Genomic DNA, 144,179 nt, shown 5'->3' on the forward strand with positions numbered 1-144,179 from the left:
AAACAATCTGTCATGCTGTTGAGCCTCTTGCTTCTATAGATTTCAGTTAAAAGGAAAAAAAATTCTTCAAAGACTAGGATAACCTGAAACAGATACTATGCTTAGTTGGACTAGAAGATAGCAAAATCCACACAACTTCCATCCTTTCCCACACAAAACTTCTTTTTGCACAATATGCGGGCATACCTTTACATTTTCCCCACCTTTCCCACTAAATCACAGGAGATTGTTCTTGGAGACAAGCTTTGACCAACTCATTTAATTAGCACAATATACCTTTGGGTCTTCTTCAGAAGTTCCATTTAAACTAAACAGCCCCAACATACTGATTAATGAGCTACACTAGGTAGACAGAAAGGAATTAATTTTTCATTTGAGATCTTCCAGTAAGATGTCTAAATGAAAAGAAAGTATTTTATCTTGTACAAAGCCATGATGATCCAGTACAACACTTAGGACATGCAGGACTCTTCCCTAACACAAGGCAACCCAGTACCATAATAGATTGAGCTGGAAGTGACCTTTAAAACTCATCTAGTTCTTCCCCTAAAATGCAATGAGCAGTGCCATTAGTACCTAGAATAGGTTGCTCAGAGCCCTGTCCAACCTGACCTTGAATGTCTCCAGGGATGGGGCATGTACCACTTCTGTGTAAAACCTGATACAGTGTTTCACCACTCCCATAATAAAAAAAAAAAATAAAAATTCCACATATCTAATTGAAGACAGTGCTAATGCAGTTAGAGATTCCAAGAAGTTTTAAGAGCATGTGGTAAACAACTGATGAACTGTAGTCAGTGGCAAATGTTATCATTCAGATCACAAAAGTGCTATCAGGATTGATCTGGTCAAAAAAACATGACAAGCAAAGAACACTGAAACTATTTTAATATGGTCAGCTATAATTTTGTAAGCTGCAGCATGCTCTGCAGAGTGTGATGTGATGGCTGACTGTGCTGGGTATGCTCAGAATGTGTAGAAGAATTCAGTGTTGTATAACATGAAGGATTCTATAAGAAGTGACTGATGATTTAGGAATGGGAGGAAAAGCACACAAAACAAGCAAACAAAAAATAATTTCTTGGTATGACATCACCAAAGAATAGCACTAAAAGTTGAGAACTGGAGTAAAGCCTGGATTTCCCAAAGCATTTGCATAACATCTGATTAAACTTCATTTAACCATGGATTTACTTATTTCTAGTAGATGTGGGACTGATCTGCTCTAACCCATGTAGCTTGTAAGTCCCACCTGGGGTGTTACAGTGCACTTCATTTGTATCTTGAAATTATATGGCAATCTTCAATACCTTCTTGTCCTGCTGCACCAATTCCTTTTCCCACCACTTTTAAGGATCAACTTGTGAATGAGCTCAAAGTACTACCTCAGCCAGCCAGCCTGTAGGTCATTGGCCATACTCTTCATTTGGTGTGCAGTCATGCTGTTCCTGCACAGAAGGTATGCTCAGCTGGTGCTGGCTGGAATTGCTTGAAGCAGTTGGAAGAGACTGTGAGAAAAAAAACAGACAAAAAAGGCAGAAGCAGATGGAAGTTTCGGCTACTAAGCTATAGTAGTATTTCCAATACACTGGACTTTGATGGCTGTCAGTATTCTCCTGCCTGTACAGCAGAAGGATGAACAGCTCTAGTGAGAATTACTCTCCATCCTGAAGTGGTTGCAGTGATCAATACTCCTCATGTATACCTTACCATAACTCAAATGCCACATAACATTTCTCGTCCAGCCAGCCTATTGTAAATTCACTTTTGCTTGCACAGCTGAGAAACTTTGAGCTGGGTCTTCCATAGGTGTTGATTCATATGTAGAAATAAGCTTTGTATTAGAGACATGATCTGACCTAGCTTTTAAATTTCCTGTTACTTTATTTATATCTCTTATAAAGTAACAGTGGGCTCAGAACTGACCACTAAAACTGAAAAGAAAGACCTTGAATTTACCATGGATACTTTTGTGAAAATATTAGCTCATTGAATAATGAAAATCGAAAAATAAACTGGACATTGGGAATTGCTAGCAAGAACATCATTATGCCATTTTATACATAAAAAACACATAATCCATTTGCTCTTCTTTTTGTTGTTCACATTATTTCAAAAGATATAGAAACCAAGAAGGATGAAAAGAAGAGATGAAAAAGCCAGCATTTTTCCTGTGAATTTATGGATACACAGCTTGTCAGCAACAACAATGGGAAAGCAGTTGTCATGGGGGCACTGTGTACCTGCAGAGCATCTGTGCAGGAAGTAATTGGATTGCATCCAATGATAGCTTGCTAAAATACAGAAGGTGGTTAAATATACTTCTGGTGAGTGTATTTGTAGATGCTAATGATATTTTTTAGTTTCTGCATATATTGCTTAGGACCACAGCTAATCTCCTATTTAAATTCTTGGCATAACATAACAAAACCTGATATTTGGGTTTGTGGTACAAGATGTATAGACTGGCTGTACAGACCACTCTTCCTGTTTTGCCCTCCAGTATTCATCTTTATTCACACTCTAGATTCCTCATTTTATGTACAAAGTCATATGCATCTAAAATATGGATGTATAATCTTGGCATGACCCAACTCCTTCCATTTAAAACAACCAGAGTTCTGCATCTGTAAACCAATCATATTTTAATACGATTAATATTAGTCATATTTTCATTCATATTTTTATTTTTATTCTATATGGATTACTTAATCTTTTCCCAAAATGAACATTTCAAAGAATTACCTTGTATACTTCTTGCCTTATATTTCCCCAGGAAAAAAAACTGCAATCAGTATGAACTTTTAATTTTTTTTTCTTTATGAACAAACAGAAAAAAGTTACTTAACCAGCCACTAATTCATCTAAAGCGCTATTATAATTAGGGGCAATTCAGCCAATACAATTGTTGATTCTGAGGGCCGTTCTCCAATCAAGATGTACATGACTCCTGCCTGAAGAGCTGGATTGCTCTCAAGGCTTTACTGCCAATACTGAGAGGGAGCTTGGTCCTCTTGCCTAACTGTAGACTTCTAGTGTTATTTGAGGTGTTTCAGGCAGTCTGGGATATCTACAGAAGGCGAACAGGTATGATCCAGGGAGATCCTCATCCAACAAACTAGCATTCACAGGCCAGACAGGTTTCTCTGAGGCAACTTTCATGGGGTAACTGATTCTTCCCTTAGCTCTTCTCTGAATTGTAAAAAGAACTTAGACACCTTTGCGCACAAGTATCTTATGCCTTAATCAAGGATTTTTAGTGCAGCTTGGGAGGCTGTAACATATTTCATATGACCTCCACCTGGTGCTCCAGCTGGCTGTGGGTCTGCTGTAGGTTCTGTGTCAAGTCTGCCAACCACATGCAGGTACTGTGGATTCCTTACTGTGCCTCATATTGCACTAGATGCCTAGTTTGAACCACTGGACAAATTAGTTTAGAAAATTAATATTCCATATAAAAAGGTATTTAGTGCTGCACCTGCTTTTCAGTGGCATATCACTGACGCTTTGAATGGAAGATTAAGAAAAATCTTCTCTAAAAATGCACAGGAATAAAGAGATCTTTTTGCTTCTACTGCACTCTCAATTTTTTCTCTTGCAGTGGTTGTTTTATAAACTGATGACTGAGATTAATATATCTACTAAACTATAAAGTATATTGAGACAAGAATTTTTTTGTTGTTGTTGATTCTTCTTTTCTTCCAGTAATTAAGCCTTTCCTGAATGCATTGTATCCTGCTTATGCTGACTTTCATTTAGAGCTGATGCTGGTCTGCTGAATACAGCTTTATTAAAATCCAACTGTTCTTGGAATTTTTCTTGCTTTTATACGGGAGAACAAATTTAAGTACATGGAAAATCTGCTGAAACACCCGCAACCCCCACCACCACCCACACATGACAGAAGTATATTTCAGAAAGCTATAGTTTAGATGTTTAGTCAGGCTGCATAAATATTTTTCTATTCCTTGCTGCCCATATGAAACAGCAAAGGATTTCCTTTTCAGCCTTCTATTTTTTTTGTCTGGGGGTATAATTCTTGTTTCTCTTAACTAAAACTTCCTGGGTATGCAATGCAGAGTGATTAGCAAATTAAAAGTTCATATTTATTCTCACATTTTTAAAGCATCCAGAAGCAGTGAATGAGGGGGCTTGCCAGATTTCTTGTGCTAAAACATTTCATAGTACATTTATTCCACTGAGGAGGATGTTACAAAATAACACCACCACCAAGGGCAATGGGATAATGAAGCAGCTACACTGCATGAATATGTTTTTGGATTTCTCAATGAACCATTGAAATTGAAGGTAAATATTCCAGAATGTGCTTTTCACTTATTTATTTTAAGGTAAATTATTTATTTAGGCTACTAAAATAGGGATTGTATTTATTAAGCTTGGCCAGCAGGGCTCTCTCTTGCATTATATTTGAATTCAATCAGACCATTTTAATTTTGTGTGCATAGTGTCCTTTTCTAGGCAATTTTAACCCTGAAATGATAAAGCACTAGTCTTATTTATGGAACCTATTAGCAAGGAATTCGAATGCCTTTGGATTCCAAGTTACAATAGAAAGATATTTGCTAGATTTTTGCATTTTAATTAATTTGATTTTTTTTTTAGTGATGATGTGTATATGCAACACTTTTAACTGCAATGTCTCTTAGGTAATTTAAATAGCAAAAGTTGTAAAATTTGAGTACTTACCACTCAAATATCAAAATCTTATTGTATACTTTCAAGACCTCAGGGAAATCCTGATGCTTGTTCAGATCCCACGTCTAGATACACAGATACTATGACTCTAGCTTGAATCTGTGTTGGGACAAGACTTAGGTACAGAACGTTCCTTCATGTCTTATGGTTCTTATGGAAAGAAAATAAAATCAAAGTTGCCCATTTTGAGCAGTCAGGGTTCAGGATCATACTCATAAAAAAATCAGACCTGCTTTCCCTTTATACCAAACCAACTTTTTTTTTGTTTTTTTTGTTTTTTTTTTTTTTTTTGTTTTTTTTTTTTTTTTTTTTTTTTTTTTTTTTTTTGCAATACGTAATACCACCACTGGCAAAGACATTCCTGTGTTATTCCTGTGTATTTCTTTGTGGTAATTTTATAATGATATTTGAAAATAGATATCTTAATAAAACATTGTACTTTTAAATGCATGAAAAGAAAAAGTTCCAATGTGAACAAGAAGATCTAGTAACTTAGTGGAAGAGAGTTACCCCATTTATCTCAAATGCCTATCCAGGACATTTAAAAGCGCCTATCTCTCCTCATCAGATACAGCTATACCTGGCTTAGACTAATGATCTATCTGTTTCCACAATAAAAAATTGTGTCAGATGCTTCCAACTTCCTCTTCCTACAGAATTTCTCTTTTTATGTCCAGAAACTATGTATAGCATTTAGAACCCAAATTCTTGTCATTCCAACATCTCTGTGATGCAACTGCAAACTCCCATGTGAGATAAAGGAAACATTGTAGAGAAGACTACAGAGTCCCAAGAGTACCTAATTCACTTCAGGACAAGTACATTGCCTGGCAGCTGCTAAGACTGACATAAATCCTTTTGCAGGACTGGAGACATTTTAATAGTTGCTGTGATAGAAGTGGGGAGTTTTTTTGCAGCTCAGCTTGCCCTACTTGTTATTCCTATGATGTTACTTTGAAGAACCATTTCCTTTGAGTTTTACAATGAAGCAGACATACAGCATTTGTAATGATTGTCCTTAAGTTTTCTTAAAAATTATTTACTTAAGAGGTATCTGTTGTCTTTTTATGGGGCATATGTATTTCAATGAGCACACAACCTTTAACTGTAGTGTTTATACCATGTTTATAAATCACAGAAAAGTTTCAAATCAGAACTTTAGAGGAGAGACTTTCAGGTATAGTTGCCTATTCCTGTTCTAGAGTACAATTTTATTCAAAACCCTAGAAAATCTTAGGACAGATTCCAGAATCCTGAACACCCAAGAAATGTTTTTGAATGTAGATGCATAAGAAAGAATTTAAGCAATTAGTTTTCAAGCCTGAGATTGCAGACTTACATATAGTTAAATATGTTAACTGTATGTAACAGCACCCAATGATCCAAGATTCAGCTCATCTAATTTAGATCAATCATAAGTTAGATTAGAGAGTGACTCAGAACACAGAGTAAGATCAATATCTTCTTGGTTTCTAGCTTTTTCCATTGACTGAAGACTGAATCAAGATGACTGCCTCTGAGGCTACTCAAGATAAAATAAATTAACCCTTTCCTGTTTGACTCTACTGTAATATTTAAGTATTGAAGAGATGCAACAAAGTTTCTTTTAAATATTGGATATAATAGAGACAGAGTAAATTAAGATTGAACCAAGGTTTAAGTTAATTTTGAATCACTGAGCAGTCTGGAGATTCTTAGCCTTTGCTTTTAATTTCCTGTTAAGGATTCTATCTGCAACTCAGATCCAGAAATTATAAAATACTAATACAAAGGCTTTTATTGTAGAATTTCTAGCCAGGAATGGGACAAGACCAGAAATACTGGTCTCTTGTTATTATTATAAATAAAGTGAAAGGAATAACAATATTTTGATCCAATAATCATGGACCTTTAGTAAACCAATCCAAAACTGAGAACTTCCTACCTCATGGCCTTCTGCCATGGACTATGTAACATAAGCTTAATGACATTGACCAAAATGAGATTCTGTGTAAATCACAAAACTTTACAGCACATCAGGCATCTCTAGCAGAAATAAGAGTTGAGAGCAGACATTTTATTTAATTTTTGCCACTTTTCACATCAGTGCTGCACAGTGCCAAGATTCATTTATGACTCTTTTGTTCATATCCCTGTTCCTTCACTTCTACCAAGGTCAACATGCTGTACTAGAGACAGTTACAACAAAACCCAACAGAAATCCGACAGTAAATTTCATTTAAAAATCAATCTTTGTTATAACATTACAAGACCATTTCTAAAGGCTATCTCTGTAAATGTATGATTAGTATTTAAGGGAACACATAGATAGTTAAAGGTATATGCAATGAAATTGTAGAAGAAGCATTAAAATATGTAAACGGTCCTTCTATTCTTAGTTATTAGCATCAGTTATTACTAGCATTTCATAACTGCAACTTCTTCTAGTCGAATCTTATACAAAATAGGTATAGGTTTGTTGGAGTAAATCCATATTCATTCAGCAATACTTTACACTTGCAAGAGAATTGCAGGGTTGCTGAAAACAACAGGAGAGGAATTAGGATAACAGTAAGGCAAAGAACATCATTGTCAATTTATCACCCCTTTGCTCCTTCTGTGTTAAAAAAAAACAAACATGGAGGGGAGTCTGGCATAGGTTCATAAGTTTAATATGGAAATTCAGGACTACCTGAACTTCTGCCAGAAATGTGCACAGTCATGAGTGATATTCATGTTAGATATATTTTTGTAGAAATTAGGTAAATGAGCAGTTAGCATGATTAACCATTCCACTTTAGCTTGACATCTGCTCACACCTTTAAAAATATGTTTTCTGCCACCAGGGATCGATGTATTGATAGAATGGGGTTTTTTAAGTATTTGTTCTTTTTAAGTGCTTTAAGTAAGAGGCATGCAATTACAGTGAAAACATTAAAGAAACAATAATCAAACATATAAATAGAAAATAGTAAGCACCAGTAAACACTGTGTAGTTGTTCACTGATAAATGATATATAGATGGTACTGAAAATGTCAAAATTGTGACTCCGTTAGTAATTTTTTCTGCAGAACAGTAAGGTCACTACTATATACCAATGACTCTCCAGGTTATAACTTCTCAGATTGTTTTAACTTCACACATATATTCTTCCAGGCCTGTTTCTGTGGTAAATAGTTTCAGTTCTACCAAGATTTTACAAGGTATGTTTTAGAGACAAAATTTATTTCAACTCTGACCATGGTCTTACTCTGCCTTGTGACTAGCACTTTAAACTTCAAAGCTGATACCAACTTAAGACAGATCATCACCATCCTTCTCTCACAGTGAAAATGATCTACAGTTTTCAGCTAATTGTCTTTTATTTTATCACTGTGGGCAAGCATGTGTTTAGCCATCTCCAGAAAAGCAGGAATGCATAACATGTAACTGCTGTCTGGCAAGAGAAACACCATCACTCCAAAGATTTTCCCTTTTCTACTCCTTCCCTTTTCTTCTTCTTCCCTAGCTTTACATGCTGAGCACGATGCCATATAGTGTGAAATACCCATTTGGTCTATTGGGGGTCAGCTGTCCCAGCTGTGTTGCCTCCCAGTTTCTTGTGCATCCCCAAACTCCTCACTGGTGAGGCAGTATGAGACACAGAAAATTCCTTGTCTCTGTGTAAGTGCTGCTCAGCACTAACAAAAACATCCTTGCATTATTAATACTGTTCTCAGCACAAATCCATAACATAGCCTCATGCTAGCTGCTGCGAAAAAAATTTAAATCTACCTACCAAAGCCAAAACCAGCACAAACAGTAAAAAACAAAACTAAAGAAGTTCTAGAAATTAGATACTCAGGAAAATTGGTTTTATGAGGAATTAATACCATTTTCAGGAAGATAACTATTAGTATAGGGTTATAGAAGTCTACATTTGAAGAAAAGAGGTGACAGGAGAAAACAAAGAAATAAAACACACCAAGACATAAACAAAATAAACAATCAAAGAAACATCCCTCTCCCTCAGAAATTACATCAATACTCTATATAAAACACATAAAAACTAGATAGAACTGAGAAATGAGATTACCAATAAAAAGTAAATTAAGAGAATACTGATTTATTGTGCCATCAACTCTTCAAAGGTGTTTGAAAGACATTTATTTATTATTCTTCAACTAAAACATAAAAGTTTTATCTAAAACCAGCTCTCTGTAAGATAACAATACTTACAGATTCTTTTATGAAAAGCTACGACCAACAAATTCTTTGAAAAACAGTGGTGAGTTGACCTTGGCAGGCTTCCATACTGCCACCCAAGTGCTTTCTCACCCCTTCTCCACAACAGGACAGAGAGAGAAAATAAATGGAAAATCCTAAGGGTCAAGATGGAGATAGTGAGATAATTTACCTATTACTGTAATAGGCAAAATAGTTGACTTGCGGAAACTAAATTCAATTTATTGCCAAATAGAATAGAGTTGCATAGTGAAAAGAAAAGAATTTTCATGCTTTTCCCAAACCCATTCCTTTTTCCTCCAGCTCAGTTTTAATCGGGAAACTAAATTCAATTTATTGCCAAACAGAATAGAGTTGGATAGTGAAAAACAAAGAAAAGAATTTTAACACTTTTCCCAAACCCATTCCTTTTTCCTCCAGCTCAGTTTTAATCCTTCACCCCTGACTTCTCCACCTACCCTTAGTCTGAGCAGCATAGGGATGATGAGAAATAGTGTTGTGTCAGTTCATACCATTTCAACTCTACCTCTCCTTCCTTGTAATGCTTTTTCTCTGCCCAAGAAGATGTATTCTCCTCAATTCCTTCAGAAAGTATCCACCCACTTTGGTGTAGGAACCTCCATGGTCTGCAGTGTGGACATACATATTGATGTGGTCGCCTCCATGCAGCACTTCCTTTCCTTACTTAATCTCTCACCTTGATGTCTGAAGAGCTATTTCTTTTCAGGTTACTTGTTGGGTTCTTTTTGTTTGTTTGTGTTCAATTTTTCCACTCATTTCTCCCTCCTGGGGCAGCATTTTACCTTTTCTGAAATGCATTTTCCCAGAGGTGTCACCCTCTCAGCCAAGGGGCTCATCTGTGTCCCAGGAAGGGTCCATTGGAACCCACTGGAACTGTCTGTCCAGAATGGGACTGGGAGACTTGAAGTTGAGTGATATGAACTACTTTATGTTCTTTTGGCTTTCTCTAGGTAAAACATGAATCACAGCCACTCCAATGAAGCCAAACTAATCAAAGGAAGAAAAATATAACAAAAAACTTCAAAAAATATTGATCAGCAGTATGTAATTAGTGAACATTTTCTAAAATATGGCTCTGTTATTGGGATGCAAAAAACAGCTGAGAAGTGTTCAAATTTGTTTCCCCTGCTCCCTTGAGAGCTGGATTGAGAGTGGAAATCATAAAGAATAAGAAACTTGTAGTTACATCACTTTTTAAGTCCATTATATCATACAAAAATGTTCTGTCTCAAAGTAACTTGTTTCCTTTCAAAGACTGAAAGTGATTATTAATATCACCTAAAGTATCTTCTTAACTGAATCGGAAATGAACAGAAATTTTCAGTTTAACCAAAGGGAAGTAAGGTGGTTTTGAATTTTTGGTTTTGTTTTGTTTGTTTCTTTTTCTTGGGTTGTTTTTTTTTCTTTTCTTTTTTTTTTTTTAGTGTGAATTAAGGAGCACCATAACCTTTATTAAAAGTAACATGAGATCCTGCGAGTAAAGTATAACTAAGGGGAAATACGGAAAACAGTGGTGAATTAAGGAGCACCATAACCTTTACTAAAAATAACATGGGATCCTGCGAGTAAAGTATAACTAAGGGGAAATACGGAAAACAGTGTTTCTTTTATGTTTCTGTGAACAATGTAGTGCTTTGAATTAAATTATTCACATTTGTGAGCAGCAAAGCAGTGAAAGAATTACCTGTATGATAAATGCACTTCATTTCTCTCATCTGTTTGCAAGTGGAACTTGTGGGAGACAGAATGACAAAATGATTGAATATAAGGTCTGGGCCAATTTTACATTGAATCTTGATCAAATGTGACTTTTCCTTATATCTAAATTCACTGTGCCTTTTGTGTGAGTTCTTCTGCCAAGCCTAATCCATGAGTCAATATTTTCAAAATGGAAAGTATATCAGTGATACTGAAAACTCTAACAAATTCATGAACAAAACTTCAGTGAAAAATTTTACACACTTTCATAGGAGCCAGACGATTTATTGGAGTTGATTAAAAGTCTGAAAAAAATTACTCTAGAAAAAATTCCAAATTTAACAGAGAGTACTGTATTTTTTCATAAACTTTATCATTGTAGAAAAATACCATTCTCTATTATATACATAAGGTGAACAAATATGTATAGAAATTTTTCTTTTATATTTTAGACTTTTCCTCAATTTATTTTTGAAAAGTAAGAGATACTTCAGTTCTTAATAAGTGTTGATTTTGTATAAATTTCCTAGATTAGTTCTTGACAGTGGTTTTTTTTTTTGTTTTGTTTTTGTATTGAGGACAACATTTTTGTCCTCCATATGTGCATATGTGTATATTTTTATGGATACTTCATCCCTTGAATGTTGTATCTATTGTGCACTTATGGTTTTTTTTTAAGTTGTTTTTTTCTTTACCTAATGTTTTAGTATTTATCTTTATAATGAACTTTTCTCAAAACACATCTCTTTGATTCATTTAGGAATAGCATGTTTTGCTGCCATTATTCCATCCTTTTCAGAAGGAGAGAAATGGTTCTGCTGTAGTGTGCAGAATATGTTTTCCACAATCTGTGAGGTTACAGTAAATATTAATCTATGTGCCAATTCTTTAAGAAAATATTCTAATCCCAAAAGAATTCAGATCCTGCTTATATGTATAATAAAGTCAATAAAAAGGAATTAAAAAAAAAAAAAGAAAATAATAAAATGTGTACGTATTTCCAGTCCTGGTTCTTAAGGCAAGCTCAAGATACATTTCTCTAGTGTGTTTTATTATTTAAAAGCTTTTCTTTTGTAGCAGTATGTTAAAAGCCTTAATATCATCATGGCGTAATGCAACGATAATTTGATGTGATTGAACAATATTAAGAGAACACAATAGTTAATAATGTGATGTGATGGACAGTCATAGTTGTTCACATGTTATGTTGATGGGCCGGCCTAAATAGCTAGTGTTTCAAAAGACATCATATCAGGAAACTTAGACTGCATAGCTTCTCCTGAAACCCTAAGACGTGATTATAATAATCAGCTTACTGCTTTGCACTTGCTGGAAGCTGTTTGCTATTTCCATGGGTTCAAACTACTGCTGCTATGTCATCTCAAAGAATTTCAGATGAGATTTCATCAGAAAGAGAACTTTTATTTGTAGAGGTTTTATACATTTATGCATCAACATAACATGCAAAAAGGTATCTTCCAAAAACACATATTGCTTCAGAAATATAATGAAAGAATTTTTATGAGAAGAAAATATTTTTGAACTTTTCAGTGCATAGCAAATCGTACAAATCCTTTCCCCTCTCCCTGTAACATGTCAAAGCCTTTTATGTCAATGTTTAAATACTTTTTTATTTACTAAACTTGAAGAATTATTTCATCGCTCCAACGAAAGATTCCCCAAAATCAGTTAACAGAAGTGTTTGGTGGGAGTTTATATTAATCTTATTGAAGACAAAATATAAGTGATTTAAAAAAAACCATATAGAATTGGAGGAAATAAACACAGCTTTCTATCTTCTTTATATAAATAATGTCCTTCTTTATACCTTCTGTTACAGTATTAAACTGAATATCAAATTACTGTGCTACAGATTTACAGCTACTGTGTCTAGGTCTTCTTCCAATGTCTTAATGTATTGGACTATGATTATGTTTACAAATTATGATTAGTTTACAAATTTCCAACCTCCAAGGCAATCTTTTGCCATTATTACTTTTCTAAGACCTCCCAATTTCTTACATTTTGTATCAGTCCATATTACAGTATGCTGGAGAGCAATGCCTTGGAAAGGGACATGGGAGTCCTGGTTGGTAGCAAGAGAAATGAGAGTCAGCAGTGCCCTGGCAGCCAGGAGGGACAACTCTGTCCTCGGGGGCAACAGGCACAGCATTGCCAGCTGGGCAAGGGAGGGGATTGTCCTGCTCTGCTCTGCACTGGGGCAGCCTCACCTCCAGTGCTGGGGGAAGGTTTGGGTGCCAAAATGTATATGTAACTATTATTATATATATAGTTCAGAGGAGGAGAACAAAGATGGTGAAGGGTCTTGAAGAGAAGCCAAATGAGAAGTGGCTGACATCACTTGGTTTGTTCAGTCTGAAAAAGAGGAGGCTGAGAAGAGACCTTACTGCAGTTACAACTTCCTTCTAAGGGGAAGAGGAGGGGCAAGCACTGATTTCTACTCTGGTGACCAGTACAGGACCTGTGAGAATGGGCTTAAGCTGTGTCAGGGGAGGTTTCGGTTGCATATTAGGAAAATGTTTTTCACTCAGAGGGTGTTTGGGCACTGGAACAGGCTCCCCATGAACCTGTGACCCAGGAAGTGGTCTCAGCACAAGCCTGACAGAGCTCAAGAAAAATGTGAACTATGCTCTCAGGTACATGGTGTGACTCTTGGGGATGTTGATGTGCAGGGCCAGGAGTTGGATTTTCATTACGTTTATGGTTCTAATTCAGAATCCTTTCTGATTTTCTGAAATTCAATTATAAAAAGAAACATGAAAAATAAAACTAATATAAAGAAGCTGATAGTTGGAAATATAAACCTCATATGAATAAAATTGTATTTTTTAAAAGGAAAAAATAGAAATTTAAGCAGTTTTCTAGAATGAGTAAAAAATCTATGGCAAAAAAAATATTCTATTCTCTTTTGGCTTTATTGTTTTAGCATAAAGGAATTAATGCTGCTGCAGCATATATTTTTACCTCTTATTCACATTTTAACACATATTACTTGTGTCATATCCTGACTTGTGAGAAAAGTCTGTAATCTTTACAGAAACATCCTTTAGCACTCTAAATAAAGCTAGATTTATAGGAAAGTGTTCCAATTGTGCAGATTCTAATCTCCTGAAAAGTTGTAGATTACACTTCAAATTATACAGTGTTAGTGAAAATAGACAAATTTGCATGGTGTAGGTTTAATAAGAAATTGAGGTGTTCTAGTTTTGCCTGGTTCTTACTGTAACAAAAAAATATCCATGAAAAAATTTGTTTTAATTTTTAGGCTCAAAAATAGTGAAAAGTCTAGAAGGTGCTTTTAGGATGTGCAGGGCCAGGAGTTGGATTTTCATTACGTTTATGGTTCTAATTCAGAATCCTTTCTGATTTTCTGAAATTCAATTATAAAAAGAAACATGAAAAATAAAACTAATATAAAGAAGCTGATAGTTGGAAATATAAACCTCATATGAATAAAATTGTATTTTTTAAAAGGAAAAAATAGAAATTTAAGCAGTTTTCTAGAATGAGTAAAAAATCTATGGCAAAAAAAATATTCTATTCTCTTTTGGCTTTATTGTTTTAGCATAAAGGAATTAATGCTGCTGCAGCATATATTTTTACCTCTTATTCACATTTTAACACATATTACTTGTGTCATATCCTGACTTGTGAGAAAAGTCTGTAATCTTTACAGAAATATCCTTTAGCACTCTAAATAAAGCTAGATTTATAGCAAAGTGTTCCAATTGTGCGGATTCTAATCTCCTGAAAAGTTGTAGAGTACACTTCAAATTTTACAGTGTTAGTGAAAATAGACAAATTTGCATGGTGTAGGTTTAATAAGAAATTGAGGTGTTCTAGTTTTGCCTGGTTCTTACTGTAACAAAAAAATATCCATGAAAAAATTTGTTTTAATTTTTAGGCTCAAAAATAGTGAAAAGTCTAGAAGGTGCTTTTAGAAATTTGGAAATACTCCTACTTTTTCTTTTAATATTTATAAAATTGTTATCCAAGGATTTAGTGGTGACATCCTATACATTACAAGAAAATTTTCTATCTCTTTAAAACCTCTCCTTCCATTTCCTTTTTCCAGTATTCATTCTGGTAGGGTGAATGTCTATTCCAATATTACTTCTGTTTTATCTCTTACACAAAGTGACCAAGAAATGAATATAAAGGTTCCAGAAGCTGGTTAAAATGATGGCACAGACTTCTCACGCATTAAGTTACCTTTACAGTTGCAAAAATTGCAGAAATTTATTTGTCTTTGCTTCCATTGTTCAAGCAAAGTCTGCATTGTTCTGCAATGTCTAAAGAGTACCTTCTACTTTCCTGAAGTTCTTATTTATAATATTTCTTATCGGTTTACTTAAGCCTTAATATATTCAGAAGTAGGGTTTAAAATACTGTTCTTACATATCTGACTTTCTTTAATCTATATAGAATGAATTCACTCCTATGGTGTGAGGAAATGTATGCAGTTTAAAACTCACACCATAAAAAGAATGCCTAGATATTTTCCATAACATCTAAAGTACTGTATTCTGGATGTGGCTTTGGTGAAGTAAAGGCCTACAGTTTGCTTTTTTTCTTGTTAGTAAAGAAGAAAACAAAATAACTAGGGAAAAGAGTAAAAATAAAATACACTATGTTTGAGATTTTTTTTGCAAGTTGTTTGTGGTTTTTTTTTTAATTTGGTGAATGTCAGATTAGTTCTTATGTATTTGCCTAAATCTTCCATCTTATTTTTTTTGCCTTAGACTCTCCTACCTACTTTTTATGTCCTATCTCTGAGACACTTCCAAGAAAGAAATAAAAAAAGATAGAAAGATAAATGGAAACTCTGTTCACTGTGGAAAATGACAGGAACTGATCTCATAAACCTAAAGTGCTGAGAGCTGTAATGTTAAAAACAGTCAGTCATCCTACCTATATGATGGAATCTCTTTCAGAAAACTGAAAGAGATTGATCTTAAAGATTTGCCAACAGTGTGAACAGAGTAGCTAGTTTAAGCTACTCTACCTGGCCAGCTGGTGAAGTGGCCTAGGAGATGGAAAGATGTTTCTAAGACCAGGAACGCAGGTGGAACTGGCTGTCTGCGGGGGCACTATGGGGTCTGTGCTTGTTTGTATCTAGTGGGAGGCAGTTGGGAAGGATAAGGACCTGGGACCACCTGCTGCATGGACCATGAGTTCAAGGACAACTCCTGAGGAATCTGTGGTGTGTCAGTGTGGGGGTGTGCATGTTTGTAGGTTCCCAATGCACACCTGTGTTATGATCTGGAATGGTGTTGCAGTTTGGATTTACTTTGTTATGCTACTGTTAAATGGTTCATTCTGTTATCCCCCCCAAGTTTTCTGCAAATTGTTTTTTCCCCTATGTTGTACCCTCCCTCAAGATATTCCCCTTCCTTTGTTCTAGTTCCTTCCCTACCTGTCAAGGTGACCCTGCTCTTTTTGTCCTGAATGTTCCCTGCCACTCACCCCCTGGGCCAATCCCTGGTTGAAACACCCACTTGGAAATCTCCTAATCCATGACATCCCATTGGCCCATGTGACCTTTCCCCTCGCCTTCCTCTATCCTGATTGGTCCCACAGTGTTGATGCCATCTCTTTGCTCCACCCTTGAAATCCTCCTATTGGTTGATTTTCTGTATCCACCCCCTGGTTGGTAGCTGTATTTAAACCCTTGCACAACAGCACCTCTCTGCTTCTGTGCTGTGGAAGCTTATGCTGTGGGGTTTGCCACTGTACAGGTTCGGTTGTTGGGAATCTCTAGTCCTCAGTTGTTCATCACTCTTGTTTTTGCTGTTGGAGGGTACAGAGCTAGGCTGGGTTTTGATGGGATTTGGCAGGGTGGCACTATGATGTCAGATGTTCTTCTATGTTTGTACCTCTGTTGCAGAGACTGTCTGCATCCATTTTGTTGAGGCAATCAATATTATATGTAGGGATTGGTTTTGCACTAATGGATGTGTGGTAGAAGACAGGCACAGGATGAGACCATTGGTGCTGGGGTCATCGTGCGATCTGTGTGGCTGAAAGTGCTTATATGTGCCTATGCATTGTAGATGAGAGTTTGTGTGTCTATTGGGACTACAAACTAGTTTTGCACTAATGGATGTGTGATAGAAGACAGGCACAGGATGAGGCCATTGGTGCTGGGGTCATCTGTGAGCTTCGTGTGATCTGTGTGGCTGAAAGTGCTTATATATGCCTATGCATTGTAGATGAGAGTTTGTGTGTCTATTGGGACTACAAACTCAAGTTTATTACTGTTTGTTCAGGGAATGTGGAGTTGTGTCAGCCTTGACTCAGGTGGCTGGATTTGATTTTCTTTGCAAGAGAAGCTGTGAGGTAACATATGTTTTGTTCCTGACGTCGCTTGATAGTTCAGCATAGCTCTGTGATCATCGCAGTGTCCTGAGATACTTGGTAAGCTTTTTTTTTCACCTTTGGTTTATTCCTTGCCCGTGTTGATAGTATGGTTTCAGCTGAGCTGGCTTGGTAGCTAGAGTAGGAAAAACTTCTGGATGTTGTACAGCTTAATTCAACAAACTTGGCCCTAAAATTGAACTGTTGAAGCACAGGTAATGACACAGCCAAGAAAACCAGCAACATACACATATTCTAGAATTGTGCCACAAATTAAAAATAAAATAAAAAACTAAGGAAATTAACAGAAAATGTGGCAATCAAATGGAAATCTGTAATGATATATAGGAAATAGAGTTCATAGAAGGTAGGTGGGAAACCAGATTAAAAGCTATCAAAGAAGGTGGAAAAGGAAGAATATTTACGGAAATGTGACAAAGGCAGTGTCTCCAGTACCTATGTGAAAAAATCCAAAATGAAGCAGAGACAGGGTTATGTGTTTCCGGTTTTTTGCATTGGAAACATTTAAATAAATGGTATTAGAGATTTTTGCATAGATAGGGATAAGTAGGTGATGGAAGCTAGATTGTAGTGAATGTTAAGAGAAGAGAAGCCTAACAAAAAAACCCCCAAAAACCTTACAGAGTTCCAGACAAAGAGTATTTGGTAAAAGCTTGCAGAACTGTTGCACAGAAAAAGAAGAAAAATTATTTTGTTAGAAAGTATTTTGAAATAAAATAAGGTGTCAGCTTGTCACTGAATTTTGTCCATTGCAACCACATACACCCAAGCACTTGAAATTTTATCTGTGTAAAATATCTACTGTAAAAACTGACAAACTACAGCTCACAAAGTATTTTGCAGTTTCTGAAACTTGAGGAAATCTATATATATACTTGAAAAAAGACTAACACTCACAGCTGCGAAGTTCTAGGAAAAGGGAGCAAGAAACATCAAGTGTACTGCAAGTGTTCTACTTTCATCAGTATGAAATTTGATGATCTCCATGCCAAAGGGGAAAGAATAATCCCTAGCAGTTCATCAAAAATTAATGTGTTGAGAATTTTTTCTGTGCCAAAGTCACAGAAACACTGAATACTAGAGCAAGACGTCAATAACGAAAATACCAGGTCTGAACACCAGTGAAAAAACTTACACATTCTGCTGTGCATGCTATCTTTTTCTGTGATCACCATCTAATGTTTGATATAAAGGTGAAAAAAACTTAAACATGGTATATGAAGGCCAGAGGAAAAAAATCTTCTCCATCTGTAGAAAGCAATAAGCAGAACCATAAAACATGCATTTAGTGTGATGCAATATTTGAAAAACAGATGTACAGCTGAATCTAGTGCTAGAGGTATTTTGAATGCTCTGTAACCACCGCAAATGGGACTACAGCTTTAAGAAAAACTTTTATGGATTGATGCTGCATTGTTTTGATGCTTGAAAATATTTTTATTTTGTTATTTAAAGTGTGCAAGGTACTAGAAATTTTCTCTCGTTCCCTTACAAAGCCATTTTATATTTCACTATGAAAAATATTTTATGTAACAAGTTCTTTTAAACTGTATCAACTTATTTATTTTTCTTTTTTTTTTCACATGGTTAAGATATGTTCACTGTTTTTAGTCCCAATATTGTATTTTTTTTTTGATGTTCATGACAAGCATTATATATCTAATTCATTTAAGACTGATGCCCATGTCACACGCCTTTTGAAGTCTTTCCAACCAAATTGGTTATTTTTCTGGTGAAGAGGTACCTATAACAGAAAGAAACATACCAGGTATAAGGGGCTGGTTTCCAGGCAGGTGTATATAATGCATTTGTATGTCCCTGCTCTATTGCATTGGTTTCTCTTCACATTACAAGAGGATTTTTATTTCCAAGACAAAAACATACTCTGTTTAATATTCTTTTTAGCTGTGTTTTATTGTCACAGCTCCGTGGTTGCCCAGAGTCATTGCATTTTGCTGAATGAGTGTTAACATGAGGGTTCCTACAGAAAGTGTGGCTGAAGAGAAGGTGTTACCTCTTGTTCTCACCAGAGGTCATATGATGGCAGCTAAATATTTCAGATATGCCAACACTGCTAAGTATGAAGAATAAAAGTAAACATTGCAAAATTCTCTTTTAAAAAGCAACTAAGTAGATTATTACAGAGTAAACATATCCCTTAAGAGAAACCCAGAACAACAGTGGGTACATTTCTACATTCACCTTTTTTTTTTTTTTTTTTGTTGTTTTTTTTAATTTTTTTTGTTTCATTTCTACAAATTCACTTTTTTTTTTTTTTTTTTTTTTTTTTGTTGTTGTTAATTTTTATTGTCTTTTATTCTACTGGTTTATCCTGTTTGTAGTTCTGGATCATTTAGCACTTGTTGTCTTTCCTCCAAAACAAAGGCTTGATCATGTAGGTTTGACATTTTACTTTCTGCTTCCTGCTTTTAACCAAGGTAGACCAGTTTGACGGATGGTAGTATTGAAATACACAACCTGCGGAGAACAGCTTACATAGTTTAGAAATACAATATATTTGTATGAGGGTTTGTCAGCGTATCTAGAATGCATTAACAAGATGTTCTGCATGCTTCTAACTATTAGTTTAAGGTCTTAAAAAATAGTAAGTTTTTCTCTGTGGGATGCTGAGAAGAATAAATATGTGTCATCTGTTCTTTAAAGGATGCATGCTGTCATCTTAAGCAAGAAGCACATTATTTGGGGAAGGCATGTTATCACCCAAGGCATAATTACTGTCTGGAATTAGATTCCCAAATTACAATTTGCCCACACACAGCTTCCCAACCTCACAATTTTTTATTGAAACCTCAACATCAGAAAACACTGTTTCTGTCTCCCTTTTTAAGGATTCTTTATTTTGTTTACCCTACAGAATGATTCATGTGTCCTGGAAGCCATTTACCATATCTACTCTGTGTGTGGATGAGTAACTTGAAAGTTCTTGTATAAAGGTTGAACTTGTTGATCTTGGAGGTCTTTTCCAACCTTAACAATTCTATATCACACTAGAAACCTATGCTCATCATAAAATCTTTTTTTGAACAGACCTCAGGCAATGTAGATGATTACTTAGTCCGACTTTGTCTCAGAGCAGGTCTAGTTACAGAAAGATAACTGTGCCTTGTCATAAGGATCTCTAAGGATGAAGAAATCTCAACCTCAACCAACTATTTCCTCTTTCAGAATAAATGAATTTGTAATACTGCTGAACTTCCATATATAGACTAGTTATAGTTATAAAAGACTGTGATTTCTTTGAGTTGTTTTTTTGGTGTAAAGCATGGGAAATTTTCAGAAAGCATTAGATCGTCAATGAGACAAGTTACACAAGGAAGCCAATGTATTTTTTTCTACTAAAACACCACTGGAAAAATTTTCAAATTAAGAACTAGTAACAACACATCATCAAAGAGCTATTTGCATTGTGCATTTATTCACCATAGTTACATAGCTGTTGAAAATACTTGTCAAGGCAGATACCCAGATAATAAAACCTTTTGTAAATGCAATTGCATACATTGTGATAACGGCTTTATACTGTGCAAAAGTAAAGCCATCTGCAGCAGAATTTAGAAAAAATGCTTCTTCTTGATAACCTGAAATGTCATGGAATTTGCTGAATAATGTAAAGTCACATAGAGTTCTGAGTCTGACAAATTTCATAAACCTTGCAAACATAACTTTAGTTCTTCTCATTGCTCCATCTCTCCTTCCCCAACCCAGCTATCTTAATACAATTTTACTGAGATCTTTCACTAAATGCAATCGGGCAAATAATTGCAGTATTTCCTGGGGTAAACCATTAATTTTCTTTATGTTCTATGTTCAAGCATAGAACATACAGAAAATCAATGGTTTACCCCAGGAAAACCATTACCCCCATATGTTAAAGCTCTTCTGTGCTTGAACAGCTAAGTCTCCATTTGCTGGATGATTTTTTCATTTTCTTTAAAGATTTTACAAAAGAAAACTGTCAAATCCATACAATTCTGTCATTTCAATGATTTTTTTTCTTCATTAACTAGAAGTACAATTTCTAAGAGGACCTTTCCTGGGAAAAAAAATGTAACCTTTAAATGGAAATGGGGCACCAGTGTAGACCATAGCATTGTAGACCTCTAATTATAGTACTTCCATTCCCAGTAAGAGACCTCAGGCTTTTCATTAACTCTGCATGGACTTGGGACTAGGGTTTGTGAGGCTTGCTTTGTACGGACATGTCTTGAAACTTTGGTTTTAGGTTAGTTAACAGCAACAGTACCACAGACTGTTAAATTATTCATTTTAGTTCTTGTTTATCTTTTTTCAGTTTTGTTGTTAAACCATTATCACCATAACTTTCACTAATAGTACTAACCAGTAGGCATTCAGTGCAGAATGATCTATGACCATAGAATATAATACATGAGAGCAGTCTTTAAAATGCAGGCACAGGATGAAGCTGGAAAACTCAGGGCTTCGTGCAGGTCATGGATCACCAGTTATTTGCCATCAAAGGAAAGCAACTTAAAGTGATGGGTGAAGAGGTTATGGGGATGAAAAAGAGAAAAAAAAGATCATGTATGAAGAAAGAGGAAGGCATACTGTGCATTAGAAAATGTCTTAAAGTAGTCAGTGAATTCTAGGGGAAGCAGGTAGAATTGCCGACCATTAGTACTCTATGTCCCTTGGCAAAGGATTTGTCATACTGAAAATTTGCTGCAATCCTTCCAGCATCCAGCTTCTTAGGGACTCAGAGCAGCTCAACGAGGGTAAAATAGCAGAAATAGGGATATAAACTGGAAAGCTTGTACATATAAGTTTATATAATTATTATTGGGAAGTAGCACTGATAAAATACTGGAGAGGGTATGTTAGTATTGTGACAACTTTATTCCTAATGGCATGGTCAGATTCTTAATTTTTTGCACTACCAACAAATTATTGTGTGTACATATTAGCTATGTTTCCTTATCCCAGGTAAGCTGCTTGGGGCTTTGATTTGGTGTCTGGATTTTGAGACTTAGTTGTGAATTGAATTCAATCAGGGAAGAACCAAATGGCTTTGTCATGATACACAGAATTGTCCCATGTATTTTAGTACACTTATTCAAATTCTCTAAGAGTGGTAAATTGTTGAGCATGTGGAAGGAGGAAATACTAGCACTAAGGTCAGATTAAATGTTAGTTCAGGGTTCTTGTGCATATGCTTTATAATACAGTCATTAGTTATATGATCACACTCTCTATTTCAGGATTGCCATAAAAAAGGGAGAAGGAAAGAAAAAAAGTCACATTTCATTCATCTTATTTATATAACTTGCTGCTTGGATTCATCAGTCACAATTTTCATTCTGCCTTCTAAATAGTCATTTAGTAACAAGAGTGGTGATCATGTCACGCTTTATGGATAGAATCTAGATTTAAAGAGCAGATTAAAATTTTATACATACGTACCTGCATGAGTTAAGTAGTAGATCCAGTTGCCTAAAGATTGTCCATCAATGCAATTAAAATTACCAACAAGACTTGTCTTTGCATATGCTTTAAACTGATGTTCCAGCTCACTTAAATAGACATGTGTTTGAAGGATGTCCTTTTAAGTATTTGCATTTGCCTTCTGATTTACATAGAGAATGCTAGAGACATCATCCTGTGCTGAAATTGTATTTCTTTTGATGCATTTTCTGTTAATGTGAATTCCTTTATATTAATGTGTGTAAGAACCAAATCTATCAATATGTCTATTTTTTTCATTTTTGGAGGGTTTCCTTTTTGTACTTTTTTTTATGGTTTGGATAAGGTTTATGGTGGTTGTAGGTCTTGGGGGGTTTGAGAGAGAAAAAAGGGCAGAACAATATAATTGTCATGACAAGTGTATTAAAAACAATCAGTAGAGAAAACTGCAAATAACAGAAATAGTTACAAATATTTCAGGTTGGAAGGATGCCAAAGAGAAGACCTAATTCTGTATGTCCCACAGGAAATCACTATGAAGCAACATATTCTGAGTTATGGGAAAGTGAGATATTTTGAACACCATATTATGATAGACCTTACACTAAACTGGAGTAGAGCATATCAGAGAAATTCTGAACACTTCATATGGACACCCAGTGTCTACATGAAACATTTCGTCATTAACTCCCAGCATCTTTATTGATTGCAATTTAAAAAATTAAGAGAAATATGTGCTTCCATGTCTCATATGTGTTGAAGCTTGTCCCTGGTGTCCCTTGAACAGAGAAATGTCTCATAGGCTCTCTGCTTAGACATACTCACATTGTCTGGGAAATTAGGACAGTATCTTCTGTCTTGGGGTCCAGCCTTCCTTAGTATTTCATAGTAATATGCTGAGCCAAAGGTATAGCATCACAAAGCATCTAGGAAAAAAGTAGAACCAGGCAACCCATAAGTTACTACAACAGTGTGCTATGTTAAAAAACTGTGAGACAGACAAACATTTTTTTTTTGTCATGGAAATCAAGGACATGTAGTCCCATATGTTTCTTCTCAATCTTTAGGTGAATTTCCAACAGGTATCAGCTGGCATTCTATTCAGTGTCTAAAAGAAAACTTCAGGTGTAATCTTTTGTTGAAGTCTTCTGTCCAAATTTTTCTCTTTCATGTGAACAGAACAGATTCATAGGGCCACTGTGATCTTCCTGCATGTTTAGAAACACCAATGCCAGCAATAAGAGTTCCCTTGAAGGAAGAAGAGCAGAATAGATAATAAGTGCTCTATTGTGCAGACAGGAGAGGAAAATTTAGTTTTAATGATCCCATTACTTTCTGCTAGACTGCTAAAAATTACTGTACTGAATAAACCAGTAGATGCTGCTTTTTGTCAAATAACAGGAATGTCTTTCATAAAACTTAATTTTTTTACAGACACTTTGTAGGGCAATTAGGGCAGCTTAGCAAATTCCTTATTTCCCACTGGACATTGTAATTCACAACAAACTAATTAATATTTTATCTGAAAATGCTACATACTTTCATTGTAGTTTATTTTTAATTAAAATTAAGGTCCTGAAGCAGTCAATGACAATTATGAATACATGCAAGGCATTAAATATGACAATTTGAATTTTTAATTATTGATTATCACATTGACATGCTAATTGTTTTTGGCAAAATCACAGGATGCTTTACTTAAATACTCATATAACTGCACTACCCATTTTAATTACTGAGAAAAATTATGTAGTGGCTTTACAGAATTTTAAACCTTAGAGAGAACAATAGTACAGGGGATTTGTCTTTGGAAAGATCAAAATGTTCACCATGAGTAAATCTTATATTTGAGAAGTGGAAGACAGTAAAGCACTTACAACAGTGAAACAGCGAAAATAACAGACAAGTTTTAAAAGCTTTTCAGGAAGCAATCCAACTATGTGTTTAAATATTGAAAAATGCATCATTGCATGAAATAGAACAAACACGATGGGCATCTAAATGTATCCCTAGATGGAAACTAATTTTTACAACAAGATGTGTTTTAGAACTCTCTCAACATCAGTAGCAACATGTAGCTGTCTCAAAACCATAATTAATTTCCTGGAAAGCCCAAGGGTTTTTTTTTATGAAGACACCAAATTGAACATCACTGCTTTTTTCCCTACTGCTTCAGCAACACAAGCTAAAGTCTAGTTAACATTTTGGGCTTCAGGATCATGAAAGAAGCAAATTAAAATGTGAAACATTCTGTAATCTGATTGTTCCTGAATTTAGCTTCTTTCCTCACAGAATGTAAAGAAATAGCTGCTTGGGAAAAAAAAAATGAGAAGGCTTGTTGTGAAACAAATTCAATGAGAGCAAGAAAATACAGTTATTATGTGTTCCTCATGAGCATGAGAGTCATTGCATCCTATGAGAGATACATATCCTAAATCAGAAAGACAACTGAAAAAATTTGCAGTTACTTAGTTGTGATTTCACAGTTCTACTTGTATAGTATAATATATGTTGCTGTCTGGAATATAGGCTTGGCTTTTTTTAATGGATGGCAGCATGAGGTCAATCTTACCTATAACCATTTCTCAGGACCCTTTACACCTTTTCAAGCCAAACTGTGCATGGTAACATTACTTGGGACTGCTAGTAATCATGTTTTAAAACATACTTCTCACAAATAAATTGTGTTCTCAGTTCTCTCAAAGTATATTAGAAATCTTTTGTAAATGCTGCTTGGATTCAGCTTTATGTTCTGGCAAAGATGCCAAAGAATTTTCTAAGTTATACCTATTTTGTTTCATATGTTCATGATAATTTATTATTTTTCCCCATATTGTTTAAAACAGAGATAGAAATTCTCACATGTTCACATGTGAATACACCCTCAGATTTTATAAAGTTTTAAACTATGAAATTATTAAACCAGTTTTGGTGATTAAAATTATTATATTGTCAGTTTCTGTATTCTTTACAGGAAACATTTTCTCTGTGAACTCCATTGTAATAGTGGTTTGAAAAGCCTTGGACATATAATTGGGAGAGTGTCAGTAATGTAAAATTTATACTCTGTGTTTGTGCAAATTGTGCTGTTGGAACAGTCAATGCAGAGAAAGTTTTATGGTGTATAAGCTTACTGATAGTGGATTAAATACTGAAATACATTGCAAAAGAGTGTATCTTGATTTACTGGGCATTACTATTTTCAGAGCAAATCCTATTTCTTGGCTGAGCTCAAACAGAAAAGGATATAAAAATGCATCAACTGCAGATTGTCTTGATTAATGTCTTAACACTTGTAACATTCTGCTTTTGCTGAACTGAAAAAGGTGAGGGACCATGATGTTAACAATTTCTACAAACTGTTTTTTTTTGTGCAGACTTATGGTTATTCTTACCAAGATCAGCTGTTTGGTTCTCTAGAGAAAAAGTAAGGATGGGATAGTTGGATGTACAGCCAAAGGGAGGAAGGCAGGCAGGGAGGGAAATAGGGACAGAAGAAGGGTTGGAGAAAATGAGGTTCAGACTGCTAGATAAAATTTTTGTATTTACTCAAATGACAGATAAGTGAGGTCCAGTGCAAGTATAATTTAGATTTTGGGTAAATCTTTATTTATGTTGAACTGTATTTGCAGAAAACAAAAAATTTCTTTCTTTCATTCTTTCAGAATTGAAGCTTGTCTCAAGAACTTCAGAAATGAAAACTACTTCCCATAAGATTTTATGTAAGATACAGAATCAAACCCAGTGTTCTCAGTACTAAAAGAGAAATGGAAAAATAATGCAGAATAAAAAGATTTTTCAAACCTTAAAAATGGATAATTAATTCCAATCTTAAAAATTTTTTTCATGTAAGAGGCATATTCCAGGAATAAAAAATACACTTTCGATTACAAATTTTCAGAAAATGCTGAATAAATCTCTGTAGATTAAAAAAAATTACTGAGACTCTAGGAGATACATGCATGAAAACTAGAATTAGATTTAGGCAGCATGGTGCTTTTGTCTGAACTACATGGAAAAGATTAATTTTGATAGTATGTATGTCAGTGCTTTTTTCCAGAGAGCTTTCATTCAATGTGCCAGTCTTCAGTCTGAAATAGGGCATTTTCAAATAAAATGTTGAGTATAATAATACTTCATCTATTTTTGCCCTATATGAAGGAAGCAAATTTTAAGCCATTTCTGTTTAGAGAAACCTCCTGAAACTCTTTTGGTGTAAAACCTAAAATTGTATAGCTCTTGCTTTCATCACCACAGTCAGGCTCCTAGCCTGTTCAGCAAGTATTCTCCTGTAACACTCTGCAGAGGTCTTCAGATCATAATAATGCCTGGGATATTTCCAGTTCTGGCCTGTACCTTTCTTTTTGAACACAAAAACATAAGGTCAAAAGTACTGGGTTAGATCAACATCTTACCTCTGATAGCAGCCAAATGTCAATCTATCATAAAGGGCATAAGGAAAGGGAAAACACGTATTTCCGTCTAATAATCTTCGTCCTTCAAAAAATTGTAATTTGTCTAATTAAATGCCTGTGTAGCCCCTAACTGTTTTCTTTTTCATAAGCTAACACAGCATTCTTTTGAATTGTATAAACTTCTGTGAAATAGTTCCCAGGTCTAAGTACATGTTATATATGTATGAAGGAAAAAACCCAGTGTTTTTTGTTCCGTCTTATGCCTTCTTCTGATGTTTCCTGACTATTGGTTTAAACACAGAGAACAATTCCTATGAGCAAACAATTCTTGTCCACCTTGTTCTACATACTGTACTGCTATGGCTATGAATTTTTTTGTGCTAAGTCATCATCAAAAGAGCAAGAGCATTCATCTTTTGTGGTTTGGTAATATTCAGAATACGTTAAGGCTACAACATCAAAAATATGTTCAATGTTGAAGTCTTGTTTGGACTGATAAGCCTTACGTATGCAAACACAGTGTAGAACATTGAATATTGTCTGCAGACTCATCGCAGGATGGATTATGGTGGTAAAAAATCTTGGTGGCTCACTGACCCACTGACCCTCTGGCAGACAGGTCCAAGGAAATCCCACCACTACTGGGAATAATGCTCCATAACTCTTTACTTGATAGCATTTTTGAAGTTGCACAGGTTATTTTATGTTTTACAGACTCTGTACCTGTATTGTGTAATGTGCATTGCCAAAGGAGAAAGAGAAAAGAAAGACATTCAGTAATTCAAGTTCAGTTTTTGTTGGGACATCTCTTTAAGAAGAGATTTAATCGAATGACAATGGTTAAGAACTGATTTAATCTAGTAGCAATGAAATGTCAATGGAATCGCCTAAGGAGAATACTAACATGTTTTATTTTGATTGTAACTAGTTTTGGTTTGTGCTTATCTATGAAATGGCATATAACTGGGGTAGTAGAGGGGTAATATTGTAAAATCTGATATTTTAGAAAACAAAATAACAGATAACTATTTCAAAATTTTAGTGTTTTTTTTTAACATATAGTGTTGTGCAGGAATGGGATTCAAACTTTTATTAGCAATTTAATCATTTAATAATTTTTTTAAACAAGAATTTTCTAAGACATACTATCTGCCTTTAATTCTAGCTGCTTTTGGAATGTCAAACTATAAGAGTAGAATGATGCAAAGATACCATGCCGTGTGTAGTGGGTGGACTCTGCCTGGATGCTCAGCACCCACCAAAGCCACTCACTCACTCACTCACTCACTCACTCCCTCACTCACTCACTCACTCAATTTCTATAAATATACTGGGCATAGAAAATGTAACAAAGGGTTCGTGGGTTGAGATAAGGACGGGGAGAGATCACTCACCAAGTCTGGTGAGTGGACAAAGCAGACTTAAATTGGGGATTTTAATTGAATTAATTACTAACAGAATTAGAGCAGGATAATGACAACATAAGTCTTAAAAACACTTTCCCTTTGCCCTTTCCTCCTTCTACCTTCTCTCTCCCAACTGCACAGGGAGACAGGGAATGGGAGTTATGGTCAGTTCATAACACATTCTTCCTGCTGCTCTCCAGGGAGAAGAGTCGTTCTTCTCCAGCATGGGTTCCTTGCACAGGAGACAGTCCTCCACAAACCTGTTAAATGTGAGTCCATTCCACAGCCAGCAGTTCCCCATTAACTACTCCAGTGTGCATCCCTCTTTCCTGAGGTGCAGTCCTTCAAGAACAGCCTGCTCCAGCGTGGGTCTCCTCCAGGGTTACAAGTCCTACCCGGAAACCTGCTCCAGCAAGGGATCCTCTTTCCACAAATCTCCAGGTCCTGCCAGGAACCTGCTCCAGCATGGGCCTTCCATGGGTTCACAGCCTTCTTTCAGGAATCCACCTGCTCTGGAATAGCAATTTTGGGGAGATCATATTCTCAACTGATAAGGCAGTATAGGAACTTAAGGATTGTTTTGCAACTTAATCTATACTTATGTAGTAGAAAGCACTGTACCCCAGCTCTCAAAGGAGAAGTCTGTACTGAAATGAAGTCAGCAATTTGAAGATCTGTTATGTTTTTTGACATTTCTGTATAATCAGTCCTTATTTCTTTACCACTTTTGCATACCTTAAGTGAGTAATCCTTATACAGATTATTTGTGTGGTCATAAATCGAGTAACACTTTTCTGCCCAATAAAGCCTTTAGAGATGAAATTAATCTCAGCGTCTTGTTACCTGTGTAAAGCTAAATTACTTTAATTAATGTTCTCTTTTAAACTGTAGAATGGATACTTGAAATGTAAAACTTCAAACTGTAAAATGGATACTTGAACTGTACATTCTAAAGTTCCATTATTTGCATGAATTAGGAAATCAGATTAAATTGACCAGATGAAATGCAATAAAATAGACTGTAGATATTACATTTGTATGAGAAGAATCCTCATCCTAGGAGCTGCTAAACTGCTCTGAATGGGTATTAGATGTGGTATCCAATGATTAATCTTACATAAACTCAACTTTACTGATCTAAATTCCTGTCTTAGGCTGAACATAACACACTCTCAACCCCAAAAACCACCATATCACTTTGTATATGTCAGACATAAGACTGATATGTCTGACCCTTCTCTTTCTTTTGCTTTCTCTGTTTGTATGTGCATCTTAAAAAATTATAATATGCTGCACCATATCCCCCTGGTTTATGGTAGGCTGTGTTTAGATGCAGTCATTTGGGCCGATCTATTTTCTGCAAATAAACTCTGCCTGGAGATATCGGAAAATGTCATGCTACTGGTTTCTGGCATCTCTCACAATGAGGGATCTTACAATCAAAGACGACCTTGTCCTTTCCTGAGATCTTGCTTACCAATGAACTGAGTACCCACTATCTCACCAGGCAAACTCTAGAAGCCTTCAAAAAGTGTAAGTTCTGGAAACTACGTTTTGATTCTAATTCCCTGTTTTAAATGGGTATTCAAGGCATGCATATGCTAAGCAGCCCAAATGTTTTCTTTGTAGAATACTGTTGAGGTCTTTACATTCTCTGAATATTTATTTATTCTGTGCCAGTCTTTCATTCCTCAGTAGCAGATAACTTCAATGAGATTTTTGAAACTAAGAATAATTAAATGCAGTATATTTTCTTGAAAATTCACCATAAAATGTTGCATTTTATTTTTGTCAGTACTGCAGGGGGCTTCTCACATGCCTTACTTTTCTGGCATTTAAATATTCTTGAACATAATGTGGAATTCTTCAGAAAATTATCCAGCTATAATGTTCTGCAAGGGTTATGCATAATATTATGCTGGATTAAGAGTTCCTTTTCAAATGAATAAGATTTGTGCTTTTCAGTTAATTTTGACAGAAATAGAAGTACCAGTGCTAGGAATTTGAAGATTCAGAAATCAATAAATAATTATATTTGGTTGTAGGAGTTTATGTTTCTGACATACTGTGAGTGCCTGCTGAACTGCTGTTCTGATGTATAACTGAAGGTTCCTACCATTGTCTTCAGTAAGAATTAGTGGATTAGTTCATCACTGTATTAAGCAACTATCATGTAATCTATGAAAATAAGTTTTACATAATCATCCAAAATGAGAGAAAATCACTTTTGCATTTTTAAATAAAAACATTCTGATCTTAAATTACAAAAATTGCAAGAAAAATGCTTCCCCTTCCCCTCTCCAAGTTCAGTGGGAAAATCCGAAGATAACAAAAAATTGTGTTTGATATAAGTTTATAATAATATATAAAATGTTAATGAAATGTATATGAACAAAAACACATATCTAGGAAACATTACTTTGTTTTACCTTAGGAAAGATTGTGTGTAGATGGCTGAAGGAAGAGGAGAAAAGCAGAGATATCCCTAAGAAGTCTTTAAGCAAAAAAAAATCTGTGAAGTTCTCATTTGTCATGCACTATCAGTTAGAAACAGAAGCAAGGCAAAAGTTGTCTCTTACATAAATGTTAAGCAAGCATGATCACTGAACACAGTAGGCACCTAGTAGAAGAAGCAAACTTTTTGAGAGCTCTCAGCAGAGACTTTGAATATTGAAAAAGAAAATAAAAATGAAAATGAGGGTAGTTTGTATAAAAATGATTGGCCATATAAGGAATTCAAGAATGCCCATAATGCATCTGACATCATGGCCATTAAAAAAAAAAAAAAGTGTGGGGGTTTTGTATGTTCTTGGATTTTTTTCCCCCTAGAATAAAATGCTGTGCTTCACTGGGGAACCTGAGTAGCTGAATAGCCACATTGTGCTCCCAAGTCATTGCTTGCAAATCTAAGTAACGTTTATTTTGTAATTTTTTGTAAATGGCAATAATTTCTTTGAAAGATAATGCAGAAATAGTACTGATACTAATTAATTAATTGCTAAATCACAAAAATGTATGTAGGGTAGCTGGGGGCTGTGAACTAACGAGTAACCAAATTGGAATCAAATTTAGTAGATATAACGTCCTATTGGTTCATTTAATTATATAACTATTCTGTCAAACAAAACTAAAAGTCTAGCAGCTCCTTTAAAGAGCTCTGATTCACTTTGTAATACAAGAGGAACATTTAGCATCATGCTGACATTTAAATGTCTGGACATGAAGGAAGGGCTGAAATATTTTTCATATAAAAAAGGCAAATTTATTTTGGTACATTATCCCTGAAAACTTGACAGTCTGAGTGATTTTCTATAGACAAAGGATTCTCAAATTTTTTTAGAGAGAGATCACAGTTATGGTCTGGCTGCAATTCTTCTTGCTTCCCAGTTTCTCTGATTATACTTCTCAAATGTCAGTCTTTTTGCCTTTATCTCTTCTCAAGTTGAATCATTCAGTTCTCCCACTGTTGGACTGAACTCTTTAACAACAGTGCCCTGTATATCAGCTGTACTAACTTGCTAAATCCTTGACTTCTTGGAACTATGGACAATGATGAATATGCCCAAGTGCTTTTCTCAATGCAAAACATTTTTTACTTTCAAAAAGGTAAAAAAAAATACATTAAAAATGGCATTACTCCCTTTACAAGAATCTCTTAATGTTAGAGAGCCACCTGGGAAGTCACAGGCTTGTAATCAGTGTTTGCTTCTGTCTCAGAGACAAAGGTGCAAAGGCATTTAATGTACCTAACCTTTAATACCTGTCCTATCAATCATGTAGACACACAGAACACAGAAGTAATCTCTGGGAAGCCTATATTATCTTAATCTGTTATGTCTAGAGCCCAAGTTCTATGGTGAGCTAGAAACAGCAGAGTAGCGCACCAAATGCATCCATGGGCATTCCCAGAGTGATTTAAAGAATTTATTAACTGACACAAGTAGCCCATGGAAAATGTGCATGATTCAGTAAAGGTCAGGCTGTATATGACTTTCTGTTGAGCTCCCAGAAATAGTTTAAACATAACAGTAAATTTGCATATCCAAGAGGGAGTCACAACACAATATATTTCACTAGAATCAGGGTATCTGTTAGAAATTTGATCTCTGCTTTTACATCTCCCAGATCATGGTTTTAGTAAAGCAGCTATTACATCTGTTTTTCACAGTGCAATAGGGACTCTGAGATTGAAATTTTTTAAAAGGTAGGAAAGAACTCATGAATGACTGCCAAGGAAAGCTAAATACTATTTGATCACAGGTGCTACCACAAGTTATGTTAACAGACCACCAAAATACTTAAGATTAATTATTGGGGCTTATCACTGAATGCCCTTCTCAGTTTGTTGTGGTAGCTTGTCTTTGAGTTAGCATCATACATGATATTTTACTTTTTTCTTTTTAGTCCCTCATAGAACATATAGTGTCTTCATTATATAATATTTAGTTAAGGGAATAATTTCAACATAATGATTTCCATTTATCTCAATGAATCTGAAGTAGCATTTTGTGAGTACCGTCTAAAAGGAAGGATCTGCTGAATGTGGGTAACAAACCAGTTATGACAGCTAAAGCATGGCTGCATTCTGCAAATTTAAATAGATGCCACTTCAACACAGGAACAATTCATCAAAATTTGCAACTTTTTATTATTACCAGTATTGATAATGGGGATTTCTAGACTTTATGATTTAAGGAAACGAAAATGTTTAGCTTTTAGTAGTCTGCAATGTTATAATGAAACAACATGCAAAATAAATTTCTGCTGCTATTTAAAAGCTATTAATAATTGCCTGACTATAAAAATCTGTGCTGAATATTGTACACAGAAACAAAGAAAAGGATATGTTCCAAGTAATGGGATTGTCTGTGCCTTTAGTATTGTATTTACACTCTGCTCCTAGTTTTCATTTATAGTACCATTCACTCCTGATTTTCTGAAAAGGTATTTCAAGTAATTGTTCAGAAGTTTATTATAAATATGCTCTATTGCACCAAAATCTTGGTTAACACTATACATAATAAACACTCAAGAGAAATAAGAGTTTTCCTCCTTATAAGATGTGATCATTTGAGGAACAAAGTTCTACAATGACTGACTGAGGAAATTATTGGAAGGGATCGGTGGGGATCATCAGACCCAACTCCCTACTGCTTGCATAAGTACCTAGAGTAAACCCAAACTCCCAGATCTGCTTCCAGAGGGATTCTTTCTGTCATCCCCCCATTTATATGTACAACAAGGATTACACAATTTTAGATGTAGCATCTAGCACTTGTTCTTACTCAGATTCATGGAGTTGGTGATTGAAGTTCTGTATTCTGTCCACATCTCTCTGAAAGGCCTTTACAGTTGCACCTCCTAATTTTATATTTCTGACAAAAATAATATACAATTCCTGCATCCAGAATATTTATAGAAATATTTAAGAGGACAGGGTTTATAAATTAAACATTGCAGCACCCCACTGATGACTGCGACCATCCCAGTGTAAGAACCATATGCATTAGCCAGTTCCTCATCAAATCTGTTATGAATTTGTCTAGCTGTATGTTGGACATTAGTCCTGAAGAGAGTATGAGAGACAGTATCAAAAGTTTTGCTAAAATTAAAAAAAAAGAAAAAAAAATTCCACATCTTCTGTCTTGCCTTGGTCTACTAGTTGAATGACCTTATTGTAAAAGGAAATTAAATTGTTTAAGTAGAACCAGCTTAATGGTTAACCCTTGTGAGTCTGTGCTGGCCATGACCAATGACACCAGTGTCTCAACTGGTTTTCAATAATGCCCAAAATAACCTTTTCCAGAATTTTACCAGAGATTGAAGCGAGACTGACTGGACTGTTTATAATCAGGGTCCTCCTTCTTACTCATCTTCAACACTGTGACAAACTATACTATGAAGGAGTAATCATAACAGGAATCTCTGAGTTAAGGTAGAGTGCAGATAGAATTAAAAGAGCTAAAAAATCCACGTTCTGGTGGTCAGTTGTAAGGACGATGTAAAGCAAATTACAAATATCTTTTTAGGAAAGGTCAAGATATGTATGTTCAACAGAGCCAAAAACCTTTACTTCCATTGTACAAGCACAGTGCCTCATTGCAAAGAGTATTGGTATTAAGTCATGTATAACAGGAAAGCATATTCAAATTAATAGTCACAGAAACCAGTAGATATTATTGAGGGTAACACTGTCATTATGAGAGTAATAGAAACTTGGGGGAATGAGCTGACAAGGACATAGTAAAATTCAACAAGGACTAAAGCTGAGCCGTGCCCTTGGGATGTAAAATCCCCTGGCCAGCAATTCAAGTTGGGAAATGATAGCTGGGGAGTGGGCAAAAGTTGAACATCAGCCAACAGTATGCCTAGACAGAAAAGATGGTCAGCAGAATCCCGGGATGTATTTATGGGGACACAGTCAGTAGATTAAGGGAAGTGATTATCCCCTTTTACTGAGCATTCCTCATTTAGCTCCTACATCCACTTTGGGGCTCATAATAAGAAAAAAAAGACATCAAAAATAGAAAAACTCAGCAAAGGGTCAGAAAGATGGTGTGAGCATTGGATAATGAGTCTGACACTAAAACCAGAGAAGTTCAGAATTACTATAAGGAGAAAAGCATTATCCCCTTCAGGACAGTGGACCCAGTTGCGATGAGAAGTTATGTAGTCTCTGGCTAGATCTTTAGAGGTTTTGAAGACCAAGGTGGACAAAGTCTTGAGCATTTTCATCTAACCTCACAACTGGCCATGCTTGGAGCAGATGACTGGACTCTAAAGTCCTCATGTCTCAGTCTGAATTATCCTTTGATCCTCATGTAAGCAAAAAAGAATGGGATTATTATCCACACATAGTAAGTTCTCAAAGAGTTTATTCATTAGACAAGAATCAGCAAAATGTAGGGTTTTTGAGGGTAAGCATTGGATTTTGAGTGTTTGTTTTGGTTTTTTTTTTTATTTTGATCAGTTAATGAATGAGTTTGCATAATTTTTTTATTGAAATACTAAGACCCAGTATTATTTCTACATTCATTTGCCTTTTCCAACAATCAAAGATCTGACTAAATTTTCTGCAACTATTTGAAAGTATTTTCTATCAGAACAACCATTAATGTATTTAGATGTGAAACTCACCCAAAAGAACCACTCAGGTATGCAAGACCTTGACCATATCTGCCCAACTCCTTCTCAATAGATGAATATTGTGTGCTATGGGAAAACAATCCAACCACACATAATTCTTATGTGGGACACTTACTGAGAGCTCAGACAAAGCAAATAAATTATTTCTTTCTGGCAAAGAAATAAGAAAGACTATTCAGCTTAATAGCAAAAATCTAACAAAAGTTCCAAGCAGCAGTACCAGAACAATTGCTCTGTTGTAGTGACCTACTAAATCAAGCCAGTTCCTCCTGGCTTGAATTTTTAAGTCTAAATCAGTATATATATATATATATATATATATATATAAAGAGAGGGAGCAAGAGCATGTAAACATATATATATATATGTATATATATATATAAATACAAATATACAACTACAAGTAGTAATTAGTAACAGCTAAGAAATGCAAGTATGTTAAAGGGTTCCTTTCATTTAGAATAGAGCATCTGAAGCTATTTCTACACAGTATTTACTGACAGTAAATAAAAACTGATGCAAACTCTTGAAGGAACAACATTGTAACAGAAAGGGAATGTGAATCTCAGTTAACAGAAGCAAGGTAAAGTGAGAAATGCTTTGTCAACCCTGATTCTCCTGAGTACAGAAGATCATACCTTGCCCTATGCATGGGCAGGAGGAAAAGGCCAACACTCATTTATTTCTGCTGCAATTTACTCAAAGCTAGGAAAGGGGAATTGTTTGCCTTTTGTTCCTCATAGTCTTTGAAGTGTTTTTGAAAGCAAGTACTAACTGTCTGCTACTGTACCTTACCTGTAAGTAAGTTGAGGTGACTGATTATAATCCTAAAGTGTGATGGTTTTGACTGATTGCTAGCTTGAAAATCAGAGTGGAACCCTTCCTTGTCAAAAAGCAATATGGTGCCTACTTGTTTGCTTTTCCTTCTCATCTTCACATCCACTTCAGACATATTCATATTCATATTTTTCATAGCATAGTAGCTCTGGGTTTTGCAAAGATTTTATGTCAGTGAGATGATGAAACAGTAAAACCAATGTATAACTCCTAAAAAGGTGATCTGAGGTACATTTCACCTAACTTCATGCGCCTCATAAAAACTAGGAATTGGATTAATATTGCTTGTTCATGCTTGAAGCACAAAAAATTGCTCAAAGGCAGATGGAGGAAAAGCAAAAAAATTCTAAAAATAAAAATCCCAGTGGAAATAAGGATTTTCACAGTCAAGTTTGGTTTCTACTAAGATACAAGTCTCAAAACACTGAAGCAAATAACTCACGTGAAGAAAATTTAAAAGTTCTGTAGTATTAAATTTTCTAGGCAAAAAACTCCAAGCCAACAAACAGAGAAATATGGAATCAAGAATTGTATACTTACAAAATTTGTCTTCATTTGCAACTAATGCAATATGAAAATTTAAAATTGCATGGAGACATAGAAAATGGTGATAAAATACCAATTACCTATAATCCAGTTGGCTATTTTTCATAGTTTTTTATTTAACACGTCTATGAGAAAACAGTATCTGTAATTTTCAGAGCCATGGAACACACTCATGTTTGTGGCATTTTTCAGTTTAACAAGCAATACTCTGTACACACATGAAGTGAATAAAATTTTGTAATCTGTAATTTTTTGTCTTCCAGCTGGTGAAAAAAATCAATCACTAGCTACTAGAATGACACTATTAGTTGTGCTTATTCTTCTGTCTTCATTAAATCAGGAGAGCACAGTAACAATGAGTGTACTGAGCAAAACATAAATGTGCTTGCTGTACATTTTGCTGAAGTTAAATAGCAGAAAACAGTGTATACTGAGTGTATTAGTATACACTATTAGTGTAAACTAACAGTGTTGAAGTTAAATAGCATAAAGTAGTGTATGAATACCATATAATAGTGTATACATAGCATAAAATCATGTTTACTAAAATTATTTATCACTGAATTTTTAAATGCTATCCTGAATTAATTTCCTGGCATTTTTTATTCTGTCCTTGTAGTCTAAGGAAGCAAATAATCTAGTTTAACATTAGCCATCCAAAGGCTGAGTATTTAAATCTGAAATGGTCACCTCAGATGGCCTTAACACAAAAGCAGTTCCAAGGGGTAACTTGTCTAACATTGGTTTCCTATTTTAGCGTGAACAAAAATTATCCTATGAAAATATGTTCCAAGTAATTTTTAAGCAACTAGAACACAAATTTTGAAGCAATATTTTATTTCTAAGTATATTAAGATTGATTAACCTACTCCTTTTGATACTAGCAGTAAGATGTCAGCAGTTTTTCTGAGAGGTATGTAAACTGTAAAGTATCTGTTCTCAAATCTAAAATAAAACAAAATCGTATACCGTCACTCAGAGCTTTGCTTTATTTTGCATTTTTTTTCATATCTATGATTTGTATATCATGAGAAGGACATACATGTATATAGTGAGAGAAACATACTTAGTCTCACTCATTGAAAACCACAATCTGCAGATTCTAAAATTTCACCAGATACTTTCAAGGGGGAATAAGTGCATAACATACTGAGCACAACCAGTTTGAGGTGCAGTAGTATAATATTGTCAGTCTAAACAAGTTTACAGCAGATGAACCAGTGACATTACTTTTTCCTTTTTTAGCATTTTCCCTGTTCCTATCAAATAGCTCAGGCATGGAGTAATAGAGGAATTTCTCCCTTTTACCTACTCATGAAACAAAGTCGAGGTATTTTGCATAGAGGAAAAGATCACATAGGATGAGCATGAATCATTAATAAAGAAAAAATATTTAAGAAAAATGGAAAAAGCATAAAAAAACTAAGCTTTGAGACAACTGATAAGACATAAGAATCTTGTTATATTTTAATTGGGGAAAAACAAGGCAAAGGAAAACAACATAATTCATGACATTTTAAACTTTAATTGCCTGGAGAGAAGAATGTCTTAGGAATAACCTTACTTTAAAACCTAAATATCACTATGGAGATTACTTTATACATTTTCAGTTATTTGTCACTAAGGTGAAATTATTTGGGTCAGATAAAACTTACAAGAAAGATTTGGACATTTAAATCAGAAAGACTAAAATAAATTTGCCTTGTTCAACATCTTCAAACTAGACCTACGAGTTAATAATATCTAGGGGCAGCTCTTCCCTTGGGAATAGTGTTCTGTTCCCAGCAGAATTTAACATCCTTTGATTTAAGCAATACAATCCGCAGTGTCTTTCTGTGACTTGTTTTCCTCTTGCACTAAGCATGAACAGCATGTTTGGCATCACCAAGCCCAGCTCCAAGACAAGCTAGAATGGGAAATATTTAACTCTTTTGTGGAATTAGGGAAAATAAGTGGCTGCCTTTGAAGGCCTCAGGAAGAAAAGCAAGTACAATTTGGGTATGCAAATTTCTTAACCATAATGGTCTGTTTGACAACCTCAACAAAGTTTTTAATTCCAACTCAGGTTGCAGGTATTTAAAAAATGGCATGCTTGTAAAGTCATAGGAACTTGTGCTGTATACATGTCATTATCTTGCTAGAATGAGGGTGAATTAAGAAAACACTGACTCTCACATAATATTTTTTCTTGTGAGTGTAAGTATAGAAGGCAAAAAAAGGGTAATTCATATAAAATTTGATTGGTAATTTCAGAACAACTCCATCACTGATCACATTCTAAAATCAGAGTGAAAAAAAACCAAAAACCCAATATTAAATTTTACACTTCGTTTTTGTAATTCCAGATTTTGGAAGATTGAAGGTAGTTTGAAGATCTTTTTTTCTGGAAAGGAGTGCTACAATTATAAGACAAGTAATTATTTTTATCAATAATCTTTTCTGAGTGTATCATAGACTTACTTCTTTATCACCCTAGTGAGTGAGAACTTAACACTGACTTTCAAAACTTTTCTTCTTAAGCTTTCAACCCAATTCCATCTCTGTCATTGGCTGGTTTTGTTCTTTAATACTGTGCTCAGGTCTTTTGAACTTGTACCCCATTTATAAAGTCTTTTTCTTCTTTGGATTCTCTGATTTTTAAGAACATATGACCTCATTCTGAAGCTTTTCACTTGGTCAGTCATTTTACACTGAGTGCACTCGTGTACTCTTTCTTCTCATTTTTAACTTCTTTTTTAAAATTTTTATGGAGAATGTAACCATAGAGCCTTGCTTTAGTCAAGTTTGCTACTGGGTACTGCAGGTAACGGCAGGCAGATTGCATACAGGATGATAGCATCAGCCTTACTCTCTAGGAAAATGGGATGAAAGTAGTTATTTTCATCCTCTATAGAACATCTCCCAGCAGATAGAAGATTGATTGAACTCCAACTTAGATGCATATCTGCATGCATTCTGATTTGACCCTTTTTGGTTTTGCAATAATCCATGTTTAAAGCAAAAAAGAAAAAACAAAACAAAACAAACCAAACCAAATAAGCAAAAACTTCAGAGCTCTCATTTTGGGTTCTGATACATATTCTAGTTAATTCTGCTACTGTCTCTTAAAGTTACCTCATGTGCATATATATATATAGATATAGTTTATGTTCTTTAGTCTGAATTCAGAAACATAGTGAATTAAAATGCAGAATCTGTCTTAGCATCCATCTTAAGAGATTTCAGCTGAAATTCTCTCAGACATGAATTCCCTTAATTTACCTATCTTTCTTAGTCTTGAAATGTTATTTGTGACAGCATAGATAACAGATTTCATTTTAGGAATTGTCTTCCAGTTGAAAAAATATTCTAAATTCTATAAGCAATGAATTTGCAAGCCATAACAAACCAATCAGTTATCTGAAAATTAGTGGCAAAACCTCTTACTGATAATTTCAGTAAGAAAAGTGCACATAGAAAATACTGGAAGAAAAAGCAAGAGAAATATTGTGAAAAAATGATCAAGCCTTTTTTTTTCCTCTTCCATCTTTCCCATATGTTAATAAAACAGGATATTGGAAACTATATCTAGTATGACAGAAAGCATCCTTTTCCAATTAAATTTGCATATCCATATGAACAGCATGACAGATGTCTGTTCAACCATTTTTTTTCCAAATTTCATATAGGAGAAAGCAAAAATTTGCCAAGCTTTAAGATGGTTTTGCTTAAGTTGCCCTTTTGTTTACTTAAAGGAAGATAGGAGTTTGTGAGATTGAGGGCAGCAGAGCCCACAGGGTATTTTTTCCAGAGAGAGGTTTTATATCTTGTTTGAGAGTTGTTTTTAAAATGATAGCAAACAGAAGACAAACACAATTTTCTAAGTGGCCTTCCAACATACAGTACTGTTAAAAACTGTGGAGTTTTTTTACTTACTTTAGTGAAGAGGCTGCTGAACAGTGCTTATATTAGTTTAAATGGTCAGTTTAATACTTGCTTTTCTTCAGTTTGGAAGCACAACAGAGAGATGGAAAGAAACCCTTTCATTTCCACAGAAGTGAAGCATCCCTTTTTTCTTGAGGCTTGCTGCAGTCCCATGTAAGCTCACGTGAGGGATGGGTACTGCTTTTAGAACATTGCATTCTGAAGTGGTGGAGGAATGTGGTGGAATCAAATAGCAAGTGAAGAACCTTAATAACTCTCATGGTCAAATGAGAACTGGCGCTTATATCTGTCTCTTCTAAATCTAAGACATCAGACACTTTGCTTTGGAAAAGCATCATAGCCTGTTTTATCTTTAAGATCTTGTTCACAAAATCCAGCTGATTCCACAATCAAAGATTAAATTAAGTTAGCCATGCTGTCATTGATATATGACTATACTTTAAATGAATAAAACCTGAAAACAGAAGGGAAGTAATCTGCGTGATCTTTGAAGTATTTGCTTTTTCAGCTGTACTTCTATTTTTATTTGATAAATATGTATGTTTATGGACCTTCTTGAGTAATGTTTTTTAAAAGATTTGCGCATTTTACATTCAAAAATCAGTTACATTTGTACAACTCTGAATCCACCTGAATTATGCTGAGTGGATGATGGGATGCTTCCACTCTGCAGAGGTACCAAGAACTAATGCTCCTAACTGTTGGATATTTGCAGGTGAGAAGGTCTCATCACAAAATGCATGGGCAACTTCCAGAACTCTGAACTCCTCCAGCAGTATACAATCTATCATTGCATAATGTTTTCCTGAAATGATCTCAAGGCGTCTTCATTTGTGTTGTCAATATCTTAAATTAGGGATCTTCTCTGAAGGCGTGTATCCCATGACTTCTTTTCTGTTGCCTTTTTCTTCTCAAGTTATGCAATAAATAAAAATTTCCTCATCTCCAGACACTCTATACATATATATATATATATATATATATATATATATATATATCTTTGGCTCTTGTGCTGTCTGCATGAGATTCAACTACGTTTTAAATATATTTTAGATAAAACCCACAAGAAAGAAATAAACACCCCAGTACATGTTAACTTGAAATAATTTATTATAAAATAGTATATTTTTTGATTTCTCTCAGAAGGTTTGGAAAATATTGGTAAGACTTGCAATTACTAACATAAGAAACACAACAAAGCAGCATATAAATAATTGAAACTGAGCTATTAAGCAGCATTGTCAGTATCTGTTTCTTTGTCTTTAATATTTGTTCTACATATAGGAGTAAATTTGGTTTTGGTGTTGTGGGGTTTTTTTCTGCCCCATATAACAATATCTCTCTTCACTATATATTGAGTGTAAAGATTCTGTAACTCCTAATTATATGAACTACAAAAACAACATTAAGAAAAAGCAACTGTCTTTTCTGGAATTTGGGAAAGTGTTCTTCCATGAAATAAGACTGTAAAATACAAATTAATCTGTTTTCTTAAGGGAATTACTGGCACAGTATTACATTCTCTCCTGGTTGCCTCTGAGGAAAGTTGCACATCCAGTTGCATTGTTGTTTTATTTTGTTCCTGGAATGTGTTCTGGCAGTGCCATTCAGTATGAAAGGAGAAGTCCCCTGTTTATTAATTTCTTCTTCCACTCCTGGATTACTCAGAATGCAAATTATGCAAAATAACTTAATGAGTGTCAATTAATAAGAAATTGTCTGGTTCAAGGAAACAAAAACATCTACATGCACATTGTTTTGTTTGCAGTTTTCATATTTCCATGGGGAAATGATAACAGCTAAATCGCAGCACATAAGGATAAATTAATCTATGAAGTATGTTCACAGTGTTGCTTTTCACATCCTTTTAAGTGATATGAAAAATGGTACAAGTGCCCATTTAAAGGCAACATGGGAGCAATTTTGCATAAATAATATGTCTTCCGTAAAATATTTGTGTCACACAATTCTGTTTTGAAAAGATGCTATTCAGTCTCTATGCTTAAGAAACAGTCCCTGTAGAAGGAAACAACAAGGTTTACTTTTGCAGGTCTTCACTGTCTTAATGATTGATTTATCTTGTTTCAAAGAGAAAAAAAAAATCATGTACAAAATCTGAAGGCTGAGATTGTGGTTGAGCTTGTGTGTCTAATTCTATGCTTAAGAAACAGTCCCTGCAGAAGGAAACAAGAAGGTTTACTTTTGCGGGTCTTCACTTTTTTAATGATTGATTTTTCTTGTTTCAAAGAGAAAAAACCATCATGTACAAAATCTGAAGGCTGAGATTGTGGTTGAGCTTGTGTGTCTAAGAGATGCAGAAAAACCAAAAGTGCTAAAAGTGTTTTGCATTTACCTTAGAAGCAATAAATGTGTCCTTTAAAATACATGTCTTTTAAAACAGTACAGTTTTGTACAGCGATACTATTTTCAGTGGGTTTTTGGAGTTGTGGGGTTTTTTCTCCCAGAATGTATTAACTTCTTATGCAGATATGAAACATTAAGACCTTGTCATTTAACACAAAAAGGAATTGTTCATAAAAATGATTCTTGGAGGTGTTCAAATTTTTTATTTCAGCAAGACCAGCATTTCTTCATGTCCTCTGGAAACTGCAGCAGTGTTCTGTCCATCAATTGTCATTTAACACAAAAAGGAATAGTTTATAAAAATGATTTGTGGAAGTGTTCAAATTTTTTATTTCAGCAAGACTGCAGCATTTCTTCATGTCCTCTGGAAACTGCAGCAGTGTTCTGTCCATCATCAAAAACTTTTAATAACGTTAAAAATGATGTCTTTTACTGGTGCTGGTAAGAAAAAGTTATTAAGAAATGTATTAGGCTGAATAAAAGGTTTTGTATCCTATCTAGTGAAGTTTTGGAGGCTTTGACATGAGATTTTTGTTGATTGTTGATCATCAAACCATCTGGTTATTCAGACTCTGATTAGTGTATACAAAGACAAACTTCTAGAATTTTAAACTGCATACTTTTTATTGTCTATGCTGTGAGCTCAAACAAACACTGAGTCTTGAATAAACACTTAAATGAAAAAAATGTTTCATTGTCTTGGTATTTTTCAGTAGACTCTCCGAATGTGTTATCCAGGTACCGTTTTTCAGTTGAAGGTAAAATTTTTGTTTCTTCTGTGAATCAGTTGCAAAATATATGTAGTTCTTAGCCTCAGATTATCTAGAGAAATTTGAGATTTTTATGATCTATTTTCAAGGTTTCAATTTCAATAAAGCCATTTGGAGAAGCTACTTCCTTATTGTTTCATTGCAATAGAGCACACCTGTGATCACACCCCCTCATTTTAGGTGTTTGTGTGACCATCTGTATAGGCTCATTACGAACTAACCTATTAATTATCAGTATTTTTCCCTACTGCACCATTTTCTTAGCCAATACAAAAGATGTTGGATTTCCCTCATAAGCAGCTTTTCGGATCACCCCCTCATTTTAGGTGTTCGTGTGACCATCTGTATAGGCTCATTATGAACTAACCTATTAATTATCAGTATTTTTTCCCTATTGCACCATTTTCTTAGCCAATACAAAAGATGTTGGATTTCCCTCATAAGCAGCTTTTCAGTATTTATGTTTTGTTTCCTTTGTTTTGCCCATATTGTTCTACCTCTGTTCTGAGTAGACAAATACTCATGTTCTCACAGGATTTATGTGTGGTGCCCATCATATCTATGCTATTTGAAAGGTTTAAGAGTATTGATAACTTCATATGCCTAACAGACCCTGTAAGGAGAAGAGATGTTCTGAGTAGTTTATAGAGATACTGAGAAAGGGAAATGAATAGTTAGTTTCACATGAGAATATATTGGGAAATAGTCATAGTAATTTTTTTTCATGAAGGATTTTGACGTTGGACTTCTCCCTAATAAACTTTCCTCTCTTTAATTCTGTTGCTTTTCTAAATCAAAACTGCAAATTAAATAGTTCAATGTGGAAAATTATATATCCACCTCCTGATTTACACCAAGAAAGCAGTGTCTCTACAACTCGTCAGACCACATACTGATGAGAAGCTATGAACATTGCAGGCAGGATTCCAGTGATTCTATGAGGTAGCCTACCAAGTTACCTTCAATACTCTCTGTTCTGTTCTTCCCATGAACAAAATATTTCTTTTTCAAAAGACTTCCCTGGGAACTGTGTGTAATCTTTAATGTAAAATTGATATTGGAATTAGGTTACCATAAAATGGGGATGTAAAACTGATTAAGTATATATTACATATTTTGAATATAAGCAAACTCTACAAATGCAGACTCTTCTGGCACACAATGATATATATATATAAAGAGTGTACTCTTTCAGTTGCACATCCTTTAGGAAGAATTCTTTAGTTTTATATTTAAATCTATCTGTAAATTTAACTAAACACCAACAATTGCAGCATTTCTAAAAGAATGAACAACTTAGCTGGTGTCAGAAGATCTTCATTACCTTATGTAAATGATCAGTTGGTGTGCAGAGGGACACTAATTAGCATTTTTCCTAACCAAAATAGAGGTAATTCAGATATTTCTAAAAAAAAAAATCCTCAAAACATTCTCAGAAAGTTTTTACTTTCTGTGAAGGCATAACATCCTTATTTAAAAGTCAATTTGCAAGCAGTCAGGACATATGTATGACTCACTTGCCAAATTTCACTTTTAAAAATCAAAACCACTTAGTGCTAAGCAGCAAAAGTGTTAAAAATCAGCATATTTCTTATGGATTTAAAATAGAAGTAACTTACTCCAGCAATTTCAGGAAAGAAAAATGCCAAACAGAATTCCTGCAAGGACATTGACTGAAAAAAGGATTAGGTGTTGAAACACCATTCTTGGTTTATTGGAATTTTGTTCAAACATTGCTATTTTATTTCTTGTTCTTTATCTGTAAAAATGTAGATTTTTTTTGTCATGCTATCTTTAACACTGACTAAAATAATATTTTATCAGTTTAACAGAATAAAAATGTATGACAATGTAGGAAAAAAAGTTACCTGTCATGATCTTCAGGAACAAACTGTTTAATTATTTCAAGAGGAAAACCATGGAAGCAACCTGAAAGTATCTTGTAACAGCTGTATACACATAGTTTCATTTTCTGAGTAGGCAGTAAATTCTGATTAATGAGTATAAGGGAGCTGATGAACGATAAATGATAGTTACTGTATGTTTTGCTGTCCCTTGAGTCCAAAATCTTGAACTGTGTGTCCATTCCTTGGATATATATGGTACAGCTGCATTTAATGATCCAGAATCTATCTTAATTCTTAGCTGCCTTGAAAGGAAAGAACGTCATATTACAGTCCCATGAAAATTCTTAGAAAAGGAAAAAGTAAGTAATATCACTTTACTAATGTTACTCTAATCAGGTAAGGTTTTTGGTTGATAATGTGGTTTATGTTCACCTCTTCATATCATTCTAGAAGCAGAAAGACTGCTTAAAAGCACCGAATAGAGAATAGAAGCTGAGCATAGGGGTAGAGATCAAGAATATTCATAGTAAAACTTCGAAGGATGGAGGGAACTGGGATGAAAATTCTACTAGGATTTATGCTTTTTTATTTTATTTAAAACTGCCTAGGTAAAATGAAGGGTTGCTGAAGGGTGCTGTCTCTGACAGCTCCTATTACATAGGTAAGGAGGTTGCTAATGCTTTATGTTTTATGACAGCTGCAAGCAAAATGTAAAGTAAATCTAAAAAAAAACCCTAAAAAAATCATGTGAATAATAACACAATATGCAAAGGCCAATAACTTGTATAAGAAGTCACATATCTACTTCAGCATGCTTTGCTTTGAATGGCATTACCTTCATACTTTCATAGTACATGGCTGCTACCTACACCTGATGATTTACTGCAATACAATCTGATTTACTGCAATTGATGATTTATTACACACGTGATTTATTACACACATGATTTACTACAATTACTCAACAATATGTTCATTCCACCAGATTTACCATGCAAACTACTCTTGTAGTAGGAGTTTGTTTGTCTCATAATACAGATTCTTTTCAAAACTTTTTTGAAAGTCTTCACAGTTCCACTGACATCTTTTCTGGCATTACACTTTTTTGTAATGCTTTAAAGGAAGTACAGCAAACTTATTCCATTTGTACTTTGAGTTCCTAGAATATTTTTGTTTTCCAGAATATAACAAAGACCTGGTTGATACATCAAAAACCATATTGAGTCTCAGAATTACATCAAGAATCGATTTAGTAGTATTCTGGTTATATTTAATGCTTAGGTAGTCATTCAGAGTATTAATATAGGTGATTTATCCTGGCAACAGAGCAGCTCCCTATTCATTTATTTTACATAAGTTCATAAGTACAGGGATCACATATATGAATGATATACTAAATATACAGTAATTACATAAGAAATTATATGTTTAAAAAGAATGCATATAGTGATAAGATCTTAATTTACTTCAGCTGTACTGAGCGGGAACCAAAAGCATTTTGTACTTAAAAAACCCTCAAATTTTTCTTAAAATTTTCAGGGCTACTACAGTGAAGCTACTGACACATTTTCTACATGTACCAAGTGTTGCTTTATAAAAGCATTTTGTGCTTAAAAAAAACCCTCGAATTTTTCTTAAAATTTTCAGGGCTACTACAGTGAAGCTACTGACACATTTTCTACATGTACCAAGTGTTGCTTTAGAGCATAACTGAACTGACTTGATTCAATCTTGTTAGATGCCTGTCTCCCATCTGTTGTTCAGCTGCCTCCACAAGGGCTCACCAGACTCTTACAGGTTTTGATTCATACCTGTTAGACCTTCATTGAATATCTCATATACGGCAGGGTACTTCAGATATCACTGGGCCTTTAACTGTTATACTATGTGCTCCTTTTGTTTTTCACTTTCACAGTCACATAAGGTATTCCAGATTTTGTTAGAATAAAATTGATCTGAAAAAAATACTAATAATTAAAGACTTTTATTGGAACTTCTGTGAGATAATATAGGGGTTTTGTCCAAGATCATTAGATATGAGGTGAAGAGCTGAAATACAAGAAAAGGTATTAGAATACAAGTAGTGTTAGACATTACATATTTGTTAGTATTAAAAAAAAATACCTGAAAGTACATTCAAAATATGTCACATTCACACATAAGAGCATACCTTTTTTAAAAAAACATAGAAGAATTCTGCTAGGGATCTTCAATTTGTTTATTAAGGATATGAATCACCTTAGCAATCTGTTTTCAATTTAATGTACTCTTAGTATGGCTTTATTGAGGCAGAGATAAAATATTTATTTTTTAAAATATCTGACATATCTATTTATTTCTGAAAAAAATCTAAATTTTAACTTTAGAGGTAACGTATTCCATATCTGTGATCTTTTCCTCTCATCTCTTTCTTTCCTTGTACCTGTAACTAAACCAGATTCTTGGAGTGGGCATGAGTTTGTCTTCCTGTGTGGAATGTTTCTAAACAGAATAGAAGAATTTCATATAAGTAGCAAAATATATTCTAATTCCAATATAAACATAAGAAACTTATTCACAATATGTATATTTATATATTTGTGTTCTTTCCTTATTTCCATTCTTTCCTTATTTCCTAAAGAAAAACAAGACAGTAAAAGCAATCATCAATGGTTTAGACAACACAGATTCTAAACAAGAGATAAATCTACCTTCTGTACCACAAAAAATCAGAAAAAATATTATTTCAATTTTAAGCACACAGTATAATCCCTCTGTACAAAATGATTCTACGATTAATTTATTAAGTTCAGCTATTTTCATTTTTCTTTTTAATTAAAAAAGCCATTCAAACTAGAAGTATTGCACATAATTTTGGGGGTTCTTAATGTAACCAAGAGAAGATATAAAAAACATGAGATCACCTTAAAATCTCTTATCCAGACTAAACACAACCATCTGCTCCAGAATGCAAGTAGAAAGAATTGTTTGGGGTTTTTTGGCTTTTTTGCTTTTTTTTTTTCAATTCAAATAGGTCACCACCACCACCACTAATACTACTATTTAATTATGCTTTATTGTAAGAACACTGCAAGCTAAATCAGCCTACAGCAGCCTCCAACAATACTAAAATTGTCTGTATCAGCAGTATTTCCATGTTTCCCTTTCCTTATTTTCTGTATTCTTTTTAATAAACCTCTTCGTACATTATTAAAAAAAAAAACAAACAAAAAAAAAAAAAACCGAAACATGCTGTCTCTTGAAAAGAAGCGCAAAGTTACTGAGCTATAACAAAACTCCAAGTATGATTGTTTTGGTCATTCATATAGGTTACAGGTAATCCTCATACAAGCTGCTTTTTATTAAAACCTTTCCCTGGAAAAGCTTAGACAATTATGATTTTGCTGGTTATTTACACTTTGGGGTTTGCATGCTTATTTGTTTGTTCATTTATTTATTTATTTATTTATTCACTATGCTTTGATTTCTGTCACTGTTGGAAAATTGTAATTGTACTCAAACTAAGTTTCCTGTGTTCCTTTTACATGAAGAGAGAACAGTTTTATCTAAGATCATCTGGACGCAATTTAAAATTATGAAACAGCTGCATGAAGATGGCATTTCTAATGAACTGATGAATTAATAAATAAAGCAGGGAAAACAATAATATGCTAACAGAGACAGCTGATAGAGTGAAATACCCACCAAGCAAATTCTTCTCTGGAAAAGGATTCTGCCATTTGAAACTTGCAGCACTGTGTATAACATTTTCAGAACTACTTGCATTTAGACTTGGAATTGACATCAAAATACTTCCAAGAACTGAAAATGATTTTGTGACAGCTGTTACATACTGAATTTTTTTTTTTGACAATGCTGATACTTCTTATCAAGAGAGATCCATATACTCACAGACAAGATGCTGTGATCCAAATTAAAAAGGAGTACCAGGGAAGAAGACTTGGAAATTGTGATATCCAGCAACTACAGGTAATATATACAACTTTTCTGCCCTCACTGAAGACTGTGGTAAGTTCTTTATATGTAAAGTCCCATCAGTATTCATCTTGAATATTTCCACAAATGTAATTTTCTCAATAGAGAATACTACTATAAAGTCATAATTCTGTAGAAAAAGACATTACTCCAAGAAGAAGAAAAAAAAAAACCCAAAAACCAAAAATGTGAAAAACAATAAAAGAAAGTAAAAAAGCGTAGAAAATTGATTATTGATAATGTCACATCTCAGTAATTTATATGAACAGTACCTAGCAGGACTTGAAATAATCCCTAGGGTTAAATAGCCAGTAATTTAACAACTACTTGGAGTAACTGATTTTACGAAGGGTCTATTTTAAAGAAACAGAATTATTTAATATGTAGTAACTTTACTTCAGTGAAGTGTATTGTTATATACAGTGCTAGTTTCCCCAAATTGAAAACTGTAGGATCATCTCACTTTGGTATATATTTGAGAATCATCCTTTCTTAGTGAAGTACTACTTCTCTTCATTTCAGTTCCTTGAGTTCATTTTAAAGAACAGTAATTTTCTAGAATCTCATGCACTGTTTTCCTCAGAATCCAGCTCAAGTGGAAGGACCATTACGATATATCACAAAGTGTGCAAATTTTACCTACATTTAATTTACATCTTATTTTTATATGCCTACTGTATTCTGATAAAGCAACTATATAAGACTCCAGTTGATATTCACTGAACCTTAGAATGTAACTATTTTGTTAAGATTATCTCCTCTGTGCATTTTCTTTTAAAAGCCGACATACTTGACTTCTGTTGAAAAGTGACCTGTGTCAGACTCAGAGGGAGGCATATTAGGAATGACATCCAGAAATACCCATCCTTTATAAAATTTTCCACTTCCTATTGTAAGATATTATACTTCTAAAAGCATAGCTGAAATAAGCTGAAATGTATTTCTGACAAAATCAGGGCACAAAAGAAGACTTAAACTGGCATAGCATGTACTTCCACCAAGATTCTACACTTGAAGATTTGAAATGCTAGAAAAGTCTGCCATTGATACAAAGCCACTAGAAAACAAGAGAAAAAAAAGATTAAAAAAGAAAGGACTGAAGTCCATAAGTTCTGAGCATGTGTGTTATTTTGCCATGCTGATAACATAGTCCCTTGGTACCCTTGGTACAGTGAAACTATTATTTTCAGAAAATCTCAGGAAAAAAATCCCTTAATGGATTGTTAGGAGACATGGAAAAACTAAAATATATTTAAATATATTTTTTCCTCTGGATTGTTTTTAAACAAAGGGCCAATTTAGAAGTCAAATAGCAACATAGAAGGAAATACAAACATTTATTTTTACCACTATTTAAATACCACTATTCAAATGTGGGTATAAACTATAATTGTACTTGCTCTATATTTTGGATTGAACATGTTAAACAATTACCAATTTGTCAAAACTTTCAAGTAAGACTTCTCTATCTGATTTCTTTAAAAAAATATGGAGTACTTTGGGGTCTGTTTAGTCTACTGAACTTGTCTTCTCTTACAGCTTGATATGATGATTTTTTTTTTACTGTTGCTTACAACCTTACAAGGTATGGTCCCCAAGGGCAGAAGCCCAGCGGGGAACCGGTCATCCAGGATAGCTCTCTGAGGGTCAGGATCGCCCAGCGGGGGGGGCTCAGGCAACCCAGGCAAGCTATAGTGATTTGCAGCTCAGCTCTTTAGTGATTTCAGCTCTTTCAGCATGCCTGGGGCCGTCACCCTGGGTCTCGTCGCGGCAGACGCAGAGAGAGAGAGAGCAGCGCTGTGTGGGTTCCGCAGGGTTTATTGGGGTCTCCGCGAAGGGTCCATCGACAGCTCTTCTCTGCCGAACCGGGCAGAGTGTGGGTTTTTATACCTTACAGGGGGATTGAAAACTGTCCAATAGTAAGGGTCAGGGGAAAAGTGACCTATGGATATACAGGGAGATAACAGGGTCCCAAAGGCGGAAGAGAGGGGCTTCTAAAACCTTAGTCATGTTGACTTTGGTATTTCCTAGCTCTCAGGCTTCTGACCGCCAAGGAGGCCTTGCAGGCCTTGTGCCTGCTACAACAAGGCTCACATATAAGCTTAGCTCCACATAGTACCTTTTTTTTTTTCACACAACATTCATCTAAAAAAATTAAGAAAAATAAAATAGTAAGTAATGTTCCAAGTAGTTAAAAAAGTGAATTAAGTGACATTCTATTCCATGATTAGATTTACTCATAATTTGTAGCTGCCTTGGTTCCATAGTCTTAGGATAACATTCAAGATGACGGACAGAAACATTTTTACATAATTGCCTGTGCTAATGGCAAAAATTCTGCACATTGGGAATTAAATTACACATGGGAATAATGTTTCCCTTATCTGTGAAGTTTGATATATGGGTATCTAGGAAATTCAGAAGTCTGGTGTAACAGTCATCAATGATGAAAAAAAATTTAAAAAGCCATACTATGCTCTGCTTCATACCATTGAACTGGAAAAATGTGTTAGTAATCATACTTACTGAAAGAGAATAGCCCAGTTTCTATAAAAAAAGGCTAAAGTCTGGGTTCATTCAAATTAGTTTTGAAAACTTAACTATACTTCTCAACTTTCCTTCAGCTATTAATAAAGTCAAAGTAGGGACACATACACCATTATAACATGGCGTTGGGAATGGTTATCTCTTTCCATTGAGTTCAATGTGAATCTTCATCAGTCATTATCTAATTGGTAAATCATTTAAATTTCTGAATTCATGTGAAGGAATCTGGGGGTTTATATCTGTAACTTAATTCTACTTTTAATTTTTCTGTGTTTTTAAAAGACATTTTCTGTTTCAGTGCTGAAAGGTACAATGGGTGACAATGCGAATTATGCCCAGATTTTCAAATTTCTTTGCTCCAAAGGCTCTGTGGGATAATTTTCCCCATTTCTATTTATCTGCATAAAGCAGATTATTAGTGACATTAAGGTTCTTTGGGAAAAAAAAAAGGCAATGTAAATGCAGTGTCTATGACACGAGTATGATTATTTCAGATTATTTTCCTGAGATTAGTGAGGAATTATGTGCATATTTAGTGTAGAGGGGATAAGAAACACATATGTACCACTGTTTAATTTATGAGACAAACATGACAGCATAAAAAAAAGAATGAGCAAAAAATTGCTATCTACATTTCCTTGAGCATGCCATCCTCAATTTCATTCACTGCCCCTTGTTCTAGTCCTAAAGATAAAATAGAATAAAATAAGTTTTTAATTTTCCTACTCTCCAATGCGAAAAATATAGGTTTCTGTATGTTCTTGATCTAGAGATTACTTCCATGTTTATCAGCTCAGGTTATTGCTGACATGAGCAATGAAGATGCTGGTTTGTAAAATGAAACATTATGTGATATCCCTGACAAACCTGTTCTCTTTTCTTTCTATTTCTCAACAGTACTGAGAAAGTACTGATTATTTTTCTAGTACTTCAGAGATATCCCCCAAGATATTCATCAACTTTTCTCTGCCTTCCTGATTTTCTGAGTTCCTCCAGAACAGCCTCATGTTCTGCCTATGCATACCCATTGTGGATAGCATCTTTTGTGTTTCTTTTATAAATAATCTCAAAATCCTTAAAGATTACTGAAACTGCACTATGTTTGTTAGTGAAAATGAAGTGTCATGCATTATGGAGTTCAACACTATCCATTCTCATTTGATTTTCCACATAAAGTAGAATATAGATAACATCAAATTGAATCTATTAAAGTATAGTATACATAATTAAGCTAATGCATATTTTGCATCTAGTGCCATATAGTCAACAACATTAACCATCTACTCTGTTTGGACTTTCATTAAATGTGTTTCAGGACATCAGTATATGCCTTTCAGTAATAACTGTTCATACTCCATCTGGAAATGGGAGATGGCAGTAAAGTGTCTATGCTATAATACTTCCAAATGAGGTTATGAGATGTTAATTTTATGGTTAAATAGCTGATGAAAGTTCCCAAGGGAATGCTTTTACAGAAAGAGGCATTATTTTCAGCAAGCCTTGCAAATGTAAACATCTCTAACTCTTTACTGAGTTCTGCTATTTTCTAAAATGTCCTTCTGGTAAAGACCCTATAGTATTCCTCTATAGTAGTGAATTCAGGATTTGGGACCACGTAGTGTATATCACTATAATCTGCTACCTAATAACTAGCTGAATTTTGAGAGAAATTTTGTTCTGATCTCTTCTAGTACTGTTTTTTTTTTTTCACAAGAGTGTTAGGAGACATGGAAAAATATACTTGAATATAAGATAGACATTCCTAGCACTGCTGATTTCTTGTTTTAAATTTTAAAAAAAAAGCCTAATATGAATTAAAATACACCAGAACATAAAGTGGGTCTACTTATTAAAAATTCTCAGTGGGTATTCTTATTATTAAAGACTTTAGAAATTAATTTTATTACCTATTGTGAATTCAGATAGGTAAAATTCTCAGGAGACCCATCTACAGAACCCCATTATCACTGAGAGCACTGTAGTAGATAGGTTTAAGCAAGAGTATTTTATACACTACTATTAGCAGCAGTCAGATATCTTATCTTGCCAGTCAAAGTATTTCAACAGAAATTGAGCTGTCTCACCTTTTCTGGCTACTTTTGAGTGGTAGAGTCATAGTACCAAATGGTAAGAATTCTCTCCATATGTTCTATAAAAGAAAAGAGAAAAGAAAATGCTATATAAATCCTATATACCAGGTTACTTGGTTTAAGGGGAGATGGGACCAAATAACTAATTTTCTCTAGTCCCTGTAGTTATATTGGTGACATGAAAATGTTGCTCTCTTCAAAGACCTTAATAGCTTTACAGTCTACAGATGTTATTTATGACAGTTGTATATACATCTGATGAACTGTGTGAGAGTATCCATATGTCATCTATATATGTCTATATAAGAATCATCTCAATTTCCTGAAATACTAAAATCACAAGAAACCTAAAAATTTCATAAGAGATACAGCAGCTATAACATTATTTCAATTTAAAATTACTCCATTGAAAGAAGCGTATATATTTCTGTGGCAAGACTACATATATACATATCTCCTATATTTTTTCTCTTTTTAATTTACTTTAAAATAAACACATAAATGATAGATTTGTTTTGTACCTAAACCAGTGAATTCCATGAATTCACCTGCTCAATACTCTTCGTTGCCTTTCAGAGCTTATGTGCTGAAGAGTGTCCTAAGCATACAGTGAAAGTAAACAAACTTTATAGCATAAAGTAAACAAACTTTAAAGTAGTAATAATGGAATGGCACATTTTTATAATCTTAAATTCATTACACGAAAGAGAAAAGTTCCAAGAATCCCTGAAGAGGAGGACGATATGAGGTTTTCCTGAGCTTTTTCAATTGAGCAAGGTTATTTACATCCCATTTCCTGATCCCATGTATAAGTACACCTACACTCACAAACAGACACATAAACTTATACAAGCACTGACATATACAAGCACTGACTTTTTAACTGGTATGCTGAAACTGAAATTTTTCCTCATTTGGCCAAATAATTTTAAACTGAAAATGCCAACATTTGTGTTAAGAGAAACTTCACCTAAGTTCACATATGATTCTTCAAAAGTAGCAGTACTTTGGCTGTAAGTGAAGACTGAAAGACATAAGGCTAAAAATGAGTAAACAAACGGAAATTACTGGAAGAGATGTAGAAGACTTAGTGAAGCTTTTAGCAATGAAATGTCTTGCTAGAGAGGAACTCCCCTATAAACCTCTCTGGATAACAACTGTGTAACTTTTAGAACCAGCAAAAGAAAGGTTTGGTTATACATTTACTTGTCCTAAGATAATAAAGGGAAATATGAATGAAAAAATTTCATTTAATTGTGTTCAGGCAAAGTCATATATATGTTTGTGTGTGTGTGTGTGTGTGTGTGTGTGTGTGTGTGTGTCTGTATGTTGACATATGTTTGGATTTAAGTCCTTTAAATTCTGAAAATAAAGAAATGAAAATATAATTATATTTCCCTAGTTCATTTACGTATAGCAGATACAACATTTACTTTAAGGTCTATGCTATGCACTTTTGATACATTAATCATGTAGTCATATTTTATCCAAAGAATCATTGATATATTTTGCTATATATTTTATGTTCCATTTGATAGTTGCCACATTTTAAAAACAATTATTTAGAGCAATTTTTATTGGGAAGCAGGCTTGTAATTATTGGATAAATTAAACTGACTATAAGATAATTTATAATTATGCTAAAAGAACTCTTAAATATTAACATACTGTAATAAGCATTTTTACATGACAAAAAAACCCAAAACAATTTTGTTTAGCTGAGGTAAAAATTATTTTTCTCAGCAGGAGCAAAACTACCATACTGGTATATCCTTTTTCATGATTTCATTAGGAAATTCATATTTCAAGGACACAGCAGAAGTCTACTTTATTCAAACACAAGACTGAGATTTTAAAATCACAACAGTCAAGAAATGTGGAAATTGTTTTCTCATTGTAACTGCTTTATTGTATCAATTTAAAACATAATGCTATTCAAGGGACCTTACTATATATTCACCTCAAGAATATTACTGAGACAAAGGTCAAATTTATCAGCTTTCTGTGTAAATTTTTTTGCTGTCATCTTATTCCTCCAACAGTGCACTTCTACCATAAACAAGTTGACAAGGTTTATATTGTCTGTTGTAAACCAAGATTATGAGATATTTTAGTACAATCTGAGGAACATACGGAGTAATGCAGAAGCAGACTCCATAAGACCAGACTTCTCCTAAAAGTTTGTTACAAGAGTTTCTATGTCATAGCTTTGGAAAATGCTATAGTTAAAATGTGAAAATATATGTATGTGCTACGTCCTTAATTTGGTAATGTTCTTTTACATAATCAAATATTTATATATAGTGCACAATAGTCTGACTACTACAGCTATGATTGACTCAATGAAAAGGTTCAAACATTCATCAAAATTATTGGAATGCAACTTAGAAAAATTGAGCTGACATCAGAATAGGATCGCTGTGTATTAAATTCTCTATTAAACATTTCAAAGAGCAGTCCACTTACTTTCATCTAAGCTCTACACAATGCAGAAACCAAGACAATAATAAGTGATGCTGTGTCAGTTGTAGAATGTAACAAACCTGAGACCCCTCTGCTAAGAATAAGTCTATGTACAAGGTTGGACGCTGAACAAAGTGTGAGTCCTTCAATCAAAGAAAATGAATCAGAAGTCAAAGATTGTTACAGCCATCTCAACCTGAAGTTGCCTTAAGTCCACTTCTGTGTAGTAATGCGCAACTAATTTCTATATCTATATTCCCCTCTCCACACCTAGAGTACACCTACTATTTCCCATGAATTGTTCCCAAGAGATTCTTTACATAGAATACTTTAGCAGATATCGACCTGGGTAACAAACTCTTTTACAACATTGAATCCAGGGAAATCATGTTCTGATATTTGATTGGTCCAAAGAATTCCTCCTTGTGGGCTATCAAACCAGTTGTCTGGTTTCTCTGTCAGAAAAGTTTCTATTGCCTTCTTTCAATAGGATAAGGTAAAAACAGCTCATATGCCTGGCTGTCATAAATTATATTTAATTCTTTCCCCAGCAGGATCAACACCTGCTCACAGTGTGAGTCTTTCAGAAAAACACAGTTGTCTTGTTTTAGTGGCAAACAAAGATTATGAGCTTGGAAGTGAGTCAATAAAGGAGACTGTAAATGTTTGTGGTTTTGGAAGAGAGGAGAAAAGCTGACCTTGTTTTAGGATGCCATGGTGTGGGTGGTGGAAAATAAGGTATTATTTATAAATCATTTCTAGAAAGAAAATTTATCAGAAAAACCCCCATAATCTTAGTTTTTTTAAAATTTTGTGGTTTTACTTACCTAGAACTTGTACAGCAAAACAGACACTTTTAAGTACTTTTATGACAAAAATAGTTGAAGTGTGAAGGACTGGAGGTTTTTTTTAATTCAAATCCTTCTGTTTACTCTTGCACTCTGTATTTTATACTACTGTAAGGATTCTGTTTGCAAAGAAATTTTACTTCTGCTTTTATTTAAGATGTCTTCTATAATGTTGCTACAAAAGCTAGCTGATATTGTTTCTTTGCCAACAATTTTATATTGCCTAGTTGAAATTGCAATATATTCTGATTTTCCCTCTCTCTACTGTCTTTTTTTTTTCTGTAGAAATATAAGAACACCTCATAGCTTCTGTTTCACTAATAAATGATTTTTAAAACAATCTGGACTAAGTTAATATGATTTCATTTACTGGTGTTTACAGTATTTTACTATAGGAGATATAGCTCAGACTCCCACCATATTATTTGGGTGTCTAAATTTGAAAGGTTTGGGGTCCTTAGTTCAAAAGAAATTAATTCTTCCTTGATATTCTGTCTTCATTGGCAGGTCTAACTTTAAAGGTCTCTATACTCTGAATTTCGAAAAACAAAGTTAATGAACTTTCAGATTTCCATTATGAAAGTACTTAAATTATAATGTATGCAGGCCAGCATGAAAACTGGCGTACACCGAAGCATAGTCATTACTTACTCACTGAATTCTCTTACTTTATTTTTCTCCTAATGCATCTGAACCGATTTAAAATGCTTCAGAAGCAGCACAGTGTCTGTGTTTCAGGATTTAATTGAGATTATACCAGGTTATAAGGAGGGTTGACTCACAACACACAGAAAAAAACCAAAAGTCTCCATGTAAAATCAAATTTTAGGCTTAAAAACCAGCTCTAAATCAGCTGCTAGTTACAGATTCATTCTCTAATGAAAAGCAAAAGACCATGAAAACTCAATGTTATGGAGCAAAACACAGAAAATAATTGTTTGAAATCAACAAGCTTTCTTTGAACTTTTTCAAATAGAAAAAAAAATTGTTTTCATATAATTTGACTATGAAATCATGGGGTTTTAAAATTTATTTTCCAGCAAGTTTAACACTTGAAGTTGAAGCTTTTGGAGTGTCTACAATGAGGTCATATTTCACACTCACGATGGGAGTTATCTGAGCTGGATTTTCTTTTCCTACTTACTGTGCAACTGTACAGAATGAGTGCCTGAATCTCTTTCACTGATTATAAATGACCGGAAGATGCTGAAGAAATGTGTGTATTTACAATGAGATGCCCATAGATTATTTCCACTCAGTGTATTAAAAAAAACAGTTTCTTTGCAAAAACATGTGTTTTGTAACCTCATCTATTCCCACCTGCTGCTTCTAACAGACCTACAGTCTTTTTTATGCCTTTATCATCCAGTTGAAGGGTTTAGCTTTTCTCTGAGGAATACAGTTGACTGGTTTCCTACTTTTTTCCTCTCCTTAACCAATCTCCTTAGAGGATTAAAAACATTTTCCTTAGAGCACAGTTACCACTATGATTAAATTGTTCTGTGAAGTAATGGTAACTTTAAACATAGGAGCTCACAATTTTTCCCTTGAAGACTTCATTATAAGTACAATAAACTCTTTTTCTAAGTCATTGGTTTTCAAAGGTTTAGCTAAAATACCTACAATTACTGCTGCTAGAATAAAGTTTCTTAACAAGTCTGAATGATCAGAAAGATAGAAAAAAAAGTTAGAAGGACATCCTTGGCTTATGTTGGAAAATCCAGTGTGTTAACCTCTGACAAATGACAAGGGTGTTTTAAAAATGGGCTACAACTATTGTCACCTCTCAGACAGCAGCCTCACAGTTACAATTTATAACAGCAAATATTAGTTGCACCATGAGTGAAAACACATGTTAATGAGAAAAACATTATATTAAGGCAAAGTACCTTTTTCCTGGTAGCAGGTTAATGAATCAACACACTACAGGTTAATGCCGTAGCTTACATGGATATTTAGCAGAGGTCAGTGATGGTTATAGTTCTGAACTTCAGCCTGCTGCAAAGGATCTTTAAAGCATTTAGTCACTGTGTCCTTAGTTGTAAAACCACATTTGGGATCAAGATGGAATTTTCATATCTACAAATACTCCTGGACAGTTTTTCTTTCTTCTCTTCTGCAAAGCACAGCTCACTCCCAAGGACCATGTTAGATCATAAACTTTCTGCTTTGGAAAACTTCAGGCCTCATTTTTGGGTCATCTGTTCTGTGGAGAACACTGACTTGTGGTTTGACTCATTTGTGCTTCAGACATTTAGATTGCTGCAGGCCATTGGAAGCATTATGCAACTAGTGTTAAGTAGAGTCAGGTAAAACAGCAATTCTACAGACTTCTGATAAAAGACATTTTTGCACTGGTTGCACAGTATACTGAGACAGGCTGATTTCAGTGCCTATACTGAAAAATAGAGAAAAAAGAATCTGCCGCTGACTCTCACACTCATACAGATCATGGCTAGTTGAAAATTAATTAATTTAGGATAGTAATGTTGTTCAGGTATTATTATGAGGTGCAGCTTGTGTTTATCCAAAACCAAAGTGGACTACCTACATGAAATAGTTTCTGCTAATTAGCCATTGCCTAAACACCCTCAATACTAATAAAGCAAACTGCACATGGGGAGCACACAGTGGTGCAGATGATAGGATGTAATCTACTTTTTTTTCTTTTCCTCAAGGTAAGTAGAAAGCAATATATTTAAATAGCTGATTTTCATTCAGGGATATCTTTCTGCCTCTGTTTTTTTAACCAACATTAGTTATCTTTTCTCACCACCTGTCTCGATTTGTAATTGACAAATATTTTTTGGACTGTTTCAACAACATAGTTATAAGATCGTGTCAATCCTGTTACAGCCACTGCTCTAATGGTAACATGCTTATGCTATATTAGCATATATTAGCATATAGCTAATGTGTCTTTACTCTGATCATAATATGGACTTTCATCTTTCTTTCTGATTTGAAGAGAGCACAAAAAGCCAACAAACAAACCAATCAAGTGGTCAGTAGTAGGTAGCTGTTGTTTTACATCAGTTCAGCAAACTGGAAGCCTGAGCCGGCAAGTCTCATTCTTTATTGACACCAAAGAAATAAGAGTTTATCCAGCAATATAATGAAAAGGTGTGGGGCTGAAATTTTTTCCAAATGTCTTATAGATTATTTACCAGTAACTTCCCACAGTCAGATTCTTGACAGCAGGCTGTCAAACAGCTGTTATGGTGGGTCAGTGACTTGTGGGACTGACAGCCTTGATGTCACATCACTGAATTACAGCTCACAAGGGTCTTAAAAGACCTTTTGCAACAGAACCACATAAGAAATTCAAAGTGAGATTCTCACCCCTTTTTGTTCAGCATCTTGCTGTTCAGTTCCTCTGATAATTGTCCATAACTTACAAGTGAGCCCAATTTGTTTGTAGCCTTTAATGCATCCTTTTAAGCATACCGTAACAAATGAGTAAGCAGGAAAAAGGAATGTAGCATGACAACTCCTGTTCACACCAAGTAATTTCAAAGGCTTTATTTTTTTAGAAAGAAAGATGTAAGCCATGGCAGGACTATTAATTACTAGGTCTCTTGCCTAACTTGTTTGACTGAAGCCAAGTAACAACATTTTTGTCTTGCCAGGAGTTTTGATGGATGAGTATCATGTAAACAAATGACTCATTGGTCTCACTTTGGAGAGAGAGAGAATGAGCCTGTCAGATTACTTTATAGGTAATGGGAAGACAGAGAGCCCTATAGAGCAAATTAACCCCTTTGCCCTCCAGGGTGTACATTTAAATGAATCAGACGTTTCTAAAAATCTGTCTTTGAAACAATATAAAAAGTTAATTGTGATTACTTCAGATATAGCTGAGGTATGGATGTCAGAGCTTTATATGCTAGGTAATATTGATTTGATTGTCCTTTTAGAGATTTAAGAGAATGAAGAGAATGTTGTAATAAATGACATTTTATACATTTTGGAAGATTGTCCATTGTCCTTATGTCATTAAGCCCATGATGGGATTGAGAAAGGAGCCTCTTAAACAGGCATATATGTCTGTAAGTTACTGTCACATTTGAAGGTAAAATGTTAGCTGAGCTCATTACATTTTTGACACTGATATCTTATAACAGCTTCAGTCTGGAGAGAGTGTTACAGCAGTTTCTGTGAGCAAAAAGCAATTAGGTAAAAAACTCAGTCCTGATTTTAACAATACTAACATATTTCTGAGGTGTGTAGCACCACTCAGATAAATGACACAGATCTGTAGAGAATTTATATAAAAAATAACTTAGCAGCTTCTAAAATGGCAGAATACATTGAGGTTACTTAAAACAGTATTGGGGGAAGAAAAGAAGACTGGAATTAGGGAGTTACTTTGCATTATTGAATTGTAAAAAAGAATTTAGTCCAGGCAAGAGACATAGAATTAAATAATTTGTGGCAAAACAGTCTTTCACATACTTAAATACCAGAGTAGCAGTTTTGTGTCAATGAAACTATGAGCTAAGACCTTTTTATCTTGGCACCCATTTGTCACGTCTCAAGCATTTACTGAAAATGCCAAGAGAATTAAGTACAAATGCAGGACTGGTCAGTGTCGAGTAGGATGTTACCATGAAAATGAGCCAGCATTAACTTATGAAAAGAGAAATTGCCTACAATTTTGAGATGGCAGTCCTCTGCAGACATTTGGGAATAAAAGACAATAGTTTTCCTGATCTGGGTGAGATGGTAATTTTATTTACATAGATGTCAATCAATGAAAGTGCTACTAAAATAAATTAGGTAATATTATTAATACTGTAAGCAGAATATTTTAGTGTTTTTCTCTGGAAATAAACATAATAGATGAAACTTACTTGTGTAAAACATGATACTTTTATTGATGAAAAACAAGTAATTACAATAGCAGCACTGTAAGGAAATTAATAGACTGGGGGAACCAAAGCTTCTAAATCACATGGAATTTAAATGCATTCTAAAAAACATTTTCTCCTCTTTGTTCTTAATTTGAAGGGACTTCTCTTCCAACTGTACAAGAATTTATCCCTCACTTCTTCATTAATGTTTCATGCTATTTTTTCTGTCATGAATATTTTGTTCTTTTTTGGTCTATTTACTTAATGAGAACAGGAGCATTTTTTCTCTAAAAAGAAGTGGCTGTTCTTCCAATTCTTGCGGGGTAGGCAAAGATCTAGGAAGATAAATCATTAAGCAGAGTACAATAAGAACTATACATGTAGCATTTATTTGCTTTATCATAGGGATAATTAATAGGAGGCATTAATGCCTGTTCAGGAAGTCAATGTAGATAATGGTTTTCAAATTCAGACAAACTAGAGAAGGAGCTTCGGAGTTGTAATGTATCCATATCACACAAAGTACAAGACTTTTTTAAGTCACTGCTTTTCAGGGATTGAGGTCTTAAAACCTTGTGATTACACTAGGCCATAACTCCTTTTGAAGTAAACTACCAGCTTTGTATGGGAATGCAGGTATAAAAACATGACTTACTGAATAAAAAAATAGAGGCGTGAAACCACAATATTCATCAACATTTTATAAGTCATGACTATTCTGTCAATTTAATGACAGAATTAAAATTTAGACTAAGATATTTAGGTTTTAAAGCTTGCTTTTGGATTTATTGATTTTTGTCATATTTCAGAGCGATTTCTGTTCAGAGGTTTGGAATCCATGAAGATCAAAATACAAAGAGAGATACTCTATAATGAATATTGCATCTGTGTGTCTATTTAGGAGAACTGGCAGTACTATCATTCGAGATTAAACAATTCACAATCAGCAATACAATACTGCCATGTCTAAACACAGTAATGGACATCCCACCAAACAACAGTGTGTACCTCTATCCTATGTTATTTATGAATGTTTATCATTAATTATAATAAAAGCATCATTAATAATAGAGAATTGTATTTCCATTCGTTTGCTTTGTCTTGAGTCTCTAAAAGCTCTTTGAATATGTGGCTATATAGCCCAACTATGCAGGAGGCTCAGGAAATGCAAGATATGGTTTTAAACCCATCACCTGGATAAATGTCTCTCTCTTTACTGGAGTAATATAAAGGTTCTACATTCAGTGGAAATTACTGAGTATGTTATTTGTCATTCAAATGTATTTCAGTTTTTCATCAGATTTTAGCTGATGCCTTTCTTGGTTTGAGAAATCTTTTCAAAATAATAATTTTACAAGTTGTTAAAATACATTAACATGATGTAAATGTTGGTTCAAGAAATAGCTTTTGGGGCATGTTTTATAAAGTCCTAATTCCTGTGGTTTTATTTATTCAAAATTAGAACTTACTCTGCAAGCCCAATCCTAGCATACGCTATTTATTTTATAAGTATAGTATTGAAAATTTGGGTTAGGTCCTTTCTGTAAGTGCAGTATGTATAGGATATCTTAGAAATTAAAGGAAAAAACTTTCTTCAAAGAGAATATAATAGAAAATTACTCTAGTCTAGCCTTTTCTCCTTAGTACCCATATGGAAATAGTTAGGACAAATTTCATATACATCCAGCAGGGGATGTAATCACACCTTTTTTATTCAACGACATTTCATGGAATGAAAAAAACCCATAGTTTCAAATTGTCAAAACTTTGGTATATGGGGTTCTTGACATGAGTCCATAGAACTATGCAATATAAAAAGACATGGAGTCTTCATCCTGTTACTTTGTCCCCTTTGTTACAGATAACCTCCCTGCTTCCCATGTTTAGACATGTCTTTGAGAAGCAGCAGTTCAATGATCTCATGAGGCACAGAGACGAGGCTGATTTACTTTGCCATCTAAGTACGTAAAACAAACAATTTGGCATCATATAGTATTATTTATGTAATCTGGGTGAAGTTTATTCAGTTTAAGACTCAGAGAACATATTTTAAAAATTTTTTTCTCTGCCTTGAATATTTAAATACTACATTATTTTCTGTTTTTCAAAGTAAAAGTGACATTCTCTTTCATTCATTACCTCTTCCTGACTTCTATTTCTCCTTTCTGCAGACTTGTTATTTTCCAGTTCTCCTTCATGTCTTGAGAGGAAACACTAAGTTTATGAAAATTCATTCTTATCTCCCTTGGTTAATCTATCTTATATAAAAGTTACCGTCTGTCCCAGCTTCCCATATAATTTCTGTCAGCGGGGCATTGGAGTGTAGTGTCTATTATTCCACTTTCCACACTATTTATAGAAACACATTATGGCACCTTCCCCCACCCTCCCTCCCTCCCTCCCCTCCCATATCCGACATGCATAGTGATATAAATGTCTTTGCTTCATGACCACGTTTCAGCTTCTCCTTCTGATACCAGAAGCTGCTTTTATCAGCACTTCCTCTTGCAGACTAAGTGATCAGCCAGAAGACTAAAGGATTTTGTATTAAACCAGTGATGTGATAAATGGGTTTGGCCTCAAAAAGACCTATTCATCTCATACACTTACTGGAATTTGAGGATTGGTTCATAAGCTGCAATTCCAGACCACTTATTTTAAAAGAACATTAGAACAAATGTAAGTATTCTTTTCATGAAAAGTGATATAAAAGTGGTCATGGGGAAAAGAGTCTCATTTTGACATGAAAGAATAAAGAACACGTGGCAAATACAACTGTGATTTCTGCTGGCAGTAATTTCCATAGCTGAGAAATGTGTAACATTTGCCATCAATACAGAGGAAATGCAACCTGAGCCAGTCAACAAAAACTCACCATGACACAAGAACACTTATGAAAATGAAATAGCAGTGTATATAAGCATGATTTTTATGTCTCAGTTATATTAACCAGTCTTTAAAGCAACTATATGATGCATTGAGACTTGGTCTTACCTTAGGCAGGTACTATTCTCCTTTGGCAGTATCACAGAATTTCTATGTTTGGGTGGGGGTTACATTTCACGAAAAAAAGTTTTAGTTACCTCTGTAGCTATCACTTATGAGAAGAGAACTGGGTGTAAAAAGAAAGTGAAAACTTTCTCTTAAGACAAATCAGTATTTTGTTCTTCTAGTGTTTAACTCCTGCAGTGCAATTTCTAATCATCCAAATGCAGTTTGTTACATAAATAATTTACAAGGAAATTATTTTGTTTAGAAGGATTAGGAAGGAAGTCAGCAACAGACAATAGGAAGTTCTCTCTCCTTTTTTTTTTTTAGCATAATCTAATTTTAAAAAACAACCCTTTCATTCTGCAGAGCTGAAAAATACAGGCAGTCTGGTAAAAAATGAGAGCTGGCAGGACATTCACTATTAAACCTGCCAGCTAGCAGAAACCTTTAGCCTAGCAATTAAGTTGAAGTATGACAAAAGCATAGATCAGATAGTTTGCACTTAACTCATAAAGGACAAGTTATTATCTACCATATCAATTCCAGTATAATAAAAATTATTCATCTAATGAGAAATGATAAATTAAACAATACAGTTCTGTTTTCTATTGAAACAATAATTTACAAAAACTCTGAGAAATCATTAAAAATAAAATAATGCAGCCAAACTGGATTTTGCAGAGAGCTTAATCTCTGAGACATTAATGGCAATTCAAAGAACTCAAAAGCAAATAAGATTCAGGCTCCATATTAAACTACATTTTAGGTCTAAGCTGTGACAAAATGAACAAATAAGCAGTGTGAAATGACACCTCCTATAATTTCATGTACAAAAAATAGAGGACAGATTTTATTGTCGCCTGTAAATATATTATATATTATATATTATATATTATATATTATATATTATATATTATATATTATATATTATATATTATATATTATATATTAAATATTATATATTATATATTATATATTATATATTATATATTATATATTATATATTATATATTATATATTATATATTATATTATATTATATTATATTATAATTAATATATGGTAAATATATATTAAAATCATGTCTTACATACTCATCTATGAATATGAACAGTGAAAAGTAAATAATATCAAAATTAACACTTTTCAGCACAGATTAAGAATCACTCTTTTTTTAGCTCTGGGTAATGTTAGTCGCATTACAGGGTAAAATAACCTGGGAAGATGCAGACTAAGAAGAAAATTTAAAGGTATGCCTGAGGAAGGAATATTGCAATTTTGCTGCAGAAGCAATTACTCTACATGGTAAGTTTTAATGGGTCAAACATGATGTATTAACTGAATTCTAAAGATTTTCACACCATAAAGAAGATAGGAGAAGACACAGATTGCAAGACCTTGAGTAAAGAAGAATCTTCTAATGTCGCAAGGGAAGATGTTAGAGGCAGAGAAGTATAATTTATGTATACATACAAATGTGTTCAGATATACAACATTTATCTATATTTAGAATATGAAATGCTTTGTCTCATCTAACAATTGTCTACAAAATGTTAAGATTTTGTTACCGTCCATAATGACGAAAATCAAAATTCTCACTATATTAAGAAGTGAAGACTAGGAAGAGATATAGAGGAAAAGGAGTCAGAGCTCAAAGACTAGAAGAATAAAAGTAGATGGTGGTTCTGAACAGTTCATTTGCTATGATGCTCCAATTAACAATGATAATGAAGTATTTTCTGTATTTCTATATAATTACTATTCATTTAATAACAGAAAAAATTGAACTTTCACGAGAACTGTAGTTATGCTAAATGAGAGACTTTTTAAACATAGGAGGCAGAAAAAGCCTCAAAAGGGAAAGAGGGTTTCTTTAAAGGTCAACTGAAAAAAAAATTGGTTGTTGCAAGAAAAAAATTATGTAAAGTGCACCAATAAATTGAACAGCAATTGTGTGATATACACAATTAAGCTAGTCATTAAGCTAATAAAAAAAAATCAAGTTCTCTGAGTACTAAATGATTGTAAATCTTTATATAGAATACATTCTGAGGACATCTTTGCTGTTTTCCCAGCCTTGTTGTACCTTGAAACCTAGAGGCATCCCTTGGATGATTTGCACACATAGCTGCATTCTTCAATTCTTCTCTTTCCTAAACAAAGAGGCTCCAGATTGTATCAGAAACACTTTTTTTTTAATGTCAGAGTGTGTGACCTACATTTCTGGATAATAAATAAGTTTCTCAACATAATCTAATAATCCAATCATCCAAAGTATTACTGCTTCGTTATTGTCTGTCAGCAATTTTATTAACTTTTAAACCATTATTGTACTAAAAATCATTGGTGAAAATATTAAATATTAAATAAGGCTGCCGACGAACCTCTTCCTGAACAAATAAATTTGTGGGCCCCTGTTGTATCGTGTTTTTTGTTTTATTAGTAGGTTTATGGTTTGATTTGTGATTTGGTGGTTTTCCTTGGTGCTGTTTTCCTTTTGTTTCCTCCTTTTCTCAGTTATTTTGTCAGCCAGTTTCTAGTTTCTATTTCTCCAAACTTTAGCCGTTTATTGAAACCGCTTTTCCTCCCTTGGAATGTTATTGGTTCACTGCCGTTATCTCCGCCTAGGATTTTTACTCCCAATTCACCTGATTTGTTGAAAGTTGTGCCTACCCCTGACCTCCCCCCACATATAAGTCTTTGTTTGCCCCTTGATCGGGGTTCCAGGAGAGGAAAAGGGGAAGTTTACCATCAAATAAAGTTTCCCGTGTGCGCTGCCTGTGTTTTATATTGCACCGAAACAACTGACAACGGGGATTCAATGGAGCTCCAGGGGGAACCTGCCGCGCCCCCCCCACCTTGTCATCGGCTAGCCAGGGAAGTGGCAGTCCCCTTTCATCATTTTCAACTGTATATTTCCCTTTGAGCAATCTCTTTTTTTGTTTTGCAACTCTTTACTTTCCCCAGCTTTCTGAGTAATGTGGCAGTGTACCAAGGTCTTTATTGATGTCTAGGAAGATTAGATCAAGAATATTTTACTACTGTGAAAAAAAAATCAATTATCCTGTCTAAGAATGTAAGTAGTTAAACTGGACATGATCTATATTTGTTAAATGTGTGTTGTATTTAGTCCAGTCTCATCTAACTGACTTAATTTTTGATCAAGTATATTGTTCTAACTAGCTATAGCTTTTTCTAAATGATTTCATATTTTTATTAATTGGAGTAAAACCGTATTTTATGTGATGTCATACAAAACTAAAATAAAAAAAGAAAAACAAATAAACTTGCAAGGATAATTAGGTGGCAAAGAAATATTTCATTACAAAGATATTTTCTGCATTTTGAAGAGAAAAAAGAAAAATACATAATAAACTATGGGGGAGAAGTTGTCAATGCATCATGAAACTTGCCTATCACTTCATTTTATCACGAACAGTTTCATTCTTTTAGAACAAGGGTTTAACATAAATGATTAAATTAACCTGTTTTCCAGATACCAGAGCGATAGTCTGAGCTGAAGTGATAGAGAAGAAATGATATTAAAAGTGCAGGTATTTAAGTCAAATGTAGAATTCATCACTGAATACTTTCCTTTTGTGTATATGTATAAAGGGAGACAATAGTCTGAATTTAAGAGAATGTCTTTGTCCTAATCCTCAATAATAATCAGTATTCATTACAAAAACCCAAAATAGTAATGTAGTCCAGGCTAAAAGCTGCTGTTATTCAGGATATGGGGACCTCCCAAAATTGTGCAAGTTTACTGGGACACATTTGGACTTTTCACTGAAAACCTTATTTTAAAATAATGTTTGCAAACTTTTTTTTTTGTAATAATCTGTAACACTGTAATAGAATGGATGAGCCCAAAACCACGTGTGCTTCAGAATTTAATATCTAGAAACTGAATATCACACAGAATTATTGATAGATATACTCCTAGACACCTGTAAATTCACTAAGTATTTTCAGGACAATATGAAATTCAGCTTAAACAAGTTCCTTGTTTCCTCAAAACTGCACTATATATAGGTACAACAAAACATAGAGCTACTATGACATCAGTTTTACTGTAATGGTTGAAATTTCAAAGCATGCTAATTTTCCTTTTCTTGTATTTCCCAATCTACAGTTTATTAGTGTTTTTAATGCATTGCAAGAATGGTGCAACCTGAATGATGCTGTCCTGGTTTAAGGTAGGACATGCTTAGACAGAAAGGAAAGGTGGCCATTCCACCAGTCCTTCTCTAAAAAAGGGCACATCTTTCACTTAATTTAAATTCACACTTAAGAATCCAATGGTATATTCCAAGTACAGTTTTTAAAATAATTATTGTTTTATTTATTCTGTATATGATTTATATAACTTAGAATGAGAATAATTTGCAGTTGCATTGCTCTTAATTAATTACTACAGAGGGAGATTTAATTGGGGGTTATAAATCAAGTTAGTTTCTCTGTAGCCATTAGCATCCTACATTAAGTCTGAGCTATGAAACAGAACAAAATTCTTCTCACCAGCTGGGGCAGTTCTGTAATTAGTTCAATGTGCTGTAGGCACTTTTCCCAGGTTTCCAAACAGCATCCGGGGTAAAACAATACCCAGGGCAAAAATAAGACAGATATTAATCTTGTACAAAAACTTTAAAATACAATGTCTAGGCCAAAGTATTATATGTACAAGAATATGCTCATTTATTCCAGGAAATATATTTATTCTGTGAGTAATTTTTACATCTTTGATTTGCCAATTATTCCAGCAGTCCCTCTTTGTTTCTCTTTTAATCTTGATTTAACTATGTAATTGCTGAATTGGAAATTTCCAGTTCCTTCTAGCTGACCTGCTGTCACCTAAGAGTTTACTAGTAATTGAATTATTGTCATAATTAAATTTCATTACCACTGTACAATGAAGCCCGGTCAAAGAATAAAGAATACCACAGAGCACATTCAATTTTCTAATACATTCTAAACATAATTTTTCATCAGTGAAGCATGTAGCTTGGCTTCTGACTAAGGAAGGAAGCTGTCTGGTTTGTTACTCTTGCCCTGGATATATTTATTTATAAACAAATAAAAGTTTATTTATTGCTTACAATTTGGCTTTCAAATATCACAAAACCCATTACTGTGTATATTTTTATTTCTTTATAACATTTTATTTGCTTTTCAAATATGACCTATATCATTATTAACATCTTTGAAATAGATTTAGAAAAAATAACTAATTGTCTAGGAACTTTATCTGCTAGTCATGTGGTTACAGTTACTGCACTTCATTCCTAATCTAATAATTTTGAAGATAATTATTCTGAAGGAATGTGTTACCTATGTCATTATACAGGTTTTTAATAAGTAGGTTAAACATTATTCCTAAAATAAACTATTGAAAAGTAGGTAATGCATATGCTTCTAGAAGTGAACAAAATTTTTACCTTTGGGACTACTAGGTGTAATGAATTTTTAAAACTCTGTGTTACTAGGATATACATGATTGATAATATTTAGAAAATATTTGTTACATGAAATTTATTTTACAAGATCTAATTACTTAATCAGAATAGAAAAAAAAATTATATGAACTTTTCTTTATTATAGTTTAGTACTTTTAGAAATGTGTTACAACTGCACTCAGTTGATTGCTAATGTTAACTGTGACATAATTGTAATAGATATTCTTGATTACTATCTAAAGCTGACTGCAGCTGAATAACTGAAGAAATAGTAATTTGTCCCTCAATAGCTGAAAATGATAAATCTAGCTTAATAAAAATAGTCTGAATATTTATGTAACATATTTTACATATAAATCAATATAATATAGAAAACACTATTTAAATATTTCTTATTGGAATGTATCTATAGTAACAATCTGACTGTTCATCAAATACAATTATATTCAGAGGGTTTTTAAAATTATATATTTATCACTTTGTTTTAATTTTGTTTCCACTTGGTTTGTGTTCTTTTAATTCTGGTATTGATTACCTCAGTTTATTTCCCATTTCTAGTTCTATCTTTATATATATTAACATTTTTTATTATCTGATACATACTGCAAGATCTCGCATTTGGAAAGTTGGATAATATTTCAGCAATAGGAATGTGCAAGCTTGAACAATACAATTTTCACCATTCTTTTTAAAACATTGTAGTTCATTTAGTATCATTAAACAGATTATATCCCTCACAGCTGTAGCAAAAGTTTGGCATAGAGAAAAGATCTTTTTTTTTTTCTTTTTCCTAGTTTGTTTCAAAAGCTGCAGTCAGCCAGGGGGTTATAAGGGAAGCACTTTTAAATTCAGCAAATAAGAATCCAAACTATACTCAGGGGAAAGTAATGTGTTGTAGCTCCCTAGTTACAGATGGTGCATTTACTGAGTAACCCCAGTTCTTTTGAACTAAAGGCTGTTTGAAATTTAAATCTCAGGTGAAAGCATTACCCACTAAAATAAAGTGTAGGAAACCCATTTCCACTTTTACCTAACAAAAATAATAATAGTAAGAACATGGACCTGAAAGGTGATCTACAACAATGCAGAGTACGCAATCCTAGTATCTCAGAGAAATGTGCAGAAAATCTCACAGCAACCAACCATCAGCACTGTGTGGATGGGGCCACCAATACTGACTCATCCAGCCTTACTCCCAGCCTGTGTAATTTCTCTCTTGGACAAAAGAGTCCTGTTAAATCAGTAGTGAATTTTACCATCATCAATGGGGTACCAATTTCTGAGACCAGAGTTTACTGTACTATGATTTCTGTAGGTATTAGGGACAGGGATTTGAGACTACATGAGTACATTGCCCTCAACAACAGCTTGGTGCAGCAAGGGCTGCCCCTGTGGCAGGCATTGCTCAAGTTTTTTTTCTAGATCCTAAAATGTGAGTGCATGGGGAATAGACTTGGCAAAATTTTTAGGCAGTAAAGTAAGAAGAGGATAAGATATAAAACCTCCCTGGTTCCCTAATAGAAGGCATTGTTGTGGACTTGTTCCTTTTTATGCTGTTTTTTTCATGGAAAAAAACAGAAACTGGAGGAAGAGAAGGGTAACCTGGAAAACCCCAAACAATTGAAGTGTTCCCACTGAGAACCAAAGCTCTTGGGCGGGGATGTATAGTCCTCTTCCTCTTCCAATAGGGGTTTGATTGCCTCCCCAGGTATAAGCAGCTTAATCACAGTTACTGAAGAGAGCAAGGAGAGGAGTAGGCAAACAGGTCCGTGTGTGAGGCTGTCCAAGGAATGTGGCTGGGCGATTCCGGCTCCTGCCATGGAGCCTGAGTGGCTGCAATGATACCTGAGCCCCTGCTCATGTACCCTGCCAGCATTGCACAATCTGGTAAGGAGCACACAAGGCCCCAAAAAAGCTCTTTTGATGAGACTTCTAACAGGGCTTATGGTTGTTTACATATTCTGAGTAACAGACACAGGAGAAATACCAAGAAAATATTCTCAAGAGGTCAAAACAACAAAAAAGGCTTTACCGACAGCTTTAGAAAATCAGAGAGCTTTGGCAAATTCACTCAACATGAAACACTTCTCAAAGCATTAATTTAGCAAACGTTAAGCCCATTTGATTTTAAGTTATTCAAAAATTCCAAGAAATCATTCATTTTAAAATTTAGCTGCAGTGGCTAAGTGAAAAAACTATATAAAATCAAGTTTTATGAAGAAAGCCTGTCTGAATTACTGATTTTCTCTTTACAACATAACTGAGGCACTCTGCTCACTCTTTAGACCACTGAGGTATACTGAATATTCATTAGACTATGATGTATGCAAGGACATTTAGAATATTTCCTCCCCTGGAGACAGTATCTAGATTAGAAAACTCTAGCATGTTTTAGCAATTCCCCTCAAATTTACATTTTGTACCTATTGAGAGACTCATCTATTAATTCAAGCCAAAACAGTTGACTGTAGTCACTCGCTTGTCATGTTTCTGCTCCAATGTGAAACCAAAGAGCTGAAATTAATATAATTCACAACACTTACACTTTAAAAAAGTAATTGTGTTTTTATTTTGCTCTGACTGCACACTGCTAATAAAGGACAATGTTGCTCAACAGAAAAGCTAAATTAATTTTGTGTACAGTATATTAATCAACACAGGACATTCCTATTATTTACTAAATTACAAATGTTCAACAAGTCTCTTCTGATGAATTCTAAAATCTTTTGGAAAAAAAAGTTATTGACTGAGTGGCAGGCATACAGATAGTGGTTAAAATGTGAAGTTAACATGAAGTTTTTTGGATTGGTTAAGAATAACGTATTTGCTGTCATTGCAAAACACCATTAGCTCCAAAGGAGCAAATTGTTATTCTATATCTGAAATCACCTGATTTGTTTTGTAAATATTTAATTTCAACCACATTTATTAAAAAATAAGAGGTGTTAAATTGAATAAAATACTGTGAAATTGAGGAAAAATAGCAAAATTAAATCTGTCATCCCTTTGCCACAATCTGTTAATGAACAGGAAAAACTTAGAGATAATCTGTTAATAAGGGAGAAGATAAAAATAATTTTTATATATATATATATATATATAATTTTATATTTTATTTTATATCCATGGAAGATAACAGAGGTGTTTTATATTTACTTGTTTGTGATCAGTTAGCCTTGGTGAAAATCTGAGCTTCTATTAGCCACCTGCTCAGTCTCATCCTTCAGCAAGAATAGGGTAGAAAATAGTAAAAATGGGAATGGCAAAGCAGAGGTGCTTATAAAGACAATGAGATTGCTACTAATTATTATCTTAGGAAAAAAAAATCAATTTGGCAAAACAAAATTTATTGCCTGTTAAATATTTGATCACTGTTTCAAGTAGTAGGCAGAAAAATCAGCACTAAATCAACACCTCTCTTCCCCATTTTCTCAGGGTCAGCTTCACTCCCTCACCCCAAAATGTAATAATTTTGAAAAGACTCAGCTACACTGCAGTGTCTAAACATCTTTTGAGAGAAATCTTGAGGGTGGAACGGTGAAGATGCCCAGTGTGTTACCTTTAGTTAGACCACATGTTTCTGAAAAGTGAAAGTTCAGACTTAATCGTGTCTTTGGGTCGTCCTATTATTGCTTCTTGACTATTTTTTTCAAATGCTTGACAGTTGGGGGAGGGTTTGGCTTTATGTTTTTGATTTTTTTTTTGTTTGGTTTGTTTTTCTGTTTTGTTTGGGTTTTATTTTCTTTGTTTTGTTTTGCTTTTGTTTTTTTTTTTTTATTAGTTGGTTTAATTTCTTTTTAATTAAATGACTAAAAAAAACCTAGGCAACATTTCTGGTAACTAGCCTGATAATCGTCCACTGAACTCAGATGTCTAAAGCAGGAAAGATGTTTCCTCTAAGTTGCTAAAGATGGCTCAGACAGGAAAGGAGGGCAGTTACATTCAATACCAGTATAATGCTTAAATTCTGGCAGTTAGCAAATGAAATGTCTTAGTACATCTAAAAGCCTGTCTCTAATTTTAATTCTACCCTCACTGAAGTGAATTATAAACCTCACAGGGCTCCCTAGTGTGTTCAAACAAACTTATGAATGATTCATTCCATGTGTTTGTGTTTCTCATTTTTCCTACGTCAGTTTTGATTTGTTTCCAAGACTTGTCTTGCTTGGTTGTGGTGGTTGATTTTGGAACAATGCTATTTCCTCCTGCTGGATTTATTTTATTTTCTGTCTGATTTTATTTATTTATTTATGCTCATTTAGTTTCACTAATGTTCAAGGGCTCCACACGATGCTTCATGATGCTTCACAACTTTTGTGATCTCATCAGTGGCTTTTCAAACTGGTCAATAAAACGTTCTTTCTGGCCAGCACACAACAAAACCTAACATTTGTTTAAGCCTCAAGGAAAGGCAGTATCTAATGGATCTTACAAAACACATTTGAGCTGTTATAGACTAGTACAATTTAAGCTTTTGACAACTTTTATGCTGTATCAAAAACATCCCATGCAATCACACAGTAAAGAATTAAAAATTATCATACAAAAGAGAAGTCAATATCTTATGCTTGGCATTTTCTTGCATGTAAAGATGTTCAATATTGACAGGTGGAAAACAGAATTCCTCTGATAGACCTTAGTGCAACGTTTTATTATCTTCACGTGTAAAAATGACAAAATACTTCCTTTTACTATATTTTCTAGATGCAATGCCTGATTTTTTCTGGGATTTATTTGGGTTTCTAAAATCTCTATACACTATTAAACAGGGTTTTTTTCCCTCTACTAAGATTGAATTGATAACAATAGAATACATTTTTCAATATGTAATATTTCTAATTTATACATTTCTTAAGGGGGAAAACCAAAGGGAAAAGTTTGGAAAGTTCTCTATTATCATCAGGGTGCTTGTATTGAAAGTCTCTCATTTGACCAAAACAGAAACTAAAATGCCCCCCCCCCTCCCAAGCCCCATTGTTTATCTTGCTAAATGTGGATTTTGAAAGTGGGAGCTTTTTTTCACTAAGATTTTAAAATACCTCATATATCTGAAAGTACTGATGCGTCTGAGAATTCAAATAGCCAAAACAATATTTTAATAAAATTATTTAGATAACTCTAGAAATTAATGTAAAACTTTGTTGGACCCTAACTAAAAAGAATATAAAAGGAATATTAAAAGCAGAACATAAACAAAATATAGTTCACTCGCTGACTTACAAGGGAAATCTGATAATGAAAACATATGTAGGCAAAGAAATTGTATTCCTGTTCTTTTATCAATTAATTTATTAGCAGTTCAATGTCCTAAACATAACAATGCAAATTTTTATTGAGCTTCTCAGTGTTTGAAGTAGGTACTTAATGGCCATGCTGAAAGTCAAGAAGCATTATTTTAAGATAATCTTATTTATAGTCACAAATGAACAAACCACATAGATTAAAAATGTCATCAGAAAAAATGCCAGGCTGATAAATTAATGAAAGGAGAAATGAGGTCACCTGAACTCTTGTTCTATTGAAGTAAATTAATGCATAACAAATATAGAAGCTGTCCATCCCATCCTTTTTATGAGCTGTAGGTGAAAGAAGACAGATGCATACTCCTTCTGCTCAGAGCAAGCAAGAAATATGGAATAATACTGTCTTTCTCATTGAGAAGTTGTGTGAAAATTTGTAATTTCCTGCCAAACAGATCAGATTAGTTCCTGTGATCACTAAATTTGAGGATATTTTCAGATGGGAGACTTTTCTCCCCATTCAATTTGCCTACATTTCTTTCTCAATATAGCTTGTTCATAAGTATTCTATATTTTGTCAACAGAACAATAAATCTTCTTAATCCCAAAGTCGCTGGGAGTTCTTGGCACAACAGTTTCAAGATTTGACCTTAGAATGAACCTTTAACAAGACAGTGAATTTCCTGGTGACCAGCATGGGCTAGCTGAGGATCCAATCCTTCCAGATCACTGCAGAATGTCCAGAAAGTAAATGTAAATGTAGCCTGGGAGACAACACACCCATTTTACAGAGTAGCAGAGAAATTAAAGACAGATGCATAAAAACTTCAGTTGATATGACAGATATTTATGGATGTACAATCTCATTCTATTAGATTAGAATTCAATGAAGCACTTTAGGTTCTTTCCTACAATATAATCCCTTGCAGATGTTGTAGGAAATAAAGAAAATTTTTCAGTCTTGCTGGATCTTTTATAGAACATTCTTCTATGGAAGTCTGAATAAAAAAATATCAAAACCCACTGTTTTCTAATGCTAATTAAGAAAATCTTTGCTCATTAATTAAGGTGTTCCCCAGCATGGAATGTGTGAACACTACAGTTTGCAGATTTTGAGGTAAACTTAGTCTAAATCTATTGTGCTGTTCAAGGAACAGACCTGGACTTTCCTGTGAGCTCTCTTGAAACTGAGGCCTTCTTATCAGTAAGGCTGAAAATATATATAGAAGAGCTTGCTCTTATATAGAGGAATGTAAATTATGCACTCCATTCTAGACCAGACTACTGGTGACTGATTGGTTACACTCCAGGCTTTTATTGTGGATGAGATATATTCATCAAATGCACTCAGGCTTTTACTTAGCTTCCACCAGTGCAGGATATTTTATCTCTTAATAAAATTACTGTATGAGCAATCTACGTAATATTGTTGAAGAGAGAATTTTTCACTGGTCCTGACATCAGGCCAGAGTGTAAATATAGATGTTAGACATGCATAAATTCACATTGAAGTCTTTATGTGGCTACTGTTCAAAGACTCATGAAGTATTGGATAGAAAAGAGTTAGGTTGGGGGCATTTTGTAGTTTTGTTTTAGGTTTTCATATTTGCTTTTTCTGGTTGCCTTTTTTTCTTTTTTTTTTTTTTTGTGGAAGGCTGTGTATTTGATTGATAACATGTGAAATAAGATTACCTAATATCAGGAACTTCAAAATAGATTAAAATTAAATATAAATTTTAAAAATATGTGTTTTACCAGTTTAATTTGATCCTGTTAATTCTTTAACTGAAAGCACCTTGACCAGGAGATTAGGTGAGAAAAGTGACGTGGAAATAAAACCTAACACAATCAAATCCTAACTGTATCCATGTATAATTCTGCATGATTGTAATCCATCTTTAGTAAATGCAGCTCTGGTCATTTTATGCATTCTCCTTATTAAATGGAATATAGAATTTGTACTGATATGCTAAGACTTAAATTATAACTGAAGTCTAAATTTTTTTCATTTGGAGTAACAAGACAGATCCGCATCATATGAACAAATAAAAACTGCTGAGGATTTATGTAATGAAAAAACTAATATTGCTTTTAAGATCTTTTGCTTTAAGATTTGGGGCAGGAAGATAGCCATAAGAAGATTAAAAAAATAAGGAAGGTAGTCTACATCTTCTTTGTTGAATTGTAAAGTAATGGTTGTGTACATTTCAAATGTTTAATTTGAGTAAAATAAAAAAGAATGCAGGTCTTTTACGAGTCTTCTGTTCCTGTCTTTTCATATAGCTTGCTGACATTTTTCTATGAAGATGAAGAAGAGTTATTCAGGCATGAACACTGAGCTTGCATCCATAAATCTCCTCCTAAAATTTCTACTTTTACTTATAACAAAATAGGTTTTTGCATTGTTCAATGAACGGAGCAAAGAAAGAGCAAGCAGAGGAACATGAGCATTTATGTACATAAGAAAGTTAAGTGAGTGACTCCCAAATTCTCTGGGGTGCCATGTTTACACCATGTTGGGAAAGAAAATGTGAGCACTGAGAAGCTGGCTGCAAATCAGCATACTGTCGTTCTTGAACTTCAGGTGGATCTGCTGCTTTGGTCTTGAAATCTCACTGGCTTTTACACATACTCCTGTTCACATGGTCCCAAATACAGGTTTGGCATGTTTTGCTATTCAGTATAAAGATTTAAATGTTCCATTTTACCTCCAGTTTTAATGGTATAGGTGAGTATAATTTGTATTCCCATCTAGGAAACTGTCTGAAGACTACTCTTATATCTGTGTTTATGTGTATGAATGTACATACATGTATATAGGTATTATACCTAAGTATTTTCAAGGTACCTGTCACATATGGGAGTAGTAACTGCCATCAACTTGCTCTAGAGAAAATGGCCGCCTGAATACATCAAAAACCTTGAAGTGAAGGTACTGAAGGTATTGTTTCTTTAAAAGTGTGTATTCTTAGTAAAAGTTTTATAATGCTAAATTGCAAGGACAGTTCAAAGCTCCAAAAGGGCATTATACTCACCATTTTGATCATTGTAAGTTTGCAATTCAGAATTAACTAGTGTGGCTTGTACAGATTTAATTAACTATAATGCAAGGACACTGGAAAGGTTAATTAAGATCTACCTCCTATGACTTTGAGGAAACACTTTATGGTGAGTATTTCAAGAGGTTTAGTTTCCAAATACTCACTTTATGGTGAGTATTTCAAGAGGTTTAGTTTCCAAATACTCACTTTATGGTGAGTATTTCAAGAGGTTTAGTTAGCAAACAAGCTCTTTATATTTAGTAGTTTGATATTTAAAAAAAAATATTTTCCTGATTTACTTAAAAGCCTGATAACCATAAATATTACAGCAACACAAGGCAGATAAAACCACATTATTTGTCATGTTCAAGCTGGAATTCTCTATATAAGTTTCAAGATATTTGCCCTATATTATCTAGGCATTGGTTGATCCTTTGAGTGATTTTTACAGTGATTAAAGTAGGCTGGTGAAGCAAGACCGAAATAGATTCTTTGGCACTTCACCAGCAGGGAACAAAAGTGTATGTCAAATATACAGCTTTTCATGTTTGAACAAATTCATCTCAAAGGTGACTTCTTTCACAAAGAAAATAATTAATCAGCTAATTATGTTCATGGCTAGTCTTCTGAATTGGCAGGGAAAATGCCATTTTGTCCAAAAATTATTTCCTTAAAATTCACAAAAATAGTAGAAGAGAATTAGTGAAAGTAGAATATTTGCATTATTTATTAACATACTACTAACTATATGTAACGTCCATGCTCTGAGTCACTTGCAAGCATTCATTTGGGGGTAACCAACACAGTATTAAATTGATTTTAAAGCTTTTTGTTTTATGAATAATTTCCATTTTGTGGAAAGATGGTGTTGCAAGATAAGATACTGATCTATTACTCCAAAGTTTGATTTCTCTTTTGAAAACACTTTAAAATACTGCATCAGAGTGTGAGTCCATTTTGTATAATTTATCACTTCTACAATGTATAGATTTATAGTTAAGTTGTGTAGATGTTCTCCAGAATCATACCCTAAGTTAGCATTTGGACAGTGGGATTTATTTGCTTTATTTGAACAGTCTAACTAACAAGATGAGATGACTGCATCCCAATATTGCCTAATTATCGAGAATAAAAAGAAGGCGCCTCTGTATTTGATCTAACAAGTTTCCCACGTTTCCCTTTATCTTGTTCTCTTATTATTTTTGGGTTTTGACATGTTGGATTCAAGTTGAGAAGCTAATATTTTTTTCTAAAAAAGAGTCTGAAAACATATCGTAATTCTCCTTCCATGTTTCTACACCAGGAAATGATCTTTAAACAATGAGAGGTGTAAAACCTTGCAACAGATTGCCCAAAGAGGTGGCAGACGCTTTATGTCTAAAAACATTCAAGGTCTGATTGAACAGTGCTCTGAGCAGCCTGATCTAGTTGAAGATGTCCCTGTTTATTGCAGGAGTTTGGACTAGATTGCCTTTAAATATGCCTTCCAGCTCAAACCCTTCTATGATTCTCTGATCATACAGTAAAATGGCAGCTTTATATGGTTAAATTTAAATTTATAAAGGTGTATCAGAAGTATCCTTATCAAGAGTGAAAGATTAGAGAGAGAAATGCAGAAATAAAACGTTCCCAAGTAAGTAATATTTTGGTACCATTAAAAAAAAATATTTTGTCCCTTTATTGTGTCCAATTTACCTTAATTTCTTTGATAACGTGTTACCTGCCATTCTCTGAGGCTGCTGCCACCCTATATTTGTCCTTCCTTTTGTGTTTTTACTATGTTTGTTTGTATAGAGTCCCTGTCACATTGTCAGGCTGTGATTTTTGAGCAGGATCTTTTCTGTTTCAGGATAAGAATGTAAGAAATCAATGTGAAAGACTGTGTGGGACTGAGGTAAAAAATAACACTATCATAAAAAGCTGCCTCTTTTTCCTAATTATTCACATAGAATGGATTTTGTTTCCTTCTGCCTGTGAAAACAAGTGCAGAGAGACTTCAACATAATACATACCCTTTATTTTAAAGCCAAGATAAATCTGTGGTTGAGAATCTCTTAAAAATTTCTTGTCTCAGGCTATTCATGAAGTTATGCAGGCTGAGCCCAGCCTTATAACTGGAGCTAAACCAATGCTATTCATTAAATTTTAATTTAATCTAGACATTTTCCTATTCTCATATTTTATCTTCCTTACTCATAGAAATAAAAATATCTATAAATTTTTTTAATATATAGTGCTAAAATTGTCACTTATTGCTAGTGCACAAACCACTGTTATGATTCAAAATATACACTGGGTGAAAACTTGGAGTTTTTTCTCTATATAATAAAAAGCAGAGTAGATCAGCATTTTAAGGCAAGTTGAAGAATTAATGCTAGCAATTCTAGACATGTCAAACTGAGAGTAATAAAGCAGAGAAAAAATTATTTTCCATTATTTTAAATGCATTACTTTTCTCATAAAAGAGAGGAAAAAAACTATATTAAAAAAGAGAATCAAAACCTTAAAAAAATCATCTGCTGAATCCTTGCAGAGAACTGATATCTAGTTTTAACAAATCACGGCATCATTTCTGTAGGTGAAATGTATTCCTGAAAAAGTTTTATCTCATTTTTACTTTAATTTCATATTTGCAATCCCAAATTTCAAACATAATTCTAAATACATGAACATATTTCCAATAGTTCCAATTTGAGTTCCAGTATAGTTTGAAAATAGTTCCAATTTGAGATTCATAATATTTCTCAAAAAAAGTCTCCTTAGATTTGCAAATTAAGCCTTTTCTATGTCTGTGAATAATATAAATTTGCTTTGATGAATGAAAAGACCTGCAGTTGACCCCCATTATCAAAAAAAAAAACCCAGTCAAACAAAAAAAAATCAGATAGTTAGAAACAGAGGAAGGAACAAGAAAAAGAAAAAGAAAGTGAAATGGTAAGCTCTGGGTGTAGGGGCCCAGGTCATGTCCTCCTCAGTCCTTCCAGTGAGTGAGAAGGACTCAGCTAAGACTGCATGCCCCTTGTAGCTCAACCTTGCTGTACAGGTGATGTTGTAGGGCTTCAGGTTTTCTCTCAAAAATGAGAATTGCTACATATTCCATCTGAAAAATTGGGAAAAGAGCATCTTTGCTAGCAGTCTTGCTAATTCTAGTTAGAAGTACTTTAAAAATGACCTGAAGAGAAGACAGAGATAACTGCAAGAAAGTAGGTTAAGGAATAAGATGTTGGGAAAGACTCTAAAAATTCCCACAATTAACTGAAGCTGAAACTATAGAGAAGACAACTGGAAGAACTTCAGTATGGATGCTGACAGAAGAAGGAAATCTACATCAAGACTGAGGCCTGTTGTTTAACAGGGTAGGAAACCAAGTGTCAAAGAACACAATGTACTGTATGGCTTCTTTGCCTTTCTTTTTTCCATAAAACTTGCTCTCAGGCCTTTTTTTGACAAAATTGTGTTTATTAGGAGTGAAATATTGCCCACAGTGAAGGAAGATAAGGTTGGGGAGCGCTTATAATTGAATGTGCTTAAGTCCAGAGGGTGCTACAGAAGGCGGCTCACGATGCTATGAGGCCTCTGTCGTCTCTGAAAGTTCTTGGTGATTAATTACCTGATGACAGAAAGATCTAAAACACCGTGCTTAAATTCAGAAAAAGAAGGAAGATGTTGGGAACTGCAGGCTTATCATGAGGAGAAGCTGAGAGGCCTGGTTTTATTGAGCCTTAAGAGGAAAAATTAAAGAGACACTTCATTTTTTTTCTTCAATTCCCTAGTGTGAGTATATAAAGAAATTGAGCTAAACTCTTCTTCGTGAGTGTACATAGTGATAGGATGAAGATAATGGACACAAGACAGAACTTGGGAAAGCATGATTAAGGGAGAAAAGAAAATCACTGTGAGGGTGATAAAACATGACAGGAAGTGATTTAAAAGATAGTAAAAGAGTGGTGTTCAAGGCTTGACCAGAAAGGTCCTCAAACAACCTGATCTTGTTCAATCTGCTGTGAGCTGGAGTTCGGACCTGATTACCTCTGCAAATCCCTTCCAACTTAAATTATTCTATAACATAATATATTATTCAGTTTTCTCCCTCATTTGCGTGCTCTAGTTCTAACAGATCTTTTAACACCAAAAACCAGAAATTATGAAAGTGAGAATCTAACAGTAACTGTTCAAATTCATGGTCCAAATTCTTTTCATCTTAATACAAATAAAGAATCTCACCATAGTCACAGGAAAGTCTCAAACAGGCTAACAGACTTTTTTTTGCTGAACTCACTGTGGGACACCAAAATGAGTGCTTTAAATATCTATATTCAAGTTTTATTTCAAATATGAAGATTCTTTATCAAAGGTTTTATGGGAAGAAATTTTGCTAAATGAGAACATGAAGATCCAGACGTTTACTGGGTTACAGGATTTGTAAAAAATTCACATCAGATTTTGATATGAGAAAATAAAAACTCTATGTTTTTAGGACAATGGAATTTCAGTTACTGAATAATGTTGTGATAATCATATAAAAAGAATATATAGCTTGCCATCTCCCTTTTCTCGAAAAACTGATATGGTATTACAACCACCAGTTGTTACCTGATGGTAACTCCTATTAAGTAGTTACAACACATTTTACGTATCCAAATGATTCTGTAATAGTTTATAAGAATTCACAGTATCCTTGTAGTTCTTTTCTTCCTGTCTTTGTTCCACTTTGGTTTTCTAGTTATTCACTGTTTTTACTTCAAAGCACTTGTTAAAAAGGAGCTGAGGTGATAGCAGTTGCCAGTTTTAGGGCAAGTCACTTAGCATAAATATTCAGCATAAACTGCACACTTAAGTTTGATACTTATACAAGCAGTCATTGGTCAGAGGAAGACTACTTAACCAGTGTGCAGAACTTTTACTGAATATTTCTTTGACACGGTTTCTGTAACATGAGGGAATCAGCATAAGTGTAGTAAATGCAGCTTATGAAATCCCTCAGACAAAGCTAAGGCTAAAGTTGTTTTTATTTTTTAAGACCTGAAAATAAAATTTTAGCAAATTAAAGTAGCTAGCTTTTGGTGATATAATTATAATTATTATGTTCATAATTGTTATGGCTAAACCTTGAACAATTTAGCATGAATTTGGGATGCAAACTACACCCTGACAGATAGCTATTGTGAGAATTATGATTTTTTTCCTTTTGAACTTTGACTTTATATGACAAATATATGAACATATGGAATGATTCTATCTACAGTTCTCCTAGAAATCAGATCTCTTTCTTCCTCTCTATTTTCTTTCTTTCTGAAGACATTTTTTATAAGATTTTAAAAGAATTTCATCATCTTCCAGTGTGAAAGGTTTTAAAGAAATTCATACTATCATTCCTTGAGATCAGAACATAGTTTTTGTCATAGCTTTCAGCAAAGACAGTTCACATTCTGTTTTGAAGAAGTGCCAGAGGAGTGTATAATAATGTTACTTAATTTTCAGATTTTTACCTCCATCTCATGTTCTTAATCCATCAAAAAATTATCTTACTAAAGGTTCTGAAAGTAATACCAGCATAGTTGTTCTTTTTTTCAGGAGTTTTCCTGTTTAGTTCTCTTTTGAAAATCATGCTGGCCTGTGCTTAAGCTGAAAAGAACCGCCTTGCCTTTTGTTCCACACACATCTCTGAAGCTCGCCTTCATCTCTCCAGTAGCCAAGAGCACACCACAAGCAGCTAATCTCTTTGAGAACTGAGTCTTCCTCTATTTATAAGTTGGAATGTACTTTCCTGAGAGCCAGCTTGTGAAGGCTTATAGCCTTCATAAAAGAATTCTTGGCCATGACAAATGAATCTATAGTTAATGAAAAACAAAGATGCATTCTGATTTCATACTCACTCAACATTTCCAGCAAAGAAGTACATCTCCATTGTAATTTTCTGGATTTTTTTTTTCTCATTCTCTTTCACTACTTTAAGGTTTCAAGTAGGAAATACAAAAGTTTAGGCTAATATCACATTTTAACTAGTAAAATATTTAATTTAAATGCTTTTTCTTAAAGTTATTCTATTGAGCTTTGTCCAAGAAACAAAAAAAAAAAAGAGTATTTTACCTTGCATTTCTTATTAGGAAACCCTCTTTTTCTTTGAATAATATAAAAAGGAGATGTAATCATCAGTTAGAACCTTAGTGCTGCCATGTGAAACTCTGCTTGATTGAAGATTTCCCTTGCTGTGACAAATGAATTAAATAACAATTTTGTCCTTAAAACACAAGATGTACAATCACTCTAAGGGACAGATCTTTTACAAAAAGATGCATGGTCATCTTATCTTGTTTTACAACTGTATCCTCACTGTAAAATTTTCTGTCGCTGTATGTGTAAATGTTAGAATAAATTAGAGGAAAAAATGGTAGAACGACTGGGAAATAAAGTAATAAGTTTGAGTATAGAAAAGAAGAGAAAAAAGATGAATAATGCTGTTATACAAAAAATGAATCTCAGACTTGCACTGACTTGACTACTAAGAGAAAAAAATAATTACGATCAGAATTTGGTACTTTTCCTTGCTATAAAAACCCCAAAAACCAAACAAACAAAAAAAAAACCCCAAAAAACCCAAACCAACAAAAAACAGGAAAAGAAGAGACTGAGTTATCAGAGAATTTGAAATATAAAAGAGGAAGAGTGGAAAGACAAGTGAAAATGGAGAGCTATATCACTTTTGAGTAATTGAGCAGATAATTATTTTTTTGCCCTTAAGAAGTACTGGCCTTAATTGGCTCTCACTTGACTACTTGATAAGTAGAAAAAGGAAATACATGAGGATCTGGGATGTCAAGAATTGTATGCCCTGTTCTTGATATGTTAGAGAAATAATGGCTTTTGCCTTATGTTAAAATGTGTGTGATGTTTCCCCAGATCTTGCAAAGGATTTTTGTAGTTAAATGCTGACTCTATTACAAGATAAATGGTATTATGTCTTCCACATTTATGATTTAAACAACAAGGAGAAATGCAGGATCAATTCTATAGGTTTAAACTGATACTTTTCAATCTGCAACTTAAATGAAATAAAATTTATACTATCTTACAACAGAGATTGTAAGAGTAAACGAGAAAACTGGTAGGTTTGTACAGTGTTTAAGAGTGTCCTTTTTTTTTTGGTATTGTAATAATTTTACATGAGTGGCCTTTTTCAAGATGAACTTTGCATGGCGAAAAATTAAATAAATTTGAACATCACAGAGTAGCTTTCTTTGCATTTGTCCTGTTGCTTTTGTTTCACGGATCACATAATGACAGAATATGCTGAGTTGGATGGAAAGGGAGCCATAAGAAACATTGAGTCTAACTCCTGGCTCTGCACACGGGCTACACTGAGAGAAGAGCTCAGTGTCCACCCCTTCTCTTCCACTGGTGAGGAAGCTGTAAACTGCCATGAGGACTCCCCTGTCTCCTCCAGACTGAACAAACCAAGTGATGTCAGCTTCTCCTCATATCGTTTCCCTCAGGGCATTTAACCATCTTTATTGCACTCCTTCAAATACTCTCTATCTTTAGATCTTTCTTGTGTTGTGGCACAGCACAGCACCTGAGATGAAGATACCCCAGGACAATCCCCTCCCTTGCCCAGCTGTGCCTGACACACCACAAGACAGGGATGGCCCTCCTGGCTGCCGTGGGACTACTGACTCACATTCAACTCATCAATGACTTCAAGGACCCTTTCAACTCATTTCCCTGAGTGCATCTAAACTCTCCAGGGTTGGCCCATCCCAGGTGCAGAATCTGACACTTCCCTTGGTGAACTTTATATGGTTGGTGATTGCCCAGTCCTGTAATTATGACTTCAAGGACCCTTTCAACTCATTTCCCTGAGTGCATCTAAACTCTCCAGGGTTGGCCCATCCCAGGTGCAGAATCTGACACTTCCCTTGGTGAACTTCATATGGTTGGTGGTTGCCCAGTCCTGTAATTTGTCAAGGTCTCTCTGCAGGGTCTCCCTGGCTTATTTTTTTTTTAAAGTTTGCTAACTCAAAATGCTCACTCAAATGTACTAGCAGTGGTTGTGATGAATTTTTATGGCACTTTAGTGAAGTTCATACTATCTCATTTTAATCTCTGAAATAAACCTTACCTATGAGACAGTGGCATTTTATCTGTATGTGTATGAATGATGAAAGCATTCATGTTAATTTTATGGGCAATAAATGTTCTTACATGACAATTCTGTTTATCCCATGAATCCATGGACTTTTGTATATGGTAAACTTTGAAAAACTGTATACAATTAGTTCATTATCTATCTACTGAAAAACTTTTAATGGCAATACATGGAAGTGTCTCATCTTTTTATCATTTTGTAGAAAAAGATAACTCGCTCTATCTGTACATTAAGGAGACAACAGAAAAATCTCATACTCCAGGCGGCAGACCCAGCATTCAGTCTCAAACTATAACTCTTTCAGACATGTGTTATCTTATTGCTGAACAGGGAAATGTTTTTCTTTGGATTGAGACATGTGTTATTGCTGAACAGGGAAATGTTTTTCTTTGGATTTTGAAAGACTTAATACAATTGAATAACTATAAATAAACTATAATAGATCTGTTGATATCTTAATGTTAAAAAGGCCAAGCAGAAGGTTTTGCTGGAAAGACTTGTTACAAACAGCTAGAACAATTTATCAACCTTACTAGTTGCTCATGACTTACTGGAATCACTAACAGGGGAATGAAAACAGGATTTTAGGAAGATGCTTTCTGAAAGTGATGCTCACTGTGGAGAGAACTTTCTGTTCTGGATTCACAGGTTATATCTGGACAATCAATGTTGAAGTAAATAAATACAGTCACTTGGATTATTAAAATCCAAAACTTTTTCTGGATTCATAGAACTCATCAGTCTTGCCAAATCAGAGACTGAACTTGTAACCATAACACAGTACTCAAAAGGAAAATGGTACATAAGGTTATTTCAATGAAGGAATAGAAGGAAGACATCTAATATGGCAAAAATACACATGTAATTTTTTAAAAAATATTCTATTATGTACCCAAAATTATTTTTTCATGGAAAATAGCATGTCATTTTCCATGGCACTCTGACATAACTAGAAAAATGTGACTACTGTCATGTGGGACACTGATGACTATAATTACAAAATTACCATTCCTATATTGTCACTACATAAAAGTTGAAGTATCTAAACAGACACAGCTCAGATTAAAAAAAAATCTTTTGCACTACCACAGCAATGGCAAATTAGATTTCTGACATTTTCTTATTATTTTATATTTATTTTCCTAAATTTCCTGGGAATGAGGAGTAGTAAAGGTTTGCAACTATAATCTGACATTATATCAAAGACAAAAAGAAATTGGAAAAACTCAAGAATGTTCACCTCTTTAATGCTTTCCCACCATTCTTATATGTTCTCTTTCTAAAGAGGAAGGTCAAGGAGTACAATTTCCATAACTGTACAGCATACTACAGAAAACAATGACATACAATTTAAAAACATAAATTTTTTGGCCATAATTTTACCCCTACCTTGCTTCTTATTCCATGAGAAGTTAAACTTTTTAAGCCAGGCTTAAAAAAGAGTTAAAATAAGTACCCTGCAACATTCTGGGCTTATTTCAGACTTGCCAAGGACTTCTCAAAGTCTTTCTGATCTCAGATATCTTGGGTTTATTAAAAGCCATACAATTATGAATATCAGATTGTATTTAAATTGTCCAAACTTCATTTTAATATTTAATAGTAATTAGGATTTTTTCATAAATGTAAAAATGTTCATGTGACTTGTTTCACAGCATGCCTCACTCTGGTATATTACTTCCTAAAAGTAATTAAAATATTGCATATACTCACATTTATTTTCAGTCTTTCCACAGGCATAGGAAAAATGTGCCATTACAGCTGGGTATTTTATGTATCCCCTAAGTCACTGACTTCCTACTAAACCTTAAAGCAAGTCAATAAACAACTGAAGACTGAACACAAAGTAAATAACCTGTACTCTTGTCTATGGGTGAATGCTCACCTGGAGTGGTATTGATTATATTATTCATTCTGATGTTTCTGCATGAGGTATCACTAAAAGCACTGACTCAGTGACATATCAGACATAATACCACTAGTGGAAACAGAAGAATTAAGTCACATTTCTGACACTGATAAATTAAAGACATCTAAAGGATTATCCATCAGGAAAACTTATGATTGTAATGTCAAGAGAAAGTTGTAATCCTCATAATCATTTTGCCCATTTGACATTGTAGACTCTATGGAAGTTTGTATTCAGAATGCAGAAAACATACTGTTGATGTCATTTCTCCTGTGCAACATCTCACTGGTTTGTGTTCCCTCTTTCCCTTGAAATTTCCTGATCTGAGTCTTGAGATTTAAAGTAATAAATCATGTTGGTTTACCTATCACGTGGGCTTTTATAATTAATATCTCTGTTTCCAGAAAAAAAGTAGAGTTTATATGGTTTTTGGTTTTTTTTCTCATTTACTAACCTAAAATAATAAAATGGAAGAGAAGGCTGGAGAAGCATACAGTTCTTGCCTAAAGCAATGCCTGCCTTTTTTGCAGTCCTCTGTTCATATTAGGTTTCTCTTCTAAAAAGTGTTGATTGTCTATATTTTTCATTGGCTGCTAATCTGAACACTCCCCAGTGGCCTTCCAGTTCCCTGGTAAATTAGCCACCATGTCCTGGACTAACTGACAGCACAGTAAAACCATCTCTGAACAGAAAAACAATTGTATTTTTCAACAACAAATACACAAACTAGACTATTTCTTCCCATCACTATTACACATTTTGGGGACAGCAAGCCACCCTCTCATAAAAAACCCTCAAATATGGTAATTTTTTTGTTTTTGTAAACCCTGTTAAGGATGATAATTAAATTCCATTTTTGTGTTCATGCTATCAAATACGATATCCCCAAGGAGAAAGGAAATTGAAGGTCTCTGGAGATGGAGGCCAGACATGCCAGACTTCACATTGCTGAAGTTTGGTAGTTTGGTTTCGTTTAGCTTTATTTTATGTGCCTGCAAGGGAATGAAGTGGGTTTTCATGACTCAAAATGTTTACTTCACAAGTTCAGTCTATTCCAGTTGAAACAGTAAGTTCTTTGATAATTTCATCTCATTTAAGTCAAAATAGAGCCTAAGACCATCTTAATGCAATACATTTTACAGCATTTGGGGACAGTTAGTTGGGATTTTGAGTTTAAAGAAAAATTATGAACATATTTTTAGGAAAAATTGTTGGTACTTCCATAATTTTATGCAATTCATGACATCAGGATAATTAATTTCACTGGAAATTAAACAGGAATTTTTCATTTCAAATATCCCAGTGATCAGGAAGAAACTTCATAAATCTTTCACTCATTTTTAAATATAAATATACATACTACCAAGGAAACAAAAACATTGGCTGTGGCTGAGAGTAAGAGAACTGTATAAAAAAGCACACTATTTCTGTTGATCTGTACAGTTCAAGAATGATATGTCAGGGCTAGGAAAAGATAAGTGTGAGGCATTAGGATAATTAAAACTGATAAGATGGTCGTTGCACCCTACTGCACTCATTGTTTTGTTTAAGAAGATAATACTTCTTACTCTTTAATTAAAAGTTTACAAAGGGAATTGTTGTGAAAGTGCATTTCAAACTAATTTTATGGACAACGTAATTACATTTTTTCTCTTTTCCCAGTAATAATAGCTTTCATAAGAAAGAAAAGAGGAAAAAATTTTCAGTGTTAGAAACCATTGCAGTAAGACCATATTGAAAAACCTAATAGCTCTGCAGCCTATGGTATTTCATGCTTCCCAATCAGCGAGTAGCTAATGAAAGGAAATCCTGATCCACAGTTCATTCAAGACAAGGAAATTGTTCCCACAGACTTCATTTTTGTTTGATGTGAAACCTTTTAACTAAGATAATAATCAGATTTCTGTCTGTATAAATACTGAAAATTAAAATAAAGTTGTTTTTATACTCATTGCACCTCTCATAAAATAGAACTCTCATTTGCTGGCTTTCAAAATTAACTTTGAATTTGGCACCATCCATATTTGGGATCCCAGTGTTCTGGACACAGCTAGATAACTTCTCTGTTGTGCTGTCATTGCTGAATTTGGTAACAGGGCATACAGCCCACAAAATGTGAATAAAAAAACTGTGTATATAAGCTTAAATTTAAGCAGCTGTAGAGTGGATCTCTTTTTAAGAAAGAAAAGCCAATGCTTTGTACAGTGTAATTTTCATTAAATCCATACTCATTCCTTATTCTAAATAAAACTCTATATAAGCTATATTTAATCTGTTGCTATTTTGGGAGTGTTTTAATAGATTTGTAGTTCTGGCACAGATTACTGCTGAATACACACTTTCCAAACTTTGTATGGGAGCAGAACATCAAAAGAATCTTAACTATTAGATATATTGCAATAGCATTTAAAGCTATACGGAAAGCATTTAATTTTAAGGTAAAAATGGTGGTGCTGAATAATTCAATGCCGTAAATCAAATTGCTGTGAACTACACAAATTTCCTTTTGGTTTTCATTGCTGCAGCATCTGTAACAAAATATATATCTCATGAAGTGAAAGGAAAGGGTTAAAATTATCTTACCAACATCTTACACTTTATCTCTTCTATTGCAGTTCTTAATATATTCTTGAAAACTATTTCTAGGGAAGGGTTCAGATAACAGAAGGCTGAGCAGATGGTCTTTTCCAACTTTATAGTTCCAGAAAAGGCAAGGGCCCTCATTGCTGCTGACATCTGAAGTTGATGCAAGAAGATGCCTACTATGTCAGACGAAAAATGTAACAGCTAGTCAGACCCATGATCAGGCAGCTTGGCACTTCCTGACAGCAGTTTGTCCATGTGTTGGAATCAGAAGAAAAAAAAAAACCTAAACCATATGACTGCTAAAAATCTGTTCATTTAATTTTCTTTCTCTGTCATTAATTATTTTCTTTCATAAATGAAGAAACACACCAAATGTATGATTCGGTTTAACAGAGAAAAAAAGAGAAATATATTAAACCTAAATTTTGACATGAAGCAGTTAATATTCATAGATCTGAGTTTACAATAGAAGTTCTGTACAGAAGGTATTTCCTTAATACTCAAAGTTAAAGTTCTGTCAATTACATACCTTAAAACACAACTGAATGCAAAACCATATCATATTATCAAGAATGTTTTAAATAATGTATTAATATCTAATATCTAAGAAGCAGTACTGCATTTGTGCCTTTTAAAGATGAGGATTTTATTTTCTGTTGAAAGAAGGGATCCCACCATCCTAAGCAAATACAGCTCGACACAATATCATATCAACACAGATGAGACTATATTATTTCCTCTTTTTCTCAGCAAAATAAAATAGAAGTTTTACTAGTGCCATATGAAAAGTGGAATGTCACCTTATCTACATTCCTACTAACTACTTCCACTATATTCTCAGGAACAGCTATGATAGTTATAGCTTTTCTCTCACTCCAGGAATTACCATAAATTAGATTATCATGGACAAACAGCCAAATGCAGAGGTGCTACCAGAGAGATGACAGCAGCTCTTCACGTTTACAAAGATTTTTAACCAAAGTGTTCTGCATTCTTATCCAGGTCGATTCTTATTAACAAAAATTGACTCATATCTTCTAAATCTAAGAAAGTGGCTTAATCAATTGACCGCTGGTAATGAGAATACTTCTTTTGCTGCTCTTCAAGCAAACAAACCTAGAAAGGTCCTAGTGGGAGTGCATGGCAGCTGTTCAGGAATTTGATTTAATGGATTGTAGCACACTGAGAAAAAAGATACTTTATTAATTTTTATATTTATTTATTTATTTATTCATCTATGTCCTCACCCTCCCAAAATGCATGCTTAGTCAAAGGAACTGTGCCTGAAACATCAGCTCTTTTCTCTTGGAAAAGTTCATGTGTTTGGAACAAACCTCATCTAGGAGTCTTTCTTCTTTTCTGAGTTTTCTAGACTTAAATTGAGGGATGAAGTCAGAAGCTAATCCTATTCCTTACCGACTTTCAAGTATTTCTTTTTAATTGCAGTTAAAACTAAGTTCTAACATTACACTGATTTGTCTTCCTCTCATCTTTGCACTAGGTCTAAAACTAACATAAACAAATGTTAATTTCTTCATGGGAACATAATTGTCCTTTTTTGTGAGTGAAAACCTCAGACACATGATGTGTCTCAGACAGTTCTCAAAAGTTCTTCAGGAAATATATTTGAAACAGGAGCATCATCCATATAAGCCCAGAACTCAGAGAATCCCCGTTCTCTGTGCTATCATAGTAATAATCCCTGTCATACGTTTACTGAAGGGCCTGTGCTTGTCACTATCAAATTTAAAGATTATTCTTGAATATCTCTGCAGATATTTCTAGAAATTTGTTTGTTTCAATTCTGAATTTATTCACTCCATTTATGTATCTGTTTCTCTGAAGACAAACTAGAGGGCTTTTACTGTGACAGTGTAATTCCTCTTCCTCTGAAAAATGCACTGTATTATTAAGTAAAGCAGTTCATTAATTGTTCTGCTCCTTTATTTTGTCTGAAGCACAGATAAATAAATATTTATTAATTTCCCATGTGCAAATATTTTATATTGTTAAATTAATATAAAACATGAGTATATTATTTTTAAAGCCTTACCATACTAATACAGAAATACTGGTGGAGACTAAACCCATTAATTTGTAGTTTAATCTTAGTTCTTTTTAGTTTGTATATTCTATTCAAATTACATTGGTATTTACTAATTAAAAGTCACAAATTATTATAATTTCAAGTGAGATTTTACCTTAAGTTTTAACTTAAATTATTGGGTATTTTGTAAGGGAGTTGTTAACTAAGAGAAGATAAGGAAAATAATCACTTTTAAGAAATAAAAATACTCTATGAACTATAATTAATTAGCTTTCATAGCATTCATGAAGTGCTAGTGTTATGATAATTTAGAATGTTTTTGTAGTACATTAAGCCAGGATGAACATTTCTAGAACAAACATTTTCACTTTTGTGTGTAATGCCACTAGACACACAGATAAGATTTTAGCAAAGATGGACAAATCAGCACACCCAGAAACTATGGGGCATGCTTGTAGACTGAAGAAATCAGTGGCATATGGGAGTAAATGTGATGAAAATATTTCTGGTCATATGCTTCAGTAACCCAACTCAGTGAGCCAGATTAAAAATATCTGCTAATGGTGCAACTAACTGACATTGATTTACAAGTACATGTTTATGGCATACTGAAGGGTAGCTCAGTGCTGTGGTACAGAGATAGATTGGCTTAATTTTTTTTTTCTATTTTTGTCTACTATGTTAAACTAAGCAAGTTATTTAGAGGAATTTTCATTATGATTATGAAGTTCTAGTGTCAAAAATAGTTTTGAGTAGCACTTTCTGAGTTATGATCATCTTAGTTTTTATTCTAAAATATTTTTATTCTAAAACCTTTTCTTAATATCTTTTGCTATTAGATATGCGTTGGACGCATACATGACATGAAAAACAAAAGAAATGAAAACTACTTTTTTTGTTTGACTCTTTGCTTCTGGGGAATTGTGGCTAGCTTTTTTCATTTGAAAATGAATCAATTAATTAATCAATTTGAATTCTTTGCTCAAAAAATATTTAAGAAACTTATGCTACTCCATAATTCATTAATCAAATTATGCTACTCCAAGACAGGCTGACAAATTGCTTCCCTCAGAAATCAGGGATGTTCCTTACAAAAAGGAGATGTAAGTTCACCATCTTTTCAACTTGGCAGACCCGTGTTTTTTCTAAATCTGTCCTGAAATTTGCCATTTAATATTCCTCAAAAACAGGACTTGACTTTGATCATAGCTGAGAGTCAATGGTTTTCTATATTAGTTTAATCTAGATGCATCTTGTTGTCTAGACAGCTAGACAATCTTAACAAAAAAGTAAAAAGGATAATTTAGCCAGAGGGAAGGTCAGCAATTAGCTAACAGTGAGAAACAAAAGATTACACGTTAAATAATTATAAATGCATCCTAGCATTTGCTGAACTGTAGATATTGCTCCTGGAACGTCAAAAGATTTTGCATTCAAATGTTTAATGTTCTGTTAGACATGAGTGGCTAGGGTTTAACATATATTGTTTGGAGAGTTTTCTATGTTCTGAATGTCTCGCATCATAACTCATATCCCTCTCTCACCTTGATTATAGGTGTTTGTTAAACATAAAATTACATTAGAGTTTATAGCTCTATCAGGAGTTTTCTTTCTTTGAACGTGATTTCACATTCCAGGTTTGCAAATAACCAGTCATTAGTATATGAACTGTTGTGCTATTAAAGGCTCTTATTTTCTACTCTGAACTGTTTATTTTCTATTCTGAGATACTTTTCAATTTCATCTTGAATATGCACATGTTGTTTAATATTATTATTGTTGGCACAATGCCAGCATTGCAATAAAGATTACACTTTAACAGATAAACAAATTCTTCACCAACAGCACTGTCTAAGCCATGTGAACTTATTCTCAGTGAACAGTAGCCTTTGCTGGGATTCCTATATCACATACAGTCCCTGTGACTATCAAGGCATGTATCTTACTAGCAAAGTTCCTGAAGATATGTGAAAGCAGATATACCATCATTTTCTGATTCAACTGACTTTTTCAGGAATCATATTAAACCACTCATCATAGTTTAGTGTCATCTGCAAACTTGCTGAGTCCTCATCCAGACCCTTAACAAACACAATTCAGTATTTATATATTTCAATGAGATCTCCCTCCTCCAAACCTTCTCTTCTCTATGTTAAACAGTACCAACACCCTCAGCCTTCACTTAATCATCTCTGTGAAGCTGGGTCTGACCTCACCAGTGCAGAGTAGGCCACACAGACTAGATGAGGATGTCAGTGCCTTGGATTTGAAAGTGAAGTGCTACCAATTAGCCAAGTCTTGTTTGCTGAAATGATTGCTAATAAACCTAAAACTCACCTCAGCCTCACCCTCCAATTCAATCACAGACTACAGTAAAAGGCAGTTACATTTTCTAGTTATCTCCAATTTGACCTTTGAGTTCTACAAAGCACCATACTTTGGGTGTCCAAGTATTCCTGGATGTGCCATTTTGAAGAAAAAAAACACTTACCTTCCTTCGAGAGACAAACCTCAACTCTACTTAAGCCACATAGATTGTACTGAACACTGATGCTGATGGATTCAGCACTATGGAAACAGCAGCCAATTTTTCAGTAATAGGATAGTGATTTGACTTGAATCCAGACCTTTGTCTGTTCACTTGAGTTGATGAATCTTCCATTTCTGATTCCATGGAAACCTACATTCAATAACTAACATAAAGGGTGTGGCAAATTGACTCTTTAAATCAGGAGATCAGAGTATTTTAAGAGTGTTAACATGAGTACAATATGAGCAAAAGCCATTTGAGATGAATGAAGAAGAGTAGAAAGTAACAGTGGCTTTTTGAGCCAAATATTTAATTTGCAGATAGGAACACAAAAATAAAAAAGATGTATCTTTATATTTGCTGATTCATGATTTATTATTGATTCATTTAAATAGAACTGGAGTGAGACTATATTTTGTGTAACCACTAAGAGAAATTTGACATCTAATCTTTCATGCCATTTTTCCTGTCATAATTTAGAATGAGAGTGCATTAAAGCATAATCCAAGAAAAACCTACAGGGTTTTTAACTACAGGGATACTGCTATTTTTGTAAAATCATATACAGAAAAAACTGGGATGAAACCCGAAAATGAAATGGGATTGTCTGAGGCAGTTAGAGACCTTGGATATCACATAGCTTTTGACCTGTAATTATGCATTATTTCACTTGTTCAATTTTCTGTAAAGTTTCTGACAGTAATGGAAAATTATGTCAATTATCTAGGTATTATTTTCTCTCCTTTGGAATGAAAGGGAGGACAGTTTCTTTTAGAATATTCTATAGGTCCCTGAAAATTAGAGAAGGGGTGGTAATTACTAAATTCTAGAACACCTCATCTCTGATGACACATCATTCTCTGAAAAAATGAAGAATTTACTGAGTTTCTAGTTTGCAATAGCTGTTTAACAGATATGATAAGAAAATATGTTAGCTATTAACAATTAAAAATTTGACAAATACTTGACAAATGAAAACATAATTTAATTATATATATATATGCGAAGGATGTAATTTAAATTCCCATTTTAAGTATTAGGTTCTCAAAATTTTTATATACCGATGGCAAACTAACAGCGTATTACCATCAGAGAAAGATAATGAATTATAGTTTTAACAACTAGGAACTCTAAGACATTTAGCCTAGCTGCCCAGATATTTGCAAAATAACTGAAACCTAAAAGGTGTCTTGAAAATGCAGTAAGTTACCACAAAGAATTTTTCAAGTATTTATGATGACCAAAACCTGTCTTCTTTGATATGAATATAACTATGGCAATTTCTGAGAGTAGGAAATAGTAAAAAGACATTTTTCAAAATCACCATTCCCTCTCTGTACTAATTATGTCAGAGATTTTCTTCCAATGAATTTAAATATATTACACAAAAGACAAAATATTCAAACACATGTTTTGTTTGTTTCTGTCTCTAATTTCCATGAAGTCAAGAAAAAACCTCAAACAAGTACCAAGTCCCCTTTCATCAACACTTCTTTTTGTTTGGTTTTACAAGTGATGTGTCACTATCACTGCACTTTTCAGCTCTTCTCCCAGCTGAAAGCCATGCACTGACTGAAAATCCAGTTATGTTCAGAAAGATTATTCTATTGTCATAATTGCACTATGGGTATTCCCTTCATAAGTGTTTGGTTCATAGTGAGAACAACCATGCACTGAATGTCTTTTACTAAAAGATATTGCTTAAACTTCTGCAAAATAGGAATTACATTATGGAACACTGCATCCACCTCTTGAGCTCCCAATGCAAGCGAGGCTTTGACCTGTTGGAATGAGTCCAGAAGAGGGCCACAAATTTGATTACAGATTGGAAACCCCTCTACTATGGAGAAAGTCATTCAGGCTGGAGAGGAGAAGACACATTCCAATACTTAAAAGGGACTTAAAAGAAGGCTGGAGAGGGACTTTTTACAAGAGTATGGAGTGAAACAACAAGGGGGAATGACGCTAAAGTGAAAGAGACATTATTAGACATAAGGAAGAAATTCATTACAGTGATGGTGGTGAGGTACTGGAACAGGTTGCCCAGAGAAGTTGTGGATGCCCCATCCCTGGAGATATTCAAGATCAGGCTGGATGGGGCTTTGTGCAGCTTGGTCTAGTGTAAGTCTCCCCACCCCTGCCAAAGGTATTGGAACTGAATGATCTTTAAATTGTCTTCCAACCCAAACCTTCTCTGAATCGTTGAGTCTGTGATAATCAATTTCTTCATGAGAAAGCGCAGTACATTGATCATTGTAACAGTGTTTAGGATTTACCATGGAAAACGCAAAAGATTGCATTTTACATTCTTATCTAATGATAAAGTAAAGAAACTGAGCAAATTAAAATTTTCTCTCATATTTCATATCTAAGCAAAAAAGAATCAAATAAGTGCATAAAGCCTTTGATTTCCATTCATCTTCAAAAACCAGTCAATTCAGCTATAGCACCAGTCAATTCAGTTTAATGTTTCTTTGAAGTCTGATCACCTTCAAAAGTTAAAACTTGGCAAAAGACAAATTTCACTTGCAAAAGATTCTACTTAAAATTTCAATGGCCTTAATGAAAACTGAAGAACAGAAGTGACAAAAATGGTTTTGAAGCTGATTTATTGTTGCCATTTGATCAAGACTTTGCATTAATGGTTTCACTGTGATTTACAGTTTCTGCTTTGTAACAATAGAGACTGTTACATCCAATGCATATTAAACATCTGCAGCATTAAAATATCATCTCACAATGCAAAGACATAAGTAAACAAGTGTTGTAAGTTATAAAGTGCAGAGAAAGAAGAAAATGTCATAGTTTATTTTAGATTTTATTTCTTACATGAGATTAAGTTTCATCTGCCAGATGTTACAAATGCTGTTTCTTCTTTAAAATTCTACAAGTTCTGTGTTTCTGAGGTGAACAGTTATTTTTTCTAGTGACAGGGCCACCCTCCACTAGATCTGGTTCTTCAAGGCCTTATCTCAAGGCCTTTTCCAACATACAGCCAGTGTTGGGGCATCCACAACCTCCCTGAGCAATCTCAACACCCTCACAGTAAAGAATGTCTTCCTGTTATTCTAAAAAATGTCTCCTCTTTTAATCACCCACTACTCTTTGTAATACACTACAGCCACACCACTCTTTATGGCAATCCACAAGACTTGTATTTTCCCTCTAATCCTGCTTATGAAGAGGGAGTTATAAAGGTGCTTGGTGGGCATGTGGTATCCAACCAAGTTCAATCTGCTGTAGATACTTTATCACATAGTACAAAACTTCAGGTGTCAAAGCAGCTGAATCCCCGATTTTTAGATATTGCAAGACCTTGCATTAAGAAATGGAAAAAAGTCTATCTTTTGAGATCAGCTTGATTAACATTCAAATTCATTCAAATCTACCCTAATGCTTTAAAGTTTTCAGTATTTCCCTTTCTGACAAGTTTTGTCTGTTAGATAACTATAAAACAAACAAAAAAAGGGCTGCAGTATCACATGTTGTAATCCCATATCCAGTTAAGCAAATTAGATAATGTCTCAAGAAACAAGAAATTAATGTCCAAAGGTGTTAAGATTGCTTAGTAGTGCACAGTGTTTGCAACAGGAAAGATTTTTATCTTTTATTGATAAAACATAAAAATAAACAACTGTGAAACAGAAAATTTAACCACAAAATAGTTCTTGTCAAGAATACCCTTCTTACTATAGCCAAAGATATGTGTTGGTCTACTTTTCCACCGTTATTAAAATAAAAAAAAAACCCTAAAATATTTAGTGGCCTTGAGATTGAACACGTGAGTTAAATAGGCCCGATAAAAGTTGACTGGAAATATGATGGTAATTTTCCTATAAATTTTTGTATGTAAATAAGATTGAATTCTATAAAACTTGAAAACTTTCCCCTACTTACCATGTTTTTGTTTGGTTGAGTTTTTTTTAATAACACACTACTGAGTTTTAGGATTTCTTTGCCCATGTACCTAGCCTAGAATATTGAAAAAATATTCAGTCTTGAAACAGGCTAGTAGCTCTGCCTTTGTTTCCCTGCAACAATTATTTTACGTAATTAATTGAAGGTTAAACTTTATGAGAACTTTGCTGATTTTCTCTATATGAGTAATAACAAAATAGTACCTGGCTTATTCTCTGAAAAGACATTAATTAAAAAAAATCTATGATGCCAGTTTAAGCTCCTCATTTCAACATGAGCTTCATATGGATCACTGTTTTCTTTTGGCAACTAATTGTAAATAAGATCGAATGCCACCCCGTATATCTTAATGTGATGAAGGTTAATAAGGTGGTTGGGGTTTTTTGGTGTCTATCTATGCTCTTTCAGTTTCATGGAACGTATCCAACTCTTTAATCTCAGTTAAAGGCCTGATTCACAAATAATGAAGGGGCAATTGAATCTGCTTTTGTAGAGAAGCCCCTTTGGGTGTTATCTCCCAAACTTGCCCTAAACCAGGACAATTATGTATTTTGTATATGTAATAAACATGTGATCAAACAGCAATAATGATTTTACTCAAAGTATGAAAGACATTAATCTTAAAGCAAGTATTAAAGGTTTATCAAGGAAAAGGAAACTGCTTCTAAACCTGACAACCATCTAGAAATTTGGAAATGAAATTAGAGCTGGTCTTGTCATTAATAACAGCTGACATGGAAAAAAAATTATGCACTAAATAAATTGAAAGAACAAGTTTATTTAATAGAAAGGAATTGTGGAGAAATCATGATAATATAACTGAAAAATATCAAAAAAACACAAAAATTTCCTGAAGAGCAGGGAAGAAAAAATGTTTTCACTCCTACTATAAAGAAATATTAAATATAGAAAAATAAAGAATAAAGTAACAGACTTCTAGTTAATTATTTTTAAACTAATGATCTCAAAGTGTCAAATGAATTAAATGTGATTACAACATTTTCATAACTAGAGATCATTAAACCAAATTTTGTTTAATATGTGTGATGCAAGAAAGAATTAGATATTTGTTTTTAAATGTACTTTCTGCTGTTCTAACATAGAAATTACTAGTATTCATAATATCTTTTATTTTGGTGAAGAATTCTGTAGCTGTTTTAAACTAGGTTCTAAGGACAAAGGACTCCATCACTGAAGGCAAAAACTACACCTAATACAAAATAAGAATCCATTTACTCCTCACAGCTGCCCTCCTGTAACAAATTCAAGGATGTGTTCAGACTGGTACCACAAATAATTGTGCAATTCTAATAAATTAGAAATGCCTGAAATATATGCACAATGTTCTGGAGAAGCATGTAGTCGAGAAAAAAATGAGAAGGTTCCAATTGGCAGCAGTAATTGGATTCACTTTGCCTTAGCATATGCCCCTAGACTTTTCAAAGAAAAGAAATGTGATATCATATTGAAACCAAGAAGCTAAAAGGCAATTTCCTCTTCAAAGAAGCTGTGGAGCATATACATTCATACACAGACAATGATGGCATTGGGAAGGGAAAAATTAAATTACCTGAAATGAGAATGATAAATGAAATTAAAAAATAACATACCAGTAAGTCCTATGAGAATGGATGTTGTGAGACGAAAGTCAGGTGGGATAACAAGGCCTGGCTTGCTTACTCGAACTGGTCCTCATGTGACAGAGAAAGGACCTGTCAATAATGCGAACCAAAGGGAATCCAGAGGTTACTTCATGTCCAGTGATTAATTTTGGAATCAGGAGATTCCAAAATCCTCTTCCCTTTTCTCCTAACAAAAAGTAAATATACTTACATGGTCTCACAGCATATTTCTTTTGGATTTGATGTGAATTGGCACTGCCACAAAAGGTTTGGACAGCATTTTGGAACAATGAGTTGCTGTAGAATTGCAAGGTCAGGTATCTGTCTTCTGTTACAGTGACACAGATTAACCCTTGGTGGCTTTTGATTACTGGAGTTTATTTAAGAAGTACCACTATTAATGCTTTTACTTTACTTGATTATTTCACATACTTACTCATCTAGCTTTCCAAAACAGTGCCCAAAATCATAAAGAGGTGTTTTTAGAGGAGCTGGGTGCCACTGAATAGGATCTAAATTATTCAGTCCTAGACTCAGAAGTACTTTTAGATTGTATTTTTAAACTACAGCTCAAATCAATGAGAAAACCAAAATGGAATAATTTTAAATCCAGACTCAGTGGCACAGACTCAGTTCAGCTCCAGGTTGTAGGTATCTAAATACAGGAGATGAGTCTTTAATGAGAGTACGTTGTTCAAATTCACCTTCATAATTTCATTTTTGTCAGTGGAAATCTAGAGTTCTATGAAGTTATTTAAACACATGCAGGTGCCCCAAAATATCTGAGACAAAAACACCAGGCAATGAAAATTGCACAGAATATATGAGATGACTCATTGTCATCTTTTGCTACTGCTCAAGGCCAGAAGGAAAATCCTACAGAAACTGAAATTACATTACATATCTATCTCTATGCCAATAAATACCATCCTAAAAGTAAAATTCAGGTGTCTTCATTTAATTTATGGTTTATTTTGAGATGCCTTGGGCTAGCAAAAACCATGGTACTGGAAACAAAAATATTTCCAGAATAATAGGTGGAGTTTTTACATACTGGGAAGTGTTAAGCTGGCTTTTATTCACACCTGCATACACAGGAGCCTTGCCCTAGGTTCAAGTATCTTTTATTTCTCAACACATTCAAACATGCATCTTTCACTAATGTGTGTTATTTTCAGTGATAGCACAGCACACATATGTTGAACCAGTGCAAAATAATAAAGCCTTTTTAGCCCATTAAATGCCATAGAAAAGAAGCGTTATTGAACACCTTAGTAATTAAATTACTTACCATAATGGTTTTGGCTGGAAAAGAGTTAACTTTCTTCATAGTATCTGCTCTAGGGCTGTGTTTTGGATTTGTGCAGGAAACAGAGTTGATAATGGAGAGACATTTTGATTATTGCTGAGCAGTGCTTCTACAGAGTCAAGGTCTTTTTGCCTTTCACAGCCCCTCACCACTGAGCAGGTGGTGCACAACAGAAGCTGGGAGGGTGCACAGCCAGGACAGCTGACCCCAGCTGACCAAAGGGGTATCCCATACTGTCTGGTGTCATGCTGTCTATAAAACAGGGTGAAGAAGAAAGGGGGAATATTCAGAGTGATGGCATTTATCTTGTCAAGTAACCATTGTACATCATGAAGCCCTGCTGTCCTAGGGATGCCTGAACACTTGCCTACCCATGGGAAGTATTGAATGAATTCTTTCTTTGGCTTTGCTTTTGTGTGCAGTTTTTGCTTTGGTGATTAAACTATCTTTATCTCAACCCATGTGCTTTTTCACTTTTACCTTTCCAATCGTCTTTCCCATCCCATCCCATCTGGGCAGTAAGTGAGCAGCTCTATGATGCTCAGTTGCACCACAACCTATAAAGGCTCAGGTTTTTAATCTGAAATGTAGTTTCTCATTCTATGATGTAATTTTAGATCTGTTTAAGGCCAGATGTTCTTAACAGTATAGCCAGTGTAACTACTTACAGAATAAGATCCTAATGAATAAAATAGTAATAAAATCCAGTCCAAGTTTTCAGTGAATAGTATAATCCTTCCTGCCAACAACAGCAATCAGAAAATGTGGTAAAAAAGCTTCACTGCAGCTCCATGCATTCATACACATTTTTAATTTACCTATTTCAGCTTGTTATTACGTAAACATAATGCAAACAGACTTGAAAATTATCATTGCTTGTGTTGGAAATATATTGGTCTCTTTTTCCCTCCTATAAAACCAGAAAATAATTACATTATTACAATCAAAGGTTAAAAATTATCTTTCTGAGTTAAAGTATGAAAATTCTGCAAGACTGCAGAAAAAGCACTTTTATTATTTCATGGTTGTATTCTGAAGTTTTTGGTGTTGGTGATAACATATTTTCACAGATCACAACAGAAGTGGCATTTCATAGCTGTTTAACTCCAAATCATTGATAATATTAGACAGCCTTATTTAAAGATAGGGCTCAAATGTTTTCCTAAATAGGAATTATGGTGAGATTTTGGTGGAAATTTCCATGACAGTTCTGAATGAATTAGTAATGATCGTTATTACATAGAGAATATCAAATGTATTGATAATGGTGGGAAACTTAAAATTAGGATAAGGATAGCTTTGCCACCTCTATACTGTGAGCTCCACATTGTGAACAATGCTGCTTATGAACACTCTTTCCTGTACACCTGTTAGTTGTACTTCTGCTCCATAAAGCATACAGAAAATATGAAAAAATATACAAGTATTTAATTTGGATAAAGCACAATATTTGTATGTTAAGGAACTTTACCTAATTGGGACCAGAATCACGAGTGACTCACGGGACTTAACATTTCCACATATCACAGAAAAGATGAGATTGCAAACAGAAAGATTTTGTCATATGTACATAAAATGATAGAATGGTTTGGGTTGGACGGGACTTTAAACGTCATCTCATTCCAACTCTACTGCCATGGGAAGGGGCCCTTTTTACTAGACAAGGTTACTGAGAGCTCCATCCAGCCTTGCCTTGAACACCTCCAGGGATGGGACATACAGAACTTCTCAGGCAACCTGTTCCAGTGCCGCACCACTTACACAGCAAAGATTCTTTTTTCTCTAATATCTAATCTAAGCCTATTTTCTTTTAGTTTGAATCCATTCCCATATATCTTTTTATCCATTTAAAAGGAAATATAATTTATTTTATATTCATTTTCTGCTAACATTATGATTGACGTTCTAGCAGTTAGAAAAACCAATGTAATTTGTGTGTTTGGAATTTTGCTATCTGAGGATGTTGGAGATGGAGAAAAGTGCTGTAGGACTGAGCATTTATTTCTTTTGTGATAATCTTAAAAGCTTTAGTTTATTTATCAGCACAGTGAATCCACAGAGAGACTAAATCTGACAGACAAGATGCAGCAAGAATTTGCTCTGTTTTACTTTACCCATGTTTACATGGGAATTTGCAAACAGAAACAAGCAAGCTCATGCAGTGTTACAGACCAGCCTGTCACTAGCCAGGTGCTTCTCAGTTCCAGCTGGAAAGCCTTGAAGGCAAGTTAGCCTGGTGCTATGGCTGAGCTTCTGCCTCTATACACAGCTTGTTATTCTGTGCTTGACACCGCTCTTTTTGTGACTAAAGAGTTGTTTGAATTAAAAATTACTTTGGAAAAAAGCTGAATCCTGAGGAGAAAACAAAAGGCTCCACGTAAAGAGTAAGCTGGATCCTTGTTAAATCACTAATGTTAGCACAGCTGGAAAAATGGGGTAGCTCTCTAGGGTATGCAAGCAAAAGTAGCTCACTTTGACAAAGATGAATGGAACCAAATCTGTTACTGGATGGCTCAGCCTAACATAAGCAGATGTTTTACATTTAATAGATTCATTTAGAAGTTGTATCACTTTGTTAATTCTAAATATGATCAGCTAACTTCAGGTATTTTTCATGTTTATGTCCTAAGGTATTTTATTTTAATTTGACCTCAACGCTGCAGAAATATATATGGCTTCAGCAGGAGCAGCCAGAATATTAAGCACATTATGGAATCAGAGTCAGGATATAAGTAATATATATGTGCTTATAATAACCACATGATGCTAAATAACTATTAATTCTTTAACCTGCATGAAGTCATGCTTCTTAAGGTTAACCTAAAATATTTTTAAAACCTATAGTCACTTAAGACAGTCTTAAATACCTTAAGTCTGACACTTTTCTCATTTCCTGTTCTCTGCTAGTTTAGTAATAGTTCCAAATTCCAAACCTGCAAGTTGTCCCAGTAAATGTATTTCAAAGACAGAGCTTTGAACAGAAGTCGTGGAAGTGCATTATAATATTGTGATAAATGTAAAGTTCTTCATGCTAAAAAATGATCTGTATCTTCTATTTTAATTATATAATAGAATCACAGAATGGCTTGGATGAAAGGGACCTCTGGAGACCTCTATCTTAAATGCAGGCACTGATGTTCTTTTTGAGACACAAATTAGTAGAGTTTATCAACAAAGTCATTTCTCATGGAGACAAGACAGAACCTTTAAGAAATACTGGGAGTGTTGCAGAAACTCTTTGCTCTGTTTTAAAGTGACTTTACATCTTGATTTTATCTTATTCTTTTCTTAAAAAGAAAAAAATATGTTAGACTTAAATTACCCAAATTCTGTTTATGGACTCAAAACTTTAGACAGACTAAGTCATAACTATGGATGTGTTTTGTTTTGTTTTGTTTTTGTTTGGTTTTTTTTTTTATTTTTTTGTGTGTTTGTTTGTTTTTGTTGTTTGGTTTTTTTTTTACATTTCTTCTCTCACTTCTGTGTATTTTTTTTTAATTGCAATTATCTTGATAAACCAGTTTTCAGTGCATTCTTTGAGTAGTGGTGACGGCCTTTGGAACTCAGTTCCTCAAGAGCAGAGATTCAACAAAATATAAAGCACTGAATGAAAAAAACTGTTTATAGAAGTGGGGTGAGTTGACCACAGTCAACTGTCCTTGCTCACTCTCCTCACCATCAGTAGGGTGGTGGAGAGAATAGAAAGAACAAAAGCAGAAAAACTTGTGGATCAAGATAAATACAGATCACTAAGTGGAGGAAACAGGAAAAAAACACACAAAAAACAAACAAGTAATGCAAAAAAAAACCCAAAACAACCAAACCCTAAAAATCACTCAGCACCTCCCACAAGAAAAATGACTCCTAGACAGCCTCTAAGTTATTTCCCCTTTGGAAAACAACCTTCCTCTATATACAGTTTTTATTGCTAAATATCACACCTTGTGATATGGACTGTTGCTTTGTCCCATTTGTGTCAACTATCCCATCTGTGTCCTCTACCAGCTTCTTGATTGCCATGTTGTGGTTTAAAAGTAGCTGGAAATTAAAGCCCCTTCCCTTCCCCCCCCCCCCCCTTCTGGTGATAAAGGGACATGGCAGAAAATAACACCCTATACATTCTCACAGGCCTCCAGGCTTCTCTCCTCTCATGGTAATTGCGAGAAAATAATTTCTGTCCTGGCTGAAACAGAAACACATCTTCATTCTGTTCACTGAGGAAACAGAGTTGCAGGGAGGGAAAGGGAAAACTTTGACACGACAAGAATTCTTTATCAATGACCAAAACATTGATGTATTAGCAACATTCCAAAGGCCCAAAACACAGCACCCTATGATCTGCTGTAAAGAAAATTAACTCCTTCCTGGTCAGAACCAGTAAAAAAAGTAATTTAAAAATTGCACTTTATTCTGAAAAATACCAGTGAAATTTTAGTATCTCAAACACCACACCTTTTATGTAATTGAAAATAATCTCAGATAGCTTGCACAGGAGTCAAACTGGGAAGAAGGAGGCAGCTGGATCAAAGTCTAAAGAAACTAAATGGTATGGTACAATCATTCTATATTTTACTCAGTCTATTTTATCAATTTGAAATATTAGAAAAAAATTAACTGTTTTACCTATAAGCGACATACAAGTTTTTTATATGAAGATTTGCTACTAAATAGTTCTAAGTTTTTTTCTAATTTTTTTACTTGTATATTCTTTAGTCATCTCTCCCAACAGATCTTTGCATTCTTTCTTATCAACTACAGTTTATCATTTAGAGTGTACTTTGCTTCAGTTTACTATTATAACAAGCCTGCTGAGGTAAAAAAATTAGGAGGAAGAAGATTTTTCTACATCTGCTGTAAAATCAGATAGCTCCATGTATTTTATTACAGCTATACTACTTATGCTCTCTCCACAATAAGTATTTACTATTACTACAGCTCTCTAAAAGAAGACTTTAGAGTACAAAGCAGCTTGTTCAGGTTTTCTTCCTAGTCAATACAGATTGGTGTTTCCAAAGGCCAACTAATCTGATTGTATGGAAAGTTAAATCTTCTAGAACTTTCTGTGTCAAAACAGCTTGATAACATCTTATAAGTTAAAATTTATGCTTTAGGTGGCTGAAGCTGGATTGGGTAAAGCCCACTGTGGCTATATATATGTGTAACAGAAAAAGTACATTTTGTTCCCTCTCAAAATTTTGTTATATTACCTCTATTTACACGTTTTCTGTTCTGATACTACAGTTTTTCAGGGACTTTTGGAAGAAAATAAACCCCAGGATTTAGGGTTACAGTTTGTCACGAATTTATTTCTGATCCTTTCCCGATTTTTTATTATCCCTAGCACTTTGAGATTGCTTTTTAGCAAATCTGACATGGTGTAAGGAAACAAACATTATCAGCAGTGGAGTATACACAGAACAGAATGACTTCATGATACTATTTAAAACAAAAATGTTCCTCTGAAAATATGTATAAAGGATATAATAAAAATAAAACAGAAAACATGGGGGAAGTACACAGAAACTTGAAACTACCACATTTATGTATACATGAATGCTGTTGGCTTAACAAAACTTCACGTATCAAATTTATATTAGTTGTAAATGCCAATAAAATGTGTCTTGGTATACTTAAAAATGTACTTGAAAATGTACATCACACTTTCCAGAGGTTCAGGGCAAGTACAATTCACGTGTATAAGAATAGGTCTTGACATTCTTAGCCACTTATATTTAGAAGGATATAAAGGATTTCTGCACTGCAAACCATCATTTGTTGAAAAGTTTTGGCCTCTCTATTTTTGTCTAACATTCTTGAAATTTGAGAGTTCTAAAATATAAAAGAAGACCTCCTCTAGGCTTTTGTGAATATACTAAAACCAGTTAGTTTGCTAGAGAAAACTGTTAACAAAAACAAACAGTAAGACAAATTGACTTCAACTGTGATGAGAGGAACAAAGCTTTCTTCCAGAAAAAAAACAAAACAAAACATCATTGTAGAACAATGGGAATGGAGAGAGCCTGAAGAAAAGATTCTGATAGACACCAAAGTTCTGACCTACTCTTTGAATATATTTTTGCTGATTTTTTATAGAGGGATTTCTCAGGAGGAATAACGCTGACAGCAAATTCATATGAGAAAGGAAGAAAATATCAATTGTTCAAGCAACAAGACAAAGCTAGCAAGAAAAAACTTGATCTTGCACAGTAGTTTTCCAGGTTACGCTTACCAAAGTTAAGGCACTTAGGTATGAATTTTAATATTTTTTCTGTAGTATATAAATACAACAAAAGTGACAGGCATAAGGGAATATGGCCACATGAAAGAACACTTTAATCACACACCAAGAAAGTTAATAAGTTTTTGATCACAGACTCTTGATATTTGTGACTGAAAGCTGAATAAAACAACTACAAAACCCCCAAACCATACCACTGCACCCTTGCTGCTTTTGTTTTTTCTTTAATGATCAGACATGGGGAGAACAAATGGTAAGATATTGATGTGGATGTTATGAAGCTTTACTCTTCACTGCTGATTGTCAGCAAAATATTGTGATCACCCACTAAGCAGGGATATATTATGCAGTCCTTTCAACAACAGTGCTATTACAATTTTTTGTTTGTTTCTTTATTTAGTTTACAGAAACATAAGAAACTATGGAAATCTGACAAATATAATTCAACTGGTAGGTTATTTGTGTCAAGATTGCATGTTTTATTGGCCTCATTCTTTTACTGCAGCTTCAGGTGATATAACAGGAAGGCACAAACATCTATAGCCAGACTTCAGCTTCTTTTCTTTTCAAAACATTTTAATCTTGCACTGTTATCACAGCTCGTCTGAGTAATTTGGTAACAGAAGTGAGAACAGTGAAATAATGTGAAATTATATGTCATTATTACAGATAAATGCTTTAAGATAAAGCATTTTCAATTAGGAGTAGGTGAAATTTACTAGTCTCTCATTAATATTGTTCAGGTAGTCAGTGTTTAACAGCTGATATTACATAAACTGCTGCTTACTTCTAGAGATATTCATATGTTAACAATAAGGGAAGTGGTTCCCAGTATTTCATAGCTGCTGTTGAGCTGAGCTGTGGCAATGGTTCACTGTCAGTATCAAAGAGACCTTTGAGCGGGAGTAGAGTCTCCTGCTAGGCTGGAATATCAGATACTGCAACTTGCACGTTTGAACACTACACACAAGCTATTGCAGAATCAAAAGCAAAACACTCTTCTCATTCTGTTATCACAGCTGTCCTCCAGTCTCTGCAGACACACCTTTAGTTTCAAAGACAAAAAGGTTAATCATGAAAAAGGATAAAATAATAAACTTCCACCATTATCAGTAGGAGAGCTTGGATTTAAGGGCTTATCACTAGTCTAAGAAGAACTTAGTTTTATCTGAAATTTTCAGTGGTAATGAAATATGTGACTGAGAGTAGTACAATTTAAGCACCAAGATTCAAATGCATTTAGGACCATATTAACTGCAATTTACAAGTGTAAGGCTCTGTGTATCACCTTCTGATATTTTAATCAATTCAGTGACCTTCATTTATGGGGTCAATTTTGCTGTAGCTGATAGTTATAAAGAAACAGTCCTTTATTTGCCTGTTTTCAACAAGGGAAAACTAACATATATTGTTTATATAAGATGTTGTAATATTAAAATTAAAATAAAATTTATTTCTAATCCTTTCTTGACCTTAAAAAAATACAGTGTCCATGTACTCAGAAAGACCAAAAAGTGAATAACAGTCATCAAAATAAATCTGACAAATGGTTCTGAATAAAAATATGTAAAAATATTTTGGAAAATAAGTAGAAGGAGAAAGAAGGTATGCTGTTTTATCTATAAGTCAAAGGAGAAAATAACAAAAGGAGCTAAAGGCATGTAGGATACATTCTACTGTGTTAGACATGAAATGGGCCTGATAAATCAAAATTTAAGTGGCTTACAGAGCTGAGACTGTTACTGATGAAAAAAAACCCTAGAATCCTGAGTTTTATTAGGTTATGATACTGCTGTTGTAAAATTGCACTTTGGACAAGATTTGCAGATAACAAAAAAGAATCAAACTCCTTTCTGTAGAAAGGGAGCTTAAATAGTACATTTGGAAAAACTTTCCTATTTTTTTGTCTTTGCACAGAAAATGTTTTATGAAAATATACCACTTTCTTAAGTTAAAAGTTTTCACAGAAAGAAGGTGTGTCTACCTGCCAGCAGAACTCTGCTATGGTAGATTTTTTTTCAAGAGTCTCACATGTAATTTCTTCTCAGCTTTAATTTTTTTCTAAAGTGGTATCATAACTCGCATGAAAACAAAAATAAAATTTATTTTGTTGTCTTGTTTCTTTCATAATGAAGTCACAGGATAACACAGTGTTCATGTCTTGACTGAATTGGAATCGTTCAACCGGTTTAAAAATTAAAGATAATTAATAATCTTGTAAAAAATTGCAAGATACATGCTCAATGTTTGAATACTTTGTGTAGGGTTTGAAGTTGAAAATTTGCTCAAACCAAGCCATAAAATTGTAGTCAATTCATCACATTGTCATGATCTGACAAACCATTTCACAATATGAGTCTATGAAAGAGACATGGCAATAGAAAGTGAGATTCAGGTAATTTGTGCTTTATTTTTTCAGGTAATATTCCTGATTTTCTGTGAATACAACATTTACACACTCTCCAGCATGCATAAATGCAGCAGCACTTAATTGCTGGTGGTTTTGGTTGTGGCTGAATTTCAAAAGGATTATATAAATGTTCTATTTTTCCTCTTTTTGTGATGTGCGAAGAAATATTGATCTGTAAAGTTAACTTACATGCAGACTTGGGAATCTAAATACCCCTTGGTTCTATTTCCAGAAGCCTTGCCTAGATCTTCAGACAGCTGTCTGTATCTTGCTAAAATACCTATGTTTAGACAAGCTGTGCTATAAGAATATATTAAATTTTTCACCTTATGTCTGTTATGTTCTAGAATTTGTGGGAAGCCAGTGTCTGCATGACACTTTTAATTTTTTTTCAGACTGCATTTTGGTTGTAGTGATAGTGATCTTTTTGTATAGGAGATAAATAGTTAGAATTTTTTCCTGAGATCAAGACTGTATTTATAGGTTTTAATGATGAATCCCACACATCTCAGGACAACAGAATTTCATTAAAAAGAATCATTCTGAAAAAATGGATGTGCAAACCCAGCCACTGAGCAGTCAAGTATCCAAGGCTAACTGAGACCAGAAATAAATCAGGAAAGGGGAAACTTTTTATCTCCAGTGCAGCAACTTTTTAATGATGCAAGAATTTTAACAAAAAAAAAAAGGTTAGTGTATAAATTACTCAAGAAGTTCTGGCTGAGGCACTCACTTGCAAAAGGACAGTTCTGTCTCTCTTTTTGAGTTTGTTATTCTTATAATGGTCTAATAAATAATAGATGATCAAGATACAATTATTTGCCATTTCCTCTCCCATAAGGCCACTCAAACTTTTCATGCAAGTATTTTCTGTAAGTTTTCCAGGTCCAAATTAGAGTTTTTGATTAAATCAAAAGGAACTTTTGATACTAAAAGCATATGACAAGGTCTACCTTCTTTTTTCTTTAAAGACAAATAAAATAGGAATAAAGATTTGTTTAGGTTTTTTTAATTGTCATCAGTCATTGAGGTGAAGAGTAGGAAAGTAGCTTATATGCAAAGACAGGTAATTTTTCACAACTGTACTGCAAGTTTGCTAAATTAATACACTTAATAAGACACAAGAATTGTTTCACTTTCTGATCCTGACTCTTGGGACCAATTATCCAACTAGAATAAATCAATAGCTTCTATGAAGGAAAAGATTTTTGCTACATTTTGTTCACTAGAGGTGGAAAGTAATAGTATTTTTCCTGCATTGAGAGGAAGGTAATGACTGAAAGTACACAGCTTGAATATCTCTAGGGGATAGGTAGGGATTCTGGCAGTTTTGGTGCAGTTTTTTCACTGTGTCTAGGATACTTGCAGCCTGAGGATTTCTTGCTGGGTGTCAGACATAATGACAGAAAAAATGCTTTCAGTCTTTGCTAAACTACTACTCTGTGAGAGAGATGCAATGAAAACTGAGTTAATGAATGTTGAAGCTCTTCTGGAGTTAAGAAAATAATGGAAATCATGATCAGACTCAATGAGTGAGAAGATAGCTTAAGAATTCAAAAAGAGAAATAATTCAGCTTAGGAAACAGAGGAAAAGACTGTGTTGCCAAAGAGACACAGGAATCATCTTTAATACTAAATTAAGAGCTCTACATTTTGATGCATTTGCATGTGGTACTCAAAGCTGGTTCTGTATTTTTTTAAGGAAAAAATTGCTGGAGAAAATTCTATTTTTATAAAAAGTCCTTTGTGTAGGCTTTTCATACAAAATATACTTAACAAATATTCAGATTTTACTTACACATTTAATCTAAAAAATTATAAAATATTAACTTTAAATTTTGATGCATATTGTCAGAATAAATATAATCCAGTTAACAAAATAACAAAAACAATCTGTAAAAAATAAGATTTGTACAAATTTTGAACATGTGAAATATTTCACAGACTGATATTTCTAATATCTATGAGCCCAGTTTGTCCCAGAAGGACAACATTCATAATAGATTGCAAAGTTTCTGGGTGATGGGGGGTGGGTGTAAGAGTTTGTTTTTTTTTTAATACTTATAGAAAAAGGTTCCACTTTTTTCTACTCACATTTATAAAATGTTTTTAAGTAATAGAATCTGGTTTGTGATATTTAGAGACTGAACTGATTATGCAAGGTGAAAGATGAAGGAAAAAGAAAAGGAAATAAGATTACTTGAAGAAATCACTGGCAAACAGTTACCAGGCATTTCTGGAGTAGCGAATTCAAGTTGCTGGACACAATATTAACACATTCTAAAAACGATTTCTTTATTGACACATGATTAATTTTTTAATATTAAAATATCCTTGATTCCAGTAGACATTAACTAGAGTTGATATACCAGTGCATTTTTAATTTAGTATGGAAAGATTGAACATTCATTATTAATATATATTTAAAAGCTAAATGGGAGCGAAAGCCAGGTAAATTCAGAGATTGTGTCAGATCACTAATGTTAATTATGCACACACAGTTAAAATAGGTGATATCATTTCATATGACAAAAATAATTACTTCATATTGGTCCATTATGAAAGCTATTTTCATATCCCAAGTGTCTTGCAACACCATTTCATTTAAAATAAAATTATATTTCATACATCAGACCCATCCACCTTTGAAGACTCTTGTCTACTTCATGATAATGTGGAAATAGCACAGAAATTTTATCAGGCCTCCATTGGCAATTAATATAAGGTGGGTCTAAGACCTTTATTAATTGCTACAATGATATTTTAAACTTTCAGTTTCAAATCAGTTTTAAAAAAATAAATTATTTGTCCTTTGCTGATAATACTACCTGTTAATAATAATAATTAAACAGTGAGTACAAACAGAAGGTGATGAACACTATTCTAAACATTTGTGGTTTACATCCAACTTTTAATTCTAACCTCATCCTGAATATCAAGTCTAAATTATTAACCACATGTGCCTAAGTAGTAATTTCATTTTTCTTTAGTGACTAACCCTAAATATTATTCTTTAAGTGTATTTTAAATATTATATGAAAGAGAATAAAATTTTCACTGAACAAGTCCTCCTGCCTCAGGGTATGTTTTCTTTCTCTGATTAATGCAGTAGTTTTCCTCTGTGACATTTCTAAGAAATACTTTTGTCCTGACCACCACCAAGAGTGTCACTACAGACTTTTTGTTCTTTAGACTTTTTGAAAAAATATTTCTTGCCCCAAGTGATCTTTATTCAAATAAAAAAAAAACCAACAAACAAACATTTTCTTTATTTGTGTTTAAATTGTACAACTCATTCCTTGGGAGAAAAAAAGTATGTAAAAAATGTTTAGAAATATTCAAGGAAGACTGAACCAATGAAGGCTGGTCTACTAAAACATACAGGTGTAAAATCTATTTGTCTTGAGCTTCTAGTATTGGGATTATATATGTTAATATATATATGTATAGTTTGAGAAAATTTTAGGAATAATGAATACAACTAAGAGCAAAAAACCTGCCAAGCCCTGAAGTTCATTTAGCATAATATCTTATCTTGACACAGTTGCACAGTTGGAGCACCACAGCTGATATCCTGGAACAGTAAAAACACAGGTATATACATATACATATATATATATTTGCATTACAGTTTCTTGGTTTTTTGAAAACACTAAAAGAAATCAATTAATAGCAGTCTATTTAATTAGTTTTATAATTACCAAATATATCCAGCAAGAAAAAAATAATATGCAATTTCTAATAAATTTCTGGTTTTCCAGGCAAACAGCAAAAACCTTTCATGGAAGGCCTGTCCCAGAAAGCAGGAAACAGACTGCTCCTACCCAGACTAAAGAAGGGTGTGTGTATATATACAAACTAGATTTATTTTTTGTCCCACAACTTCAGCCTAAGAGAATGTTTCTTATAGAAAAACCAATATTTTTTCTGTGAAGAATAACTTGTGAGACTGAATAAATATCTTTTCATATGGGTAAATGAGAGTTCTGGAGAAATTTTGGAATGTAAGGTGCTGAATGGAGATAAAATTTCTGTCTCACAGATAAAGTATTGGGCTCAAATTTTGTAAAATTTAAAGTACTCTTGCAGCATCCAAATCTCCTCATGGACCTCTTTGTCATATCCCTGCAAAGAAGCCTGAAAGCACACAATATAATTAATGTCTAAAAACTAGCCCCGAGGCACCATTTATGTGGCAAAATTATTGCCTGAGGAGTAACTTTGTTTTAATATTGCAGTCTTTTGATGCTTTTAATACCTGTGTAAGTTAACATAAATCCATAAATGTCTGAATGACTCTTATAATATGGCAACTTGCTGAGATGAATGAGTTTCCACCTGAAATATCAAAGGCACAGAACCAGAGAATCATACAATATCTTGAGTTAGAAAATTCTACAAGGATCAAGTCTAGCCAGTGACCTCACACAGGACCATCAGAAGAATCACACCATGTGCCTGAGGGTGTTGTCCAAATGCTGTTTGAACTCTGCAAGTCTGGTGCTGTGACCACTGTGCTGGGGAGCCTGTTCCAGTGCCCACCCACCCCCTGGTTGAAGAACATTCTTCTAATATTCAGCTTAAACCTCCCCTGACACAGCTCCAGGCCATTCTGTCAGGTCCTGTCACTGGTCACCACAGAGGAGAGATCAGTGTCTGCCCCTCCTCTTCTTATGAGGAAGCTGTAACTGCAATGGGGTCTCCTCTCAGTCTCCTCTTTTCCAGGCTGAACAGACTAAGTGACCTCAGCTGCTCCTCGTACAGCTTCCCCTCCAGTTCCTTCACCATCATGGGAGCCTTCCTTTGAACATTCGCTGATAGTTTAATATCTTTCTTGTATAGTGACACTGAAAACTACACACAGGACCTAAGTGGGCATAGTGCATAGTGCAGAGTAGGACAATCCCCTCCATTGCCCAGCTGGCAGTGCTGTGCCTAATGCATCCCAGGACATGGGTGACCCTCCTGGCTACCAGAGCTCACTGTGAACTCTCCAATATGTTGTCAACCCACAGCCCCAAATCCCTTTCCACGACACTGCTTTTCAGCATCTCATTTCCCAGTGCGTACATACATCCAGTATTACCCCATCCCAGCTGCAGAACCTGGCCCTTGCCCCTGTTGAACTTCATACAACTGGTGATTATCCAGCCCTCTAATTTGTCAAGGTCTCTCTGCAGGGCCTCCCTCCCTTCCAGGGACTGACTAAACAGCTCCTCCCAATTCTTATTATCTGGAAACTTACTTAGTATCCCTTCCAGTCCTGCATCCAACTCATTTATGAAGATATTTAAAGATATTTAACAACACAGGGCCGAGGATAGAGGCCTGAGGAACCCCCCAATAGTGACATGCCACCAATCTAAGGTCACCCCATTCACTAAAACTCCTTGTGCCCAACACATGAGCCACTTGCTTATGCATCACATGATATGTTTACCCAGCTGTGGGTCGGACATTTTGTCCAGGATTCTGTGAAAGGCAGTATAGAATGTTTTACTGAAATCCATCAAGATTATATGAACACCACTGATTGTATGATACACCACTGATAAGGAAAATTATAGAAAAAAAAAAGGAGATTTTTTTTAATGAATACTGCTTAAGACTTGTTGAATTGAGAGGAAGTGAAAAAAACCTAAATTTGAACAGGGAGAAAATTACTGCACTCTAAAGAAGCATTAGTTCTTGGTATTTTGTCTAACAGAAAATAAGTAGATAAATATAAAGGGCAAAATTTTAGTACCACATTTTAAATAGGCTGTCAAATTTTGCAGTTAAACTTCAGTAGTACTCTGGAACCTGAGTCTATGTATAAAGGGGTGAACAGACACTGTGAAAGCTTATCCATGCTTTCCATATTTTAGACTGCCAGACTCTTCTAACAGAGAGAATTCAGAAAACATTTTTCCCTTCCACTAGATGTAGAAGGAACCTAGATCACAGAATGATAGATTCATTTAGGCAGGAAAAACTCTTCAGATTATCATGTCTAACCAATGGTTGGCTTGCTTAAAAGAGGTATCAATTATTTTTAGATAGTTAGCATTGCAGGAGGTCATTCCTATGCCCTATATTGCTCCTTCTTCTTTTCAGAGTAAAATGGAAAACAAAAAAAATGTCTTCTTTATCTTGGTTTTAATGCACCAGCAGATGATGTAGATGATATAGACATTGATAAAAGTACAGCTAACCTCAAATGCCACCAGTCCTGAACATTATCAAGCTATTGCTTCCTTAAGAGAAGATTTTTTGCTTGTGTAGCTCAAACTTGCACCATTTCTATGCAGGAGAGATTAGAAATGTGAAAGCTGTGCTTCACATTGTTATTGTACTTTCTCTATTAGCCATACTGATGTAAGTTTTCTCCTGAAGAATCAATGATTTGAATAACAGCCAGCCAGACTTCAAGTACAGTGCATTTGCTAAATTGGTTTCAGTCTCTGCTTCCCTCACCATTTTCTACCCACCACACAATAAACATTTCTATTACACCTACAGCATGTAGCCAGCTGATTGCCTGTTGAAGACATTAGACATATATCTAGGAAAGATCCTCTGAGGCTGCCAGATTGATCATGGTGTTTTTAAGGGATAGAGCCCCAAAAGGTAATATTTTAAAAGATAAATACTAGTATTGTAATGTTAGATATGCCAATAAAATAATCCCAGCATGCTCTCTTTAACTGAAGCAAGATTTCTTATTGTCTTTTATAAAGTTCTTTATTGGGTGTAGGTGTCAAGGTTTTGGTAGTGAGTGAGCTGCAGGGGTGGCCTCTGCAAGGACAGGGCAGAGCTGCCCCAAATTGGAAACAGCTGGTTCCAGTCAGCTCTAATGGACAGACCTTGGACATGGCTGAGCCCACAAAGCGTATTTTAAAAAGGTAATAATCAATATGCAGTGATTGTTAGAGAGTAAAGTGCAAAACCCTGTGATCATCAACGTCAGAGAAAGAGCAGGAGGAGAGGGAAAGGGCTCCATGCTGGCGGAGAGAAAAGTGTGATATTGAAGGTGTATCGCAGAAGAAATACTATTAACTGTCTGCCAGACCCAGTACCCATCACCCTGTGCCACCCAGTAGGGAGAAAAAGTGTAGCAAATGTGGTAGTGACACTGAGTGAAGAGGGGCAGGTGAAAAGTAAAATGGGTTATGAGTTTTAGCACTTTTCTTTCTTACCATCCTTCTTTGTTTTTAAGTGGCACAAAATTAAATTACTTCTCCCTAAGTCAAGTCTTGTTTGCCTGTCATGACAATTGGTAAGTAAACAATGTTTCTTTCTCTTGACAAATGAATTTTTCCATCTCATTTCCCCCACCATTTTACTGAAGAAACCACCTTGGTAGGGCTCTGGCAGCAAGCCAAGTACAACCCACTGCAATCTTAAATATCAAAATGTCCTAGAGGTTATTGCTTTCTCTTAATTATGATAGCCATTAATGCAATACATAGCTCAGTCAGCAGCCTATTAAAGCTGAAGTTCATGAGAGTAAGAGGTGTTCTTAGAATACTGATGCTACAGATGACATATATTTCTGATATATTAGGAACCACGTTTTTTAGGACTTAGTTGAACAGGAGATGATCTCCAATCTTTTTTTTTTTTTTTTTTAAATAAAATCTTATATCAGGAATTTGCCTGTGTGGAAAAATGGCTGGGGTAAAATTAGCATTCCCTAACAGAAGTTACAGTGGTACAGGAATTATAGAGAGAAATGCAGCTGCTACTACTTGAATGGAGCATGGCTGCCATGCTCAAAGCCTATTCCATGATGATCCTTCATACATGTGATATGCAACTGTAAGCACCTGCCAGGGGGGATGGAACAAATGCTGGAGCAGAGTGGAGATACCTTGTCCAGGCTCTGTTAAAACCCCTGCAAGGAGTGGAAGTCAAAGGTACTTTGCAGAGGATAAACTGCATAATATCTGTTAACCAGGGAAGAAAGATTTCCTGCTGCTGAGCTGGCATCTGTGGTGGAATTTCTCTCTTGAGATGAACTTGTTTCACTATAACCTAATTCTAATATTAATGCACTTTATGCTAAAGTTACCTGCCTCCAAGGTATGACCACACCTCACTGGGCATGCCTGCTGTGGTTTTTTTGACTGTATCTTTAAAACTGAAGTGAGAGAATTTTACACCCATCAGTAACAAACATATGCATGGCTAAAGTGATTCAAGCTCCACCTAAACATAATGAAATAGTATAAAATAAGTTGAGAATGGGGAAAAATTAAAGGCTCCATTCTAAGTGCTGGGATCAGTTTATGGACTGAACATCTCTTTTCCCCCATAGGGACACCTATTGGGTAAGAACCACACTCTATGTATGCTGAGCACTTTTATTGGGGATTAGAGCTTGTCTGTGTATTGCTTTGAACATGTTTTTGAAATCAGATACTATTGCCAATCCTCAGTGTATTTGTATCTCAAATACAGTGGGAAGAGCCACTGAGGGCTCTCCCTTATACTGCTGCTGTTTATCCCTGAATAAATCACTGGAACCATCCCCCAAATTAATTTGGATTGTCCAGTGAAGTGTCCCCATAATAGGACACTGACAGACTGGTCAGGCACAAGGGTCTCAGCTTTCCTGGGGCATGGACAGACAAATCCAACATTAAATGGTTGAAGAAATCTCTTCAACTAGGGGTTGAGAAAATCTCCCCCTTCCACATGACTCAATGCCTGTTTGAATCAACCTTAGGTTTTAGCATTCAAGACAACCTCTGGCAATGAATGCAAGACCACAATAATATTTTGTATTTGCTATTTCCTGTTTCTGATTGCTTTCTTTAAAATTATAATTGTTGCCTTATAAATCTGTATAATTGTCACTAGATATCAATTTTAGTAACAGTATCAGTTCTTTTATAGACAGGCTTTTAAAAATGTTTGTAGCAGAAAAGTATGAAATTTTCAAGTGACTATGGAGCAGGAAGGAAGGAAATGCAGAAAAGAAGTTTCAACATCTTGTAGTATATTGCAATAGAAACTTAAAAGAATTTCTGGCATCTCTGAGCAAAGATTAATTATCTGCTCTAATTTAGACATCCAGACATCCAGATATGAGCTACCTGCTGTTTGGTCTTTTCATTGCCAATGGTAAGAAATAAGTACCTCCAGCTGGGAACTTTTTTCATCCTACAGTACTTTTTAAAAAAAAGTTGATAAATACTTTCTTGAGAGTGTATGTTTCTCTGCAATGGCTATCTAGCTGTAATAGACATTTCTATTTGTCACATTCGATAAACCTTGTCTGTGATAGTTTTTCAACATTTGGAGGGCATTTGTTTTAATCTACACTAGACAGTGGGTCTTTAAACTAGTTACTTTACCTCTCTTCAAATTCCACAAAACGCAGATACTCAGCTAAATAATACAGAATATATGAAGTGAAAAACAACCCTTGAGTCTTCTGGCATGAACAATTCTACTCAATTTCTCAAAGGCGTGGTGTGGATAAAAACATTGGTTGCAATCTCTTCCAGCTGAAACATACCCTCTCTGTTGTGGTAAAGGGCAGAATTAGTAATGGCAAGCAGACTAGTTACTCTCCTTCAGTCTTTGAGGAAATGCTGTAGGAGTGTTGCATCTAAACAAATTAAAACTTAAAACACATTATTTTTGGTAGCGTTGTCTGATTATACTAACTTCAGGGTCTGAGGGGAAAAAACTATTAATATACAATGCATAGTGTTGCAATTTTTTTTTAATATATTCAAGACCAATTCTCTTTTCTGCTCAGCTGCTGCTTATTGAAATATTATGTGGGTCAAAAAATAATGTATCATTTCAATTCTTTGCTCAGTATATCAGTGCAGTGGTGCTGTGAATGTTCTAGCAGTCATCTCTAAGTCCAGTAGCTGAGAATAAGTTTAATGCTCTGTAGGCAGATTTACACTCCAGAGTATCATACACATGACCTCTTCTACAACACCTGAGATTTTTACTACATCAGAGGGTCACAAAGGCAGTGAGCACAGTAGTAGTTCAACCTTTAATGTTTCATATGTTAGGGAAGAAAATAATAATCAGCTCCTAGATATTTGCTTTGTTCTTATTTGCATACTTATTTCTAAAGGAAATTTCCATGGAGATCTGCTATGTTTGTATTCATAGAAATGTATTTAGTCACTTCAGTTTAAGGTTGAAGACCAATAGATTATACCCACCAAGATCCTTTAGAATGGCAGTTGTGTTTACATTTCCAATTAATAAATTAGAGCTGTGAAATACCCATGTGCAATGATGCTCTTACTTGTATTCATGTCCTGATGAACAGATGGGAAAATTATCTGTTCCTTTCAGTGTTATTGCTGCTTCAGTTACCATAATAATTTGATTACTATTTCTGGCTCAAACTACTCATTCAAAAAGAAAAGAATTGTATCTTGATGTGGGAGATTAGATTTTGAGGGACAAAACCACAAAACACCATGCGTTGCACTGTGCTGTATAGAATTTAATGCCATATTTCCCCTCTGTATGTAATAACATCTTTTCAATATCATTCTTGATAGATAGCTGGGTAAATTTTATCTTTGAGTTCAGTGAAATCAACCATGACAACCTCAATTTCACTTAGAAGCAATAATTCCTTGGTCAGATATGTAGCCTTAGAAATGCATATGATTAAAAATCAGTGACTTGTGCTGAGTCAGTTATATGTAGAGACCTAACATGCTTTTAATATTCAGACCTATATAAGATTATATAATATAAATTGAACCTGAAAATATCCCAAACTATCCCAAAATATCCCAAAACCAATAATTTGTTCTTCATTTAAGACTTTTGGCTTCTTGTCCAGCTGCCCTGCCCTTTCTACTTCAGAATTCTGAACTTAATGATTTCTTCAGTTAATGGATGAATTCCACATACTATCTACAAAGGGATCTGAATATTATTTATGTGAAGAACTCATAAGAAAAATGAAGATATTTGGAACAGCTGAAATTCATTCTTTTATTCAGCAGTTTAGAAAAACAAATAAAATAATCTCAGGGAAATTATTTCCTTTTTTCCGATCTATACAAAATTACATGAAAGGAAAAAAACCTCACACAATTAGCTATTGCAAGTGCCAAATTCTATCTTTACGAAATGCCAGTATTTGATGTAAACTCATTTAATGAAATGTTGTCCTAAAAATAGATATTTTAGAAGCTGATCTTTCCTCAAGGGATTTGTTAATACAATGAGTCTTTGATCCAACATATGAAATATTAAGGTCAAAGTCAAGAGACTTAAGAAGGGGGGCATTTTCAGAGTAGTGGTACTTCACTGGCAAAATTAGTTGGGATTACAATGTTGTCAAAAAGAAGTGTAATTGTTCAGCTGTTTCTTCCTTTTGATGTTATTCAAGGTCTTTATAGTGTTACTTAAAGACAATGCCCCAAAAAACATTGGATCTATTTAAAACCTTTCAAAGGATTTTGTTGTCTCTTTTCTTTTTAAAATAAATTTCTTTAAATTAAAATAGTTTTTGTTTATTTTAGAGACAGTCAAGTTTAGGGGAACAAGAAATATTGGAAATCCTTAGAAAAGTTGGAAGACAAAAATGCTCAGACGTATTCCTAAAGAATTTACATATTTTAAGGTTAATTGAATCTGTGAAAGGGGGAGATTTAACCTACATGCCTACAGTAGGTGCACAGGGATAATCTGCTCCCATCAGAGGACAGGTCTATATTATTTCATTACAGACCTGTTGGTTCTTCAGTTTTAATGATCGCTCCTGAATACAGTTCCTCAATATTCCACAGGTCCCAGGAAGGACAAGGATATTTCTACAAGGGAAAGATCAATCAGAGATACTTCAAAGGAAGGAACCCGTAGGGGAAAAAAAAATGTAGAAGGAAAAAAATAGTCATATTTCAGTGATATAATAGATCTCTTTAAAAAACCCACTTTACACTGGAACAATCCTTTGCTTCCTGTTGTAAGTCTACCTCTCTCTCTCCCATCTGTGTCTCAAATTTTATAGCTCCCACTAGTAGTTGATAATATCTCCTTCTCCTTTTAGTGTTGTTGCATGTGAAGCATGCTCCCACTAGTAGTTGATAATATCTCCTTCTCCTTTTAGTGTTGTTGCATGCCTAGCAAAGCCAGTGTTGGTCAGACAATAAAAAACCTACAGGTACATTGACAAAAATTGATCTTTACATCATCTTGACTGCCAAGCAAGACGAAGTTTATGTTAGTATTTGTTAATTAATTTGCATATTTAGCTATTTCCTTTCAATCCTGAAATAAAACAGCAATATTCACAAAATATATAAATCCCTTTCACAGAACGTTTCTGGAAAAAAAAACATCTTTTCCTAGAAATAATTTATACCAACTAAAACCATTCTTTATTGTGGGGTATGACAATTACTTCACAAATAGTAATAAATAGGATAAATTCTTTAAAGAAAGAGAAAATCACCAGTTCAGTTCTGTGTTGGGTCAGGATGCAGAGTAAAAGAAGCACTTAGTTAAGTGGAAACTTTGCTGTTCACAAATCCTGCAGGGAGATTATAATCACTGGAAGGAAGATGCTGAGTGAATGGCTAGACAGATAGCAGCATCTTGAAGAAATAGATGATCCAGTTACTGCATTACACTCAAATTGTAGGTCCATTTGCTGTAGACATTTATTAGCTATGATATTTCATTCTTTCAATTTTTTTTTTTTGTAAATTTGTGGTCAAGCAATGCAATGAATACATAGAAACATACTTCAGAATAAATAAATTAGAATCCTTAGGTGTAAAAAAAGAATTCCATTTATTCTTTAAATTTTGGGCAACCATTTTTTCTACTTTCTTTGGCAATTGCAGATACTGAGAGTTTTTTGGATATACATGAATAAGAGATGAACATGAAGTATGGAAAATAAAAATTATCATTCTGAGACAACAGAATTTCAGTCCATCTGCATTTTTTTTCTTCTTAGTATGTCTGTAATATCTAGTTATATGTGTAGTCACATTTATATTTATGTATCTCTTTCTTTCCTAAGTAAAAGAAAAAAGCAATAGTTGATGATGCAACACAAATTCTTCAGTTTTTTCAAAAAATCAAATCATTATTATTCTATAACAGAAGAAGTGCTTATCAATGCATATTTTATGATCCTTCACATTAATTCCATTATTCAGAATAGCTGAGGTTATATTCCAGATAAAATATAACTCTTCCTATTCGGCACCCTAATTAAGGACAGGTTTGAATTCACCTTGCAAAATGCATTAACTTTCTGACTTGGAGGTACAGGTCAAATGTAAATTACCTGGCAATTATGACTGAGAGTCCAGAAAGTGCCAGCTTAGAGTGCCTGAAGACTATTTTTGTTGACCTCATTAGGAATATTTTAAGTGAATACATAAACATGAAGACAAAATATGGAAAATCTTTCTATTTTAAGTTTTCAATTAATAAGTCATATTGATAATGGCTTCATCAGAAACACTGAAAACTTTTGGAAAAATAAATTATTAAGATGAGAAAAGAGAGATAACAAATATTTTATATATAATTCTCAGTACAATATAATGAATTCCTAAGGTTATACAGTGGTCATAAGTAGAAATGTAAAACCAAAAGTGTTTTTCCAAAATTAGCATAAGAATAGCTGTACAGATACAAGCTTCTCTAGAGAGTCACAGAATTTTGATTTTGTACATATACATAGGTGTAAATATATATATATATATACACACACACACAGAGTGTGCTTTCCATTTTCCCACTACCAGCAGGGATTTACAGCTGAAGGCTTCTTTGCCTTGCTTTGTTTTTCTCTTATCGCTTGTTTTGCCTTTTGATATGCCCCTTGCCCAAAGTTGCGTTAACAACTTTGTATTTCTATTTTACTGAATTATTAAAATCACAAAAGGTAGCGGACTAAGTAAGATGTAGTTTTGCAAATAATTAGTGGTCAAATACTGATTTTTTGAGCCAAAATAGGTCTGCTGCAGAGATCTTTGGACAAAATCACAAACCCTGTTCAGTTTCTCAAGTTAAATATATGAAAAAAGGTTTTTTTGAAGTCATTGAAACATGAAGTCATATAAAATAAGGTTAAGATGACTATCCCTATGGTTATTAGTTGCTGCCTTTTCTGATGGTCTATTTTATATCTCACCTGTTACCAACGTTTTCCTTACTTTTCACTGTTAAGAAGAGGCTTAGAAAAGTTTTAACATCACCCCTCCCCCACAAAAAAGAAAAAAAAAAGCCACCTTTGAAAAGAAACCAGGGAAAATTCCAGTAGGGAGGAGTCAGTGAATAAAATGGTAAAATAATACAAAATCAGTGATGGAGATCACAGTAACTATGAATTAAGTAGATAGTTCGTCCAATTTAGCATGGTGCTATTACTATTGTTTGAATATAAAGTTTGATCAGAGATGTCAATAGACATTATATCTTACTCAAATCTAAGTTTCCTAGGAAAGGGAGACTCACACTTATTTTTCATAAAAATCTTCTTATAAAGTTTGAACTACAAACATTTTCTTGCAATCTGTAATGCCTGTGACAATATTAACACAGTAATATTACCTATAAATGCTGTTTTGCAAATAATATCTCAAAAGTATCATGGTTTTATTTTGTTGAATTGGCCCTGAATACTTTGTCAAGGAATAAAGGAATATCTCTAGATCAGCTGCCTTGTCCTTATGGGTAATTTTGACTTCCTAGATATCACCTAGGGATATCATACAGCAGACCACACACAGGTTCAGGAAATTGCTGAAGCCTGTTGAAGATAACTTCATGGAGCACAGTTAAGGAAGACAGCTAGTAAAGGAACCCTTCCTTTGGGGTAACAGGGGTTGTTGTTTTGATTTGTTTTTTATGAACAAAGGAGGACTTGTGGATGAAGAGGTTATTGGTTATTGTCTTGGGCCAGTACTCTTTAATGTTTTTATAATTTATTTAGGTGTAGGAATCAAAAGTACAAGAAGGAAATTTGCTTATGATACTAAACTGAGGAGTGATGGATTCCCTTAAGGGCGGAGGCCTTATGGAGAGATCTGGGTGGACCTGAGAGCTGTACATTCACCAATCGTATGAACTTTAACAAGTGCAAGTACCAGATTCTGCTCATTGCAGTGGAATTGGATTACAGGATCTTTAAACATCCCTTCCAATCCAAACTTTTTTATCAACTATGATTCTCCACCTAAGATGAAGTAGTCCTGGTTATTATACAAACTGAGGGATGATGAGCTTGAGAGGAGCCTCAGAAAAAGATCTGTGCAGCTGGGTTGATGGCAAGTTTAATATGAGCCCTTGGCAACCAAAAGGGTGAGCTGTGTCCTGTGCATGAAGCACAGCATCACCAGCTGGTCAACAGAGGTGGTTGTGCTGCTCTCCTCTGTGCTGGTATGGCCTGACATTAAGTACTGTGTGCAGTTTTGGGTGTCTCAGAATATGAAGGACATTGTCTCATAGTGTGTCCAGAGGAGGGCAGCCAAGATGGTGAAAGGTCTTGAGGGCAAGACCTGTAAGTAACAACTGAAGTTCCTTGGCTTTTTTGGCTTGGCGAAGAGAAGGCTGAGGTGGGATCTCATCACAGCCTAAAAGAAGACAGGAGTGGAGTGCTGACTCCTCTCTGGTGAGCTGTCAGAGTAGTTCAGACTGGACATCAGGAAAAAGGCTCTTCCCTAAGATGGTGGTGGGGTACTGAAACAAGCTCCCCAAGGAAGTGGTCATGGCAAGAATTGTGCCAGAGTTCAAGGAGCATCTAGATGTATTAGTCATATTGTCCTGCAAAGAGCAGGGCATTGGACACAATGGTCTCTGTATGTCTCTTCCAGCTCAAGGTATCATAAGATTTTAGTGATGCAAATTGTGAAAAATTACCTGCCAAGTTGCCTTAAATAAGCACTTTTGCTTAAAGCTTTGAAATATTAAAGAATAAAATAAATGACAACAGTGGAGATATTCTAGTAATAGGATATCCTGGTTTCATCAGAATTGAGTATTGCAGCAGGCAGTCTTGGGATGTAGTACTGGTCTCCCAGTTGTACATTTCTGCCATTTAAAGAGCTGTTGGATTCACTCTGTAACACAGTAGAGTTTGACAAAATATTTCTCTACTTAACATACATATCATGTATGCATTTAGAAATAAGAGTTCTTCAGTTTTTCTTCTTTCTTCTTATGAAAATATAACTCACAGGAATGAACTGAACAATGGTTTCTTTGAGGTCAGTACTGTAAGAGTATAGTGGTTGTGTGAAGTCAGAGAGAGAATAGCTCTTACTAAAAAAATATTACAAAGTTCCTCTAAGTCCAGTCTGTCTGTAAATAATGAAACTGAAAAGGTTTTATGTACGCAGGCTTTACTCATCTGTATACTTATAATTAGAACTGTTGTACAATATCCATAATTTTACTATTGTTCTCACCGTTTGTCATTCACAAACAAATGCACTGTGCTGTGGATTCATTGCTGATTAAACTTAGCCATTTAAAGAAATTTGAAATGCTTTTTATGGTCATCTGGCCTCTAACTGCTGTTGCAGAAGTGTCTGGCTTTCCCACTGATCACATAATATCTGACAGCCATCTGTTTCAATGTCTTAGATGGCTAATAGAATCTCAGATGTCTTCAGGCAACTGAATAAAAAATAAAGAAGTGTGTGATTTTAGGCTGTAGACACTGAATTCTGAATGTAGGCTTAATAATACCAGCTAGGTACATAAACTCCAAATGCAGTCAGTGGGGATCTGGAGATCAATAGTTTAAGCATAATATCTATTGTCATCAGAAATGCACCCCAATACTTTTATCATAGAATATTAGAATGCCAGGTTGGAAAGGACCTCATGCACCACCTAGTCCAAATTTTCCTGGCAAAAACATGGTCTAGACAAGAGAGCAGCAATCTGTCCAGACAAATCTTAAAAAATCTTACTCTTGGAGAATCTACCACTTCCCTGGGGACATTATCCCAAAAGATTATTGTTCTCATTGTAAAAAAAAAAGTAAGTTTATGTCCAATTAAAATCTCACCAGAGGTAACTTGTAACCATTACCCCACGTCTTTTCCAGGTTGCTTCCTGAGAAAAAGAAATCTCCTTTTTTTTTTTTTTTTTTTTTTTTTTTTTTTGTAGCTGCCATGGTGCATGATGATACATGCACCACTAAGCTTTCTTTTCTCAAGGTTGAACAAACCTGGTTCTTTGAGCTTTTCCTCATATTTCAGGTTTCCCAGATTGATCATCTTTGTGACCCTTCTGTGGACTCTCAGCCTCTTCTCATCTGTTTTATGGCAGGGACTAAAATTGAGCATATTTCACATATGACCTGACAAGCACTGAGGGGAATAATGTTTTTGGTTTTTTTAATCTCTGATGAAGATGCCATTGTTGTTGCATCCCAGAACCCTCTTGTCTTTCTTTGCCACAGCAGTTCACATAGTTTGCTTATATTGAGCTTGATACCCATTGGAACCCCCAGGTCCCCTTCCACAGCTGCTCTACAACTGGGTAGCACTCCCAGCCTGTGCTACAGTTTTAGATTGTTTTCCTGGGTGTGAGAAACACACTTGTTCAGCTTCACAAGGCTCCTGTCAGCCCACTTTTCAAGTCTATTCAGGTCTTCCTGTAGGGTGGCTGTGCCTTCCAAAGTGCCCACTTTCCCACTCAGTTTGGCATCATCAGCAAACTCCATCAGGATATGCTTGATCCCATCATCCAGGTAATTTAGGAAGATGTTAGACAGTGTTAGGTCAAGTTTTAATCTCTGGAGGACTCCACATATAACAGGCTGCCAGTTTGAACAGGAGCAGTCTGCCACCACCTCAGGGTGCTGCCTGTCAGTCATGTCCCACACACCACTTACCTCAAATACAAACTCAAATACATCCGTTTCTCTAGGAGAAGTCTCTGGAATACAGTATCAAAAGCCTTGGAGAAGATACTGCAGACAATGTCCACTGGTTGCCCTATACCAACTGAGTATTGTACACTTACCTTGTGTCCTCAAGAAGGGTCTGGGCACTGTTTACAACATGCCATCTATATTGAAGTCTTTTTCCTCTACTAGTTTCATCTGTGCAGAAGCATTAGACATGTTTGGGGCTTTCTCCATAGAAGCACTGGTTTTACCTTTCAGATTAATGCCAGCAAGTATAGAAGCAACCCAAAAAAGCATCAACTTTAAAAACTGTGGTACTGTCAAACAGATTGGTTTAGTTGATGCCTTTGCTGATGTATTTATTGATTCAGAATATGTCAGAAGAAAGGATCCAGCAAACTGTTATTTCTGCACAGTTCTGTTTTCTGTTTTCTTCTGTATTGTTTCTTCACATTTTAAATACTTTTATAATCCCTCCTGTATCCAGTTCTCCAAGTGCGACTTGTCAAATATGTCTTGGTAGAATACCATGATCAAGCCTCAAATAATCTAGAAAGACCAAGAAGTTGAATTCTACTAACTAAGCATTCTTAGACTGAACACTGATCTTGGCTGGAAATGATAGATGCAGTGAATCTGCCTTTAAAATGATTGAATTTATTCTTTTGTGTGTTCCCTCACTCCAATATTTTTTTGTTACTGTCATTTGAAAACTAAACTTATCACAGTAAATGAAGTATAACACCCACAGCATGATGTCAGGTACATCTCAGAGGCTGGAAGGGATCCCAGCAGGCTTTCTACATCAATTTAATCAGCATCATAAATCAAACATACTTTCTGCTGTGTACTATTTACCATATGTGCTTTGTGGTGTTCAAGTGTCAGACTTCTTTACCAATTAAACGTGCCTTTCAGTGCATTTTAAAAGAGACAAACAATTAAGAATTGCATACATAACCTGTTGCCTCTTAACTACTTCCAGTTTAAAAAAAATACTGTTATGTCTACCAGGCTACTTTCAGGGATTGATGAAACGAAGATGAAGAATAATTTAACCCTTAATAGATCTGACAAATGCACAAATCCAGGACTAAGTAGGAAAGAAAGTAGCCTCTGAGGCTGTCTGTCTGCAACTTCACATCATATTCTGGGAAAAGTAAACAGGATAGTTTATGTAGAAAGGACTCAGTGATTCTGAGGGCAACACAAGAAACAGTAGTTCTGTAAATAACTTGGTGGCTGTGTCTCCCCTTTGAGGGACAGCACTTAACATCTTTAGTTGCAGCCACAGCTTTATGTTTTCATGTCAGCAGAGACCTGCCAGGAATTCTGAGGATCTGTCTCACTATGAAGTAATGGCATTGTGACATATCTTGTCCTCAGGAGGAGGAAAATCTGTAATTGAAGTATAGGACAGAAAATGTATTTTAAATATTCATATTGTCATGCCCATTTTTTGTCTCTAGCTGTGTCAATTTCCACAAACAGCAGCAGATTTTCTATGGAATATGTAATATATTGAATGGGAGATTGTGGGCACTCAGCTGAGAGTTAAAGCAGTGCTTCTACAGAGAAAGCTCCTGAGATGTCTAGTGCTTCCACACAGATGGAGCTGATGGAGACTTCAGTACAGATGGCAGGTTGAATGGGAATATCTTAATTAAGACAAGTGATGTTTTGAGTAGTATACATAGCTTGTTACAATAATTATATCTTAAGTAAATCAGAAACTAGAGGGTTACAAATTTACCCAATATGAAATGCAAGCTGTTCTTATATAAAATGCATGATACTTTCTTATGTTCCTTTTCCTTGCTTCTTTTGATATATAAATCACTAATTTTAACATTATTGATATTCTTAAACCTATCACTTACCTATTGCATTCCTTACCTTTTACATTCCTTCAAATTCTTGTGTATGAAGCCATCTAAGAAATGAAATTGATCTACTCAAAACACCTTGGAACTCTTGGACAAGATTCAGCTTCTGAAGGGCTGAACTAGAATTATTAAATCAGGAGGTCATATCTCTAGAGTATTGACAATTTCTTGCAGGCATGCTCAGAAATGTGGAGGCTAAAGCTTGAGATAGCAATTATTCATTAATTGTACAGTACCACTACAAAGGTACTGATAGAATTTATGTTTCCTGAAAGTCAAGGTGGGGGAATACACAGAAGACTAAAGTTTCTTTTCCAGTCATCCTCTCATTTTGAAGTTTGACGTACTGAATTTTTCATTGGAAGAGCAACCAACATCCTTCTTTTCTCTCTCTTTCTCTCTCTTTCTCTCTCTACAGCTTACAAAATAATTGTTTCAAAAATAGTGAAGTGACCCACTCCAGAGAAGTTGCAATATATGTATTGATATAAAGCAGCAATTTTAAAACATTTGGTAGTAAATATATCAGTGGTAATGGCCAGGTACACTAGGTTATTTACTTCATAGAGGACAGGGTCAGACAAAAATGTCAAGGAGCCTGTTGAGCCATGAGACTCACAAAAGCACTCCTTATATTCTAAACTCCTTCACAGAGGTAAGTATAGGTGCATCTGGATATTCATATTTAGTCCCAGACTTGTTCAATGCTTTATGTCTGAAAGATAATGTGTGCATAATCAATCCCTTATAATCACTTGGTTAAATTTCAGTGTCAGTGTACTTATTCCAAATTCACTTACTGAGTATCTGACATGATAAGGATCTTCTCAACCTCAAGGAGAAACCTTGGAATGTGTAACTTCTCAAGGAGAGAAGGTCCTGCTGTGCAGAAGACCTCAATGGACCCTTGGCTGTTCAGTATGTATGGAGTAAGACCATAAGCTTATTTGTCCTATTTGCATACTGACTACAAATTTAGGTTGTTCTAAACTTGTTTTGAGATAGATCTCAACCAGCACTACAATTAGATAGGTTAAATGCCCAAATTAGCACATGGATACTGCACTTATATCTCTGTCTCTTGAATTTACTTTGGGCTGGATGCAGCATTATGACTAGACACACCCATTAGGACTGCCACTGGGGGTTATATCTTGAGCAGAGTTATGGGAAATAGAGGTCAGGTTGGGAGGGAAGGAATGAGACCCCACTGTCCTTCTGAGTGGGTGACCTGCTTCATAATTGTCTACTGCCTAAGCTTTCTTTTCAGAGCTCTTACTTACTATGTGTGAGAATAGTAGGTAGAGGCCCATGAAATGATTTCAACTGTCTTTAGTATATGTCTTGTTAGACCTCCTATGCTTGCAATAGAATACTGAAGTAGAAATATTCTATAAACTGTGTTAGAATAAAATCCTAATCACCTGTACATCTCATAATGCAGAAACGTATTTTATATCCTAATAACTTGAATGATGGCATTTCTTCAAAAGAATGTTTTCTCCCTTATTTAAGCAGGCTGTTCAGTTGACTAGCTGAACTCACTAGAAATCTGGGCAGGCTGAAAACCTTCTCTTAGAACACAGGGAAACAAAGTGGTCTCCTGAAACTAATATTTAGATGCAGAAATTGACTTTAATGTCTAGGATTACAGCCTGTGTCATGCTTCTTCCCACAACTCTTAGCCTTAGAGTTCCTTGAAAATTTCACCAGTATTTCACATCAAGAACCAAAAAAATGTGTAAGATCCTTTGTGTATTATGTTTGGATGGAGATCTTCCTTTACCTAAGTCTTCATAGAAATTTGTGTTGCCTGCAGGAACAATTCTATTCCTAACAGGAGTGACCAAATGAAGTATCAAAAATCATGCAGTGTGAATGCCTGTGAAAATCAAATCATTAGTTGTGTTCTATGTTTGTAATGGTTACAGCTTTCCCTTTCCACTGTACTGCACTCTTTTTTTATCATTCTGTTGACATTTTATTTATTTATTCCTGTGTTTATGTCATATGCTTCTGTTATATTGCATGGAGAATTTAAGTCCTTAACTGAGGTCTGGGTCATTAGCCTGCCCATTAGGCAATGAACTGCGAAATAATGTCATTGCCCTTAGTGTCTTCAAGAATTTAGGTCCAAGTGTTTTGCCATTAAAATAAAAGGAAGCTTTTGGAATGGACATAGTGAATCTTGGGTCTTTTGTCAACACATGAACAAAAATATGTTCCTCTAAATATTTATAGAGTGAACTCTTATTTGATTGCATTGGTTGTAGGTTTATCAGATGATACTGAAAATAAGGGTTTCAGTCACAACAGGTTTTATTCATGACAGGAGTTTACTTAAGAAAAGCATCTCTTAGAAATTGCCAATATCAGATACCTAATCCAAGGAAAGAAAAAAAATATTCCTATTCATAAATATAATGGCTGAATCTGAAGAACACTTCCCCCTTCTCCCCACCCTATTTCTAACATGTCAGCACCAGATAAAAATAGCAGTATTCAGCTATGGTTCTGAAGCAAATATATTATTTGATCTGGCATCACAATCTCTGTGGGCTTTTTGGTTCATATTGTATGTGAGCGATTCATCCTGAAGAGGTGTTGAAAAGAGAATTCATTTCACAAGCCATGGCATCAATTTCTGTATCCTTGCAGCTCTCTTGCCCTGGGTTTTTTTTCCCCTTCTGCATTTTCAAAGCAAGGAACCCTAATTATTAGGAGAGATAAGGGGGCACTGAAAGGCACCATAACCTCACAAAAAACTGAGCCCTTATAAAATCAGATGTCAGGACATTAATTTTATTCTTTTCTATGAGTAGAAATAACACTCTGTAACAGTGTTACACCTTTGGAAGTCAAGGGCTTCTTTCTGACATCACCAATGTCAGATTTCAGAGGATAAGAAAGAAACTTCAGTGTAGCCCTTGTTTCTCATGGGAGGTAAAGAACATGTAAGAATTATGGTTTGTGACAATAAATCCCATGTTTATTTACAGGTAAAAGTTGTTCAGAGATGCGTAACTCTCTTATGATCTAGTTCTGCAATTTATCCGATAATTCTGATCACCAGATATAGCAAGAGCTAAACAGCTGTGGTGGCAGGGACAGGGCAGGTCTCTACATCTCTCTTGGAGGTGTGGAGTGGTCTTGGTTGGTTGGAGACTGTTGAAAGACCATTCAAAACAGTTTTCCCCCACACTTCTGTGACTATCACTAGACCTCAGGAGCTGCTGCTGGCTCAGGGTCCCCACCAAGCAGACAGAGACAACAGCCCTGTGTGGCATGAGCCATTTGTGTCATGGGGCAGAAGGCTGACAGAAGTGGGAGAAATCTGCTGGAGCAAGAAGTATGGCCTTCAGCAGACAATTCATAACCGTAGCTTTGTTCGCATCAGTCTTGAGAAAAGTGGAGCATTTGGTTGATGCTTAATTATCTCACAAAGTTTTTTTCTTGTCTGCAAGATGCAATTCATCAGGGAAACAATCTGCCTTCAAGTATTTATGTGCATTTCTGTTGATTTGATTTTGGCATGTTTTTCTGATGCTGTACTTTGATCTTAAGTATTTATGTCATCTGTTTTCCCCTTCTGATACAAAAATGGAAGTTACTCCCCATAATTAATAAAATAAAAATACAGTACCAGGAACTAAATATTATGTAAGCATGCAAACATTTTTAATATGGATGAGGTGATATTTTTTGGTTGTTTTTATATTATTCTAAACATATTATAATTTTTATTTTCATAAGCAGAATTTATAAGACATGTAAGTCGTTGCTATTTGTGGATTGTCTTTACAGTTTTTTAAATACAGCATTTAATAGAAAACTTATAGTAGTTGATCACAAAACTTTTAATATTATTTTGTAAGCTTTCTCAGACACTGGCTGTTGTTTTCAAATAATCCCTCAGTTAATCCCTGCAACATTTCTTTTCCTTAGTTTTGCATATAGGAAAATCCACGCCTTTGTATTTTTGTTCTGTGCACTAAAAAACATTTGCATTTGATATAAGATAACCTTATGTCTTTTTACCCTTAACTCTTAAATTGAGAAGGACATTCTCAAACCCTTCCTGGTTTGAAAGTATTTCTGACCACTGTAAAATATTCTGTTTCATTTTGGTGAGTAGAAGTCTCAGATCTGGATGGGGAATTTAAAATCTTAATATTGTAAGTGGGAAGAGTAAGTCACCTTAAAATGTCATTCTCAGAGCCCAGAATAATGTAATGAGTGAGGTAATCCATTGTTTGTATTTTAAGATTAATTTTTTTTTCTTATAGAAAATGAGACTTTTAGGAAAAAGGGACAGAAGTCAATATAAATTGTGACAAATTTCTCCAGGTTTTTACCTTCCCAGGTTTTTACCTATCTAGGTTCAGATCAATTCTTCCAGGACAGCAAATGTCATGTAGATTGACTGTGATGTAAAAGGTCATTAGTACCAGTTTCATGTAGAGGATGTTGAGGGGAAAGAGAGAAACTATAAAAGTAATTAATCTTCTAAGGGAAGGAATGAATATGAAGTGAGCAAAAAGAATGGAGTTGAGGTGCATCACACCCGATGGTGTAAATTGCTTAATTCCTCAATAATCTAGATGGCTCTAGATGACATGGTCATTCATTCTGGGGAGCAGAATCAGAGTCAATTGAGAAATAAAGGTGAAATATATGCAGTCCACAATCACATCAATCACTAGGTTTTTCTGTTATTTCTTGAAGTAAACAGCACAGAATAGAAACTGGTTTACATACATAAAAACTTAGGCAATTTGCATTGTCTATTCTAAATCTCAAGCATCACTATACACTCTTCATTTGGCCCAAATGTTTTCTGGATGCAAAGTTTGTTTCTATAATCATCACCTCTGCATTTAAAGTTAGTTGGTAAGTCTATTGGAAACCAAAGTAAGATTATGACAGTCTTTGAAGATGCAAAAACTGTGGGTTTCCCAGTGCAGGTTAAAGAGAAAAATATACTTGCTGAGTAGACTAAGCCTATTTATAATTTAATATGGATTTATGTAGGAAGCTAAAATCCCTTTAAAATTTCATTTGAATATTATTGTTCTGTATGCATAAATTTAGAATGTATCTTACTTACAAAGATGCATTCACATTTTTTATGATTAAAACTTAAAAGCGCATGTTGACATACAATTTAGGCAAAGAATTTTAACAACATGCAAATGCAGGAGTTACCACTTTGATGTAACTGCTACCAAAGTTCCAAAGGGAAAAATTCTGTTTACTCCAGTGTCTTTTATTTTTCCTTTGGCTCCAAGATGCTTCTTTCCCTTTGACATAGAGAATCACACCTGTTCTTCACATCTCTTTTGGTCTATAACCAACTATACTGTTTTCTTCCCCATTGTTTACTCTTTTTTTAAATTAAAAAATAAAAAATAAAAAATAAAATATAAAAAAGTCGGATTTTTTGTTCAGGGATCTGAATAAAGAGGATGAAAATCAAAAGAGAAGAATTGTATTAATGTAGTCAATGTAGCCTTTTCAGCCCATCAGGAAAGATTTTGGTTTTTTACCTTCCATTTTTAGAAAGAAAAACATGAATGTTAAGGAGCACTTGGAGACTAAACTGGTGACATTTTATTTGCATTTCTGGAAACGAGGTTAAGAGAGTTAAGATGACCATGAACCATAAGAAACAGTAAAGAATGGTATCTTGTGAAGCATATGAACTTTTAGGGAACTACTGTGAGATACTCAATTTTGTCATTCTTCTTTTAGTGAGCTTTTGGACAGTGGCTCACTAGGACACATTACAGCTGTATTCTTGTGCTCACAGCTGTGAACTAGATGTGAATTACATTATTCCAAAGTGTCTGAGTATGCACTCTGACTTATGACATTTTAGCCTGTTTAGAGTCCTCAAGGTGCCTGCTTTTGTCGGTCAGAGTAATTGTTTGGGTTGTTTGTTTTTTCCACAAAGTGCTGTTTTTCTACTTGTCAGGTCTAGGAGGTTGTTTTTCTTTATGATCATTATAATTTCCTTTGTTCTTTTTTCTGTTTGCCTGTCAGATTTCAACTGCTTATAGAAGAGGAAAAGATAGTCTGTGATGAACCCACTGTGGTGAGGAAGGAGAACAAAGGAGAGGAGAGAGCATTTCTTGCTCAATTCAGTGAGTTATTTAATAACTTTCTTCACAGAATATTTTGTAAGTGAAAAACATATTCGTTTCATGACTACACAGATCAAAGAAAACAAAACAACTGCTGTCATCCTTTCACTACTTATCAAGACAGGTTTTTTCCCAGGATTTCTGGGTGCCTGGAAGCTTCTTTATAACCTTTTCTCAAAACTAAAGTATAGCATTCAAAATACACAGGCTGAATGTAACTATTTTTGAGCTGTTGTTTGGTCTTGAATGCTTACCCAACCTATGACAGTGCTTCTTTAATGACTGTTCAAAATTTCCCTGAAGCTTAAGTATAGCAATTATAATACATTTATAGCTTCCAATTAAATGTGTTGAACACTTTATAGAAACCTTAGGACATGTATTATAAATGTATTATAAATTATAGCAATTATAATAAATTTATAAATTTATAAATTATAAATGTATTATAATTATAGCAATTATAATACATTTATAGCTTCCAATTAAATGTGTTGAACACTTTATAGAAACCTTAGGAGTTTCAGACGTTTTGAAATAGTCTAAGAATATTCAACTAGTTATATGTTAAAACATTCTATTGTGAGATCTATAAAAAACTCATTAAAATATTTCCTAGACAATGGTATATCATCTTCTTTTTGATTTAAGAGCTGACTTTCAAAGATACAGATATTGGAAGTCCTTTAATTAGCTAAATCACCATACATTTTAAAGCCTAGTTATGCTAATAAACGTTTTGTCTCTGAACTATGAATCATGTGGAGCACAGATATCTAGGCTAGCAATAAATGAGCTAACTCAGAAGCTCTAATTATCCTGTACAGGTAATTGTAGAAGAACAGGGTTAATTAGCCTGGATACAGAACCTTTCCAATGGAAGCACGTTTTCTTTGTTGACCCAGTCAAGTATCTCTGTTTCATGTTGTGGAACACTCACTACTCCTGCTGCCAAAGACTTCCCCATGGATATGAGAAACAAGAAGTTCAGCTGTGCAGCTCTTGTGAGTGCAAAAATAATTTTAGGCAACTCCCTAAATTCTCTTGTAACCATAACATAAAAATGCAATGCAGTAATTGAATTTATTATGCTTTTTGTATATGCCACACATCTTTTTTGTGAATGATGCCTGGTTACTTTAGATCACATTTTCCATGTAATTTATTTTTTAACTCCCTAAATTCCCTTGTAACCATAACATAAAAATGAATGCAGTAATTGAATTTATCATGCTTTTTGTATATGCCACACATCTTTTTTGTGAATGATGCCTGGTTACTTTAGATCACATTTTCCATGTAATTTATTTTTTAAGGAAAATATAAGTAAAATTTTCTCCTAAACATTTACACTTGGGGGGTGAAACTTAGCAATTACAATACCATACATCTTATAACTCTGTATCTCACTTTTGGTTTGTGGTTATCAAGTTACAATCTTTAAATTTCTGAAGCATAGATGGTGTCTTCCCTTGAAGATCAGAGATCACCTAAGACCATAATTCACCTTTTAGTAACCCTCTTTCTGAATAAGAAAAAAGAACAACCTCCACTCTGTAAAATGCCTCATTTTATCTCAATTTTTCAAGTGCAACTGGTTAGTTGCACTTTATTTCAATGAGAAAAAAAAAATGAAAAAGGTTTTGGTTTTTTCCCCACTCTGTTGTCTTCCCCATTGTTCTCATTACTAAAAATTAGCACAGGAAGACATAAATGGTTACATCCTGAAAGGTAAACATGTGCCAGCATTAATGGAAAATGGTTAAAAACCAGAATAATTCAAGTCCTTTAAATTTTAACATAAGTATTTTTTCAAAAATACACTAAAATTTATACAACCAATGAGCTCAAATTTATCTTTTTTTTTTTTTTTTTTTTTTTTTTTTATTAAAAAACCCCGTATCAGTTACCAAAAGAGTTATTTTTTGTAAGTTACAGTTTTGATTAGGACACCAACATATGGTTATTAGTACTGATCACTGGAAAATGTGGTAGCTAAAATATGTGTTCTATAGGAAACTAATAGAAATATATGCAATTATTTAAAACATTTAAACTCTTATTTATGATAAGACCCATTTAATTTTACTTGAATTGTCTTCTTGAATAAAAATATTTTGAAGCTAGGAAATTTCCTATGTTACAAATTGATACTAATTAAAAATATTACATTTTGTAATTAATGATTTCATCTGACAAAATGTAATATGTGGTAACAGTTCATTAAATTCTAAAGGCACTTAAGATACAGAGAAAGCTTTCTAGTAAAAATATTTGTTCATGTAATTATTTTCTGCATCCCTTTAAGAGCTTAGCAGTAAATGAAACCATAAATACAAAGTTTTTGGGATCCTAACTTGCAGTGAAAATTTATATTAACCTTACAAAGTCTTGAATTACAGTGACAAGTCAAAATTTTTTTTTTTCAAGCTTCTCTCAGCAAGTACAGGTCACTTTCTTATATCTTTTTGGAACTGCAAAACTATCTCCCCTATGTTTTTTACTTTTGATATGTTATGGACAGCGGACAGGAGAAGTAGCAACAGTGCTGTCATGCCTGTGTGCTCTCCAGTGCAATCCTGAAGGTTAGCCACTTTATCACCCAGTTTTACAGCTTGTAGCCACTAGTGCATACTGGAGGAAGGGAAGAATGTCTGCTTCTCATCTAGCTCACTTAGTGAGCTGGGAAATGCACATTTAGACTAATACTGTGTAGTGCACTTGATAACAAATTAATTGTTTAAACTGATTATTTGAACAGCAAATACCATTGATCACTTAGATGAAAATTTTATGCCACATTTGAACTTCATGTGCTTCAAAATAGAAACACAGCACACATTTTTGATTCTATCGCTGTAATCAAAGTTGGAAAAGGGGAAACAACATATAATTTAATTAAAGCAGTGTGGTTTAAAATGAAGAAGAACTGCAATGAATGACTTAATTAAAGTCAGTAAAAGAGACTATTTTAACACATTAATGTACTATTAATTTCAAAGCATATCAGAATTTAGTATATAGTTCTTGATGCTTTGAGGCTTATACTTAATTATAAAGCACAGAAAAATAAAAACTATACCCCTTCACAACTAAAAAAAAAATTACTATTCTGTTCAAGACAGCAAAAAAAACTTCTCAATATCTAAAGTTTGCAATACTGTTGCACTGTACAGCTAGTATCTACATAAGTAACCATATGTTCACACTTTTAATATCCTAAAAATTGAGATTATTCCACATGAGTAGCCATATATGAAGATCATATTGAGTTGCACAGTTGGCTTCTCACAGTTTTTTGTGCTGGGGCAATTGGTCCTCATACAGGATTAAACATTTCAAATTGGAGAATTAGAGTTTAGCTCTAGATCTGCAATGTTGCACGTGATAAATGCTCTGTAAGCCAACTGTCTCACTTGCATTGTGGAGTTCTCTGATAGTTACGGTAGGCTGACTTTTTCATCATGGATTCAACAATGTTCTGAATGTTCAAGCTCTGTCACAGCCACACAGTGCTTCACTGAAGCCAGAAGTTTCTCTACAATGTCCTGTTTGTATGGAGTAAATTAAAATGCTGGAGGTCTCTTTTTGATGCCATCTCATGTTGTCCTGTACATGAAATATCTTTACAACCAAAACACAATTTCAACTGTTCACAACCCTTCAATCAGAAGATAAGTATTGAAGTGCAGTAAATTAATAATTACAACAGGTGCTTTAGATAAAAAAGACATTTTTTTTCTGTGAAAATTTTATGTCCTTCTGTTGTGGATGAGAGGACTTGGAGTTTTCCTTTGTTGCACATTGCATCAACTTCACATTAATGATATTTGGACAACTTTTAGGAAAGGATTATTATTAAACTTTTGAAAGGATTATGGATCTGACATATAAATAAGCAGAAGAGGAAGAGCAATTAGCATTGGAAATAACTACAATAAAATTAAATTTAATAGAAATTGCAAGCTAATAAGTCTTGGAGGAAACCTAAAGACAATATACTGCTTGAGAAACATGAAAAGTTGTGATGTTAGAAGCAACTTGTCTAAATCAGAGAACAGGTGAGCTCCTTTTCATGTACATATATTTAATATAATTTCAATAAAATGAAAAGACAGTATATTTTATATAAAAAGCAAATCTTTGGGGAGTTCGCCAAAATGTGCATTTTTTTCTGCACAAAGTTTTTACTGAAAAAGAAATCCCCAACAGTGAAAGTGGATACATATAATGAAATATATATTACAAAGAAAAAAAAAAGTTGCTTTATAAACTGATTTCCAAGGCCTGACCCTGATTGTTGTCAATGAAAACATGCCATGTGTTAGTTTTGTTATTGTTTGGCTCAGCTTCAAGGTGCAAACAGTGATACTGGTCATGCTGTTGGAGCCTTCATTTAAAATACAGTGAAATTAGAGCTCTTTTAAATTAAGAAGGGAATACAAAAATACATTCTTTCCATAACTGCCTCATTCTTTTTGTTATCCCCTAAAAGACTTAAACACCATAATAAAAGTTCAAAATCAAATGAAGACTAAAATACTGACAGGCTAGAGATTAGTCTACTCTGATGGTGCCAAAGCTGTCCCACAGGCATATCTGGAGTGGTTCTATGCCCTCTCCTATTTAGTTTCCACTATAATAGCTCTGTTTTAAGAGTCCTGTTTAGTTCAATACATGTATTCCATGCAATAATCATTTTTTGTGATTGGAGAGACACAGATTGGTAACCTCAGAAATGCTGTGCTACAAGATTTACTTGTTCCTCAGTTTTCTTACTGTCATTACATACACAGTGTAAGCCATACAAATATAATGAATCAAGATCTAAACTGAGAAGTCAAGGCTCATCACTCTGGGCACAATGATGTGTTGACAGAGTATATGGTTTCCACATGCACAACTAACATTGTTTTTGACTTTACCTTGTAGAAGCAAGCAAGAAGACTTCTTGCTGCCTGGTAGAAGACGTTATTCAAAGCTAGCTTAGCTTTTGTTAAAGTAGTGTTGCACTGCATGGTAAATAAGCCCTCTGGCACTAATTCACTGTGGAATTACTACATTAGATTAAGCCAGGCTAGAATATATATTGTAATTACAGGTGATATGCAAATGTGTAGTCAGTCTTCATAGTTGTCAAAAAAAAACCAAACCCAGAATTATTAAAAACAGACACGTCAGAAGAAGTGTTGCAGAGTTACAGAACTAAAAATCTGATGCTCAGATTTCTAGGAAGTCTAGTCCAATTTTATTCACTGCTCCCATTGACATCAATGGTGCAGATATTTTTTCATAAAACAGGGCTTCCTGAGTCACATTAAAATTTATCATGAAACAGCAAGCAAAATGTAGTGAACATGAAGAAGATGATTTCGTACTGTATTTTGAAAGGTGTAAGTATAAAATGCATTTTAATACTGATCATCTAGCATTACACCTTGCTACAAAAACATAAAAATGAATCCATCCAGTGACAGATAGAAGTCAGCCTTAACTTTAATTATACATGTCAGTGTTTCTGAAGAAAATCAGTGATGTGGCATATATACTACACTGTGTTCAAAGACACCTACAACAATATTCAATTGTCTTCAAATTACTCATATGCTTGTAAGACCAGTCTGCTTGGGACAGCACAGAAATTCTGCTTGCTGTCTGTTCATAAATTATCATGAAGGGGCAAAAGTATTACTGAACAAGGTGACACTCATCTGGAGAATCAGACAAATGTAATTTAAATTTTCACTTATTCTGTATTTCAAATTCTCTTGTTCTAGTTAATAATAAAATGTCAGATTCAATATTAGAATCATCACCCTACCTTGCAAAAAAATCATAATGCATGGAGGAAAGAAATAGGGATACCCAAAAGTTTATGTCTGATGACAGATCCTTCAATTATGCAGATGATTCAATAAAGAAATTTTACTTCTTACACAAATCAGAAAATAACAAAACAATACAATGTAGCTTCTGTGACTTCAATCAGGCAAAGTCTCTCAGAAAATTTATTCATGTTTACGTGGTTATATGATCATGGTTTAATTGTTATATATCTGGTCAGATTAGTATTAATTCCTTCTTCCTGGAAAATAGATGAGTAGATAAACTGAATATGCCCAAGTCCTAAGTGAGGTATGACCCACTTGCCTGAAAATCATTCTTTTATGTTAGTCTGTTATAAATTGAGAAATATCACATCTGTGGGTATAGGCCTTCAATTAAACTTTTGCTATTAATTTCAGCAAATCACATTTATCTGTAGAGCCAGGCACTCAAGACACAGTTTGAAAGCTGCCTTAAACAAATACATTTGGCAGTATAAAAAATTTTT

Source organism: Passer montanus, unplaced genomic scaffold, assembly GCF_014805655.1.
Source record: "Passer montanus isolate IOZ18808 unplaced genomic scaffold, ASM1480565v1 scaffold92, whole genome shotgun sequence".
NCBI lineage: Eukaryota > Metazoa > Chordata > Aves > Passeriformes > Passeridae > Passer > Passer montanus.